The sequence below is a fragment of the Lagopus muta genome, chromosome 5 (assembly GCF_023343835.1).
Source record: "Lagopus muta isolate bLagMut1 chromosome 5, bLagMut1 primary, whole genome shotgun sequence".
NCBI classification, from domain to species: domain Eukaryota; kingdom Metazoa; phylum Chordata; class Aves; order Galliformes; family Phasianidae; genus Lagopus; species Lagopus muta.
In genome coordinates this window covers 37,745,354-37,865,934 of record NC_064437.1, presented here as the reverse complement: position 1 = coordinate 37,865,934, position 120,581 = coordinate 37,745,354, and the positions used below count along the sequence as shown (strand labels likewise).

The following is a 120,581-nucleotide window of genomic DNA, read 5'->3' as shown; positions in this document are numbered from 1 at the left end:
AAAAATTCCTCTCTTTAGACCGGAAGGAGAACTTGCATCAGTCTTGAGAGTTCAAGTATGTGAGTGCACAGCTCCTGCTACATTTGAGTTGACTGTTTCCTGTTTGCAGATCATGACCCTCTTGTCCTTTGTACATTGCTAAATGGAGCAGGGTGGGGTGAGCATCTAGCTGGGACCCAGTGCACTGACAATGGCTCACTTTTGTGAGGAGTAACAAGGAAAAGTTGAGTCACTGACCTCATTTTTTATAACAGAGCAGACTAAATAGGAGGAAAGACTGTTTCCTTAAGACTGATACTTACATGTATGTGCACTCTGAAATGAATGATAATCAGTTAATCTACCTATAGTTTGTTTCAGGATGTTTTTTAATGTTATCTGAGATAGTGTTATTTGAGTTGGGCTGGTTGAAAGATTTGTACTGCACAGCTTGCCAGCATGTTGTTGGGAGTCCATTTAAGTTTTTGTCGTTTATTCTCTTACTGATTCACTTTTACACCATACTGCCATCATCCAAAAGCCAGAGGATGCCAAACAGAGACTTCCTTGGTTCCCTGACCTGCACTGAGGTCCTGAATTTCTTTGCTGTGTTCTTCCAGACAGATCCTTAGGTATTAGGTCTTTTTTTTCAGACCTCAGGTGAGCAAGCTGATCACAAGTATGATGCTCATTTTGGGCACCTTGGTTGCACATTGACATTGCACTGTGAAGTCTTAAATTCATGCTGTATGCTCTCAATGGAGATTTTCAACTCTGGGTGACTTTGGGATCTACTAATATGACTGACAGTCATGATTGTCTTATGTGAAATGGTGTAAGTCTAACTCTCCAGGTGAAAGGTCTCATTCTCTATTTCTCATTATAATCAGGTTTTGGTTCTTTTGGTGGGGAGAGTATACAAATGCCTCACCAGCACAGTGAGAGGCTGTGTACAACCTGCTGCCACACTAAGAATTGAAAAGGGCACCAGGCAGTTTGTGGAGACTGAATGGAAATCTTTCCTGCTTTGAGAAATCTGAAAGGATCATCTTGTATACACACTTTAAATAGTTTTAAAAGCACTTGATAAATACTGAAACTATGCAGTCTTACTGCATTAAGAAAAAACTAAGTAACTGTACCATTTACACACTGCGTGAAATGGAACTGCTTTACAAAGCAGCTTCTTCCTGGCAGCATGGGAGAAGAATTGCTGTTGTCTTGCAGTATCTATTGACATTATATTTGTCGTGTCTTTATTTCTGGTGGCTGCTCCATGGATGAACTCAAGAGATCTCTCTGCAGTGCTGCCAATCAGTAATTTTCATCAACATTCATCTAATTTTCAGGGTAGAGAACAACAACCCTGCACCAAGAGGTAAGAACAAGTCAATGTCTGAAACAGCTTGGCATATTTTGATATTCTCTCTCATTGCTGTTCTGAGATTCTTCTTGTGCTGGCTTGGAGCTGGCTCCAGGGTTTGTACAACCATCTGCAGCAGCAGGAAGAGGCATTTGAGGCTGGCAGAGCTTTCCTGCCTCCAGGAAAGCTAGTAGAGCTGAGCCTGGTCTACAACTGCAACATTCTTTGCTCTGGCAATAAGCCAGGTGCTGTTTGGAAGTATTGCACACAGCTTTGGAGAGCTGTTGATGTGGAGAGAGGTCAAATGAGGCTCTATAGTATATTCCACAGCAGCTAGCAGCTGATTCCATGCATTTCAGCTGCTGTGGTCAACTTGTGGTCTGACTCCTCTGAATGGCAAAGAGGAAGTGGGTGGTGCTTCTGTGTGCTCAGTTTCTCATTGCTGGCAGCCTGTTAGCCAGCAAACTGTTGGATTCCAGCTTGACAGCTGAGGGAAAAATAGGAGTGTAACAATTACTTAGGCAAGCAAGAAAACAAAACGCAAATATGCAGTTTGACTTTCATGGCTACGGCTGTATGGGGCTCTCCTCCAGTTCAGACATGATCAGATCAGAAGCAATCTGGCAATTAAATTTAATAGTCAGCTTGCTGGATTACATCAGCTGACAGCAGTGTTACAGGGACAGTGCACAAACCAGGCGAGCAGGGGTCCTGCAAGTGGGTTTGAGTTACTTGATAAGTGCTCAGCAAGATTCTCTGTTTGGTTTTCTGAATCTTCTTCCTGAATTGCCTTACTGTGTTGGCTGTATGCTGCTTATTTTGGGTGTGTATTTGGTAACTGAAAATGAAAGGCCAGAACCTTGACATTTAAGTGAAGGCAGATGCCCCTTTCACTTGGTGCCTTTGAAAATTTTCTTAAAGTGGGATAATGTTTCTGCATGGAGTTATTCAGTGTTATTTGGAGGAAGGGAGGAAAACACTCTCATATAACACAAACAGCACTGACTACAATAACACCTTTGATTTAGGAACCAGATTCTTCAGTTCTTTCTCCTCACTCTTTCCTTTCAGGCTTGTTCAGACAGCCTCAGGATTGCCCCTATAACTTTGCAGTTGTGTTGATGTTTTTGTTTTGTTTAGAAGATACTTACATCAGTGAACGCCAGAGTCACAGAAATATTTGCAATTCAAATATAATGGGGTGGATGTTCATATCAAGTGCTTACACATTCATTTCTCATGAGAACTAACATCATGCAGCCTATCTGAACCATCCCAAACAATCAAATTGCCTTAATCAGTAATAACTGCATAATTTTCTGCTGTGGTTCTTAATTAAAGGATAAATGTTGGAAGGAAGATCTCACAAAGGCTGTGGGGAGAAGTGCTGCAGAGGAAGGATAGCGCAGAGCTGATGGAGCATCTGCTCTGGGTGTAGAGTGTGGCTTCCTTGGTGCTGCTGTGCAAATGCAGGATTGTGCTTCCAAATGTTTTATTCACTGTGTCATGATAATTTCTGTTGTTTCTTCTTTTAATTGCATTAAGCACTAAGTCACACATGCTGTAAATTATGAATTAACTTCAGTTATCATGTGGATGGAGTTTATCCTGGATGTCTAAGGCAGGATGTGTATGTAGAGCTCTGCTCTCTGATTTTGGAGGGAGTCTTTATTTTGAAACAAAGTGCTGGTAAGGTACATGAGAGGTGCCAAAAGAAACATGCAACTCAGATAAAAAGAAAAATAATGATGCCAAAAGCAGCCAGGCTGCAGCCTTCCAACTCCGGTGGCCTGAGAGGAGCTGGGAGGAACAGGCTGTTATTGGGCTTGGGCTGCAGCCCTTCCCACCAGCCCTCCTGGCTCTGCAGGAGGAGAACATGCTGTGTTGCTTCCAGTATGTCTGTCTCATCCTTCTGCCAGCTGTACTGCAGCCCTGAGCCCTGCTCCTGTGAACCTCGTCTGTGACTCCAGGAGAGTGATGGAGACTGACTGCAGACACAGGTAACTGCAGAGGTTACAGTCAGTGACTACAGGAAAACAGCAAAGAGCTTTTTTGTGCATTTCATGGATCATGTCCTGTTTCTCTGCCAACTGAAGTTTCCCAAGTCCTGATGCCCCTGGTGTTTTATTCCACTTCAGTATTTGTGTTGCAGAAAGGATGAAGAGGGAACAGTTTGGTTCTTTGTGAATCCCTTAACATTTTCAGTAAGAGATTCACTGAAGAAACTTGTGCCCTGAGCTACTGGGATTGTCTGTTACCTGCTGCCCTGCCATCTCTTTGTTGGCAGTACAAGCACACACACCCCTGCAGGTGCCTCTCTCATTCCTGGAGTTCAGTGAAGCCCAAGGACTGTTCTATCCATCTTCTCTGACCAGGCCCACCTGGAGCTGCTCTCCAGAGTGGTTTCAGCTTTACCACTACATGCATGAATAAAAGAGTCCAAGTACAGGTGGGAGATGGGCTTCCTTTTCCACCATACGCTGTAAACTGGTCACTGAATATCTTGTTTGGACCAGTAAGGACCTGGGAGAGACTATGGTCTGTCCCCCAGCCCCATGTGCCAGCTGGCAGTCTCACTCCACCTGCAGATGGCCCTGCCAGCCATGTGCTCCTTGCTCCCTGTTAACAAATGAATCGGAGAAAAATAGTCTGCTTTTGGCCAACCTGATGTGTGTGCTGTGTCTGTCAGATGATCCCTTTATTTGCCTGGTGCTAATGAGTATGTAGCAGTGAATGGATAAATATGCTCTCTCTAGGAAAAATTTGGTTTCTTAGTAGAGATGCAAGGGAAGTTATCCATCCTTCTTAATGTTTAAAGTAAAAATTGCCAGACTGTTAGCTGTGATTTATTGTTTTTGCTTGGGTCCTACAAATGGAGTAGATTCAGAAGGTCAAGCCCAGATGAGCTCATGCTGTTCAGCTGGATGATATTAGGAGTTAATCCCTTTGCATGGTTCCATGTTCTGTAATACCTCTCAAGCCTGATGATTGCAGCTGCATTTTAAAAGCTTTTTTTAAAGATAATCTGCTGGAAATGTGAAGCTGGTAGAAATAAAGAGTAGTCTCTTCTTTCCATAGAGAAGATGCAGAATTTTATTTCACACTTAAATTTTTCTTTAAACTGGCTTGCTAAGCAAATTCAGGATTGATTGCGGCTTTCCAGTGATGACTTGCAAAGTCAAGTCTGTTTTAGAGATGGAACTGGTAATGTTTCCACAACTGCTGTATGTAATTAAAAAATCTCCTTCACAGTTTTAGTAACTTGCTTGTTTCATGGTTACTTAGTAACTTTTTTTTTTGTTCCATGTACTTTTTCTTTGCTTTGTGTTGCTGGCTTAAGATTGCTGGTTTCTGAGAGTCTTTGGACTGCGTCATGTTTTGACTGTGGCTTATCATCAGCCGGGTAATTTTATAGCCTTCTGGTTATGAGATTATCAAATATGTATAGCAAATCTACTCTGTGGCCTGAAACTCCAAGTGTGTGCCTGACTGAGCTAGAGGTACCAGCAGGGGTTATTTATTTGATTCCCATGCTAACAGAGTGTTTTAGGGATTTGCTGCTTACGTGTAAAATCCTTATAGTGGGTTTCTGAGCCTCTACCAAACAGCTGATCCACTCATCCAGGTTAACCTTCATGCTTCAGTCTGTGTCACAAGACTCAGAGGATGGAAAGTGGATTGCAAATAGCAGATGAGCTCTCTTTGAGGAATTGTGGGAACACTGCACTGCCCTGAGTGTTAGCTACATGCTTCTGAGCTATATATGAATTAAAGTAAGCTTACTTTTGAAAGAAAGCCAGTGTATTGATAACTCTGGCCTGCTTGAATTCTGTGGAGTTTTTTCCTGCAGCTTCTGTGTAAAAAGGAAAAGTCCATATGGTTGTATGGAAACATGTGAGTGAGTCCTAGTAACTTGAAAATCAGAAAGCAGAGCGAAGGGTTAAATAATAGGTAAAGGTGCCTGTCCTTTTAAGGTCTGAGATTAATGCAGAACTGCAAAACCCAGTCTAGTCTGTTAGAGCCGAGGAGAGCAAGGAAGAAGCTCTTTTTCATACAAGTGTTTAGTGTATCACTCCAAGCTCCTTGTGGGCACATGCTCTGTGCAAATAGATGAGCTCTGCAGGCATACTGCAGGGTGTTGTTTCTAAGATCTGTGTGATCTGTAACTCAGTCAAGTAACTCTGAGGGCCTGGATTTTGATTTAGGAATGCTTAGACTTGTCAGTGCCAGGAATGAAGCAGAAAGTAATAGGGTATTTGGAAGTGAATGAAGTGATGAAGGAGAAACAGATGGAAGAGGAAAAAAGCATGATATTGTGCCATTCTTACTTTTCAATCGGTATTTTTCTTCATATGTTTCTTGATTCCTTTTCAACTCCTTTCCCTGCTCTCCATTTCTGCTTCGTGCCTGCTTGGGTTCAAACATGTAATGATAGAAAAAATTGGTCCTGTTTTATTTTTTATCTGCAGAAATGTGTAGAAGAGATAAAAGTTGAAGGGACCTCAGTGCTCAGCTGGATTTTGAGTAAAATAGCTGTGACTAAAATAGATGACCAGTATACAGATTTGGGTGAAAGTATCAAACTGTCTTTGTGGTGTCAGAAAAGTTTTTTTTTTAAAAAAAAAAAGTTAATCTTAAAGCTCATGAATTTAACTCAGTGAGACCAAAAAGGTCATCTGCACTAGGCATGCAATTTTGCTGTCTTACTAATCGATTGCAGTAGTTTTCAAGGTTTAATCTTTCAGCTTTTCCTTTCTGGCATAGACTAAAAAGCCTCCTGGTTGAGACTGAACTAAGACCTGAAAAATATTTAGTTCTCCAATGTCCCTCTGACCTTTGGCAAATTTGATCTTGGTGCATCTGCTCACCAGAAGGGCTCCTATGTATCTTCCAAGAATGGGAGAGGCAAGTCAGTTGTGCTTATGGCATCTGAGCATTTGGTGAGGTGAGAAGCATACAGATACCTGCAGAGACTGGGAAACTTCTGGGGCAGTAATTTGGAGATACTTCTCTTATTTAGTATGTGCTGGCTAATGGTTTGTGAGAGGTTTTTAAATGAGCGTGCCTAAAGTCTGTTTAATTTTCAAATAAAGCAATGATAAGAGCTATTGGCCTGAAGGAGGCTGTGTCAAATATTTGCCAGTGCTGTTATCTGTGCTAGTATCAGCCAGGCGTTTTTTCTTTTTTGCAGGCTCTTTTGTGTCACCACCCTAACAAGTCACTCGCTGGCTTGTTCTTCATATATCATAACATAGCTTGCATTACTGTAAAAATCAGCACATAGTGATGAAAAGCTCATCTGCAGAATTTAAGCTGCTGTACGTGGTGGCAGGAGGATGGGTAACTGGAATCTGGCTTAACAGCACTGTATACCTGACTGGGTGGCTGTGTGAAAGCCTCTTGAAGGTAGGGAGATGTGTAGCTAAAGAGTCCCTGAAGTTGTTTGCAGTTAAACTTGGAGTTCCTGAGTGCTCAGCACATGAGCTCTTTGTTTCAGACTTCCATCATAGTGAGAGTTGGGGAGTTCTCCAGAGATCTGTACTTTGAGAAGTACTTTCTCATCCCTGGGCGCTAGATAATGCACATAGCAGTGAAACACAAGAGGTGCAAGAACAGAGAGGCACATATGGAAAAGGAAGCAAAGCTTTCGGTCTGCCCCATTTAAAGGAAAGATGTGTTGTTATTTAAGTGGAGGAGATTTTCACTCAAAGATTTGTGGGGAAACATTCTTGAGCATGCTGTGCCAGGGGAAGACACAGGTAATGAAGTTCTCTCAGCTCCCGCTGGCTGCATACATGGTTTCCATTGTGATCTGAGATGTGGATTCTCCACTGCAACATCCCCAGAAAAGAAGAAAGGAATAAACCCAAAGCATTTTTACATTACTTGAAGTTTGGATATATTCTGTCTATTTTTAAAAATGAGAAAAGTAACGGAGAGGCTGACTTGCACAAGGCTTCCTTCAACCATCGTGCATTTTGGATGCAGTAGTATTCATTCTGTAAGAGTCCTTCTACAAACCTGGGTGAAAGATGGCTTTTTCAAAAAGAAACCATGTTCCTCTAATTTGCTGAACTTCAAGTACATCAGCCAAGCATGGATATGTGCATACTTGGCTTGTGATCATGAAAACAAATCTGCTGGCAACACCACCCTTAAAAGCATGTTAGAGCAGTAAGAGATTAAAGCAATGTTCTGGTTTACATACAGGTTAAAAAACAAAGTGATGAAAAGTTTTAGTTGAGTTTCAGCACAAAGCTGAGTTAATTATGACGTACTTCAAGTTTGTGTGCTACGGTCCAACTACACAATAAACAAAGAACAGCATTTTTGATGTTAAATGAGGTGGAGATGGTCAGGGATTCCCAGGACTTTTCCAATTTCAGTGCTTTCCAGTGGCAAATTAATATAGAATTGATAAATACTGTATTATCCTAAGAAGAGGAATCAATCTAAGAGTGCTTAAGAGTTAACTACTGACTCTACTAATGCTGCCTCAGGAAAAGGTGCAGATATCACTGTGTTGCCTAGCAAAATTTGTGTGACAGGCCAAAAAATGTAAGGCAACCAGAACACACAACTTTGGGCACATGGCAGTGTGGGCACCCTTACCTAATGCTGTCACCAGGCCTTGTCAACCTGGGCAATGCATGAAAAGCTAGGACTGAGTGAGTTGAAAATGCACTTGCATTGAGTGTGCTATTGAAACATGTTTGTTTTTTTTTCTTAGCAGGAGAACAATGGTTAAGAATATTTCTTTTATCCCTTTCCTGTTTTTACTGCATTATAATCTGAGTTCTTGACTGAATACCCTGTAGTATAGCACAGATGTGACCTGGAGCTGGCAATTGTCCTAGGAAGTGGCCATGTTGCTGTTAAGAAGAGATCAAGTGGTCCAGAGCAGGATGTGTGTGGCTGCTCTTTGTGAGCCCCTGCTGCATCTTGTCCAAGGTCTGGCACAGACATGACAGAAGGAAGGCCAAAATCCTGATGAAGGAACACATGAGATCTGGGAAGCTAACACAGCTAGCTGCCTGCGGTGAGCAGGAAGTTTTCCATAGTCTGGGGATGAAGAGTAAAAGAATAAATCTGTTTGACAAGCCTGCACCTGGCCGCTTGTCAGGGCCCTCCCTTGTGCCAGCCAGCTCTGGGCATGCTGCTGGCTGGCAGAATGGCTCACAGGGACCGACTGATCCTGGCAAGCTGGCTCCTTTCCCAAGCATTGCCTCAGAGCCCAGGTAGGTCACTGGCTGCTCTAGGCCTCAGTGACTGCCACAGTCCTGACTTTATTGTAAAATGCCTGTCCTATGACCTGGTTACATAATGGTTTGGAATATCGTACGTAGAGCCAAAGCCACATCATTTTAGGTGATTTAGGCTAATTGTGAGGGTACAATTTAGCCCTACCATGTAGGTTTTAATTGCAGTGTACCATCTGGCAGCAACGTGCTTCCCAGGTGTGCTTATGAGGAAGTATTCAAGTTGATCACTTCAGTGCTGAACCTTCCTGCAGTGCTTGCTCTTCCCCTTGCTCCTGCTTCTGGGTCTGTGCTGATGGGCAGCTTTCTTAGTGAAGCGTTTTGGCTTTCTTTCTACAGAAGATGTGCAGAAAAATGAATTACGTGTGATAACATCTGCATGGGCAGAGCTGTTTGATATGATTACACAATGTCTGCTTTTTGCAGGGTGTTCAAGCTGTGTGCCTCATGTAGCCTAGGGACAACCTGTGAGCACACCTGTGTCCATTTTTTTCATACCAGGGTCCCATGGCTTTGCTGCCTTCAGAGCTTTCCCTCGCAGTAGGAAAGAAAATACACATGGACAGTGCTCTTTTACCTTACCCTTTGTGCTGGTTCTGGTAATTACAGGAGAGCAGGACAGAGCCTGGTGCCAGGGCAGGAGCTGGGCAGTGGTGAGGCTGAGCTCAGCCAGCCCTCCTGGCAGCTTGCAGGGAGAGGGCAGGCTGAGGTTAGATTGAGTAAGGTGAGCTGCAAGAAGGCTTTATTCTGAGCTTAAGGAGGAGCAGAGAAAGAAGTATTGAGCAGAGCACAGGCTGGCGATTGCTCAGGTTACCTTAATCATGGTTTTGTGATGCATCAAATCCTGCTAGACTGTGGATACCTATTGGGTCTGCTCAGCTACATGGGGGGGGGGGGGGGGGGGGAGTGACTGTTACTGTCACCCCCTGGCTGTGCCAGGAGCAGATGTAGCTGTCAGCCGACGCCAGGCAGGTGTCCTGGCAGTGCCCATCAGCAGGTGAAAACATGCCTCTGCCTGCAGGGCACAGAGCAGGTCAGGGTGGGAGAGTTGTGCACAGCCTCTTCCATCCTTCAGCAGCAGAAGGAAAGAGCAGGCAAGTACCCCAAGGCCCTTGCTATTCTTTCCAGGTGAATAAGCACTTTCATTTTTAACAAAAACTGATGCTATGAAAGCAAGTAGAGCTGATGATACAGGATACAGCTGAGAGAGCTTATGTCACTTCCTGCATTGAGAAAACCTGCTTAGGCTTAAGAGATGCACCCCGTTGCACTGTATTGATTTTTCTGCTTTGCGATGCGCTGGTTAGCTTTCTCCCCTGTGACAAATTGGGTCATCCCCGCTGAAGGTCGCTGATAGTTTTCAGCATTTTTTCATCTCCGTCAGTTGTAGCCTTCCGTGTCCGTGCTGGCTTCGGCCACCGGAGGGTGCTCCATGCAAGGTTATCAGCGAGCAGCTTCGCTGCCAGCGTCTTTGCCAGGCGGAGCTCCGTGCTGGGGATGAAGAGCTGCTCTTCTGGTACCTGAGAGGCCTGTAACAAAGGGCGATTAGAAAGGCTTATATCCTCAAATTGCCTGTCTGTGTAAATGTTCTTTGTTTTATACTGTTGAGACTTGCCAATCTCGTAAATGATTACAAGTTTTTAATTGGTGTTCAGTTGTCAATATATGTTGCTTCACATCCTTGATGGCGTCTTTGGTAGAAATGAACAAATGCTAATAATTAGAATTGTTTAGAAGCAAAGCTGTAAAAGCCCTTATGAAGTGAAATCACCACTTAAAAAAAAAAAAAGAAATATTTCTTAATGAAGGAAGTGGATGTAAAGCTAGTGCTTAAAAGCATCGATATGAAGGGTTTGTCCTCCAAGATTAGCCTCAAAATATCACCCATCCCTTCTGTCCCTGGCCACTTTGCTTTCCCTGGTGTCCCTGCCTGTGTAGCCCACCCCTCCCTGGCAGAGGCCTTCCTTGCATTAGGAGGGCTGCTGGGCCACCCCACTCCATGTCTTTCCAGGCAGGCTGTTTGCCTCAGTTCCCATAGAGATCATGCTCCTGTTTCCTAACTTATCACTGTCATTATTGCTGCAAGCCCTGGATGAGGCACAGGTTAGTTGCTGCTTCAACAGAGCTGCACAGGTCCCTGTCTGGGAGGAGACACAAATGAAATCCTGGGGTTTTATAGATATATTTCACATGTAAATCCATATCCCTTCTGTGCTCTTCCTCCTACAACCTAGACTTTGCTTTCGTGGTGCTGTTTCTCATTTGTCCTCCTATGATGTCTACTAGGAGGTTCTTCTATAATGGTCAGAGATCCTGCTGGGAAGACATGGGAATTTTGTTCCTTCTCTGCATCTTGGCTGCAGGAAATCTTGCCTGTGGAGCCCCAGGTAACTACTATGTGTATGTGCAAACTTTAGCAGCCTTTTCAGTCCCTTTTTTATTATTCTTAAAAGGAAAGTCTTGGCCAGCTCCACTGGCACCATGAAGGTGCCATATTAGTACAGCTTGTAGGTTTCCTTTCTGAGTGCTGGAGGTGTCACCATACCATCAGTGAGGGTGATGGCCAAGATGGAGATCATCTATGTATGTGTGTATGTGCTCTGTATGTGTGCTCATGTCCAAAAGGGATCTATACTTTACAAAGTGACCTTGAGTGACAGTGGTATGGGCCCCAGCCTTTCCTAATATCCATCCATACTGAACCTCTTGCTCTGACTGTGACTCTTTCATGCCTGTATGTGCAGTATACTCCCCTGTTCTTAGCAAACAACCTTCCTGCATCTTTGTGGCATGCTGAGGCAAGGATTGTCTTGTTTTTCCTGCTCTGAGTTTCCCACCTTTCATTTCTCCCTTTTATAGCACGTGATGTAATTGATCTTTCTCCTGCTTTTGCAGCCTGATGCCTCTGACCCTTCTACAGTGACATGGCAAACCTTGATGTTGACTGTTCCACTGCACCAGTCTTGACTCGTTTGCAACAAAGTGATGTTTTATTCCACTACAACAGATTTCTTAAATATCCATGAGGCTTTTATAACAAATTTAGCAAAGATTCTACTATGGCTGTCTGTGTGAATTTTCATCTAAATTTCTTCCAAACTCTGTGCTGTCAGAACAATATATAGCAAGGTTTAATGGTTAGGCTTTGCTGCTGGTGTGGTAAGACCACTGCCTATCACAGTAATACTGTATTATTGGGTTTGTACTCCTGTGCTCTTATCTTCTGTAACTTAGGTCTTGTTTTGTACTAGATTTTAGCCACTGGTAGAGGGATAAACTATGAGTTGGGTTATGCTGTGGCAAAGTGAAAATCAAAAAAATCGTGGGTAACAGACAAAAAGAACCCTACTACCATTTATAAAATGCATAAATAGAAAAGTTAAATATCATCAGAGGAGCTAAATATAAACTCTATAGTTATAAGTCTGTTCTTGTTTGCAGTTTATACTTTTCCTGGAGATACTACATCAAGGTATGAATGGAGGAGATTACTTACACCACCCTGTATTGCTGCCTGGGACAGAGCAGCCCCATGTTTAAACAGTGGCTTAATGGTGTGAAAAGTAGAGATGGAATGCTTGCTTTGGGAAACAGTGCTGTTTTGCTGTATTCTGACTCAGAAACCAGATGCTTAGCTTACGAATAAGCCCACTTACAGAACTGAGGCTTTGAGTATCCAGCTGTTTAGATATTCCTTAGTAGTATTGCTGCATTAGACTGTTCTGTATCTTCTCAAGGATTTGTTCTATTTTCTTGAAAAATTCTTGAATTTCCTTCTTTTATGTGTGCCTATTTCAGAAGCTGCTCTGGAGCTCTCTGTGCTACTTAAATCCTTAAGTAAAGAGCTAATTAAGGGCTTCAGTCATTTTTTCCCTTACAGTCCTCAGTTACTTGTGCAAAGTGTTCACTACTGTTCTCGAGGGCTCTGCGTGCTGAGCAGGTCAAGTAGATTCTTCTAATTCCCTAGCTTTCAAAGCTTTACACAGCATTAAAGCCACACAATTCTCTCTAAAATCAGTAAAATGTATCTGACTCCAGTTCTGTGCAGTGCTCTGAAAGTGTAATTGTACCTTTTCTTTAATAGCACAACAGTTTTTGCCTTTGATTCTTTGGAGTAGATGCAGACTGAACTATAATCTGAGCTCGTAGTAGGTGCTGATGGCTGCTTGTTTAGGATTAATGAGGTTGGTGAAAATGACCCCTTTCCATACTGCAACAAACATGCTTGCGTGTTTGCACGTTCATGGAACAGCAATGTGAAGCTGTGTGTACAGATTTGTCATGAATTTCAACAGCTGTGCCACTTCATCTGATGTGCAGCACGATATGGCTACATACAAAATAAAGATTCATTGTAAAGCACGCAGGGCTGTGCTGTATGCCTGGTATTTTGGAGTGTGTGAGCTGGGACTCGCAGAACCAAAAGTGTTCCTGTGTCAGGAGCGCAGCATGAGCAGAGAGTAATGGTATCCATCTGGGGCCATCACCCCACACAGCTGCGTAGTGCACACTGGCCACTCTGATCTTGTTTTGCAGTTAGAGCTGGACCCTGCCTTCTGTCTGAGGAGCGGAGCTGAAAAATGAGGCAGTCTTGTGCTGCTCCCAGGAGGATTGGTGAGGATGGTGGCAGTAGTTAGTGTGTTTGGCCTCGCTTATGATTTTGAATCCTGAGCTACTGTGAAAAATAAAATCACATGGAGCTGCTTTGCCTGGAAAGGTACATAATACATCTCCTCTATGCACTGCACAACACTTCCCAGTATCTCAAGGTGATTGCAGCCTAGAAAGCCAGCCACATTGTGGGCTGCATCAAAAAAAGCATGGCCAGCAAGTCAAGAGAGGTGATCCTGCCCCTCTGCTCTGTGCTGGTGAGACCTCACTTAGAGCACTACATCCAGACATGGAGTCCTCAGCACTGGACAGACACAGAGCTGTTGGAGCACGTCCAGAGGGGGGCCACAAACACGATCCAAGGGATGGAATGCCTCCTCTACAAGGGCAGGTTGAGACCTGAGTGCAGCTTTTCAGTGTCTAAAGGGGAGGTTTATGAAAGAAGAGAACAAACTGTTTAGCAGGATCTGTTATGGCAGGACAAGGGAAATGTTTCAAACTGAAGGAAGGGAGATTTAGATGGATATAAGGAAGAAGTTTTTTACAAAAAAGGTGTGGTGAGGTGCTAGCACAAGTTGCCCAGAGTGGTGGTGGAAGCCTTGTCCATGGAGACATTCAAGGTCAGGCTCTGAGCAACATGATGGAGATGTAGATGTTGCCATTCAGTGAAGGGGAGTTGGACTAGATGAGCTTTAAAGGTTCCTTCCAACTCAACAAGTTCTATGAGTGGAGGTTGTAACTGTATTCTACAAAGGATGCCTGCAAAGGTCTTGGGCTCTGCTCTGAGCCCCAGCAGTCACTGAACAACTGCAGTTTGCACAAACTTAGTGTCTGTGAGTCTTCCTTCTGACAAAGGCAAACTGGACCCCAGTTTCCTGATCTTCCTTAGTGTAATTCCTTCTTGATTCGAAGTCTAGCTACTGGTGTAAATGTTGACCACCTGTATTCAAATTAAAATGACATCAGTCCTTTGTAATTTCCTAGTAATGAGCAGAAAGGGCTTGCATGAGATATACCTGCCCCCTTTACAAACTAAATTGTGCATTAGGGAGAAAAAGGAAGCCTTTTGGCCAAGATAAGTGAAGTGTGGTATTTAATGCAAAATGTGTGGTAAAAGCAATAATCATCAGGGGGTAGTTACATCTCCTTCTGTTTGTAGGGCTGGAAACAGGCAATTAAATGCTCATTCATGAGTTTGTTTTGGTTGCATGTCTTCCATGTATCTCTGAGTGGTGTCACCGTTCATGATTCTGCCTGTGATACTGCTTCAGTGCTTTGTTCCTATTATCTTTTCAGTTAATGTTACCAGTCTCATCCTCAGTCCACAGTTCAGCTGCTCACAGCCTCAGGTGCTATCAGGGCTCTCCTCAAAGCTCGTTATGTTTCCACTGCAGACCTGATTCTAGCTGTGAGAAACTGGGGTCTGGTTCTGCAGCTCTGCTTGTAAACTGTGTGCTGTAAACAGATCCTTGGCCTTAAAAACAGTGTCCCGAAAACAGTGAACTCTAATTAGGACCGTAGCTCATTTCTGCTCCTACTGAGCTCTGGGGTGCTTGAAGCAGGTGCTGCCTCCTGCATGGTGCCTGGATTATGAGGAAGAGCCTGCCTCCATGGAACCCAATCTGTGAGCACGATCCCATTTTGCTGGCAGCTGGCCAGCTGCTGAGGCCTCTCAATTACTCTCATTTCCCATCTGGACTGGATTTGAACCAGTCACATAGGGGTAGAAAGCTTGCTATCCCATTACAAATCCCCTGAAATTTCTGCTTCACCAGCTGCCCTTATTGGTAAGGTTTTCTGCTTAATCACCGCCTCTCACGTCCTATCTGGATGTCTTATGGCTCTGGCCTTACAGTTTGTGCAGTTTTACCAGTTACATTTCCAGACAATCGGTAATGTTTCTAAAAATGCCTGACTGCCTTGAGCGTCCAGGCAGGGATTAGGCTCAAGGCATCCTTTGGTTTAATTGGATAATTGCCCAATCCTGTGAAGGCAGCTAAGAATGGACCCACCCCATTTTTCATATTGCTTGCCTGCATTTGGGTAACACAATTAGTGTGATGCACTAAGTAGCATTGATGCTAATTGCAAGGCTGCCTCTGGAAATTTTTGTAACTTCCATTTTTGCTATGATTTTTCAATTTGAAAAACACAGTTGCATTTTAGAGCAACAGATGAATCATCATTTTTCAGCACTGAAAAGAGGATGTCTGAGCTGTCTCTGGGACTTCCCTATTAAAAATAACTCTCCTGCCTCAAATCCTATTGCATAGCATGATGCATATTCTGAAATATCATTAATTCAGCAGATAGTGGAAGAAAGTCCCCTCCTTATTATAATTCTTTATCTCGGAAGGGATCTTTTCTATTATTAGGGAAACTGTGCTCCTGCACAGAGAGCACCACTCTTTCTCTCAGCAATTCTTCAACCTGTGGTCCACAGTTCCCTGCCTAGGGATCGCACTGCTTGAAAACATCTATCAAGTACTGTGTTTAGCAAGAGTAACTGGGTTGCTGACTTACAGAGTGATGTTTTTATGTAGTCATTTCAATGTGCTCTGTCTTTGCAGGCCGCTAGCAACATAAATTGATTTTTGTGCGTGGCTTCGTAGAACAGTGTTCTTCTGTTTCAGTACAAGTGAGCATGCAGGGAGATCTAAATACAGTGGAGCCTGCTATGTGGAGCTTACAGTGAGCTGCACTGCTGTGGAGCTGTTATGTTGGTGCTGAGGGACACTGGCACTGCTGTCCTGCTAAAGTTAGAGGTTTTAGAGGTGCAGAACCAGGACAGACCCCTGCGGTCTGCTTCATAGCGTGTGTGTGGGACTTGGATGTACTCTTAAAAAAAAAAAAACCAAGAAATTGTAAATATGGGGAAGTCTTGGCTGCAATATTATCATATTAAAAATTTTTGTGGCTTAGTCTTCAGTTAATTGTTTAATTTCAGTATTTTGGACAGTGTCTGCACAGGTATAACTGTGCAGCTCAGACTCCCTTAGTCCAAGCTGGGACAGACCACAGGGATGTGCACAGGACAAAACCTGTAGCAGGTCTCCTGGAGATCTAACGTGCACTTACATTAGGAAACAATTGCTTTCTCCTGAAGAAATGGTATAGGACTTTTACAGGAGTTGAAGCCCATAGGCCTGTGCTTAGCTGAAAGAGAAGTGAGAAGCTTCTATTTATGCCATGCAGCTGTTGAAATGAGCACATTGCTGACTGGAGGCATCAGCACAGCTGCCTTGAGTAGCTTATTGAATCTGAAGCTTTGCTGTTTACTGCTGCCCTTTATTTCTTCTCAAAATATGAACAAAAAATTCTTGTTTGTTATTACAGAATAGATACCACATTCCATTCTTTCTCTAGGAAAAAGACTGCTTGCTTCTGAAAAGCGATGTGGGAAGACAAATAAAGTAGACTGGTCCCAGTTTTCCCAAGCCAGGACAAAACAGTCACCACATGTGCAGGGAGAAGTCAGCCCTGTTCTCAGCCTTCAGGGCAGGGAGTCAGTACTTGGGCACAGTATCATTTTGTGCAGTAGGACACCCCATGTCACTCTGTATAAGTATTTCTTCCTCCAGAGCAGTGGAAGAAGCAATCTGGATGTGAGGATACCCTGATGGGTTCCCATTTGTGCACAACCTGGATTGGCACCAGGTTTCTAGAAAGCACGAAGGTCTCATGTGGCAGACTCTGTTCCCTGCTGCCTTCTCATGGTGGAGCCTGGAGAGCTGGGATCTGGCGTGCTGTTTCCCTGCAGCCTTTGCACATCTATAAGATGCTGTTTTCCTGCTTAGTGCCTCATAAGCATGTAAGAAAAATGGAACAAAAGAGATTTCAATTCTATATGAAACATAATAGAATAACTAAATCTCACGCTGCCAAGGCAATGTATACATAACCATAGGCTGTCACACACATTTCACTGTTGCTTAAGAATGATTAAGTAGAGCAAATCAGCTAAGATTTGTTAACGGATTTTGTTATGGATTTCAGTACAATATGAATGTAAATCAACATAAATGGCTGCCAAGGAGCTAGAAACAGTGCAACTTCTGTGTCAGCTTGTGAGGAAAGTTATCCTTCATTTGAGTTTTAGATACGGGGCTGGAAACATCATAAGATTTAAGCTGAATAATATATAATGAGTAATTTCAATTGCAGTAACTTTATCTAAAATTGAAGAAGTTTAAATGTCTTTCCAGAGTACTCCCATTCTTTTAAGAAAACAAGAGCAATTCTCTAATGAAAGCCGTTACAGAGAATTGAAATTAATTACTCAGTTGCATAAAAGGGCTGACAATGAAATCAGTACAGTAGAAAATTCTTCTTTTTTTTTCTTTTCAAAACTAAATTGAAGATGGAAGAAACTTCAAAGGAAATATTCCAATGAGAATCTTCTGCTGACTTCAGTGGGCGTGGGTAAGGGCTTATCATTATCAAAGAACTGTAAGAAATGCCTTAAAAAAAAAAAAAATAAAGGATGATTAGTAAAGGAATAAAAGCACAGGGGTTGGTGGGTGTGGTGGGGATAGGTTGACAGTTGGAATAGATGATCTTAGAGATCTTTTCCTACCATGGTGATTCCATGATTCTATGAAAGCAGTATGTAAATCTCAATAGGTAGTAATGAGAGAATAAGCTCTAGATGCTTCTCTTTGTGTGTGGGGGCTGCACTGTTACCTTGACAAGCTTTCCAGCAGTGTAGGGCTGTTGTGTTTGGAGAGTTACATTGAGCCCCATAGGAGCTTGCCAACTTCTGGCACAAGAAAGTGCTGAAACTGTGATCACTGAGGATGAAAAGGGGATTTACTGGAGGTCTGTGGGCCAGCCATGGGATTAGCAAGCAGGCAGAACTCCTGCAAGTTAGATCTTAATAATGTCAGTGTTATGTCAGATTAACCAGGGGCCCGGGCAGTGTTAAGCTCCTGGAGACCACCTTGGCCTGACCCTGGGCTTCCCTGGTTCTTGTGGGGCAGAACTGAGCAGTGAGCCTCCTGAGCCCATGATGTACGGAGTCTGTGAGTTGGAGCCCACAGTGTGCCCCGCTGTCACTGGTATGTTCTGCCTCCCAGGATATGCAGTTTTTAAGATCATTCCGATGCTGTAATGTCATCCATGTGCCCTCTGCAGGTGAAGCCCATGACAGTATCATGTTATTGATGCAATTTATGTGTAGTCACTTGAGGCAAAAATTGTTAGTGCTGAGGTGCTTGCAACTGGCATAGGATGGAAATGACTCACTCAGAAATCTCTAAAACCTGGCACATCTCATCAGTACTGCAGAAAATACAGTAGAAAACTTCAGCAGCTCTGCAGTATTCTTCATCGTGAGGAAGTCCGTAAAAACCCCATACACAGGCTACTGCCATTTGAGATCCAGATGGCCATTTAACACTGTGGGGAAAAAAAAACTGCCTGGAAGCAATGAATGGGAAGGATTCTGGATGTAGTGGGAAGCCTTAATATCATCTCCAGGCCCTGCTGTGAATTGGCTTTTGTATGAACTAGGTACAGAGCAGAACAGGGTTGGGTAGATGCACATACCAACAAGAGTCTATGGTACGGAGACTTTAAAATAAAACTTCTTTTACTCGCATAACTACAAATGGCTCTGCTGTTTGTTGTGAATGAAGGGGTGATGTGTGTGTGCAGCTCAGCTGGCTGGGCTCCAAAGGGTGGCTGTGCCCTCACCTCTGAGTGCTGACGGTTGGGACCAGGGAGATTTTTAGATCCTGCAGGATGCAGACTTTAAAGAAACAGCTGTTACAATCACCTCCTAATTTTTCTTCTTGCTGCCGTAACTAGAGTGAGCTGAACAATAACTTATTAGTGAAAGTTGAATTAGCTTCTGGAATCATCAAGCTATTTATACGCAACAGGCAGAAGTCAGAGTGAAGAGGAGAGGCAGGTTTATCAACCTGCTCAGGCAGGAGTAGAGATGTGTGCATTCCTGCCTGCAGCCAGCTCAGCTATCAGAGGTATCAGAGCTATCAGAAGGAGAAAACAGGTTTATTAAATTTTCCAGTCCTGTAATGTCCCTAGTTAAACATAAGGAAAATTCTGCAGAGCTTACCAGTTAAACTTTTGTATCACTTGTGCTGAAAGCATCTTGTTTACTGCCGCAGAATTTGCAGGATGCCCTCACAAGTGAGGGAATTTTCCGCTTTGAGATGCATTTCGGTCTCAGGGGAATATTAAAATGCAGTTTGTACAACTACCCATGGTGCTTGGAGCCCAGGAAGACTCCTCGTAGATCCCTTGGGCTCTGTGTCCCTCATTCTGCCCTGTCATCCTGCAGTGCATGCTGCTGTAGTTCTGCTGACAAATCAATTCCCTGGCCATCAGCTGACTCCTATGGGCCTGATACCCAGCTCCTCTGTGTATGGAATTTTCCCTTCTCAGGAAAATACAAGTTGTTTTCTGTTAGGGAAAAGGCATAATGGTGGCAGGCAATGCACAAGCAGTACTGCACAGCTGGCTGGGACTTTGCACGTTGGATTTATCTTTCCACTATCGCAGAGGTCTATGCGGTTGTTTTATCAGGGTAAATAAAACTGCATTGCCCATGCTGACACCTTGTAACTCCACTGCCTATTGACTAATGTGCTGCGGGTATGCTAAGTAGCAGTGCAGATGTTTCCAACTCCACTCTGAGAGAGAAACACTGTTTATTCTGCTGTAGGTGTATATTGTGCGTCTGGACTGGTGGGGGTGCATCAGTTGGGTTTAAAGGAGCCTGGGTACACTCTGGAATTTTCATTGTGCCTTATAAATTCAATCACAGGAACTGACATTAAGAGCACTCAAAAAGCACTCTTCATTGTAATTTCCTGGACAACTCTCTCTATTTCTTTTTTCTACCCTCATGTGACACAAGCTTTAGTTCTGCTTTTGCCTTCTGATGTCATGTGGATGAAAGTGTTACAGCCTGGATCATGGATTCCTACTTTCCTTGCACTTCTCCCAATAACTCCCAAGGAACACGCCAAACAGAGAGGGTGCAATCTTCAGCCCTTCACTTGGAAATGGAGGTTGCAAATCCACTAGCTTTACTCCAAATCCATATTAGGGTAAGAGCAGATCCTGGCCTTGGTAATCTCTTGGTGATCTATTCGTGCAAATTTTCCATTGTTTCTCATCTTTTCACCTACAATTCTCTGCCTCTCAGTGAGACAGCACTTCAGAACTCACCTTTTCTGCAATGAAAGGGTTTGCTCATCAGGAGTCTGCTAACATGGGAGCTTTTGGATAGGACCATAGTATTGTTTGAGTTTGAGTAAATCTCCTCTCCTTTAGTTTGAAATAATTTCCTCTTGTCCTATCACAACACACCCTGCTAAAGAGTCTGTTCCCTTCTTTCTTAACTCCCCCCCTTTTAGATACGGAAAGGCCGCACTCAGGCCTCCACAGAGCCTTCTGTTCTTCAGACTGCACAGCCCCAGCTCTCAGCCTGTCCTTGTAGGAGCATCATGTGGACATACCTTGAAAGCTTTGACAGCTTAAAATAGTATACAAGAAAATCCCTACGTCAAGACAGAATTGTAATCAGCCTCTTCAATCACTGGAGCCACAGTATCTATGTTGCATCGGATTTACTCCATGGCATTGCAGTCAAGCATCCTGTTGACTGAGAAGTGCTTAGAGATTTTAAGCTCAAAGTTAGTAAGGGAATGCAAAGAATTAAATTAAATTGGTACATATAACTCCAGGTCTGTGAAGACAAAGTAGAAATATAACATAAGAATAAGTGCATTACTGTTGATAGGCAAGACAAAGTAATAAGTGTAATAAATGTCATAGCAAACTACAAAAAATTAAGTTGAAATACCTCAAACTAAAATCTAGAAGAGAAACTTCACATCGCTGTAAGCACTTCTTCTAATTTTAAAAATTAAATGCTTTCTGTATTTTGCATTTTTTAAGTGAAACTGACCTATTTTTCTCTTCTAATTATTGTACTACCGCAGTGAACTCAATCATTGCAGATTTATCAAGAAAGCTATTTCCTCCACTCGGGTCTTTCATTAGGTAGATCAAGTCCTGTAAATGCACACCTATTAAACACAGTTTCCTGGCAGGAATAGTTACAGTTGATTATTGCTAACTGGCCTCCTGCAGCAGAGAATGGCCATGCAATGCAAAACCAGTGGGCTTTGCCTTTGATAAGGCAGAAAGTGGAGGTTGCAAGCTGAAGGTCACAAGGCAGCGGCCAAAGGGAGCAGTGCTATTCAGGAGCTCCATGTTCAGCTGCTGTGGGCCTGATTCCACTTCCACAGACCCAGGTGTTTCCAGAAGTGCTTCAAATAGCAATTTTTAAGGGTTAGTGAGATATACTAAGTGACCTCTAGAATTCCTTGTGAAGCTATCATCTGTGCTTTGGGTGCTTACTGAAGGCTGTTTATGCTGTCTCTGCATAAAATCTCCATTCTTATGTTTCCTGCATGAAATAATGAAATAGATGCATTAACAGACTTTCCCATGTAATCCTTTCTTTGATCAATAAAAATCTTAGTAGCAGAGCATGGTATTCCAGATTACTTACTAGTGAGTGCCGTGGGACCACAAGGCTGTGGTTGGGCCATTTTGTCTACTTCTTTGGTAGTGCAGGCAACGATGGCATATTGTCCCTCTTCTAAACCAACACAACTCTGCAGATACAAAGTACACATCCTTGATTTGCTGACCAAGGTGGCTGTTGTCTCTTGCTTTCTACTAGCTCCAAACTAAGCAACTTCTACACAGAATCTAAGTGGTTATTCTTCTAAAGAAAGGTTTATTCAGATCTCTTAGAAAACAACGTGTTATTTTGGTAGTTTGGTTAATACTGAGTGAACTGGCTGTCTAGTTACGTGACTAACCTGATGCTGAGACTCGAGAACCATCAGCTCCTGATAAGCAGTTTTCCCAGATAAACCTACCAAAGATGGCTCTGAGATGCCGTGTTGTAACCATCCAGCACTAAGGGCCACCTGACTCCAAAGTGAATTGGCTGCTGCAGTAATTTGTATTCTTAGAAGCTGCAACTTCAAGCTGTTTCATTTTTGGGATTTGGGCTTCACCATCTATTCCCAGCGCAGGAAAACTGCATCCAGCTCCTCAGAGCTGCACAGGTAGCAGTGGTTGGCTCAGCCTGGAGTCCTTCCATAAGCTTACTGTAAAAGCAGTTTTTCTCCCTGCATTAATGAGAAGAACAGCAATTAGTAGCAGTAGCAAGCTAATTGATGGAACTGTTAAAAACCATTTTGACAATCCTGTAACAAATATCAGAAGCTGCCTGTGACAATGACAACTTTGGAATATGCACTCATCTGGAAAAGCGGCTCTAGCATTGACTAAATTGCCATATCTATTTTAACATGATGTTGCATTTCTCATCCATCTTCAGCAATTATTATATTACAGAGGCCTGTACTGTATGGTTTTTGACTCTGCAGTTTTAAAAATCTGCTTGAGGTACCCATTAAGGCAATTACAACTTTACTTTTTGCTCTGATATATTGCTCTGGGGCCTCACGGGAAACTTTACTGGAGTTCTGTTCTCCCTGCTGCACAGCTAGAGCCAGCAGGGCTCCTCTGAGCCTCAGAAACACCCCAGGGCAGCCAGAGGTGAGGGATGGGGGATTTATGTGAGCGTGATGAGAGAGGGGCTGTGCCTGGGCAGAACGGGCTGCACACTGAGATGCTTTGGTATAGCTGCAGCCATTTGGTTTAAGGGACCCAGCAGCCATCTCCCTTCCTGCAGAACACAGATCTAAGTTCCTACCTATGGCAGCTCACCCCTGCAGCAGGCCTTAGGTGAGAACTTGGTATGGATTCTGTCATTACAGGTCCCAATTGTTCTGCATCACTCTCATGCTGACAAAGACCCAGAGGTTCATGGCTGCGGCTGAACTTTATTGGCAGATTTCTGGCAGAGGAGGCAGCCAGAAACAGCCTTTTGTTCTTCGTGCTTCAGAAGCAAATATCTGAATTTGGAAATGAAATTGGAGTTTCTTGCCAGAATGTAGCAATAAAAATTTGATGGAAAGATGTCTTATATATTAAGCCAAATTTTACTAAGCCTTTCCTTTGGGAAAGGATAGAGGTATCTAGGGTGAATCATGCTGGATATGAAAAGCTAGGAACATCTCCTTTCACTTCTAAGCTACATGAGAAGAAAGCTCAAATGTGTTTTAGCCAAAAGGCTGTAACAAGTTAATCCTCCCTGTCAGCCACTGGGATAATTGCAGGCTGACTTGCAGGTATTAGAGATCAGATCTTTCTGCCAGCATAACCATGCTGTATTGGGATGATCAAGAGTCTTCCCACAGAGGTCCCACAGGGCTGATCAGAGCAGATTTTTTCTGCCACCGGTGAAATGCACAGCTAAGCAACTTCTGTAAAGCTCTGCTGCTTCCTTGTACCTCATCCAAACACCTGGAATCTGTCATCAGTTAATGGGTAGGAGCTAATAATTACCAGCCTGAATTTTCCCAATTTGTGAATCCTTTCCCTTGCTTAGGCAAGTAAATGCAGGGGGCAGTGGCTTGAATGGGATAAACACAGTGGTGGTGTCCATGTTCCCTAAAATCTCTGTGTCCCTTCATGTTCCCTAAAACCCCATCATTTCTGGCTGCTGATAATCCTCTAGCTTGGAATAGCAAGGACAAGCAGACCTTCTCTGCAAAAAGATTCTGACCTCCCAGGTGAATTCAGCCTTTTGCAGTTCAGTTTGAGTATTAAATAAAATTGCTTCTCGAAATGTATCAATTCAGTTAGTTGCTGTAGCTTTTTCCACACAACTTACTGAGGTAACAGTCAGCTGGGCATGTAACCAGGAGGAAAAGCATGAAAAGAAAAATGTGAGGCAATAAAGAATATAGAATGAGCATAATTACAGGGGCAGAAAGGATAAAAAATTCTATTCTCTTCTGAACTGTAGATGTGTGAAACCTGATATGCTGTTAGTAATCTCATTGCTGTTGTCCTTTCTCCCACAAAACATTCCTGTGCATGGCAGAATGTACGGGAATCAGTCATTAAATCCCCTTCAAATAAGCAGTGGTTTCTACATTGTTTCTGAGGGCAGCGTGTGGCACATGGGCTGTCTCCAGCCCTCCTGTCCAGAAGGCACCCTTGAGGGAATGAAGCAAGTTATGCACTGGCACTCCAGGACATCGGAGCAGAGAGGGTTCACCATGCAGCTTTGTAGTAGCTGCCAGGATCTCATCTGGTACCTGTTGGGGTGATGATCAAATGCCTTCGATCTGAGCCAGGAGTCAAATTGAGCACAGTTCAATCCATAATGCATGAACTCCTATGTGAGGTTAAAAGGTGGTGTTTAGACAGAATGCATCTGCATGGTGACCTTTATCTCTGTCCTTCACAAGAGACCATCAGTTCTCAGCTGATGCACTGTGCCCCTGTTTTTGTGTTCAGTGTTTGTCTCCGCAGGGTATCAGGCACTCTCACGGGAATGACCTTACAAACTCTTCACTGATACAATGATGCAGAAAATCACAACTCACAGAAGCTGCTCAGTTTATATTGCAGTGCATGGAGAAGGGCTGCAGTAATGTGCTCCTGGTTCCACCTTGTGTGCCAGTGACTTGTTTTGATTGTGAGTGGTGAAACGGCAGAGTTTATGCACAGCAGTGCAGATGGAATTGATTCATTAGAGTTCAGTAGGTTATCATTACTGTAGAAATAGATAATGATGTATCTTCTAATTAGGAAAAATACTCGGTGGTTAGGGTGAATTAAAGGCTAGAGCTGATTTAACCCCAATCAGTACAAATGAGGATATAGTGCTTCATCATGCAGACAGCGCTGATAGCATCAGGGTCCAAAAGCCATCTGCTCTTTCCAGCCTTTAAAATAAATGTGCTTAAGGGTATTTCTAGGACTGTTCTGATTCAGACTATCATTTTTTATGCAAATGGGCTGATTTGGGTTTCTTGAGTGCAATCACTTTAACTCTGATTTAAGTCATTGTGTTGCATGGGTTCCATGTCTACTTAGACTTCACAAGTTAGTAAAAGAATATCATACTTAAATTTGTTAAATATGAAACGCTTCTAATTTTGCTTTTTTGTTATTTAGGAACCTATCGGAAATACAAATAAGTAAAAATACAACCCATGCTCTATTCAACAGGCTACAATGTCCAAAATGTGAATTGAACAATATTTGCTTATTCTGTGCAGAAGAAACCTCTCACTGATACAACATTTTTGTGGCTTTGTGTCCAAAAATAGGAAAAGAACCTTGGAATAAGCTCTCCATACTAAGGCAGCTTTCTTTAGCTGCAAGAAAGTCTTATGAAAATAAATGTTTTAAAAATCAATAATGCATAAGAATGCATAATGTATCCATCTGCAAAGTATTTTGTAAACACATTTTGGAAAGACAGATAATTATCTTTTCTTGTTTTTCTTACGTAGTTCTACACTGTGCAACAATTTACTCCTAAAAGGATTAGCTGAAATTGAGGTTGGACTTCCACTACTTAGTATAGCTCTTTAAAATTTTGGACTGTTGGTGTTGACCTCTTTTTGGTGGAGAGCAGTTTCTCTTGCAGTTTCTCTTCCACTTTTATTTAATTTCCTTGCACCCTACCTGCTTAGGCAGCTGTACAGAACCTAAGAACTTAAGAACCTAAAAACATTTGCTAAATTTGGATCTGGAATCCTTGAAGTGAGAAAAAAAATTACAGAGACACAGAATCATAGAATTGTATGTTCACATGTAGAATTGAACCACTTCTGTTTACTACAGCTGTACCCAAGGTCAAAATGTCAGGACAAGGGATGTTTTGATTACAGTTTGAAAAAGAAGAAAATAAATAATACAATCTGTTTGGTAACTGTTTAAATTCCATTGGCTTTACAATTACATGGAGGGTTAAAAATTTGATGGGCAAGTTGTAGGTTTCCCCTTGCTTTTTTTACGTCATTGCATCTCCTCTGGCTGCTACTAAAATATTTTAATGAAATAAAAGTCACTGTGTGCCATAGGCTGCATCTGCAAGCTAATTGGTTTGTATATCCAAAAGATGTTTCAGTGCCACGTGCTTCCATTGCAGGCAACCAGCATGGTAGACCTTGGCCTAAGGCTCTTTCTCAAAAGGGATGTTCCTGCCACTTACAGGACTGCTAGGGGTGGGCTGAGTGCTTCTGCAAAACAAATGTGGTACCTGAAGTCAATCATCCGGGAATGTGGAATGATTTTGAAACTCTGGTTTTATGGCTACTCAAATGCATGCAGCAATTTCATGGCGGAACAAGGTTGCAAAATTGTGGACCCCAACTTTGCAGCCTTAACTTCAACTTGCCATGGAAGAGTGGGCCATTAATTTTCATTTAAAAAGAATTTTTGTCCAGAGATGGCAGAAAAAAGTGCAACTTAACAGCAGGATTCTGCATGCTTCCTGCCTGCATCTTGTTAATAGTTGATATGTCTCTTATCTGGGATTGTAATTACCCTATCACATGCCTAGCAATGTCAGCTGAGCAAAACAGTGCTTTTAATTCTCGTTTTTCTGCCTTTCAGCTGAACAAAGAGACTTTCAGCCCTGCCTGACCAGTTCAGATCAGGACCTTGGCAGGAGCCTGCTGGCCTCTTCTGCTCCTCTCTTAGGAGCATTGGGTTTGTGCATGAAATGGAGGGCAATCTGAAGCTCTGTTCCACTGGCCCTCCTTCCAGGCTGTTGTGGGAGCACAGAAGAGTTCACCCAGGGCTTTTCATCATGGTTTCTTTTCAACCATAAATTCCTACTTGGTGTTCCACTTTTGGATTTGAACACATTGGGAACAGCATTTTTGACAGTTCAACACACTGTGAACATGCACAGTCCTGAACTTCCGTGTACCCAGACTGGGAGGGCAGGAACAAGGCAGAGAGAAAATTTCTTTGTAATTAGAAAATAAGAGTGATTTAACAGCTTGTTGGATGGCTAGAGCAGCAGAAGAGATCAGTCTAGGATGTTTTCTAGTCAGATTAAGGGTTTCCATTGTGGTAGAGAATATTGCAAATAGGACTGAATTCCAGAAACTCTGTGGAAGAAGTGCTCACTTACAGGAAATAGCTGTTACATTACAACGAATTAAACAGGTCTTCAACAGCAGATGTCACTGAAGCCTTAACATATAACAGGATTTCAGAAAGCTGAGGAACTAGAATCGGCAAGCCGTGGTGTTACTTCAGCTGTAAACATAGTGAGTATGCATATTACTTTCTTTACTCTGAGAATCTCATTTCTAGGAGATAACTAGTGATATAAAAAGAGGGAATGGCCTAAAGTTGTGCCAGGTTGGAGATTAGGACGAATTTCTTCTCAGAAAGAGTGGTCAGGCATTGTAACAGGTTGCCCAGGAGGTGGTGAGTCGTTGTCCCCCTGGAAGTGTTTAAGGATAGGGTAGATGTGGCATTTAGGGAAGTGGTTTAGTGGACAACATTGCTGGTAGGTGAACAGTTGGACTACATGACCTTTTCCAATCTTAATGATTCTAAGATGCAACAAATGTTAGATGTTTTTACTGTCAGATTTGGCTTGAGCTTCACTAAATTCTACTTATGGTGTGATTTTTCTTTAAAATTGACTTCTTATTATTAGCTTAACTTTATCAGCAGCAATAGGAGCTGTTAGGATAAAGATGACTCATATTAGCGTTCCATCTCCAGCCCCTGATTAGGGGGACTAGTCAGTCCCATGCAATGCTCAGAAAAGAATCTGCTGCTGTAGCATTTTGATGCATTCAGTTAGCTACTAGTAGCAGTGTTGCTCTGATGAGTTCCTCGTGGTGGGTGGTGATGCCTCCTGATCTCAGAGACTAAGCATGAATGAGAAATGTGGTTCATTTAGGGGCCTTGGGTCTTGTTTGGGGCCCTTGTTTGTCTGACCGAGCTGCGAGTATGTCTGGGTCACCTCTGGGTCCCGACAGGGTCAGCCAGTGGCTGTGATTCTATCAGCTATAGCAGGCTCACATTCCTGTGCTTTGCTGCCTTGTGTTTGTGTCCCTGGGCCTGGCTGCCCCACTGACCTCATTCGCTTGCGACTCAGATCTCTCTGCCCTGAGACAGGACAGAGGGAAAAGGTGTTGGCAGGGAACCCAGAAAAGGAGTGTCCAGGATAAAGATATTAGAGATTAGTCTCCATGCTGTGTTAGAGGGATATTAAGCCTCTAAGTTGTCCCACTTTCCAAATCTTTTTTAATAATGCCTCTTAAAATGGAAGCAAGCTTAATACTTGTATTTGAATCAGCCCTTCTTGGTACAGCTTGAGACAACCAAACAGTGCAAAAGCAGACTCAGATTGATTTATCTGTGCCAGATTCTAAACTTTCGTTCTTCTCAGCTTTTTTCAAATTAACATAATGCAAATGCAATTCCATTTTCTAATGAGAAATTGACCCCGTCTTTCTACTGTAAAATGAAGTGAGTGGACAGTCACAATCGATTAGGCTCAGTATGGCTGAGCCAGAAACATCCATATGGATGTAATTGTAAAACATCCATGCCTGGTTACGTATTTCAGAGGCTTGCATCATTTGATGGGGCGTCAGACACAGGGTAGGCTTATCCACACAGAAACTTACATGGTGGAAGATTAGAAGAATGATTTTATGAGCTTTCATTTCACACCTTGTTGAGATTATTTTCTTAAGAGAAATCAGATGATGGTACAAATGTCATATGCTTTATTGCTGAAGTGTGTAATGTGAAAAAAGCTCATTTTTTTTCCATCATTTTCATATTTGTATTAAGCTGCTGAAAAGAAACCAGTAAAGTTTCCCAAGCTCTTCTATATAGCTTGCTAATCCAAAATGTCTGAAAGCAGTATTATTCATAACAGTAGTTCATGGAGGATGTGTAAAAATATCCAGGAGCAATGTCAGACAGGTACCTTGCACTGAAGTCCTAGCACTAAAGTGTAAGAGTCACAGACTGTCCCATGCAATTCAAGTCTGACTCAAGAGGTACGTCCTGCATGTAGGTGGTGTGATGAGAAACCTGGGAGCCTTCACTCCCCTCCCACCCCATGAGTGTGTTGGATGTGACTCAAAGCTCCTACATGCAGTGGGGTGTTCACCATCACGCCTTTCCAGGCAATGTGCACAGGGCTGAGCTATGCTTGGCTAACATGAGCCGACAATGAATGCTGTGCTGATGATGCTCAGACTCAATCCCTGAAACCTTTTAAAATCATTGAAAGAGTTGCTAATGATCCTGTTTTATAACAAACATTTACAAAATGGCACTCTTCATGATTCATTTTAGAAATTGTAGAGTTGCTCTCCTTTGAGAGAGAAAATCTCACTGTGTTGACCTACCAAGATTTTCTGGCACACACATGGTCTGTATTTCATACCTTTGGCTTTGGTTAAGCATTTCCAAATAATGACAACTGTAGCTATGATTGCCTACTGCTTGTAAACAGCCACAGACTCCTAATTCTGAGCCGTGCTCTCCAGGGCCCATTGAGAATGCTCCTAGACAGAGTGCAAACAAACAAACAAAAGATGTTTAGGATTATACTGTAATATTAAGTCACAGGTCCTATAGGATGTTGAAGATTTTGACCATCTCAATTTGCTCGATTGCTTCAACTCTAAACTGCCCCAACAGAATGAAGTACTCTCAGGCAAAAAAATAAATGGAATTGGTATATGATGCTGAAGAACTATTTACATGCATCTTCGGAGTAAAATACAATTCATATAAAGGAGTCAATAAAGAGACAATGTGACAATAAAATTACTAAGCCAAATGAAGACACACTACAAGCTATGCTGTAGTCACTGTATAGAATAGCAATAAAAATCTGTGACACTATTTGAGTACAGTACATTATGATGTAACTAGAGAATGGAGAGCATGTGTTTGGATTTTCCCACATAACAAGTACACAGCCATTTCACCACAGAATTTCTCAAAACTGGTTTCATATGCAGTGTGCATTAACCACTGATAACTGTGGCAGCTATAGAGGAAGGAGCATGTGAATATTCTCTTACCTTGCTGATGTTATTCTGCATCTCTCTCAGGAAAAAGGCAATTTCAAGAAATTGCTGATGCTTTTAAAATAGAACAAAGTATCAAATGAAACACATTAAGATATGTATTGATTACTTTCAGAACTGATCTGGAAGTTGTTTTGTCCAGCTGTGACTGTGCTATAAAGAAGGATTGTACCAAATTGCTATCTGGCCAAGAGCAGAAATTGCAGCAGCCAGGACAGCCAACAGTGTCCTCTGTGTTTGTATGAGACTCGCCACAGTTCCCAGCTCTGCAGAATCCTGCTCCAAAGCAAGACTGCTTTGCCTGTCCTAAATTTAATCCAGTGGAAGAAATCTTTTATATTATTTCACTGTCCTTTACTGACCCTCAGCTCTTACCGGTAGGTCTTGGTGCCAATATCTTAATTTTTCATTTTATGCTGGTTGCTTTAACAATGTGCTCTTTGGCAGTCAGCCATGTCTACAGCACTCTTACTATTAAAATGCCCTCTCTCTACTGCAGCTGTCCATTTGCTTTATGGTCTGATCAGCCAGTAGAGTGTAATTTAAGAGAACAGGAATAAGTCATAGTTGAGGGCACAAAGTGTAAGCTGATTGCTGTGTGCAGGTCTGTCCTTTGGAGATTTTGAACATAATTTGTCATACTACCTGTTTATTTTTTAATTAGTGCACTATGTGAAGAGGAGGAATGACTTGCTATGCTGCACAAAGTGGATAAATAAAATCAATGCTGCCCTTATGGAAATACTCTTGGTACCAAGAGCACTCAGGAGCGATGCAGCTTTCAAAGTGAATGCAGCACTTACTGCTTTTCTTACTTAAATGTTAGTACAGGTCTAAAGGGCAGGATAATTTGAATTAGTAATGGCAGTAACTTTACAATTTGAATAGAGCAAGAGGATGATTGGTTCTTAGGAGACTCTCACATTGTAGGCTTTATCTTCAGATGTTAACGAGCCAAACCAAACTGTAAACTTTACTTTTAAGTGAGACACATTTTATAAACTGTCCTACATGCCTGTAGCAGTGGATGTTGAGAGACAATGCAGAGAGTGGCCTATTGCAGCAATGAAAACAAAACCATCTACTGATATAAGCCAAGGACTGGGTTGATATCCTGTCTAGTAAACAAGGGAAGAATGGAACCAGAAATTAATGGATCCTAATTGACATGTCAGGAATTAGAACCAACTAGCAGACAGGATGGTGGGAGATGACTGCTCCAGATCTTTTCTGAAGCCATTAAAAAGTGTGGGAAGTGGCAATGGAGAAAAGCGAGGAGGATGGAAGGAATTTTTCTGTCATGTTTGTCATCCTTAGTATCCCTGGGATTTAGAGAAGTCCACCTGCTTCCTCCCCACACCCTTCTCAAAAGTGCATAATTACTGGGCCTGATCAGCAGTACACATTGAGTAGAAAAGCCAGAGACAAGGAATTGAGATTACCATCTCATCCAGGCCAGCAAACAAAAGCTGGAAAGAACCCTTTTTCCTCCTCTGCTTTTTTTCTCTCCTCTCATTTTTTACTTAAAAAAATATTGGCATTAGCAAGACATGACTTGCTCAGCCTCAATATCCCCATAAGCTGTTGGCCTGTAAAGCAGTTAAAAGCAGTGACTCAGATGGCTTAGTGATGGTGTAAATTTGCCAAGTCTCAGAGCAGCCAACGTGAATGAGTGCCTGAATTCATCCCTCCTAGAGCAAATTGGCAACGTATAGGAATTAATACACATGATATATGTTTATATATAGAAATAGATGTAAAAAAAAGCAAGAAAGGAGAATGAATGATAAAAATAAACAAAACTACCCCCAGAAGGGATCCAGGTTATCTTCTTAAAGTTTAGTACAAACAAGAATGCATCAGACCTGAGATAATTTTTTCTTTTCTGCAATAAGAATTATCTTTGTAGAAAGAAGACCTTCAGTATATTCACACTCTCACTCTTCCCCGAGTTTATTTGTAAGCTGTCAAATACACAATTTACTATAGTAATACAAATATAGCCTCCTGCTGCTGACTGCATTTTGATATGGAAATGTATTCTGACTGTAAGTATTATTTTACAGAACTCAGTCCTTGCAGAGCAAATAAAGAAACCACTCTTACTAATCTGTTTCTGTTCTTTCTGTTTACTGTGCACATTGATGAACTTTTGGTGTTCACTCACTGTTGGCAGTGACAAAAGACCATCTAATATAACGCTTGAAATGTATTACTGGCTTTTGACTGAGTAATTTTTAAAAGAAATTACACGCTCCAAAAAATGATAATGGATAATAGGATCTTTATCTCGAAGGAGTTGTAGAGGGAATATAGTAAGATTCAATTCGCAGCCACCGACCGGGTCACATCTCAGTGAAGAAGATGTACTATTTCTGACAGCCATTATGGGCTGATGGCTGTGAAAAGAGCAACAGAGTAAATTTCATGGTCCTAGTCTAGACCTCAGTGGTCAAACTTACAGTGAAAGCTGGTGTTCTCCATGGGTGTTAATATTTCTATCTTGCAACCATGTGGTCTTCATTCTATAAAGCCAGATGTCAGTAGTTTTGGTAAAATGACCATGGACTAACTACACATGGATCTTGAACTGTCTTTTCCTTTGAAGATTTCGTAGAGAAGATGTGTTGGCAGGGCAATATGTTCCTTGCAGTTGTTTTTTTGTTTGTTTGTTTGTTTTCCAAAACTGTGCATAAAGAAAGGATTTTTCTTTCAAACTTCTTAATGTGATACCTTTATCACCACAGATTTCTAAATTTATAAGAGACCCAAATCATCTGCCACTGAGTTATTAGTCATGGAAAAATCTGAAAGAGTCTATCCACGCATTTGTGTTGTGCTGTTTTTTTTCTTTTATTGTTAGAATTCATGTTTGCCATCAGCTCTGCACAATAGTAAGTAAAGTAAGTAAAAAATAGTAAGTTCTGGTGCATGTAAACTGTTCTTAACATAACTTTGTGAAACTGGGGAAGAAAGCAAGCAGCAGAGTGTTTTTTTATGATCTTTAGAGTAGTGAAAGATTAACTACTTTTTTTTCCAATAAGGACCAATTCTATGCCACAAATCAGAGCAAATTATTAATTCTCTATATTTAAAAGGTAACACACTATCCCTGAAGCTAAGCACTTTGTGAATGAAATGGAGAAATGTAGCAAACGATCTTTCTGCAGGACATTGTGCAAGGATGCAAGCCTTCACAGAATCACATAATCATAGAGTGGGTTAGGTTGGAATGGACAATTGTATTATAAACACATAGGGCTAAGTAAGTGTGCATCTGTGTTGGAATATTTCTCCCTTCTGTACTAAAGCACAAAAAAAAAAAATAATCATATAAGACATGTAAGAAAATATCTGTACTGTTAAGACCAAGAAGCCCAGATTCTGCAAGACCAGCTCTATGACTAAAGCTAACTTTCAAGCTACGGCAGGGGAGATTCAGGCTGGACATGAGGAAGTATTACTTTTCAGCAAGGGTGGTCAGGCACTGGAATGGACTGCCAAGGGAGGTGGTGGAATCACCGAGCCTGGGGGTGTTCAAGGAAAGGCTGGATGTTGTGTTGAGGGACATGGTTTAGTAGGAGCTATTGGGAATAGGTGAATGGTTGGACTGGATGATCTTTTAGGTCTTTTCCAACCTTGGTGATTCTGTGATTCTATGATTCTAAAGCTGCACAAAAAGGTGTATATCCATGGAACACTGAAATAACATCACTACAGGTATGTAGACATCAGATCAGCCCAGCTGAAGCTCTGATGGTGTCAGTGGCATTTGCTCTGTGGCTTTTCTTTGCACAACCATGGCACTGCTCAGCAGCTCTTAAGAATTCATTACAAAACCAACATGACATCAAAAGAATGCATACTGGTTCTGTTACCAGTGAGATTTGATAAAGGATATGAATTCCCACAAAATATTTTTCAGGGTGAAGTGAGTTAACTTCTAAATGGTGTTGAGTATATTGCACTGTCTTGCAGGAGCAACCATAGGAAAAAATTCAGGTGATTCAAAAAAACACACCAGTTGTGTGCCAGTCTCTCTTCTTGCTTATCCAGCTGAGAAAACAATACTACTGACTTTGTTAGCTGAACTAAGAATAAGTAACAGAAACAACAGACATTAAATGCTTGTAAAGGTATTTCACTTTTCCAAAGCAATAAGGCTCTGATATGAGAAAAATAATCTAACTTGTAATTCATTTTCTATACCTGCATTACTATTAAATGTGTAGTATGTCTTGGCAATGCACATTGTTAGGGCTGCAGGCAAAATGATAATGTCTTCCTACATGCCTTTAATCAAAATACTAATTTTAGAATATATTTCTGGACTGCATTCATTTAAGCAATAATCCTGCAGATTCCCTGTGCTTAAGCCAAAAGCTTCTGAGGATGGCAAGTATCTGTGCATCCATCTTGAACTTGCAGAAGATACACAGAAGAAGATAAATGAACACAGAACGTGTTCATTTACACAGAATGTGTTCATTTAAATTGAATTCCAAATAAAAAATTCCCCAAGCTGATACTGAATCTACAAGGTACACCTGGGTACTGAGAGTATCACAGGACTGCAAATCCTTGCCTCAGCTTTTTTTAGAAAACCAGTAACCTTGGACACTAATGTATTAAAATTGCCCAGTAAATTCTGCTTTTAAAATGACAATAGATTTCCATGACTCATGAAATGGCACAGTAAGCTGTACCAGCACCTACCTGTTCAGTGACTAACAAACTAGGAGGTTCTCATGCAACCAGAAGCACTGATGTAGAAAACAGATTTAAGGGCTATTATGCTTCTATCTGATACATACATTTTAATTTGTTCACTGAATATGCTAACTGTATGTTTAGCTAAGTGCTTATAATTGGCCCCAGGTGTAAGATTCTAAAGATCATTATCGTTGTCTCCATACTGATACTCTTGTGTATCCACCTAGAAAGAGGGTACCCCATATTATCATAAGGAATTAAAGGCAATATGAAGAGTGCATGCTAGGGGCATCCACCACTTCAGGGAAAAATGGTGGGCCTGGTTTTTTTACTCCTCACTTCAATATTTCATAAGATCATATTCACTTACCAGCAAGATTCCCTTTTTCCTTCTCATTTGGAAAACCTTCATCTGTCTCTTATTTTAAATGTGTATATTTGTTTCTCTTCTTTCTAGTATCTGATTCCCCTGTTTTATCCCACCTTTGCACCACTCCAGGTCATCTGCAACCAGATAAATAGTGCTTAATGTTCTTATCTGCAGCTCTTTCTGTGATCTTTGCATTTTCCACAAAATCAAAAGACTCCCAGGATACCTGGACTATAACAGAAGTACAGCCCCAGGGAGAAAATGACGTTCATTTCTCCTAGCTAGTGTCTGCACTACTACTCATGATTTAAATGCATCAGCAGCACATGCTGATGTTTTCTTAGCATCAAATACAGCCTTCTAAACACAAACTACCACACTGCTTCTACCAGGATGAAAAGCGCAGTTATTTACTTAGGTGATTAGAACAGTAAGGAGTTCTATTCTAAATAAAATTAGCATTAAACAATCTTTTTCCATCTACTGTCTTGCTAACTACTCTGGAATCAGCAAGACAATTTCAGCTGTTGAATTTTCACCTTAATAAGGGTTGTTATCTTTGAAGATTTTCTTAAGAGTTAACAATGAGGTATCTCTTTTCAAATGAAATGAATTAAAATGAAAATGCCTCCAAATCCCTTTTCCCTCTGGATACCAAAGTATGCCTTGAACTAATTATTGTCAGAAATTTAATCTCTGAAATGATAACTTCTTTATCTTCAGTGCTTTCTGATGAACATGAAGAAAATGGTGTTCCATGCAATGGTTTGTACCTCTGTGCGTAACTGATGCAGCGGCTGAATCTGGAGTCTTAGGAGGAATTAAATGCTATAAACATAGAGCAGAGTGCCTGTCACTGCCTGCAACGGAAGAACCAAGGTCCAGGTGATACTATTCTTACTTCAGTAAGAGAACAATACATTGAGTACGATAGTCCTCTTTCACCAATCTCCTCTTTTACACATAAGTACTATATCCATACTCAGCACCTCTCCTTATGTTACTGATTGAATTGTGTGCAATATTTGGCCTCACTTTTTTCAATACATGCAGCTACACGGCCAGAGTATCATTTTGTTCTTGAAAATGCATTGCATTGTATTATAAAAATGTAACATAAAAACAAAATCAGACACCTAAAAAATGGCTGTAAATACACAGTTTGAAGTGATATTGAAAGATGGATGAAAGCCAGGCACTCCTTAAAAGCTTATCCACCTCCCTGTGCATTCAATGTAGGTTTACTGTTTTATCAGTGCTTATCTGCTATTACTTTCACTATGTGCATCTCTGTGGCTTGAATTAGTTCTGCAGTTGACCTGCATTGTCAGTAGAGGCTTCCTTTAGCTTGTCTGTGTTGTCCTCTTTTCTGCATCTCCGAGAATTACATGCACCTCAGTCATACCTGTTCTTAACCACCAGCATTTAGGTGAATATCTCCCAATATTTCTTATTTTACTCCAGTTACTATTACAGCTTTCTTACATTCAGAGTATTGGATTTTATGTTCTTCCTCTATGCCATTTTGGTAGGGTTTCATCCTGGGTGTTGATTCAGTCATAAACACACAGATTTGAGGTGAGGATCTGCTGATTCCAGATCTTTGCCACTGGCTTTTCAGTTTGACCCTTGCACCTCGTATACCCCAGTTTATGTGAAATGAATTAGAACTAGCCTTACCTCTGCTAACATGTATTCCAGGGATGCACTCATGCTTGCAGAGCTCTAGGAGTTCCCTGATTTTAAATGATTTAGAGGAGAAAGTATTTTTCATAGCTATTTTTATAGTAAGGCAGGAAGGGCAGCAGTTTTATTCACTATTTTGCACAAAACTTTTGGTCTGTAAGAGTTTTCTAATCGATTTTTCACAATGTGGACCAAAGACATATTTTTAGCCATTAAAATGCCAGTCATGCTGTTTAGAATTTGTCCTTGAGCCTTGTGACAGCCATCTGAAGCACAGCCACTATTATTTATTGCATGCATTTCTAAAATAGTTCAGTCTTTTTCCAGCTTGCTGCTATCTACAGTTAATAATTATTAACTCAGAGAAAAACACCTTCAGCATCTCCAGGTTTAAAAGTACAGCAGAAGCTTGCTAAATGTCTTACTAGATAAATCAGCTATTGAATCTCTGGCGCCAGTGTTTCTGGCAAAATCTCTTGGGATGATGGCTTCAGAAGTCCATGAATCAAGGGAAGGCACCTGCTTACAAGAATAACATTTCTTCTGTTTTGCATTTGTGAGAATCCAGCTTTCTCACTTGACAGGAAAGCAAGTGGCTGACACGCACTGCAGCCAAAATGTTTGACTTTCACAGCGGTTTCCAGAAAGATTCAGTGGTAAGGAAGGACCCTGGAGACAGTGACAGCATGTCCTTCAGCCGATACTGAGGTGAACCAACCAATTCCTTCTGAAGGAACAGTCAAGAGCAACGTGTATAAGTTGCATCTCCAACAGGCCGAGGTTGCTAGTTAAGAATCATCTACATGGCCACTTACATTCTCCAGATGATTCCCAACGCCTAAAGAAAAAGGAAAGGAAAGAAGCACAGGAGAGAAAAAAAAAAGCCTTCTAAGACAAAACATTTCTGATGTGACATTTCATGATTTTTCCAAATGATTCTGAGTATACAGTGTTGCTGTACTTAATGTTCCTGCGGAGCGCTGAGACATTCAGTTAATTATTGAGCTGTACTGGGTAGGTTGGTCACACAAATTTAGATAAGGTCAGCTCTTTTCTCGGAGCACATGTTACTGCCACGTGCACAAAAAAAAAAGGAAAAGCAATTGCATTTTTTAATCTGCATCTTTGAGCTCTTTATTTTCGTTGCCAGTTAATACTAAAAATGTAATCTAGTCACTGAAAAAATGGAATTTCAGCTTTCATTTTTTATCTTTGGATGCTTTCACATGTTCTGACAGGAAAGATTAGGGTCAAATACATACAGGGAATAAAATTGTTTCTGAAATCCTGAAATGCATTTTGAAACTGCTGTTTGCTATTGGAACAGTCTGCTTCTTTTTTGTTTCTGTTTGTTTGCTTTTTTAATGCCTCACAGTTAATTGAAACTAATGACTTTCATATGAAAATTTAATATAATTGAGGAAATATTCATGGAAACAGTAACACTGTATTTAATTCCTTTCTGCAGTCTGCTTCAGCTATGAATCTGGACTCACAAACTGGGCGGCTCTTAGAAGGATCCTCTCTTGGATGAAATAAATGAGAATTAATACTTTCCATTATTATGTACCTTTTCATAGGGTTGCCCAGTCACTGGGAATTTTCCTTAAGAAAGGAAGGGAGATTATTCTGCAGATCTGTCACTGCACCATCAGCTACCTTTTGTCATTTCTAAGCATTTTCTGAAAGTGGCTCAGAAGGCTCATTTTTGTTTTCATCTGCTGAGTGATGCTGATGATCTCTCCCTGTGGATGAATGTTAAGATGAATGCTGTCAAATGAAAACAGATAGATACATTTGATGCTCTTATATTTGTATTCTTTTGCTGTTTGCTTTCTTGTTTTTTACATTTGATTTCTTAATATGTGTAACTCCATTGCTATCTTATTCACTCCAGAATTTACCAAGATTATAATTTATCAATATTGATCATCTTAGGAAAAGCAGACATACAAAACAGAGGGAGCCAACCAACAGGAGAGGAATCAACTCTTTGAAAAGGTTGATAACTGCAGGACAAGGGGAAATGGTTTTAAGTCGAGGGAGGGGAGATTTAGGTTGGATGTCATGGAGAAGTTCTTTACAGAGAAAGTGGTGAGGTGCTGGAACAGCTGCCCAGAGAGGCTGTGGATGCCCCATCCCTGGAGGTGTTCAAGGCCAGGTTGGACGGGGCCCTGGGCAGCCTGGTCTGGTATGGTCTGGTAAATGGGGAGGTTGGTGGTCCTGAATGTGGCAGGGGGGTTGGAGATTCATGATCCTTGAGGTCCCCTCCAATCCTGGCCATTCTGTGATTCTGTGAGATTTCACTGAATTCCAGCCCGTTATTCTGCTACATTTGGATGGAGTTATTAGAAACAGTCTGAGTTATTTTTTCTATTTTGTCACTAACTCATGTTTTCATAGATTGGGTTAAAAGAAATCCCAAACACACTAGATAAATTTCCATAATAATGTCAGTACTGGAAAGATATTTTTGGATTCTGAGATTATTAGTCAACATTTCAGTAACAAACTATGGTGAAAATGTTTCTCCAGCCTGATTTAGAATAATTTTTATTTATACAAAGTGATATAACTTCCATACCTATAAATCAAGCTGAAAGAATATTTTTTTACTCATGTGTCAGGAGCCTCAAAATTCCTACTGACTCAGAGGAAATGTTAGACATTTGTATTCCTTGGGGCATTCAGGCTATGTGCATACCAACTAAGCTGGAATTAAAAATAAGCTATATCAGACTTAAATGAAATATATGCTAATTTGTTTTAACAGTTAGATACTGAGGGAAACATATTTTAAAAGAAATGAAATACTGCATAGTTGGATTTTAGGCATGTACAATATAATTTTATTTGCTACCTAGAAATGCTTTTGCATACTGTGGAAACACGGCTACTGAGGACGTGCAGAGAAAAAGGCAGTATTTTACAAAGTAGTTTTAATTAGACTGATGAAGTAGTTTAACTAGTCTGTTACATCTAAGCAGGTCTAAATCACTTAGACTAATGTGGTGTTTTGAAGCATTATGGCTGGACAGCTCTTAGAAGAAAGGGCAACAGCAGTGGCATGGTGTAAGGATTGCCCCAGAAAGGTTTTAACTCAGTTCTCACTGAACTGGTCCAGGCAAATTCTACAACAGCACTGCCCCAGCAAAGAAATGATAACATCAAGCACATGATAAAAACATAAATATAGGAACAGTGTCTTAGGAAGTCCAAGGCAAACCTCTGAGCCAAGTACCTAAATAACAATGTGGCTGCGTGACTGATAACGGACAGTTCTTTGTTTAAATGCTATCCTGTGCATGGATTTAGAAAGCAGTAGGTAGCACTAATGTCTGAAAGTGTGTCTAATGCTCAGCACTTCATTTCAATACAGCTGGATTCTCTTTCAACCAAGTATGAAAAATACAGGACGGAAGTGCAGCTAGGCTATCACATATCTCAGCAGTGAGTTTCTGCTCATTTCTGTTTTCCCACATGTACGCAAAAGAAGATGCAGTGATGGTGAACTGGTAAAGACCTCAGCTTGCAACCAGCAGAATTTCCCACTGAAATTATTAAATTATACATATATATACATATATAGTAATTACTAAGTTTATTTAATATGAAATTAAATATATAATTATTGAATTTATCATACAATTATTTATTATAAAAAACTGTGTTTTTTGTGGACCTAATGCACAGAAATAGTAAACACACATATATGAGCACAGTCATGCAGATACTTCTGTAAGTGACATTTGCCCATTGTTTTCTGTCTTCATTATTTCAGAAAACAAGTTAATCAACTTTTCAAACTTGTTCTAATACATATTTCTAAGGTACTATGAAAATTAAGTTATTTACATGGTTTACAAAAGTACAAGTTGAAAAGGCAAGAGATCCCCTCCAACCTAAGCCTCTATCACTTTATGATTTTGTTTCTTTGACTCAGAGAACCCTGCCAGCCTCAGCTGTGCTGTGACTGTATGAAAACCATGTAAATGGCTTTATATTAGCTAGGACAAATTGAGGGATGGTATTATTACTTAGTAATGAGGTAGTGTACAGCAAGTCAGCTGAAGATGAAGGAACCAGCAAGATTATGGCTGGATACTCTCAAAATACTTGCTTATTACAGGGAAAACTAGGCCTTCCTACTGCTCCCTGCATTTGCCGAAACCTGAACAAACCAATGGGAACATCCATCTTTGGATAACAAGTCCCTGATCTGCAAACTGATGGAGGGTGGCACAGTAACTGTGCAAATGGCACACTCTACTCATCCAGCTCTCACACTCTTCTCCGTGTGTTCTTCACATCTATTGCCACGTCTCTGGTTTTTGGAAGTAGCAGCACAGTTCTGCACCACGTGAAGCGCATGAATGAGCTTCTAGTCCATCTCCCAGGACAATAACATCACTTTAAATCAATTTAGTATAAAATCAATTGAACAGAAAGTCCTCAAGATGTAGACACATCAAATATTAAACTGATATGGAAAGATAGCGCACTTGATCATGGCTAGATCTTGATCTGTAGTCTGACAGTAGGACTCTCAAGACTATCCTTTTACTTCAGTAGTCAGAAGCTCAAGTACAAGTAATGTGTCCCCTTCTGAAGTTATTCGAAACAGCTATGAGTTTTTCATCTTAATTATGAGGCTCTAAAAGCACTGTGGCAATTTGTTAAATGTCTGAACACATAGTAGAGGTTCTCAAGTCTACCCTGAATTATCTCTAGGCTATTTTCTTTTTCTTTTATATATATATGTATATATATATATATATATATATATATTAATTTAGAGTTTGACTTCATAATAATTTTCGAATAGTATGAGTTAACAAGATGATTCTACCACCATTTCCAGGTCAGCAGACAGTGTATGTGCTCTCCTGTGCTGGTACAAGTGTTCCTGGTCCTCTGATCTGGCAGAAAAGCGTGATGATAGGGAACAATTTGTTCCTTAATCAGTTTCACCTAGAGCTGCACCACTGAAGCTCCACAGTTGTTTTCTGAGCAGGTATTTACAGTGCTGAGGATGAGGACGTTACTTGCCAGGGCCTGAGAAAGGCAGTGGGAATTTAAGAATACTCTGTCAGTCTGTGATATAATTTATCTCAATTTTGGGAAGGAAATTGAGAAGTTGAAGGAAATTTCAGTGGGAACAGTAAAGTCAAATCTGTGCTAATGCTGTTGATGTTTACATCATAGCTCAGAAGCTGAGAATGACTGAAAGAGGATGACTGTGCGGTTAAAGCAAGGCTGCCTGACTCAGGAAACCTGAGCTCATTTCCTGGCTTTGCTATCTCTTCAGCTTTGCGCAAGAGATTTAATCTCTCCACTTATGATTTTTTTTTCTTCCTGTACCATCGGGGAACAATTATGCTCCAAATTGTTCTAAGAATAAATCCATTAATGTGATGGGTACATTGAAGTTCAGGCAAAAAGACATACAAAAGCTTTGGCTGGTGTTCCTTATTTTTAAGAAGGCCTTTACGCTGCCTATGGGGCAGATGTACTGGAGTTCTCAGCCCATGTGTGCAAAGGTGCTGGTGGGGCTGACACTGCCAGGAAGGCTCAGCCAGGGCAGCGTGCCTGACTGCTAAGGAGGAGGCTGTACCAAGTGATGCTTATCAGCAACAGGGCTTTTTTTCTTCCACAGGAGCACAGCTTGAAGTTACCGCGTGGCCCTCCTCTTCTGGGAGGGCTGCAAAGCACGTGTACAAGGGTTAAGAAATTATGCTAAATTTCAGCCAAAACAGAGAAATGAAACTTTGAAAATCTGAAGCTCAAGCACAGAAATGCAGATGCTGAAACAAAAATCCCCAAACAGGAGAGAAGCAGAAACATGTGCCCCAAATAAAGGCATGGGTATCAACAGAGCCACTACAGTCACCGAAGCAAGTGTAAAGAGCCCCAGGGAAAGAACCGTGTAGAAGCTTTGATATTGGCTGTTGGTGGGACATCGGGCCAGGAAACGCCACCAGCAGTGCAACAAGAAGAAAGGCCTGGCCCCAGCTGGCTGGCAGCACTGCTTCGGGCTCCTCATGCAGCGGGCACATCTGAGCGCTCTGTGTGCCTCCCTCAGAGCTGGGATACCTGCAGGCCTATCTGCCTACGCTGTAACACACAGCCCGTTATTCCGCCCTGCTAACGGCCACCTCTGGGCAGACGTGCAGCCCCCCCAGGAGAGAGAGCGAAGGTCAGACCGCTCACACCACCTCCTGACGGCCGCGGGAAGGGCAAGGCGCGCTCCGCCCGCCGTGACGCCGGGGTGGGGCGGGGGACGCGGAAGGGAGGCGGCAGGCATGCGCGGCGGGGCTGAGCGCTCCGCCACTGCCTCCCGGGCCAGCCGGGCGGGGCGGCGCGGGGCGGGGCGCGCGGCGGCCGCTACCTGAGCGCGCGGCGCGGCGCGGCTTGAGGAGGGGGCGGCGGCTCCGGCCTGTGCCCGGCACGGCGGTGAGTGCCGCTGCGCTGCTGAGCGTCCCTCAGCCGGCGGCAGCGGGGGGTGGCGGGAGGGGGCCGCGGTATCGCCGGCCCCGCAGGCCGTGCGGCCGGAGAGAGGGGAGGGGCGCTGAGGGCTCTGCCTGCCGGCTCGGCCCCCGCGGGCACGGCCGCACCCCGGGGCACGCTGCGTGCCGGCGGGGCTCTGCTAGCCGCCAGCCCTGCCCCAGGTGTGCGCAGGGCCGTGTGGGCGGCGGGCGGGCGGGCCGGCCCCGTTCGGCTCGTAGTGTCGGCTTCGGTCGGGCGTACTTGCGGGCTGTGAGGAAAGCGCTGGGATGTTATTTTCCGTGATGTATTTCAGCTATGCTGCGGCTCAGATTTTCCTTGCACCGTCCGGAGCGCGTTAGGCGCGTCGCAGCGATTTCTGCGCTGTGACACGGCTTTGCTTTGCATCGCGCGCGGCACGGCGCCGCTGCCCGCGCTTTGACGCGCCGTGAGCCGCCGGCAGCAGCAGCACTCGGCTCGCGGCGCTCCGGCCTGCTCGGCTGCGGCTGCACCGCGCACGGTGCGCGGCAGCTCCATGCTGTAGCGGCGCGGGGGGAGCCGGGCAGCGATCTGAGGTAAGAACGGGAGCTGTGGTACGACCGCTTGGGGAGCAATCGGCGATTACTAGGGGTGGCGATTCCCGTTCTTAGAGGGTTTGTTTCTGTTGTACGTGGGCCTCTAGGCTTGGTTTAGTGCAGAACAGGAAGTTCTGTCGTTATCACGGTGTTAGAAACAGAACGAGGTGATGTCCGACGTCCCCTTTGTCGTGCATTTGTGAAGGGGAACGCTTGAGGCATTTCTTGCAAGTTGGAATATGTTTTCTGAAGGGGTGAAGAAGTGCTTCATCATGTTAGTGTGACGCAGTGAGTATTTAATCTTGTGCAGTCGTACTGAATGGAACTGACGGCTTCTCAAGTATCTATTGGCTCACATAGCCATAAACCGTATGGGCCCATTTAGGATTCAACACTTCCAAGCTGAAGAGGTGTCACCAAGCAGATGTTAACCTAGGATCCGTGTCAACATACAGTTTGCAGCAGCTAAAATGTAAGTTTGATCTTTGCTCACAGCCAGCACCTTTCAGAATAATAGTCTCTATGTTTGGGCTCCAGAAATGGCTGAGTAGTGTCTTTAATCGTAAGACTGCTTTAAAGAATAGAAATACTTGGGATTTTGGAGGTTTCTACAGTTACTTTTTGTGCATTATGACACCTCGTATTTCTGACTTTAATTATTAGTATGTATGAGTATATGAAACGTGAATAATAATGACCACAACTAACATGGTGATCACAATTAACAGTGTTATACTAATAAGTAATCCTGTTTAATGGAACTGCTCATGTAAAAGCTTGCTGGAGTAAAACCTATTAGTTTTGGACCTGATCATCCTTTAAGATGGATTGGTTGTTTGGAATAAACCGTTTGCAAAGAAGAGTTGGCACAGGCTTTTCTCAATATAAAGCCATGGCACCTTCAGTCTTCAAATGAACTTTGCTTGTGTGCAGTTTTTGAAAGAATGCAGGTCTGTGGACATGAAGGAGACAAAAGGGAGTGACAGGTTACAGTTACAGCTGTGGTTGTGTTGTTTTCTTTTTGCCACTGTTGCAAATTGTAAACAGCAGTGCCATCCCTTAATTAGAAGCTTTCAAGAAGGATTAAATTATTTGCCAACAAGGATGCTAACAAGATGAAAATACTAATGGTGGTTGTGATAATTAGGTTTAAAATCCTGTATTGTGATTCAGCTGAAGCGATAAAAAAGGCTTATGTAAATCTCTGTATAACTAAATGCCTGTATGTTAAAGTAAGATCGAAAGAGCGTTAAACTAATCATTCCGAAGGTGAAGCTGAGCTGGTCAGCGTGGGTCTCTGTATTTCTTTCTACTTCTGGGACGCATATTGAAGCTTGCTTCTGAATTTCTATCAAGTTAGATACAGTTTTGAGGATGTTCTGAGCAAACCGTACCATTCTTAGTCTAAAGCAGCTTGATTCCCAGAGCCTTAGAGATCTGGATTTTACTTTCTAGCTACTTTCCCTCTGTTCTAAAGGGGAGGACTTAGCTGGAACACTTCTGTTCTGTATTGTATAGTGAGACAGGACTACTGGGACTGGGGAGTGTTTTTCTTTGATTATATGGAGAACTTGTGACACAAGGTCTCAGTGAAATGCCTTTTTCACAGTACAGTTTGTTGGGATTTTCGTGAGCTCTTAGTCTCTGTGATGATTTGAGGTAGTGATCTGCAGAGTACATTTTAATGGCTTTGATTGAAGAGGAAGTATGGTTACTGTTGGCAGTGCTTGCTCTGCTTGGAGTGCCTAGTTTTTTAGCCAGAGGAAGACAACTCTTTTATGCGGTGGTTGAACAAGTTTGGGGTCTGGAAGAACCCTTAAATTGCAAACAATTTCTGAATTGCAAAAGAACTCCTATGTTTTAAGCTTCATTGGCTCAGATTGCTTGTGACAGACTCAGCATAAGTTAAGTTTAACATCATGGGAGAATGTCCTGAATATCCTGGGTTCTCTTGGCTCAGAAATAACGTGTGTGGTTTGGGCTCTGTATAGATACAAAGATTCTCAGTAGTCTATGAATTTGTGTGATACTTAGTTTCAATTTGTGAATCATATTAATCATAGGAACACAATAAGAAAAACTTTGTATAGTAATACTATTACATAGTTAATCAATATTTTTGATGAGTTGAGCTCTTGCTCCCAGCTAATATGCATCTCACCAAGGCAAATTTGCATAGGTTTAAGCTTGGGAGGCCAAAGGTGCTGTTGTTAATAGCAGGAGACATGAGGAAAGGAGCAAAATCTTTCATCCTGCATAGCTTTGTCCGTCAGGAAACAGATGATAATTAAAAAAAAAAGCACAAAACAATGCCTCAATCTCCATGTAAATCTTGCAGTTGTGAATGTGCTCTGAGATAGTTTGTATAAAAATAGTGCTGTACCACAGATGAATTGAGACGTTGAGTAAACAAAACTAATCACGTGTCCCCATGCCCTATAAATTCAAGTAAAATGTGAGTACAGGTGACCATCTCTGTGCAAATTAGTAAGCTGATATGGGAGAAATGGCTGCTTTGGTCAAGCTGTCAGTATTCATGTTGAGTTACTTATGTTCTGCATGTCTGCTTCATTCAGTTTGTTAGAGAAACAGTTTTACTTTTCAGTTCTGATTGGATGAAAGTATAACAAGTATCTGCAGCTTCTTCGTGTTTAAAAGCTGACCTTGATGGGTACATTCAAATCTGTGTATTGCAAAATCAGTAAGAAAATGTCCAAATACTTGCAGAAGGCTGTTAGCCTGTGGATAAAAATATGTTATTTTTTAATTCTTTAGCAGACTTGCTAAGTTGTTTGTTCTGGAATATTTTTTCGGAGTTTGTTTTTGAGGTGGGAAGCTGATTTGGAGCTTCTGTCTATGATGTGATTACTACAACTGCTCAGCACTAATGAAATTCCAACGGCGCTTTGAAAATCACTTTGGTCTAGAAATTAGCAGGTTTCAGCTGAAAGCTATGATATGCTGATGTGGCTGCAGTATTTTTGATTAAGCATGGATTTTGAAGAGAAGTCAAATAAATACGATATCAGAGAATGCAAGCAGTCTACTGTCATCTTGGAAGAACATACGAAACAAATGGATCCTCTTAACTAGTTTGTTTGGTAATAATGAGGGCAGAAGTCAGTGGCCAGGTTTTGCAATGTAGGGTTTTTTATTTATTTTTTTATTTATTTATTTTTACAGTAGTGTTGAACTGGAGTATGTATGAAGACTCCTGTAGTTCCAAGTGACCTGGGTAGCAGCGTAATCGTAGTCCCCTCTGCACGAGCTGTATGTTGACATATTTAAGTCTTCAGAGAAAGTGTTTTGGTAGGAGAAGTGTAAAAGGATGGTTAGAGGAGGTTTGATGACCTTTCAGGACTTGCAGCCTTGGAAGAGGGACCACTTCTTGTAAAGACACAAAAATCAAGTCTCTTAAAGGAAGGACAAATATGACCCTGCCTGTTTGCAGTATTCTCCTATATGAGAAGTAAGCTCTGTCAAATTAACCTTTCTAAGAGTTAGCAGCAGTGCTCAGGAACTCTAAAGGCAGTCATAGATGGAATAAGGTTGGAGGCTTGAGGACAGGTTGGGCAGGATTGCGGAGGAGAGATCTGCGGAGAGTTCTAAATCTAAATATATCAAATTCAACAAATCCTATGAACTGGAAATAGTTGAAGTCATATTATACGCTTGCTCTGTTCTTCTTTTTCCTGGTGCATTGTTTTGAGACTAACATGGGAGACAGTATTTTCTTATTCATGGTCTTTAAAATAAGTGTAACTGCTGGAACTGGATGGATGAGCTAGAGAATTGAAACTAGAGCTCTGAATTGCTGGGATCCAAACCCAGAGAAATACAGGCGTGCGTTTACTATTTCAAGCTCTCGCAGTTTGCTTTCTTTCATGAGAGGAGTTTTAAATATTTCCTCTGTTGTTCCCATATTTAGTGTTGTTTTTGTTTTTTTTTAATGCAGTAGTGTCTGATTTAGGAATATGTATCTATTTCTAAAAATCTGTAGCCACGGTTTGATACTTTGTTTTTTCGAGGCCATGATCTTCAGATAAAAACTAGATTAGTTTAAAATAGCATTGGCAGCTAGAAGAAATGGAATTAATAGAATTTTCATCTATCTGGCTGCTGTTTTACCTTATGTAGTCTTGTTCACTTTTCATCCCTGAACCTCAGGCTTATCTCCGTCTATATATAGTCTCATTATAATGACTATAAACTGCATGTAGTCTCAAGTATCTATACATGTTATTCAGCTTAACCTCTAACAAGCGGGCTTATTTAAATACCAATAGGAGGAAGAACATGCATCAGTTGGGAGGAGGGAAAGGCTTATGTATTGATGGTAAGTAGAGCTTAGTTAGGAGGTTGAAACTGATGGGAACTGTTGACTTAAGATAGGTACATGGGCAAAGTGCTCAGGTACGGTTGATGCTGGTAGCAGTGCCTCCATCATTATTGTATAATGAATTAAAAATATATTAAGCAGTATCAGTTTGTACAATCAAATAGGGCTTTAGCTTAAGACGATTCAGTGTCCTTATTTGGTGTAGTTTCATCACATAAATGAGTGAATTAGAGGAGGAGAATAGGCAAGGTGGCTGTTTCTATTTGTAATCAGTTACAGTCAAAGTTTTTACCAGCTTGCCTGTTATCAGCAGGGAGAAAGCCTTCCTCGGGTAGCATTACTAAACAAGTAGCAGAGAAGTTCAATGCGAAGCAGATTCTTCAGTTTGATACTGAGGCAGTGGTGGAAAAAAATCTCTCGTAGCGGAGTTGGAGGAAAGAGTGGCTGTGTTTGATTCATTGGGTGATGGGATAGTTCTGATGCAGAAGTGATGCTCCTCTTCATGAGTGTAACTTTTTGCTTAAATCAATATGCTTATTCATTAATATATGTGTTTAGGACATCAATTATTTGATGTTGGAAAAAATCACCAAGTCTTTGAGAGTAAACATTTTGCTTCTAGAGCCCTTTTATTCTGGACTGTGGGCTCTGTTTGGCATTGCTCAGTCAATCTTAACTGCAGAATAAAACTTGATTAGCCTTTATGACATAATCAGCGATAATAGCTTAAATCTTTTTTGAAATGCAGTTCTGTCTTTCATTCACACCCCCTCACCTTATAATTACCTTCCAGGATAGAGGTCTTTCCAAATACAAAGAAGTGTTAAGACAGCATAAAAGAGTGACTTAGATGGAGGTGTGTTTTGTGGTTGCGGTGCTTGTGGGAGTGGTGCTTACATAATGGGATGGCCTAACTTTTTGTAGCAGTAGGACTTTTGTCTTTAGGTTCCAGGGCATTCTGTCTGTATGGCAGACAGATGGTGCATATCTCTTCATAGCTTGCTTTTCTCCCTTGTGTTTATCGTCCTTGCAAATTTGGTATCAATTTGAACTGAGTAATGTCATTAATGAATTGAGACAAATAAAGACCCTTTATATCTGTACATCAAAACACGTATTGTTTTCAAAATCCTTGTTGAAATGTAAGCTGCCCTGCTTAAGAAGCGTGGTCTACATGACTCACTCACCAGGGCTGAGTCTGTTGTGGAGGTTCTGTTCACGAAGTCTATTTCTTGGTATGTGACAAAGTAATCAGTGTATTTTAATTCCTTCTAGCATGAGTGTTTTTCCATTGGAGTTAGGTATATCAGTCATGAGTGACGAATGTTTGAAAGAATAGCTAAACTCATTGAAAACCTTACATCAATCTAAGCCATCTGTAGTTCTTACCGAAGGAGTTGCTAAGAATTTTGACAAAACAAATTAGCTTACAATGATGTTTCACCTCTGCTGTGAGTGGAAGAGTAGAGCTTACAAAGCAGGGGAACTGATTACTCCGTGTTGATGCATCATGTAGCTGGCAGCTTCAGAGCAGTGTTGTGCCTCTGCAACACTTGGTTCTGGTTGCTCACTGGCCCTTGCCCCTGAGAGCAGGCTGCCAGCCATCAGTGTAGAAGGCGGCTAATCTCACTGAATTTCACTTCTCAGTTATGAATGAACTGTAGTAACTTGTATTCTTCCATTCAAAAAGAACATTAAAATGGAATTGGAGTGAAATGCGTTAATTTTGGATCTATTTCTTCTGTTCTTGTTCAGACCCTGAAATGTTTTTGGGAGTAAAGCATTCTCCTTTCTCAGTTTCACCTTTAGTATTTTTGTCCTGAAGCTGCTCCTGAGCTTCTAGACCTTCCCTGCCCTTCACCTCAGTAGTCATTTGTGTAAGACTGCTGAAAATCAGCACAGAATTACCTCTTTGAGAAACCCCACCAAGTTCTTCCTTTTAATTGAAACTTGATTTTTTTTTTTTTCTATTTCAATTTCTGAAGGTCATATAATAATGCAAATCCTAGTTTGGCCTTTCTTTATTAGTGTTTTTTTTTATTTTTGAGAATGTTTAGTTTCTATTTTCCTATTATGCAAAGCACAGGTGGGCAGAATAATACAAAGCAAACATTGCTGGCCAGATACCAATTAGCATCCCCTCTTCCCCTTCCCTTGAGGTGCCTGATGTTCAATGTCAGTAGCATTAATAACAGAGTGAGTTGTGTGTGTGGCTCTGAGGGATGTGAATGAAGTTCTTTGATTCTGTAAGTATTCTAGTAGCTTTATCCTACAAATGCAGAGCAGCATTTTTCTGTTTCCTTTACTCTGGTAAGATTTTATGTCCTCTAGCCATACTAAATGTTAAGAAACAGTATTCTAAGTAACAGTAACGCTTATTTCTAATGACTGCAAGGGATGCAGTCTTTAGAAATATCTTTTTGCTATATTGATTGGTGATATTGTTCAACTTTAGAAAGAAAAATAACGGTCTATGATGTCTTGTTCTCTCTTTCATCTCTGCGTTATCATCCTCTGTTTATATTCCTTGACTTAGTGTGTTCTGACCAACTGGAGTTGAAATTCAGCTCAACAGCAGCTTGGGTTCCCAGAATGAACTTTCCATGTCGTTGGAACATCAGTGTACCTCAGGATGGTGGAGGAAGAATAGAAAAGGACTGTGTTCTGAGCTCCTTAAAGTCTGGAAAAGGAAATCATAGAACTTTAAACACATAAAAAAGGCAGAAGAGCATTAAATGTCTTGGAATTTCTTACCATGCTTTAATCACAGTACTCTTAAAGAACCATCTGTCAGGAATGCTGATATGAATCGCCATGCAGCTTGGCGCTGTAAAGGGAGATGCTGAAAATTCATGGGTGCCCTTGTGAAGCATTGGTATTTGATTCAAGAGTAGTGGTGCTTCAGGCTGAAGACAAGGGGAGGAAAGAAGGCTTGGAGGATATGCCTACAGTGTAGATAAACCTTGAAGTTTACAGAAAATGCCTTTTTCAGCAAAACTGATGGTAATCTTCAGGGTAAATAACGCTATGGAACATGCAATACCTTTAAATACTCAGAAGTTCAGTCTCTCTACCATCAAGACTTTTATTTGTATTCTCCTAGTTTAATCCATATGGCTTGAATGATTTTCTTAGGATTCATAGTTTTTTTAATTCCTCAGACAGTCCAGGCTTTATCCTGCTCAGTGCAGGTGTTTGCTGGCCAGACCTTCTGCTGGTTTCTTTCAGTCTGTTCAGCTCTCATGAGTTCCCTCAAACCTGGAAGCTGACTATTGGCTGTGCTGCCCATCCTGCAGTGTTCCAAAGTAGTTCCTAAGGACGCTTCTTTCTTTCTATTGTGAGGGCCTCCCTGTGTTTTTTTTTTTCTGTCATGTCATTCAGCACCTCCCTACTTTGTACATATTTTTAATGTTACTTTTAAGTAAAACAGTCCTTAAGCTGACATACTTTTCACTCAGAAACTAAGGCATTGCTAAACATGTGGTCAGAAGATCTGTATTCTTTGTGTGTCCTGAATATGTATGCGTTGATATAAAGGTTGATGTATTAAAACAAGTACACAGAGGTTGTTTCCATAAGCCATGCACAGTGTATGCAGTTGAAATATTCACAAAGAAAAATTCACAAAGAAAACCATGTGATATATCTAGATCCAGGAAATAATGGAAGTGCAATACAATCTTTTTCAGATGGACAATTATTTTTTGGTTCAGAGGGCATCGCAGTTGTAATGAAAAGCCCTGAGATGTTAGGAGCAGCTATCTTGAAAGCATATCTTGAATGCATTTCACAGCATTTTGAATATCTGGTCTTGTGTGCCTGTTTTCAACTGGACTCTGCTTTTATAAGCATGGTGCAGAAAACAGATGTAACTGTTATTTAAGGTGGTAGATTTGGCCTGCCTCAAGACATCCATTTGTTGCTTTCTATTTGCCTTTCAGTTATTAAGGGTATATTTCACTCATTTTCCATGCTGCCTGGGTGTTGGTGAACAGTTCCTCTGTTTTTTGTTTTTCTTCAGCTCTGGTGTAGTGGTGTGGCTGAGGAAGCTTTTCACTACAAGAGATAATTAGGGTTTCCGTGGATGAAATACCTTTATTTCATTTATACCTTTCTATCTGTATTGTTTTCATGGGTAGAAATCTGCTTTTATTTTCTAGGAAAAAGAATGAAGGTCCCTGGAAGTTGCCTTGCCGCATTCTTGGTGCTTGAAATACATAGATGGATTTGGATAAACTGTTGTTTCAGGTCAGCTGTTACTGAGCCAAGCTAGTGAATTAAGCAGTCTCTTAATTTTTAGGCTTTCTGGAGAAGTAATAGGAGTGTAAGGTCAGGCTTGGCACATGCAATTACTAAACTTCTGACTTCTGTAACATCCAAATTATAGTGGTAGAAATACAATTAATGCTGCTGAGCTTCGTTGTAGTTGTTCTGTCAGACTGCCCAAACCAAGTATCAAACAAAACTGACTGATCTGCACTTGGTGTTTGCCATATGTGAACACTATTGAACATAATGTTTCTGGATGAGTAAGGAAGCTTGTGTACTGCAGCAGCTGTCAGCTTCTTGTAGGCTGCAGGAAAGTGCTGCTTCTGTTATCTGAAAGTAATGAGATGTTGAGGAGGGTTTCTAACACCATCCTTCCCTTTGAGCTTGTTTGTCTCTAGCATCGTGAAAAACTTGTTCATGCTGGAAAGGAAGTTGCTCAAATAAAAGCATTTTAAGTTAGACACTTGATAATCTCTTTATTTTTTCTACTTAAAATTTGCAGGATTGGCAAAAGCTACATTGAAAACTGTTGGCATAGTGGTAGTTCTGTGGGATTGCTTGTCTGTCACCAATCTGCTGGCTGCATTTCATCCTGCAGCTCCTTATTTCACGCTGTTATGACAGTAAGAGGAGGTTTGGTCCCACCAGTGACTGTTTGGAACTTCAGACTGCTATTAGCTCTCTGGCATGGGCTATAGGGACAGCAGTATTCTTAAGCTGTCAAAGATGAAAATGTATGTAGATTGCTCTGAAAGTAATGCCTTCCAATTATTTACGTGGAAACTACAACAGATGCAAAGAGCGCGATAGCACTATTTGATAGAGCAAATTCTCAGCTACAGAAGTCTATTTTTCTACATGTTTACTGCCATTCACTGTGAATTTTTGCCTGTGATGAACGAGAGCCTTATAAGGATCTGCACCAACGGAGGTGACCCACTGCTGCCACTGGTGAAATGCACCATCTGCTGCCTCACTGTGCTCACATTCACTGCTTGGTCTCCATAAGTGTTCAGCCACTGTCAATGAATGTCACTGAGTGCTGTTTGTACTGCATTTTTTACTGTTCAGTGACACACCTGTGCTTCATTCTCACTTCCATGTCAGACCCTGCCATCTGTGACACAACAACATGGAGTGGAATGTTGGTGGGAAGGTTCAACTTCTACTGCCGCCACCAACATCCATCTCTGATGTCGTGAGCCAACATAATGAAGTAGTAGATATTACTTTCAGAGTAGCCCTTACATAAACTTTGTTTGCCTCTTATGTGTAAGATTCAATCTACAACGTGTAGGGTGGAGTCTCAGATGCAAAACCAAACTTTGCAGAGACAATTATATATAGGAAACTCTTTTTGAGGCTCTTGAAGCAGAGACTATAGGTGTTGTGTTAGTTGAAGCTTGTGTCAGAAGATCTTGCCTTGAGAAACATAATCCTACTTGGAAAATGCCAAGGAAAGTAAAAATGAATATCCTTTCTTATCACCAGAATCTTAAATATCCTTGAAAATAGGGATATAGCACCTTTTTCAGTTGGTTTGGAAGGTTTGTAGATCTTAATTCCTTTTCCCTGGATTATTATGTATGCCTACGCTCTTCATAATTAGTTTAACTCCCGATTAGACTTGTGGGATAAAGCATTTCCCAGGGCAAAATGTGTAAGGCTTGTTTGTTCAAATGTTAATTTAAGAAAAAATCCATAGATTGCTCAAATCTAAAAGTATGTTGAGTTTTTTAAGATACATAGGAACACAATGGAGATTGTAATGAACCTGAGTTTTGTGGAATGCTGAAAACAAACTGTAACTCGCAGGTACTGTGCTGCTTGTGAATGGAATCTTTAGTGGTAAATGTAAGTTGAAATTGAGGAAATTTGAGAGAGAACTTGGGAAAAAAAACTTCTAGATTTTGTTGCTTTCTATTTGCCTTAAAATAACATCTGCCTGAGTGTGCTGTGAAGTTTTATTCTGATGGCATTTGTACTTCAACCAAACAAATGAGACCAATAATAGAAAATGTGACAGTAGTTATAGCTATGTAGATAATAAAACATAAGCATGTATTTGTTGTAGGCAGTATTTAATTTAATTATCTGAGGTGTTTTAAGCAGTCAGTGCAGTTTTCTTGAAGATAATATTTTCTCTTTTCCCAATTAAGGATAAATGAACAACACCCTTCTGAGAGAACTGAACAGTGTTTGAATTTAATTTGTGGCAGTTGTTGGAGGATTAAAGTAATCTCATTAACTGGCCTCATTTAAATTTTATGGTCACCTGAGAGATGGTAGACAGATGTCAAAAGGGATTTAGCCATACAGCATGAAAACAGCTTTCTAGTTTAACTTTCTTGATTTTGAAGATTTCTTTACAAGAATGGAGCTTTTTTTTTTTTTTTTGTCACACTTGGGTGCCTTTTGATGGCTCTGTGTTATGTTGCTTGCTGTGAGTCAGCGCTTCATAACGTTAAGGATAATGTGCATGATGTTACTTTAAATAATTATAATGTACTTTATTGACATGTATGTGGCATTAATCTTGGAGGTTGATGTTTGATTTTGATATTTCATTTTAATAAGGTGTGCAGGGTACACTGTAGGCAGACTGCTTTTTTTGTGGGTATGGACACATGAGTGAAATGCTTTAAGTGCCTTCTCTTACCATAAAATGGTGATCATTGTGTCACCTCAGGAGTGGTGATGTACTTTGTGAATGACTCTGTATATTTTCTTTAAATGTATAGAAAACAGATTGGCTAGGTCATACTAAGGTACAGTCTGCAGAGTGACTCTCAGACCAACTACCACAGTTGCACAGTTCAGCAGGATTTTATCATGTGCTACGTGCTGTGTTGAGCACGTCTAGAAATGTATGGTGTTTTACTAGTTCATAGATTGGTTATGTGATGCTTAAATTCAGTATAAAATTAAACTGTTGCTGTGAATGAGGCTTGTATGTTTGTACAACTCAGTGTGGGTTATGTCTTCAGTGTGTGAGAATTCACTTAATGTTTGAAAACTGGGGATCTGTGTTTCTATCGGAGAATATCACAGAATGGCCTGGGTTGAAAAGGACCACAATCATCATCTGATTTCAATCCCCTGTTATACGCAGGGTCGCCAACCAGCAGCCCAGGCTGCCCAGAGCCACATCTACCTGGCCTTGAATGCCTGCAGGGATGGGGCATCCACAACCTCCTTGGGCAACCTGTTCCAGTGTGTCACCACCCTCTGTGTGAAAAACTTCCTCCTAATATCTAACCTAAACCTCCCCTGGCTCAGTTTAAAACCATTCCCCCCATCCTGTCACTATCCACTCAAATGCATATATGGGTGTGTTCTAAATAGGTGTATGCTACCTGTTGCAGGATGTGGATCCTGACGTTTTCATTGCATTAGGAGCCCTTAAGAAGCTGTGGTTTCTGAGTACATTTCTTTTAATATCTTTTTAGTTAGACCTACTTTCAGAAGCAGAGCTCTGGGGCATCCTATTCATTTACAGAATCCTGGGGGTGCCTGATTTAAATGCCACTTTGATTTTATCTGGTGTGTTTCTTATTGAGGTCTTGCAGCTTGGGGAGTGAGTCCCTGTGAGCTAATGCTTACTGTGGTTACATAGGGTATTTCCTGTCCCTCAAGTATAGTAGTACTTGCTGTGTGTTGTTTATCAGTGTGTTTGCTGTGGTTTGAGAACTTTGGTGTTTTTCAGTCCTGCCAGCGGTTTGTGAAAAGTCAAACACAGATAATAGTTTCTGGGAATAGAGTAAGAACTAACAGAATTCTGTGGTGGTAACCTTGTCAGACCAGTGGGTGGAACTGACTGATAATTAAAATCAGGGTAGCAAAAGCAACATATTCTTTCACAGCTGTCTTCTACAACAGAAACCTCATTTTGCTAATACAGTGTTTAATGTAAGAGTAAACTTTGTGTTAATATGAAGCATTGAAACTTGGAGACTTTGTCTGTCCTTACTGTCTAAATAGGCTTCAATAATAATAATAATAACAGTTAGGCAAATTCTTTGTATTGTATTGCTGTGCAAAAGGTTGATACAGATATAGTTATCTGCACAAATAGTAGAATGAATATGTGTTTCAGTGTGGAAGTATTAAATCAAGATGGAAGCTCTCAAGCCAAGAATTGCTGAGGAGAGATACTGGGCTTTTATTTTATGAAGCTGTATTAAGTAGACAAAATGACATTGTCCTAACACATTTTTAGTGAAGATGGTAGTGGAATATTTCCAACGGGCGAGGGAGCAAAAGTCACGCATATAAGGAAAGGAATAAATGCTGTAAATATCTTTATCTCAGGACATGGGGGTTGGTTTTAAGTGTTCATGCATCTCTGCACAGAAGTCAAGTTCATTCATGCCAAAAAATCACAGAATCACAGAATTGTAGGGGTTGGAAGGGACCTCCAGAGATCATCGAGTCCAACCCCCCTGCCAAAGCAGGTTCCCTACAGCAGGTCGCACAGGTAGGCATCCAGGCAGGTCTTGAACATCTCCAGAGAAGGAGACTCCACCACCTCCCTGGGCAGCCTGTTCCAGTGCTCCGTCACCTCACTGTAAAGAAGTTCTTGCGCACATTTGTGCAGAACTTCCTATGCTGCAGTTTCCAGCCGTTTCCCCTTGTCCTGTCTCCACTCACCACTGAAAAGAGTCCGGCCTCGCCATTCTGCCCCCCCACACCTCAGATATTTATAGACCTGGATCAGGTCCCCTCTCAGTCTTCTTTTCTCAAGGCTGAACAGACCCAGTTCACTCAGCCTTTCTTCATAGGGGAGATGCTCCAGGCCCTTCACCATCTTTGTGGCCCTCTGCTGGACTCTTTCCAAGAGATCCCTGTCTTTTTTGTACTGGGGAGCCCAGAACTGGACGCAGTACTCCAGATGAGGTCTTACCAGGGCAGAGTAGAGGGGGAGGATCACCTCCCTCGACCTGCTGGCCACGCTCTTTTTAATGCACCCCAGGATGCCATTGGCCCTCTTGGCCACAAGGGCACACTGCTGGCTCATGGCCAACCTGTCATCCACCAGGACACCCAGGTCCCTCTTTGCAGAGCTCCCCTCCAGCAGCTCATCCCCCAACCTGTACTGGTGCATGCAATTATTCCTCCCCAGATGCAAGACTCTACCCTTGCTTTTGTTAAACCTCATCCGGTTTTTTTCTGCCCAGCTCTCCAGCCTGTCCAGGTCTCACTGAATGGCAGCACGGCCTTCAGGTGTGTCAGCCAATCCTCCCAAGAAATGTGTTAACTTGAATACTGCATGCAGTTGCTATCCTGTAATTTTTTATGGGAACAAAAAGGCAACCAAAATTGGTGACAGTTTCCATATGAAGATGAAAAATGCCCAGGGATCTTCATCCTGAATGGGAATATGGAAAAAGAAAATGCTGGGGTGAAGATGGATGATCAGTGATTTTTTTTTTTTTTTTTTTTTTTTTTTTTCTTTTTTGTCTTGTAACATAGAAGTTGGGGAAACAAAATGATCAGCCACTTGATTATCATCAAATGAAAGCGAAGATTTGTATCACACAGTGAATTTCTGGAACTCAGAACTCTGAGACTCTATAGTACCAGGGATACAGTTGTGTCCAAAGTATTTTGACAAAACTGGTGGAGATAGAAGTCGCTGTTAAATGGAAGGCTATGAATGCAGCTTCATGCTTAGGGAATTCTGGCATAAACAGAATTCAGGAGAATATACTGGGGACAGGTCCATGTGGGAAGGAGGAGAAATGTACAGAGAACATTTGCTAGAAGGCAGCTTTTGCCTCCATGTCATGCCCAGGTGACAAAGACGATTTTTTTTCTGTTTTTTGCTGATGGTTCAGGGTGTAAATAGCTTTCTTCAGTAGAAACATTTTTCTTCAGAAGATGATCTTCAGGGCTCTGTTCTCGGGGTCAGTGCATTTGTTATTTTTACACCAGCTGCAGTTCCTATAGGCTGTGCTGGTTCTGCTGGCAGAAATCTGAATCACTTTGTTATTCTTGCTAAAAAGTTAAAACAAAAGCACCCTTAACTCTTAACTGTTTCTTTGAATCTTCTATGTGAAATGAAGAGCTAGGGCAATCCCTAAAATAGCAAACAATATTTTTTCAGGTGGCTTTTAATTATGTTTCTACTGTTTTTGTTCATACTTGAGAATGTGTGGTGTCTGTCAGAATCTCTTTTCCTCTCGATGCTATGAGGGGTACAGTGTGAAGATTCTTGGCTAGGAAAGATAACTTTGAAAAGAATAGCTTTCGTCCGGTTTTTGGGATGTAGCTTTAGAAGTTTTAGATTGTTGACTACAGGTTTGTGCTATGTTCAATTTGTTCATTTTAAATATGAAGTCTTAAGTATTGAATAACTGCAGTACCGTTGGAAAAATCGGTTAGCTATTCAAATCGGTAGATTAAAAATGCACAGCCTTTATAAAGCTTACCTTTAATGATATAGAGGAAGAGAAAGAATAGGCAATTTAGGCAACAAAAGCCGAGGTGGTGGGGAGTGACGACTGAATAATAATACTGCCAGATAGCTGCTGCTTGACTATTATTTCTCTGGATATCATAAAGTGTGAGTTATTTTGTACAGTTACGGTGTAGCTGAGCACATGGATGTAGTAAACATAGATGCAAACGCACGTGAAATTATATTGTTTTGTGTTATTGCTGATGGTCTAATACATCCTTTCTTTTTCCTAGATTCACACACCCTCTGAGGACCAATGTACCCAATAGCTCATGGAAGAAAAAAATCAAATCAGGACATCCTTGGTTTCCAGGCTACCAAAATATGGAACGAAAACGTTAGGAAGCGTATTACAACCGACGTCAAATGGGACAGCTGTTAACTTAGCAGGGAATAATGGTGGCAAAAATTTCAGCAAGCACAATGGCACTGTTAACATGTCTTCCTTCTCTTTCAACTGGAGAAAATCAAATAAATATCAGCTTAATGATCAAAATGAGAGAGAGACTAACTCTAAACAAAATTGTAATGACAAATTAATTGATTCTGAGAAGTATTCTCAGTCTCAAGGAGCATTGAGTAATGATATGCTCAGGGTGGGTTTGAACAATACGGCTTCAGTTGGGTCAAAAACAGCAAAGCAAAACAATATGTTTGTATCTTCTACGGAGGAATCAAACCCAAAGTCTTTGCCTGGACTGTCTAGTTCAGCAAAATTCGCCAAAGGTGCCCTGTCAGGAAGGACCTCATATTCTGGACTCAGTGCTCCAAAATCACACTTAAATGGATTTTATGGTAATCGGCCAATGGTAGGTTTGCAGAGACCTAGGGCAAATTCCAATGCCTCAAGGACAAGTTCAGGAGAAAGCCTTGTACACTCTACAGACAATAGCAAGTCTTCTTCCTGTGAAAAAATGGTAAGATCACAAAGTTTTTCACATTCCATTCAGAATGCTTTCCTCCCCACTGCATCGTTAACCAGGTCACATTCCTTTAATAAAGCTGTGGATCTTACAAGGCCTTATCATAGTCAAAATCTAGCTGCTAGGACATCTCAGAGGTCAGCTCTGTGGTCAAGAAATGCAAGACAGTTGGATGTACCCAATGGAAATGAATCTGTGAAGTATGGATTTACAAGGCCATACTCTAGTATATCATCTCCTTGCACAAAGAAGTCCTCGCTGTCAAACGGATCTGGGTCAGCACCTTCTTTTGGATACAGATTAAGTCGGCCTTCTCTGTTGAAGCCTACGGGCCAGCGGTTTGCTGGAAATATTATTGTGGATGGTGGCAAAAGTACAACTTCTGACACGTATATAGTGGAGAACTCTGACATATCAACAAATATAAATAGAACAATTGAGAAAAATAGCATTCTAGAGAGTAATGCTCAAAGAACAGAATCTGTTGAAGGCCTTCGTGAAAGCATGGGAAAACATGGATCAAATGTCATGTGTATGAGCGATGATGGAGACGAAATATCTATATCTTCTTTGTCGTCCTCTGAAAAAAATGACTTGAGTGAAGACTTCAGTGACGATTTCATAGATTTAGAAGATCCAAATAAAACAATACAAGTACAGCAGAAGGAGAGCTGCATTCAAGAGTTAGAGCACGGGAGCATAACATCAATAGAGCCGTTCGCTTCTCTCAAGGAAAGTGAAGGATCTTGCTGTAATGCTGATGACTGGCTTGATATAAATGTGTCTGGTAAATACTTTGTTGCATTTGATTTGAAATTTTTGGTACTAAAATGAAGATTCTGTAATTGCTATTAAGTTACTTTATATGTTTAACCATTCTGTTTTTTCATAACAGATCTGTACTCAGTGCATTTTCTGCATGATAGTTATTTTCTTCAAGCATGACTTTTTTTTTTTTAGGAGCTCTTTGGAATAAGAATTAATGGTAGCTCCTTTAGCTACTCTCACAGTAAGGTGGTGGAATTCCTCTTAGCCTTGTTTTGAGATACATTTATTTTGGATTAGTGGTTTCTGCATCTTTCTCCTCTCTATAGGGAGAGAACAGCTGTAACTGCTTTAAGTAATGAGAATAAGTGCAGGGTGTCTTATTTAATTAGTTAATTTTTAAAATTGGAGTGTTACTGATTTTCTTCTAGTGGCATGCCGTATTAACTCCTAAGGGCAATGAAAGAGAGAAAAGGTACTTCAAAGTCTTTTTCACATCCCTGATGGACTTTCATGATATAAATCTATGTTGAAAGACTTTACAGTTGAAAGTTTGCACTTAACTTTTGAACCCACTTTATTAAAATCTTTGTTAAAAAGATACAGAATTCTGAAAGATGAGTTTTCTTGAGGGATATATTACTGCATTGTAAAATGTTAGCAAAGATGTAGGTTGAAAGGATTCTTAGTTATAACTTCCAGTCCAGCCTGAACTTTTTACTTCCTGGGGTGAGTGGTGTTAATAATATATAATGCTTGTGTTTAGAATTTGTTAGAATATGAGTTGGAAATATTAAAACATGAATAATGCATGCTTTTCTTTCTTTATTTTGGAATATTTGATTGTTTTTGATTGTTTTTTTGTTGGCTGTTTTTGTTTTCTTTAAGCAATGGATGACAACAGTGAAAGCACAAAGCACACTGCCGAGAGCGTGATTTCTCCAGAGATGAATTACAGAGCTGGGTCCTCTTTTGAGCTTTCTCCTTCTGATAGCTCTGATGGCACGTATATGTGGGATGAAGAAGGACTGGAACCTATTGGAAGTGTCCATCCATGTGGAAGTTACGAGTCATCAGAAATGAACAGTATAGTATGTATTCATGTATAGCCTGAATATTTGTAATTTTTTATTAAGTCTATTGCTGAACTATATTTTAGAAATAGAATTAATTTATTTTTACTTGGTAACTGTTTCTTCTCTCCTCTGTAGTTGACAGATTTCTGAAACTTCTTGTTAAGGAATTTCTGTTTCTAGACAGATGGCCTTGAAACAGACTGTTTACATACATGTCTTCCTCATTCTCAAGTTGTAACAAAATAGATCAATCCTCATGCAATTTCATGGTAGCACTCACCATTTCATGCAGGCTTTGATTTCTTATTTTACTGGGGTTGGCTATGCTAGCCCTCAAGTCAGAACAGGAATTTCTTTATCCTTACAATGCTAAATATCTTTTACTACTCTTTAAACCTAAGAGTGAAAAAGCAAGATAATAGCAAATATCTGTCTTCTGTTGCCTTGTTTCTAGTCTGTATCTGCTCATGATCCTTTTGAACACAAATTTATTTTCATTTGTCAGTTTGTTCTAACGTAGTATCTTTGAAGTAGGTACCTGGCTGTAGTTTGTCAGGTGAGCTGGACTATTTGTATGTCTGGAATACATAAGAGGAACTACTGTTCTTTTGTTCTTTTGTTCTTTTTTTTTTTTTTTTTTGCTAAACATTACTGATCTGAATCAGACATCATTCCATCTAGAGTGGATGAAGAGTAGTAGCAGTCCTCCAGCTGACATAAATTAGCCAACCTCTGGATTCTGGCAGCCTTGATGAAAACACTGTTTGTTTTTCATCCCTTTTTCACAGAAACACTGTTCATATTTACTTATCTGAGTTGTTTAAGACTGTTCAGATTTTATTAACATTACACTAATAATTTGAAACTTCTAGCAACATCTGTGTATAATTGATTGGCTTCTCATGCTTAAGTTTTAGGAGTGTTAGGTATTATGTCACCTGTGCCAATAGCAGTACTGTAGAAGCTGTGTACTGTAGAAGCTGTAGTACTGTGGTACTAATTCAGGCTTTTATTTCTTATTTTACTGGGGTTGGCTATGCTAGCCCTCAAGCCAGAACAGCATAGAACTGGCCTGTAACTAGGGCATGGCTATCTAATTGTACTGTTAGGTATAACTACATACAAATTTCTGGTGTATTTTCAGCCCCCTATGGTAGAGTTTATTTTCTGTCTTAAATTATGGTCCTGGGGTGTGGTGCCTAAAAGAAAGTTTAGAAATAGTTACTAACTTCTCCTGGTAATTATGGCTGGCTTCAAAAAGCACTGAGATTTTCCCAGCATGAAGTTTTTACAGGAAAAAGTTTAGTGTAAAAACAAATGCCCATCTCCCTGACACACACATGAAGGCACCAGGAAAAGTTCTTGAACTTTCTTCTTGGTGAATTTTAAATACAGATATTTGTATAAATTCCACTATGTGTATTGTAACAATTAAGTTACAACGTCCACTTGCTTTTGGACTATGGAATTTGTTTGATACATGTGATCTGCATATATTAATTCATGCAAGTGTATGAACTGATGGTCAGTCATAGATGATCTGTTGGATTAATAGAAGCTGTTGTAAGTCTCGTACAGCTGAGGTACATTAGGTTCTTCTGATATTTTTTCAATATTTTATTGAAGAATAATCTGATTTCAAATGGATTATGAAATAGTAATTGAAATCTGGCTTGAAAGAGACAGATGGATTTTTAGCTGCTTTGCTTAAAATTTATTTGCTCTTGGTGTGAAATCCACTGAAATCTCAGAGTGAATCTGTTTTGTCACTTACTGATGTGACTAGAGTTTCAGCCACAGAGTCTAAGATGGTTGTTTTTCTCTTTTTTAATATTTCATGTTTGGAGATTTTTGTTTTGCTTTCCCTTTGTGATTGAATTTTTGTGATAGAATGTTCCTTCCCTGGGTTTCAGAACTAGTTTGAGAGCGTGCAGAATGTTTTATGGCCCTAAGGACGTGGCTAGTCTGGGAAATATGCTTTTTAAATTTGCATACATGTTGCAGATAATAAGCTTGCAGAAATAACATTGTGTAATATTCAACCTGTGGTATTCACTGTTTTCTTACAGTTATCTTAGTTGCAAGTAATCGAGCATTGCTTTATTTTTTTTAATAATTCATTCTTTTTCTGTTGTACTTTCTGTCCAGTGGGTTAATGCCAAATCCGTAGTTCCTGTTCTGTGGGAAGGTGGACTTGTAACAGAGTAATCCAGAATTTCCAGCTTTAATAAAAATACAGCTGCAAGTAAGATTAAGATAATGTACAGCTATGGAATAAAAAGGTTTTTTGGATAAATGTAAGGATTCTTTATAAAGTAGTATTTTGTCTTCAAACTTTACCATGTGAGATAAACATCACTTACCCAGTGTTTGTTTTTTTTTTTTAATTGAGCTCTATGGTACTATTACAAAGTGCTAAATTTATTTTGTAAACAGTACAAATTTTCAGTGCTCATTCCAAATATGTAAAAATTGCATCTTCATACTGTGCTGGCAGCACTGTGTAACATCCATTGGAAATGTTCAGAAAGACTTCATCTTGAGAACTAAAAGAAGTGTTTGTAGATTTGAACACAATTTAAGTAGTACAATGAAAATGAGGCATGGTTACATCAGGGAACCTTTCGTCAAAACAATTGCTGATTTAATGAGGTGTTCAGTACAGAGTATTCAGAAGGTCCCATGCTTCATTTTTCTTCAAGAGGTTTTAGTGAAATGAAGTGCATGCATTTCCTCCATGTAGGCACTTTTTTTTTTTTATCAACAACTTCTTGAAAAACAAGAGCTGTGAAATGAGAGCCCTTCAGGTGCAAGCTAGTTATGAGAATCACACTTAAAAAGCAGGTTCTGTCTAATGAGCTAATTTAAACTGGATTTTTTTCTGCATTTCATGCTGCAAGTGAAGTGTCTAAGATTTTAAGAAGCTGAAGGTAAAATTAAAGAAATGTATATTTTAATGTAAGGTCTACATTTCCATATGAAAGAATACATGTAATTTTAGTATTGAAACAAAGACTCTTAAATGTATTTAGATTTTGAAGGTAACTTTATGTAAGCCATTACTGAAGTCCCTGGATTTCCAAAATCTGAGGCTTCTCCCCCTCCCCCCATTCCTCTGTTTGCTTCTCTCTTTGCAATTTAGTGTTAAAATGCCCCATTACTAGGGGTGTGCCAGTCAAGAGCTAACTTGCATGCTGCTTGGCTTTGGCCACTCTTCCACCCCTATGAGGGGATAGAATCAGCTGAATGTTTCTGATTGCTGATGGGTTGTGTCTACTTGCAATCAGTATATAAAATATCTCTGTCTCTACAGTGGAGAAATTCCAGCTGATCTACAGAACTTTGTGACCTTGAGCAAGTCTCACAGAGCTCTGGGTCTCACTTGTCTATCTTTAGAATGATGGGTAAATTAAGAATGAATAATAGCACTTCATATTGTAATCAGTATATTTAATATTACTGATGTATTTGTACCTCATGCTCAAAGTTAGGTTAATCAAGAGGAGGGATTTCTTTTGATTTATTCCCAGTGCATCACAGCTGAAGGTGAAGTGCTTATGTCCAAGTTCCACACTGACATCTCATGCTGTATTCCAGGCTCTTACAGAAATGGAACTGATGACTCTTTTGAATAGTACTGTCCTAACTCGATATTCTAACTTCATATTTTTGATATAATTGCTTTCAGTTTTCCCATATTACAAATACAGAGATCTCTGGCATGTGTTTTTCATACCCTCAACATCAACAATTCTGACTCCCCTCTCCCTCCCCCCAAAAATTATCCCTTTCAGTTATGCTTAAAAAATTATATTTGGAGAAGAATATTATTTATATTATATACTGTAATATTTCAGTAATATTAATTTTCTTACAGAACTAAGTGTATGTATTTGTTTCAGAAGGTTCTGCTAGCAGTGCTGTTAGACCATTTATTCTTTCAGGAGATTTTGGTGGCTGTCAGTTTTCTGATCATGGCATAGATGAATGTCCTGGAAGCAGAAGCTGTGACTTTAGAAGTACTGCATCAGAGTGAAAAATAGCCATTGTCTGCCCTCCCACCACCGTGTGGCCTCCAGATTTAGAGCTTAATGATTACAGCAATGGGAGGCAGTAAGAAACTGCATTACTTAGTGAGATGGCATTTCTGTCTGTGTCTTGTGTGATGTAGGTGTCCCTGCTGCCAAATATTATTAAGAGGCTATATGAATATGTTACAGCACACAAACATCTTGTGTTGCTTTGAAAGGCATAACATTTTATGAACAAGCTTTTATGGTAAATTAGTTTTTCCTTTGGGATAGGAGAGCACATGCTTTTGAGAGCTGTGTGATTCAGAACTGACACGGTAAATATTCTCACACTGTTTTGGTTGGTAAAAATGAAGGAAGGCAACCTCACTTGAGCTTCCATATTTCATTTGCAGTGGCTGCTCATTTCTGTGATGGAGAGAGTGAGCAGCAGATGTATTGAGTGCAATATGATAAATGCTGGTAGAAATTAATACTTTATTTCATGAGCTTAAAGTGAGGTTTCCAATATGACTTTATAACTGTGTGTACAATGTTGTATTTTAATGTGAGTTTAGAATGATTCCTTTCAGTGGTTTTCTTTATTCTACCAAGTAGCTCACTTTTTTTTTTTTTTTTTTTTTTTTTTTCAGTAACAGAAGAACTTCAGATTTACTCTAGTGTGCTTCAAACTAATTGTGTTGCTGTGTTTTTTCTTAAGGAATTACAATGTTTTATTTATTCTGTAAAGGGTGTTTCTGAGTACACAGCATTTTGGTGCTGTGGTGGTTTTTGTTCACTCTGAAATACGCCAGGATAATGTAGTGAGAATGTAATTTTGCAGCAGTGCAAGTCAGAGGATGGGTTAAAATAGAATAAAAACCTCAAACAATTCCTAGCTTTTTTTGTCCTTCAATTAGAAACAGTACTATTAATGTACCTGAATAAGAATAGAGCACATTGATACTATGTAATGTTGTAGTTAAGTAAAAACAGTAAAAAAAAACTAGGGAGGTTGCAATTGTAAACTTGGTTTCCAGGTAGCAGTCATAGAATCACAGGGTGACCTGGGTTGAAAAGGACCACAGCGATCATCCAGTTCCAACCCCCTGCTATGTGCAGGGTCACCAACCAGCAGACCAGGCTGCCCAGAGCCACATCCAGCCTGGCCTTGAATGCCTCCAGGGATAGGGCATCCTCTTTGGGCAACCTGTTCCAGTGCCTCACCACCCTCTGTGTGAAAAACTTCCTCCTAATATCTAACCTAAACCTCCCCGTTTCAGTTTAAAACCATTCCCCCTTGTCCTATCACTGTCCTATCACTATGCATCCTTGAAACATTTTCCTTAAAAGTATCTGCCTATTTCAAAAAAAAAAACAACACAGAAATAAGCACTGGAAATGCAAAATATTTTTAAGTCCTGGTGAAATTCACAGAAAGATAGTCAAAATTCCTTTTTTTTTTTTTTTTTTTTTTTTTTTTGTAGTTTGGTTACTGATGGCTAGATGGCAGTAAAGGAACGTGACTGCCACTTCACTTGAGCTACATGTTTGGAAAGTACTATTGTTTATGAATTGATGAAGTCTCTGCAAAATGATTAATATTTCAGGTGTTTTTCCCCTTGATGCTATTGATTTTTGAGATCTTTTTTTTTTACATGTTCTCTCATATTATGAGATACAGAAGTAAAGCACTATGCTTAGCTGCCTCTTGATAGATGATAACATCTAAGAATTAGTTCTTATCTATGTTCTGTAAACCTAAATTAAGCATGCTGTGTCTCTGTAAAAATGTTTTCATGGAGGAATAAATCTTTCAGTCTAATATCCAGTAGTTAAAATATCGTGGCTTTTCAGATCAAAGGCCTGTTACACTTGTTGTCATGGCAATCTTGCTTTGTGGAGTATGAACAAAATGATGAATGACTTGTTTGGATGTTGTGATTAATTATCTTTAATATAACTTGTAATATACAGCATTTAATCTAGCTCCTTTCCTATGCTGTTTTTAGTATTCTACAGAATTCTATTCTTGCTCTCCTCCCTGTGAGCCTTCCTCTGTTATTATGACTATTTAGTTTTTCTCTTCAGTTGCTTCTTTGTCCAATTGCCCACTGAAAGTGAAATATGTTATTAACTTTGTTTTCTTCCTTCAGGTAACCATTTTGTATAGTTTTTCTTTAATGTCACCTTGTGAGACTTGTGTTGCATTTCTATTTCTTTAATCATCTTTTCTCTGTCTGTTTGTGGTGTTGTTCCCAGACCCTGGAAGACTGCCTTCTCTGTACTGTTGGCCTGGAGTTGTATTGGACTGACTTCTGTAGTTCAGATGTCTGATTTACCCCCATGTGTTTATCCTTTGTTTTCAGGTCTATTTCTGTTTCTTCAGGTGATTCCAATGACATTTTATTAATTCTTGTATTCCCTTCATATTTTTCATTGAGGGTGTTTGTTTTTTTTTTGTGGGGGGAGAATTTTCCTTTACTTGTGCTAACCTTCTGCACGTTGAAAATTGTTCTGTGGTCTCTCTGTAATTTTTTCCCTCTTTTTTTTTTTTTTTTTTTTAAATGGAAATAGCATTCATCAATTTTCATTCATCAATTCATCCGTTATCTTAATATTTCTTTACAGAAGTTTCTTCCCTACTGACAGGATGATTCCTGTATTTTTTAAGTAAAAAATATTTGGATGAAGTATTGCGTGTAGTGAGAAGGTCATCGTGCAACAGAAGAGCACTGATGTTATAGCTACAAGGAGCAATGTGCTGTCTGTTTTTATGTCTGAGGAAAGTACGCTTTTTGTATGAAGTGCTGTTTGTTGGACAGTCTCTGCATGAACGGATTGTTTTGATGCTGCTTGATGCTCCACTCACTGCTAAGTGGATTAAACGAGTAACTGACCTAAGCTGTCATATCATAGAGCCTTACCCTTTAGACTGGAATTTGAGCTTCTTATCTCAGTCTCAGCTCCCTGCATCATCTCTTGTTTCAAGAGTTTTTTGGTTTTTTTTTAATGAGAACTTACTTTGCTTACTGTTTTCTGCTGTGTGATTTGAATCAAAATCAGTATTTGCTGAATGCGTAGTAATGTGTCTGTTGCTGTAGCATTAGCTTCACGTACAAAACTGCACTGTGACTTGTGCTGATAGATGTACAAGCTTTTGTAAATGAGGGGTCTTTAGTAGTAGGAAAAGAAAGCTGACATCTGACTAGGATGTTTAACTTTTTTTGTGTGGAATGCCTCAAGAGCAGCTGTCTGCTGCTCTGTAGGGACATTAACAGCTGCTTTCCAAGTGTGGTGTAATTGTTTCCAAGCCTGTACACTTGCCTGTCTCTTTAGTCTTTTTCCCATCTCCCTACTAAGTAGGAGCATTCACTGCTATTAGGGCTCTCAGCTCATTCAGTTATAGCAATTAGTCATGGATCATCTGTTTCTCCTCTAGAGCTTTTGTTGTTACACAGACAATGGTGCTTTCTTCACTTACTGAAGTATTCAGTTGAAAACCTGTCTAGAGGGACAGCTAGGCAACACCATTGTAGTTGGATGAGATTTAACACTTCCAAACGTGTATCTCTTTCTAAGTTGTACCATCTTGGAAAATCTAACGCTATACAAACTTGCAAAGTTACTATAAAGTAGGATAGCTCATTTCTGAGGGACTTAAAAATATCAACTTCAGTGCTAACAGTAAGTTAAATGAATGAAAGCATTTTCCTAAGGTCTCTTGATCACTGACAGACTTGAAGCATCTAGCATCTTGCTAGGAAGCCTGTTTCAGTATTTGACACCCTCACAATAAATATTTCCCGATGCCCAGTCTGCATCTCCCCTGGTGTAGCTCTGTGCCTTTTGTGTCCTGCCATCAGTTCCCAGGAGCAGAGCCTCTGTTTCCCCTGCTCTGGGAGCTGCTGAGAGCGATGAGGTCACCTCTCAGCCTTCTCATCTCCACTTTGGACAGCCCAGGTGTCCTCAGCCTCTCCCTGCAGGATGTCTTGCAGCTCTGCTATCAGTTCCATTGCCCTCCTCTGGGTGCTTTCAAGGACCTTACTATTCTTTTTATGCTTTGGAGGCCACAGCTGCACACAGTGCTCAAGGTGAAGCTGCACCAAAGCTAACTGTGGCAGGGGAGCTGCTTCTTGCCTGGTTGACTATCAGCTTTTAATAGGTAGTTTCTTTCAACTGCACAAATAAAATGGGATTCATCTCTTACAGTAACTCCTCATAAGTGCTAAAACATGTAATATTTGATAGGGTTCACAGTGATGCATTTTGAAATGTTTCTTTACTTTCTGTTTTGAGATTGTTGCCCAGAGTAGCATGATGATAATAGCTGCTAAGTTCTCATATTAACAGTGTTCCCGTGGTGCAGTTAAGTTCATTATGCACCAGTAAGAATAACAACTGGAGTCTGTAAATGCAGGTTTTGATAAGTACTAATGAGCACATGAAGCCTGAAGGTTTTCTCAGCTATTTCAAGATGGCAGTGCTAACACTTCATTTACAAAGTGTGTCTGCATTTATCTGCATCTAAGTAGATAGCAGTAGAAAATACTTAGAGAATTCACATGCGGTGCAGCTATTGCAAAAATTTTGTATTCAGAGCTTTGTTTTCTAGCGTGGAGTTTCCTCAGTGTAGTTCAGTAATGTATAATTAGAGAAACATGATGAAATGTGCTGTTGACAGAGAAGTATTTTTGGCATCTCAAGTGCTGACCTTGTTTGACATCGTTGGACTTCTGAAGCTCTGATTCAGAGAGCAAAGTGGCCTATCCAGGTTTATTAGTTAAAACTGGCATGCTTCATTTTTGTGTTGTACTTTTAAAATGCTTTTGCACAGTAATATCTACGGTTCTTTAAGTGTTTTCGGGCACTGAACTAATGTGTCGTCTTCACTGAAGTTCCCACAGTAGAGGAAAACAATGCTTTTCCTGCTAATTTTGATGATCCAAATGTGGTATAGAAACAATTTATCAACTAACAAACTGAACTTGCCCCTCAAACACCTATGTTTCACTGCCTTTAAAAAAAAAAAAAACAAAAACATGTTGGTTAAAAATCCTTGAGTTTCTGGAAAAGTGTAAATTAATGGATAGAAAAAAAACTATGCATCTGTAGTCTGAATGTTAAAATCACATTTTCTTTAAATTACTTCCATTTCTCTGGAAGTTTTCTGTGTACATTTATTATTCACGATGCTCTGATACTGTGTTCCTTGCCTGTGAATGCTTAAAGAGCCACACGTAAGCAATGTTATCTACACAGGACTTTGAAATACAGTGAACAGAAGTGGTTCTCTCTCAAGTATTCCGGCTTCCTTTTATGTAGCTCACGTTTTACCAAATGGATGTTAACTGCTTTCATGGTGTGTCACAAAGCCTTTCTCCTAAGTCAAGAAGTACATCCTGTTGCAGAAACAGACAATGTTTGCTGTTCTATGTCATGGAAAAAAAGTCTTAAAATATGCCTTGCTCTTTGCACATTTGTAATCAAATGGGAGTACTGTATGAATGCTATAGAACCAATGCAGAACAGATGGATCAACAGTGCAGAGATGCCTATCAGTGTTCTTCCTTTCTATCAGTACATCTGAAAAATAGCCAGCAGAGGGATAGCTTTCCATGTGAACAGTGTTTTGCACTGCGTTGATGATCTGTATGCAACTATACAGTGAAATATTTACAGAACAGCTTATTATCCAGAAAGTAATCAGCAATACAGTATTTAAACTTAATGGTTTTCATTATTGCTCCTATGAATTGACTTTAGATGTAGTGATAAGGCTAAGAAAAATCTGCAGTTCTGTTCTTAGAAAAGAAATGGATGTGAAATACGTGAGTATAATCCTAGACCTTAAGGCCAGGGCTTTTTTTTGGGGATACTAGAAAACAGAGATCAAGAGCTTTAGAGCTGTGTGACTGTTAACAATTTCCTTAGACCTGCTTTGTGTCGTTGCTTAGTAGCAATAAGTTTCTTTGAGCAGTCGTGTTAAACAGAGGCTGTGTTCTCTGATCAAGTACTGCACTTTGGTGTTCATGTCGCTTTCCAGCCACACAGTGCTAGCAGCATCCAGCACCTGCCTGCTCAGTTAAAAGTATTCTACAGCCTCTTGATATATTTTTTTTTCCTACTGCTGGTATTTTTAGAGAAGGAGGGGTTAGCCTTTTTTGTTTGTTTGACAGACTTGGCTTAGCTGACATTACAGTTTTTCTTTGAAATACCTGACTGGCCGCATTTCTGAATGGAGCATGATTCCATTTGGTTCTAACATTTGATGGCCTTTTTTTTGTACTACTAACATAATCTCTGCAACACAACAGTTCATGGTGACTTCAGAAACAGCTTTATATGAAGCATAGCATTAAAGACAAAGGGCAACAGTGCTTAGTGCTGTAAACTGTTTTAAGTTTTGCTGGCTGAAAAAGGTGCTGGAACATGATGATCTCATCAATACCTTAGAAGTGTGTTTGGTCATGTTCAGGTATTTAGGAGGTATTGCTGCTGTTCCACACCAAAGCTTCCTTAAAAGCCAGAAACGTGTTCAGGTACTGTTGCTTTTCTTGTGGATCCAAAGATGCTTTTGGTAGCATTTAAAGGATTATAGAGGCCTCTCCATTCTTTCTTTTAGGGAAATAATATCTGATTTAACTTTAGTTTAGGTTATTATTTATGCTGAAATACGGCAGCTAAATAAATCTTAATCTGAAAATACTCTGTCTAGACATTTAGATTGAGTCAAAAGGTGTCAGAGGTATGACACCTGAAAGATGCAGTAGAAGCTAATAGGTTAATGGAGTTAATCAATTATACTTTGCAATTGCAATTTGTCTCTTGCTGTAAGATAAGTGTGCCACTGCCTGAGAAAATCTGTGATTGCTGGAAATTGTGGAATGTTGTTATTAGATTTAATGGAGGTATTTTCTTCTAACAGCATACAAGAAAAGACAGTGTGTATTTCTGTCAAGAATAGGTGTTCAAAACACAAGTGTCTGGTATTGGCATTATGTTCAGCTTTGAAAATAGGAAGATTCAGTTCTGCTCCGTATTTGTTTACAAAGCATTCTTCCCCATTCTTTTTTTCTTTTCTGAATAAGTTGGTCTTTAATCCTTCAGTCAAGCCTACATTTAGAGGAGCAGAGTTCTTAACTTCCTGATGTTTAAATCAAGATACTACAGGTCCTCTACACCTTTCCTTTGTGATTAACTTTTGATCAGTGTGACATGAGTGCTGGAACAAGATAGTTTAATCGTTTAACATCATCTTCCCACAAAGTTGCCTCTGAATTCCAACTGAGCAAAATCAGTTTTAAAATGCAGGCAGAATAATAATGAATAGAAAATTACTTGGAGATTTGCATAGGTCCAAGGTAGGAAATTGCTTTAATCTTTCTATCTAGTGTTGTTATCAGTATCACTGACCTAAGATGAGTATAAAGATGATTAGTTGCTGTAGTCTCAGGTAAGTCTGGTCTTGGCCTTAAGGAGAAGTGGCTGCTCACTGCATCTGATGTTGTATCTAATACAAATGTAGCAAAGCTTTGAAGTAAGCCTCTGTGGCAATGGAACAAAGTATATGAAAACACCTCAATTTGTGGTTTTCTTGTAGGATATCTTGAACAATCTTGATTCCTGTGATCTTGAAGATGATGATCTCATGCTTGATGTAGACCTGCCTGAAGACCCACCTCATGATAAAGGTTAGTTGAGTACCTAAGTGTTTTTACAGTCAAATTGCATTTGTTGAATTTTACTCTTCTGACTTCTTCAGTAAGATGATGCTTGCTTCAAATTGTTTTTTATTTAGTTACCTTTTTTCTTTGCTGAAATGCAGGATTTAATACAGCAAACTTCAAATCTGAATCTACGAAACTTACTGCCTTTTATAAAACAAGAAATAAACAAAAGTAAGCCAACCAAACTTTGTTGCAGATTGCCTTTAAGCTGTTGGAGGTTTGAAGTTTATTTTGTGGTAACTTAGGCCTTCAGTCCCATGCATCAGCTATGTTTGAAAATGTTACTACAAATTTTACTTTTTAGCTTTGGTGAATGACAGTGTAATTTTTTTTTTAGGTAGTTTTTTTTTTAATACAAAATAACAACTATATCCTAGTATATTCTATATGACTCTGTTACAGTAGCCTTAGGTTTTAAATTGCAATATATTGAAGAATCTTCTATTCTGCTTCTGTTGTTAAGTTCTGGTAACCTTTTAATGGAGACAATAGATGCCACTAAAATAGTACAAATTCAAACCAGAATGAACTGGTTCATGTAAATAATGCCATCGTTCTTTATCAAATCCTATCTGGAGAGTTGGAGGCATTTGGTTTTGGTCATTCCTGACCTGCTCTTAAGAATCGTTGCTGGCTGTTGACCAAAGGTCTGACCTACACTTCCCATTTCAGTGGAGGCCAACGTGTCTTAAACTGAACAGAAACATTGGATGTGGACCACAGTAGTGCCCTACCCTGTACAAATGACACTGAAAATTTTGGCAGCTTTCTAAACCTTTTTTAGCTACCTACTTAAATATCTTTGTGTGTTTTTCTAACTTTCTAAAGGCATGAAGATATTGGGTTTTTTATGTGTTTTTTTTTTTTTTCTGTGATTTTTCTTCCTTCCCCATAGCCGTCCCTTCTACAAATGATTTTTTTAGACCTGAAATATTACAAAGGCTGACCTAATTTCTGCTGCAGATCACTTTTAATGTGTGCTTGTTACTAAACTTGTTGATACTTAGTGATGATTGTTTGGTATAATTCAACTTTTCAGCCCAGATGCTTAAGATTTTTATTGTCATTGTCTGGAATGAATAAAAAACCAAGCATAGGGGATTGCTCACAGTGCCAGTGGTTATGCACTAACTATTTTTTCAATAATGGTAATTGTTATCTTGTTGCAAAAACTCAGAAGCAATTTTAAGGGGAAGATCAAGTTTTTGGTAAATTTCCTTGTTTATGAAACATGCAATGCATCTGCATCAGTAATTCCATTTAAAATTAATTTGAAAACTGTTCAAAATGCATGTATTTTGAAGATGAATGTTTGCCACAAACATAAAAAATTAATTTGCCATTCAATCTAGAGACAGGTGATATACTGTTTTTATTTTACTGCTTTCTTAATTGCATCACAATAATAAATCTGTACTCACACTGCTATTCAAGTGTCAGTGGTGTTCATTTAGCTGGAATATATCATGTAACTACAGCAATCTGGGCTGACTGAGTCAGTGGTTCAGGTGAAGAAAGTAATGTTTGGGATCAATGTTAGTTAATTACTACTTTTTTGCATTTTTTTTTGAAGTGAAATTAATGTGGAATAAATTAGATATCTGTGCCATAATTGCTTCTCTGCTGAAGATTTGGTGATTTCAGAATAGCATGAAACGGATTCATCTTATGCTTTGCCTTCAATAAATAGGACTACTGAAAAAGTGAATTTTATTCTGTTAATATTCTTGTGTTTTTATTTAACATCTCAATTTGTTCTCCAAAGCAGAAAAATCGTAAGAGTGTCATAACTTACTGGAGGGTTATTTTGCTTTGACCTATTTGGACTTCCCTGCAGTGCAAGCTGTAGAAGGATACCTCTGAAGGAAAACAAATATTCTGTTATTTTAAGTGTACAGGTTACTTTATTACCTAAATTTTGGTTGTTATTGATCTAGTTGATGTAAAAGACAAGCAAAAAAACCCGAACAAACCAAAAAAAAAAAGACTGAATTGTACGATATGAGCACTTGTTTTGTTTGGCAGCGCTCCTTGCTGACCCCTTTTCCATACTTGTGTGCAGCTACAGTGACGTCAGCCTATTAGACTCCCCAGGTCAACAGAAACTCCCCTTGTTTCATTTTGGAGTCCAGGATGCTGCTCGGACACTATTTATAGCAGCCGTTCTAGTTCAACAAGTATGCAGTGTGTGAGGATGGCAGCCTTAAATCACAGGGTAAAACTGGGCTCCCTTCCCACCAAGGCGCAGGCTGGGAGCGCAGCAGGAAGGAAGGCCTGTTTATGAGCGTCTCACGCGGCTATGGCTGAGTAGGCAGCCGAGCAAAACAATGTCCTGTTGTGTAGATTGATTCTTCTAGCAAAGGACTGACGATGTGAGGAGAAGCTCGTTGGGTAAGTGAGAGAGACAGTGTAATGGCAGGAGAGCGTTTCAGGACTCTGCTGTGCCTGACGGCACGGGCAGCGTTTGTTTTGGCTTTGTTTCTAGTGGCTTAAGAGCTGTTGCCAAATACAGCATTTGCTCACTTCAGAAGTTTGTGGAATTTCCTTTGCTTTGCAGAAGTTAGTGTTTTAAAGAGATGATTTGGTTTGCTTGTTTTAAATTGTGCTTATTGTCCTGGTAACTAAAGTTTAAAATTCTCTCAAGTAGAAACAGAGGAGTTTCTAGAATGCGATACGTAGGCATATTAAGTAATTGTTTTGTTCTGTAACAAAGTACTGACCTTTCTCTGAAATTACCATATTTCTGTTTGTCAGTTGTTACAACTTCTTAAAAACCTGAAGATACTGTCTATAAGAGAGAAATAAGTTCCCTCGGATTATTTGAATATTTTCTCCCATTCCTGTAGCCCTGTTTCCTTCAAATGATTTTCTTAGACCTGAAATACTTTAAAGGCTGACCTCTAATTCTGTCACAGGTTACTCTTTTTCTTCTTAAAAGTTTTGTATGCTAGTAAAATCCCAACCTCATTACAGAGATCTGCTTGACTGTTCTTGGGAGGGGGGAAAAAAAAAAGCACTGCATCTGCTGTCAGCAGGTAGTAAACACTTTATTTACATGGTTCTGGAGAACAAATTCTATATATTTTTCTAATTTCCCTGCAGATGAATGTGAAAATATGAGCCGTTATGATAGACAAGACAGAAATGCTAGGCAACATCAGGAAGGATTCTGGAAAAGAGCACCACAGCAGCGGTGGAATGCACAAGATCACTATCATCTTGGTCATACTGAGCACTATATTCATGGTAAAAATGATTTGAACAGGTAAAGGATTTTTCTTTTCTCTTCCTGTTTTGAGAAATCTCTTTTGTCACTAAAGAATGTCAAGTGATTTTGGGTAGTGTCTGTGGATAGTATGCCGAAGTGGGAGCACCACTGAGATTTGTAATGATTTCTTTGTGAAACTCAGCTAATTGAAATGAGAATGTTTTAACTTGAGCTGGAACCTACTTGGAAGTGTGGTTTGTTATTTGTCTTCACAGGGTACTGTAAATGCTTGCTTGAATTACTGTATCTGTGTGAAAATTAGTGTCTTGTTAATTTCATGTTTCAAGTGTGAACAGTTTTTTACTTCATTTTTAAAATAAATTTAGTCCTATAGATCTTACAGGCTAGCTTGCATGAATGAACTTATAGGAATAGTGATGAGCCAAGTGGTTTTAGGGTCCTGTAGTTGTTAGCCTGTGAGAGATTTATGCGAGTGGGAAGGAAAATGAAAAAGCACTGGCATTTTCTGATTCTTTTTTTCATTTGTATACTACAGCACATAAATATAGCCCATGTTACATAAGTTTGTGTTACTAAATGCTTCCTAGCTCTAGTTTGTTAGCCTTCTGTGTGTGTGTGTGTGCATCTATATATAAATATATGTATAAATAGATATATGTTTATTTTTATCAGGGAATCAAACTACCTAGAGTCTTCTGTTGGTCACTTTGAAAGCTATGGCACACCAAATTTTTACCAGGCTCCTAGACAGCTGGTGAGCTTACCGGAGAATACTGTGATGCTGGATGAGATGACACTTCGGCACATGGTCCAAGACTGCACAGCTGTGAAAACTCAGTTACTGAAACTGAAGAGATTACTGCACCAGGTGAGCTGCTTAAATGGAATGAAAGCCAATATGTACAGCCCAGATGGGCTGGTCAGCTGGTCCTATTAGACTGCCATTTTCTGCACACATTGATTTTTACAGTGTTTAAGAAAGCATACACTTTTCATTGCTATTTTAAAGTAGCACTTTTCTGACATTTCAGCACTTTGCTGAATACAAAAATATTGCTTTTCTGCTTCTCTGTGGAAATAATGAGAAATTAATCAGTAGATATGAAGACAGTCTTTTATTTAATAAGATCCTGAAAAGCTAGGAATAAAAAAAATAAAAATCAATCATATTGACTTGGCAAATGCAAATTTGTTCAGTGGTAGCAGCTTTTTCTTTTAATAATAATCATGAAAAAAGCTTTGTGTTCTTCACTCTTTTAATCATTGCTATTTCAGCAGGAAGCTCTGCAAGTCCTGCTAGGTCAGTTCTTTTGGAAGTACTGAAACTTAACCTTACCTATGTGTTGTCATAAATTTTTAGAGCTTTTTCATTTTACCTCTGCTTGACTGAGAATCTTTTGGACCCATTTACCCGTTAGCACTGAAGAATGTGTGATATTTTCTTTGTTTATTGCAGTTTTTCTCTTAACAGCACAATATAGCAAAAAGAAATTTGTGCCTTAAAAGTAAAACACTGGAAAACAAAAAGCAACTCAGTCGTGAGGCTAATGGGAGGTTATGACTCTGCCTTTGAGAAATGTGAGCATTTCCTTCCCATGGTAACCAGGAATGCTAGAGATGTTTTTCCAGTGATGAAATCAGGGGTACAATTGTACAAAAAATAACAGCGTTAGGGAGGATGTGTTCTTAGGGCCTCGTGTTGCAGCAGGCAGCATAGGCTGTGCTTTCCAACAGCCTCAAGCGTGTGATGAGTGTATGAGATAGCAGAGGACTTCTTAGCCAGAGCTCTTAATGCCTTTAACACAAGGATAATGAAACAACTAGGCAAATGATGTGTGCTTGAAGTTCAATGTGTAGATGTGTGCAAGTTAGAGCCAAATAGCGTGGGGCCTTGCAGAGTACTGTATTTGAAGTCTTGGTCTAATTTATAATAGGCTTCTCAGTAAAGTGACAAGTCATCTTGTTTAAAAAAACAAAAACAAACTTAGAAATTAGTTATTCCTAACTTGTACATTCTTAATCTGCTGCTTCTTTTGCCAAAAGTTTGATTTCTACCACTGTTGCTGTAAGTTAGTTTTGTAATAAGAGCACTAAAAGCTTTGTGTATTTTTCCCCCTTGATTATGAATAAAGTTTGTGTAATTGTTCTCAAACTGAGCACTGATCAAGGGCTAGAACTCAGTTTGGGTCATGTGGCAATCTTATGGTGTGTAGAAAAGCAAGATGAAGTCAGAGCTCCTCTCAAGTGCAAGCTTTAGTAAAGGAAGCAAAAGTTCTTAGAGGTGGCATCTATGCTATGAAATGTGCAAACGTTACGTTTCTAGATTTGATTTTAGGAATGTTTCTAATTGGGGTGGGAGTAGAGCTATATTCAGATCTAAGGTGTGAGAAGTTTTTTTTCTTAAAGTTGTATTTGAAGTTGTTACACAAGTGATAAACTGTGGTATGCCATACTACAGAGCATAGTGCATAACAAACGTATACCTAGGAGGCTCCTGGAGAGACTCGTGCTGTTCTGCATTCATTGCTGTGACTGTCGTTCATATTGCCATATTTAGAGTATCTTTAAATAACAGAGCTGCATCAACATGGTTTCATGTTGTGTTCAGCATTCTGCCTGCAAGAATAAGGAGTTAGAGCAGTTGAGCCTTGTCTGAACTCTTTGTTACCAGGATAGCAATGCCAGCAGTTCACATGCTGTCTGCTTGCTTCTCACATGCTGCTATCATTCTATCTTAAAACACTGAAGTGCCAATTAGGGGGTTTATCGTATGCAGATTTTTTGGAAATATTTACTGTGCTAATTGTGAACTTCTTTAATTTTGCAGTTATGTTGTATCGACTTACACAGAGGGAACAATGTACCTTCTTGCACTAAATGCAGTTTAATTATTTGCAGGAAGATGTTGAGCTGCTGGCACATGTTCCTACGTAAAACTTAACTGAATCACTAACTTTCTGTTGTAAGCAGTCAGTGACCAGTAGTAAGTGGCATCTAGAATTTGAAGCCTCTTAAATAATGGCTAAGGTACTTCATTTGTGTACCTAATAGTAAATATGCTTTACTTTGATCTTAAAGGTTGCTTGCTTCTTCCTCAATTTCTTAAACTTGCTGCTCTAGATTGAGGCTACAGAAGTAATATGCCACTGCTTCCTTAATTGTCTCACTCCAGGTGCACTGGAGCCTTTGATAGGTAAGGGCTGACCATCCTCTGTAGTAATTCCTCTCAGAAACAGCAGCAGTGATGCTCCCTACCTTGTCTTATCTCAAATAAGCACTTGTATTTTAAGGAGGACTAAAACATGAAATGTGTAGGCTTATGAAAATGTTTCTTTTTAATGTAGCTTTCGTTAATGGAAAAGAAATTCTGTTTTTCAAATAGTTGTAATATGCTGTAATTGCAACAAATACTTGTTGTAATATGTCAGATATGAATGTTTCAACTGTATGAGCAAGTGTGAATGGGGAAAGGAAGTCTGGTGTAAAATTTCCAAGTGTGCCAGTATATTTTTGCTGAGGGATTAAACCCCTAAGTCACTTGAGTTCCTTTAAAGTATATAATTGTGTTCTCTTTGATTCTGGTGAGATCTGTCAGAGATATTTTCCTTTGTCACAGCAGTCCTGAAAACAAGCCAGCTACAGACTTAATTGATAAAATAAATACAAAGGCTTCTCTTTGTTGTGTATAACTTGTAACTGTGGTGGTGGTTTTATTTTTTTCTTAACCATGAGATAGTTTGCCTCACTGATTAACCTCGGCTGGATTTGACAGTTGTGTATTTAAGTCAGCAACTAAGTGCACTCTTTCTGGGTGCATCTTTAATTTTTTAATTGGAAGTTGCACTTATTAGGAGTATAATGACGTCTGAACTGCATGTGTGCAGTTGCTCAGTGGTTGTTGTCTTACGTTGTGTAATTTAAAAAGTCCATGAAATAAATCCTTCCTCTGTCAAAATGCTATGTAGTAACTCACCTTATATTACACACTGGCAGTTTAAAACCATCTTCAGATGGAGTTAAGAACTGTAATGGATTTTGCTTCATCTAGAGGAGGAAACCAGTAGTTAACTAATATTTTGCTATGCTGTTTTCTGAAGTTGGCTGTTTTCTGGAGTAAATTCCTAGCTGAAAGATGCTACTGTCATAGGAACGTAGTTATTATTTCTCTGTTACTACCCAGTAGGGGAACTGCAGAATGTTCTGAAGACTGTCGTTGTTTGTCTTCTGGTTTTGTGTATTTTGAAACTGTAAGCTAAGTGATAGCAGGGGAAAAAAAAAAAACCAAAAAAACAACAAACCAACAATGTGGGACACTGGAAATATCTGCTGTGTATTGCTGTAGGGTTGTGCTGTATATTAGGAATGGGTGGTGATTAGCTGTTACGTAGTCCTGCAACTTGTTGTTACTAATATGAAGGGAGCTTAATCATGCTTAGTCATTAGTAATAACAGTAGAACAGAAATGTACAACTACTTGAGAATGTCTTGTTATATATGCAGAAACCTTTCACACAAATTACTTTCAGAGTGCACCATCTGTATTACATAGCAGATTTTTCCAGCTGGCAAGTGAATCTTATAGGATCTGTCCAAATGCTCATCTGCTGACTCTCCTCTAAATCATTATTTTTTGCTTCAGTGGAAAATGGAGGTCTAATGGCATTAACAGAATAAGGTCTTGGTTTATACTGGGAAAAATTAGTTTGAATTTAGTGCTCTGTAGAAAAACGAGTACCAATAGGAATCTGCTATACTTGAATACAGCACAAAATGCAGCACTACTAATTTAGTTTTCCTTGTTGTTTCTGAGACATGATGGAAGCACAGACAGAAGAAATAGTCAGGACCTTCCACTTACTCAAGCAGGAACTCAATTAAAACAAAGAAAATGAATATGGGGAGCGGAAGTTTGAGAAAGTAAGGGAAGGCGAGCTTCAGAGTCTGAATTACCTTGAAGTGTTCAATTACTCTGCAGTGTGATTAAGTGCAGTAAAAAGGTGATCGATAAGCTGACTAATACTGGATGGTTAGACTGTCAGTACTTCTAATGAAACACAGTGACTTGAGCTCAGTGATTTGAAGGAATTGAATGACATTTAAAGAGGAGCTACCAAAAGAGAATGACGAGTCAGAAATGAAGTAAGTTAGAATAAATTAGAAGCCTGGGAAAATCAGTAGCCAACGAGAGAGTGAATAAGATAGGGCAGAATGTGTGTAATTGTAAAATAAATAAAAATAATTGTTTTACTGTGCAGCCAGTATGAGAAGAAAATTTTGACAGTGGAAGCAAAGTGGAAATTGTTGCACTGAGGAAGATAAAATGTGTGTCCCTATGTTGACAAGGTCTGAGCAAACTACAGAATAATGTGGCTAAGGCTTATAAATCAGCTTAAGTTCAGGGCTGTGCCTCACTCAGTGATTAGGAGTCTGTCTTGAAGTTAGTCTGGTGCAGTTTTGGGTGTTACAGGAGATTTTGCATTAGCTGGGTAGGGAGTTTGTTGATGTGGTTTAGATGCAGCATACTCTGTAACTCTGCACAACTACTGATGGGAATTCACAAGGCCAGTTCTGTAAGTAGTCCTTTGTAATCTTTTTGAATTTGGCCAGTAGAACACTAGATGAAGGCAAATGAATTATTTGCTTAGACTGCTAGAAAACTTGAGCAGCAATGTATTTCCCTAACCACAGTTTCTAGTTGCAGATGCTCCTGCCACCATGTCCTGCCTGTATGGAATTCTCTGTGGATAAAACACAGCTTAGTGCAGGTGCTTGCTAGTCCCAGAAAGGGGATGGTGGGTGGATTTGTCTACAACCTGCCAGTTGGCTGTTCCTGTGTGCTGTCTGAGCTAAAAGCTACCTTCCTCACTGACCCACTTTGTTAAATAACTGGTGCTAAATTATGGAATTTGAAATAAGGGTTCAGGCTACTGATGATTTGTGAAGTAGGAACGCACTCAAGAGAAAGGGGAAACGTGGTGCTATGGAGATGTGTTTGGTTAGGTGGATTTTGTTTGTTCTTCTTTAGTCCTGATTTTTTACTAAAACCCTTAAAAACAGGGAGAGCTAAAGAAATAGGCAACACAGCAAAAAAAAAAAAGGCATGTCGTAGCTTCAGACTGTTGGTTACTATCTATTGGGCTGTTGTTTTAACAGTGTTTGGTGATAGACAATTGAAACTGTGATGTTCATGGTAATATTTCAATGAAACCAAAGTCAAATGCACATTAAAATGTCAAGTGGTAAGCAGGCAAATAGCACCCTCTACTTGATGAACAGTTTTCTGTTGGCTTATTTACAATAATGCTGAACTAGCAAATGAAGCTACTCAAGTGATCATTTTGTAGTGCAAAGGAAACTTGGAATCCTTCTGTAATCTGCTTGACTACAGCCTAAAAAGCCTTGAAAACTTTGTTATTTTTCAGCTTTTTCATGAGCTGTAGTTGTTACAGTGCTCAAAAAATTCTCCACTTGAAATTATGTTCCTGGCAGTATATTCTTTTAAAATCCTGCATGTTGAAAACACAGCTTACATTGTAAGGAACCACAAGATAATTACTGAAAATTAATTTGCTTCTAATTAATAGAGTTTACTACTTCATAGAAGAATCCAAAATATGTCAGTGTAATGAAAGCTGTGGCCTTCAAGGTTTGAGCTTATTTTTCTGTGAGTCAATGTAGGAGTTGTCTTCTAGAACACAAGAGAGAAGGATATTCTTTCAGGAGTTCTACCTGTGATCTTACATGTATGTTTAGCTGGAAAAAAAACCTGCATGGAAGATAGTGCAGAGAAATACTAAAATGTTACAGATGTTGTAGGAATGCTGTAACATCTGTTGACATCAGTTTTCAAAAAACCAGGGGTAATTTTTTTTTTTTTCAGGACCAACTTTGTTTTGGATGCTCAGTGATTATAGGGAGTTTGTGTGGGTGTTTTTTCCCACTCCCTCAACCTGTTTCCTTTAAGTAATTGTTAATAAGTTTGGGATGATTTTCTAAATCTTGCTGTTGTATTTTGTAAGTTTCCAGCTTCAGACTTCCAGCTCTAATTCTGTAAACCACTTTCAGACACTTCTCAAAGCTTGTGGTTACCCCCAGTTTGTTGCACAGGGACCACCCAAAACTGGGCACATGCTGCAGTGGATGCTGCTGTTGACTGAAATAGTGAGAAATTTCCAGTAAATGTGACTGAACTGAAAACCACTGTAGATTCAAATAGATTGCTGATGAAATATCAAGCAAAAGGTGTAATCTGACACTGCATTGATTGTCAATTGCTTGATTGCTACTTGAGAACCAGCTTGATTAAATATATAGATACGTATTTCAGGTTATGAAAATGAATGTCTAGCTAAAGGCTCTCCTTACATGGCTAAATGTGTCAGCGTGTACAGCGTTAGTCTCTTAGCCTCATGCCTACAGTGGAAGTACTGTTTGATTATAACTAACAAGAAAGTTAGAATGTATTGTTTGATGTTTTAATTGATATTGCAGCCTTAAATCTGGGAAATAGTAACAAACATTGCTATTTCTTTTCTCCCCAATGCTGCTGTTTCACAAAAGCAGTCTTCTGCTAAGGAAATTAAAATGTTTTATCCTTGCTTGTTTTAAGTTGTTGCTTATTTGTCAGTATGCTTGGTAAGCATTTGATTTTGATATGCTTAATAAGCCATCCTGAGTTGCTGTTTTGCTGTTTTTTGCATTCATTGTCCATGTTTGGCACAAATGAAATTAGTTCAACTGTTCTCACTGCAAATTCATGGTATACTGAAGTATGTATTCTACTATTGTAAAAACAAAACAAAACAAAAACCAAAACCTAAGCACAAAATAACGCCATACAAACAAAACAAAAAGCAAAACAAAGTGAAACAAAAGCATCCAGTTGGGTTAAAAGCATCAGCTTGGAAGCTTTTATAGGTAACTGCAAGGTGTAAGGTTTTTAACTTTATCACAAACCTAGGGTTTGAAGTGATATGTTCTGTCCGAGTTTCTTGGTGCATGATTTCTAGGCAACCAAAAATAACATGCATTAAACCAGTTACACTGTTTTGCAAATTCTTCTTTGTTCTAATTCCTGCCCTTTTTCACGGTACTTGGAAAGCCTTCTTATTCATACTGCTTTCTTTCTCCTTTCTTGTTGCAACACAATTGAGAAAAAAGCAAAACAAGGAGATCTGCACAGATTAGTCCAATATGTGTTCACAGTGGGGTACACAGTGATGGTGTTAGATTTGTGTTCTTTCCCACTTGCACTGAGATTATGGTATGTAATAAAATGATTAGAACAGGGGTAAGGGAATTGGTGCAGATGGACTTGACTCTTGCTTTGCTGGTGAGTATCAGGTGCAGTGTAGGGTGTGAGTGCTTGAACTGCCAGAGAATGTGTGACTTACACTGTTTGCATTGGGGTCATAATCTGCTGCTGTAGAACATACTATTTGTCCAGTTTTGTGCATTGTATTGGTATTCTACAAATACCAGCTGTAGAGCTTTAAATGCTGTGAGGCTTTGTACATTTATTTTGCTTTATATTTTCCCATTCCCATAATGAATCCTTCACAGTTCCAACTGTGACACCAGTTATATTTTTTTCTGTGTGTAGTAATTTAAATAGTTATTTAAAGTTGACAGATTTTATCAATGTTTTTTATTGTTGCTCCCTTACTTTAGCATTTTAGAGAAGTTTGGGATGAAGTAAGGTTCTTTAAGATATTACTATGCAAAATAATGAAAAATATTTCAAAATGCTGTAGAACTATATATTGCAAATTACTGCTTCATCAGTCTGTCTCCTGCTGGTGGTCTGCCCAGGGGCACACAACTGCTTGTGGATTGAATTAAACTGCATGTTGGAAGGCTGAAACATATGCCTTAAAGGGCATAAATAGGACTATGTTTTTTTTCCTCACAGTTGATCTTTAGTATTTGAGCTGCAGTTTTATTTTGGTGATTTTTGAGGGTGGACTTGCTGGCTCAGACTTGCAGTGGTTTCAGACAGGTTTTGAGATGTGATCATGTATGTGTTTTGTATTTCCTGTGGATGTGCTCTTAGTGTCAGTGCTTCACAATATATCCAAGTAAAATTATCCTTTGATATCATTGCTGGTTTTTGCATTTCTCCTTATTGTGATTAGTTTCAGAACGAGAAGAGGAAAGAGTGCTCTTTCACACTAATAGTTTTTTCTAATTGTTATTTAGTTCTTATGACCATGAAATAATTTTGTATTTGCTTGCACAGTAGTAAATGTTACTACTTTTAATGAAGAACATTTAGCTGAAGTATCTTGGCTGCATATTTTGGTGTTACTTAGACATATTTGAAAGGATCTAAAGGAAATGAAGCTTTTAAAATGGCACAGCATCACTATTTCATCCTGATTTAAAGCATTTAAATACGATGGCCAATTTTTGCACAAAATCGATGTTTTGACATAGCTGCAGCTGCTTCGTGAGGAGAGGTTGTTCATGGCTCTGGGCAATATACCTGCACTGCTGCAAAGCAGGCTTTTATATCAGAGAAAGGAAAACAGGAGAACTAACAGGGAGGGACTTCAGGTGCTGTAACAGGCTTTTCAGAGAGATGATGTATTTATGTCTTTGAAAAGGGGTTATTTAAGCAAATAGTTTGACAGTTTGTTCTTGTTCTCTGTCAGAATGATGAGAATGTGTCACTCCAGGACATCTCACATTCGATACCATCAAGTCCAGAACCACAAGAACCTGAGTCAACTTATTTTAAGGTAAATGGCACCGATTTACTCCTCAGAATAAGGGATACAAACTTGTTTGTATTTGTCTTGTGAAGTAGTGCCTCTTCTATCTATTAAAACCTACCAGATATGTGTGTATCATCGAATCATAGAATGGCCTGGGTTGAAAAGGACCACAATGATCATCTGGTTTCAACCCCCCGCCATGTGCAGGATCACCAACCACCAGACCTGGCTGCCCAGAGCCACATCCAGCCTGGCCTTGAATGCCTGCAGGGATGGGGCATCCACAACCTCCTTGGCTATATGTATAGATTATCTGAGTTTTCTTTAAGCAGAATGGTTTATTCGACCTTCTAAAATACTCACAAATGGCAGTACAGTTAGTTAAAAAAGTTAGTTAAAATAACTTTGCTTTTCTATGTTAGTAGCAGTCCTGGGAATTATCAGCTTTAGAGTAACGTCTGAAAGATTTTTCTCACTATTTGTTAACTGTTAAAGTTTGAAAAGGCCAAGTTTCCTTTGAAGCATAATAATACTATAATTATGTACTTTGATTTTCTGTTGGCTTGTATTCCATGTTCCTTAGATGGTCTAATATTACTAATGCAAGTACCACTAGAGGTAGTGTTTGATGGTTAGGGCTTTTTTCTCTGTGATCCTACCTTTTCATACAACAGATGAGTCAGCATCAAAACATCTAAACTGCAGATGATTTACTTACACAGGCTGCAAATTTAGTGAGTTGGCTAAATTTTATTTTTTTAAAAAAAAAAAAGACTTCAAGTTTCTTTGTTCATAAGGTGTACTCCTTACCTAACTAACCCTAACAGTACCACAGTACCCTGTGGTACTCCTTACCACATCTCACCATGCAAATAAGATAAAGAAAGATTGTGCTAATGTTACTGCTAGGGCTCCATAAATCTCTGCTGTATGTCCTATAGAGCTGTTGATTTAGATTGTGGCCCTTAGGGAAAAACTCATATTGCCTAATGCTTTTTGTAGACAGAAGACTTACTGAATGAGATCAGGCAGCTTAAAGATGAACTGAAGAAGAAGGATGAAACAATCAACCAATTAGAGCATCAACTGGTAAGTATAATTTTAAATGCTTAACAAAATCCTAAGGAAGCACTGCAGAGTGCAAAGTGAATAGATATTTTTATGAAGGCTTTAAAAGGGATAACCTTGTAGGTTTTTACCCTTTTCTGAGGGGGTCTTTCATTCAGGAGGCCAGTCGTGATTTGTATTTTTTTAATATTGAGCAAATAAATACAAGGTGTTGCTCTGAAACCAGGGGAAACTTACAGATCAGGTTCAGACGAGCAAACATTCTTAAGCAAAAGTATCATATAGCTGTTCACTTTTTACTCCTGTTCTAGACTAGTTTTGGATTTTGCCCTGTGTATTTCTGCATTATCTTCTGTCAAACTAGTCCACTGCAAAGTAGTCACATTTTCAAGCCATTTACTAAAGTTACTTAAGATACTTTACTTTTTAAATTTACTTCAAACTGATTGTCTCAACTCAGTCTCAATCAAAAACATGGAGGAATAGCACAGAGGGAGGGAGTGTATGAACCCACTTCAATGTATTTTGGCCTTTCTAAGAACATGGCACATGGGAATAAGTTTTTCTTCGAATTTCCTGTGCAGTCCATGCATTTTCTATGACAAATGATACTGTATTCTTATCGTTGCTTTCAAATACCTACACATACTTTTTCAGTTATTGATAGTGAAACAGACTTGCACCACAGAATGTGCAAGACTGACATGGGGTATGAATTGTTCATTTTATGACAAATTTTGTAGTAGTTGCCATGTAACTTCCTTTGTTAAAGAGCAGAAACCTCTACAATGTTGTTCCAATTTCATCTCTTTGCATATGCTGAGTAAAGATTTTGTATGTGCTGTTATGTAGCCATTCATCTTGATATGTGCAGTTACTGTTTTTAGGTGCATATGCATATATATGACAAATCTTCCAAGTGCTTTCCTCAGAAAGAGAAACAATCCAGGGGAGCAAATTGTTTGATGAGCAAACTAACACAGGGACCAGTACTTCATTTTTATCAGTGCATAATAGACACAGTAACCAAATACTGCCAGCTGGTATTAGGTGCTGGGTCGGAATGGTGCTTTCCAACAATCTTAATTAGCTATTTTCTAATAGTTCTCCATTTTCTTTCTTGGGGGGTGTTTAAGGCCAGTAGATGTAATTGCCAGAAGGACAGCCAAAAACCCACAGTGGCAAAGTGCGCGTATGCTGATAAATTCACACAAACTTCCTGGAGGAGGAGTTCTGTGAGTAAAACTTGTGACTTTTTGAGTTTCATTCCTCTATTTTATAGTTAGTGCATATGCATGAGTTTGCCATACTTAAGAGATTATGTATGCTGTTTATTAGTTTTTTTTATCTGTATGTCCTTACTGCTGTGCTTAGCTTAAACATTCTTTTGCAGACCTAATCATGTTTGAAAAAATAATTACAAACAATTATTTTATTATATGTAATTAAACTTCAGAATTCTCTCCTTAATCATCTTTTGAACATTTGTGTCATATTCAACCCAAGCTGTATATCTAACCATACATTAAGACATTTTCTTATCTTGATTTTGAAGTTGGTTTTGTTTGAAGTTTAATCATTTCTGTGTGTGCATCTGAGGAAAAGTAACAGCATATTCTAACCTTAAGTCCCTAGATGTAAACAATGAAAGTTACTTAATTTCTTCACAGTCACATATTTGGAGAAATGGTCAAATTAAAAAAAATTGTTGCATGAATGTCAGCTTGACAGAGGACATCTTTGTTCTCATACGTTGTTGCATAGAAATACTGCTGCCACATACAAAGTTATTGCATTCTCAGTATAACTGTAAGGGAATACTTCAGATGGAATGTTGGTGGGGGGAGACAACATTTTTGTTATTTTATGGGAACAGTTTTTTTCTGAATGATGAACAAGGCTTTTATCAATCGCCAGCAAGTAGTCTTCAGATTGGTCTTCAGGTACTACTTTAGCTAGAGAATCCTGAAAAATCATCTTTACAAGATTAAAAATGGGTTAGACTCTTTAGCTTCCTTTTACCCTGCCATAAGTTTTTTGATAGCAAATTGTAATTAAGATGAATCAACCTTGCCGCCCGTCTAAAACTATCCTAAATATCTAGTGCTAGGGTAGAAATGCCACCTTATAGCATGCTCACCACTTTCTAGTGAATCTTCTTTTCCATTGAGACCATGCTTTCCAACCTTCTGTTGTGTGATTAGAACCCAGGGTAAACAAAACATAACCTTAAGTGGCTCTCTTTTTTTTTCTTTCTGTGGCACCTCTGTTTTTCCACTAAGCACATGGAATGTCCTTGATGCTCATCCCATTCATTTCTGTTCTCCTGTACCTTTGGAGCTCTTGAGCTCATGTTTTTTTCCCAAGATTTAGTTTCATGTATGGTGGCATGCATGTGATGTTTTTCCATACTGATACTGTTGCTGAGTTAGTGGCTATTGTTGTTTCCTTGGTCTTTTTTTCCTTATCTCATTTTCTGTATAAATTCAGAATTAGATTAGTAACTATTAGAAGTTAATTGCTAGGTGCAAAAGCTTTAATTTGAGCAATCTGTAGCGTTAATTGTTGAGACCAAGATATCGGGAGATGGAGGATGGAAGAGGCAGGTTAGTATTTCAGCTAAGAGCATTCAGTAGGCCCAATTATCTCTTTGGTCAGATAGAAGTATGTGTCTTCTTCAAAGTTCAGTACTTTTGTTCAGAAAGACACTTCATTGCCATACAGAAATTGTCAGATTGTAAGGGAGAATGTCTATAGATTAAAAGAAAAATAACATAACCCATACTATGTTCATAGCTGGGGGTGTATGTGTATGTATGCACAAACTTATGCAATATAAGCTGCTTTTCAGGAACTGTTACTTGTAAATCATACAGCTCAAAGTTTGGGGCACAGTGTTTGCTTTATCTTCTGGCTAAATATACAGTATAAATATAGCAAGCCTTGGCACGAAGTCATTGTTGATCTGGAACTCAATGACAGTGTCACTTGCAGTAGAAAGAAGAAACAAAAGACTGCATTTTCTTGAGGGATGAATACAGTAAAAGCAAATAGCAGGAGACAGGTGACAAAAATGTATTCTCACTAGAAGAAAGAGTCTTAAATTTTTTTTTGCTCTATTAACGTTTTGTTCATTTTAAAATAATAGGCTTGAACTGACGGTGCGGGCTGGTAAAAAAAAAAACCAACAACAACACAACAAAACAGGTTCATTGCATCTAAACATGATTTAAATCACAAATGGATACTGTTTATGGAAACTATGAAAGTTTTGTATAGGCTATGGTTTTAAAAATGAAATTAAAATTGAATTTTTTGTAGTAGATGTAGAAATCAGAGGCATAAGCTTTTTGTATCTTTTAGTGTATTAATAATTAGCGAAGTTGATATTGAAAACAAAACTGTTTTGTTTCTAAGCTCTGACCTGCCAGTTACTTTAAATGATGTCAAATATCAGAAGTTACTTCAGTTACATTGGTGTAACTTTATTCAGAAATTCTAGCAAAACTGATACTATAATTCAATTCATGAAGCACAAGTCCTTGTACATAGTATAATTTGCTGTGTCAGAAAGTACTTCGTATTTGTACTTAATGTAGTATTTCATAAAGAATGGACACCAGAATGAACTAGACAATACTGAGAGTGGAAATTGGCTATTAAGAGATCTCAGGAATATAAAAACTATATGCAAGTTATTCCAAGTTTAGTCTCTGTTTAAAATAGCTAATAATCTTGCTAGCATTATGGTTTCCCTAATTAATAGACTTGTAAGTATCATTAATTGTATTCTTTCACAGATGTTTTTGTTTCTTTCTACATTTCTTGAAAATGGCCCATCCTGATGTAGTAATGAATTTATCTGTGATCACAGTTTTGTGAAAGTAGCTTTTGGGTTTTTTCTACCTATTCAAAGATAAACATGTATGTAAATGTAAGCTATATAAATTTAGGTTCACTCTTCAAACTCATTTTGAAAGCTGAGCAATTGAGATTTGATAGTTAGCTATGTGTTGCCCAGCCACCCTCTGTTACATAGATGTTTTCCATGTAGTGTCCTGCTCAAAACTACATTCTGTAGTTTTATTGTCTGTACAGTCAGTGATAAATTAGGGGGAACCATTATTTTTGGTTAGCTATCCTCAAGAGTAAAGTCTTCTGCAATTATTGACTGACAGAGCTGGATCATGACATTTCTGGAAGGACTTTATATGGATCTCATTTAATTAATTCACTTCCAGTCAATATGTGCCTCTTCTTTAGTTGTGATGAAAAATAGAAGTAAATAAAGCGTTGGAGAACATACTGAATATAAATTTGCCTGAAGAATTCGGTGTTGGTGGAGAAAGCTTACAGTGTGGCATCTGTTGCTGCAACTGTCTGGCAGGTTTGCAGCACTGTTTCAGTAATAATAAATACTTCTCCGATATCAGGTTTATGTGTCAAGCTTTTGCTTTATATTGACAAATTATTTGGCTTCTAGGACTGGAAAGGTTGTTTGCAGATGCTGAAAATCTGAGCAAATAATGATAAAACCTTGAATTTAGACGAAGATGCCTGTAAAGGATTCTCACCCCTGAGATCAGTTCCTTAGCATCTTCTTAATTTGAATGTTCCCCCATGCCCTGGGAACAGTAAATATAGTGCGGTAAGAGTTGATTTCTTCCTTTGTCTCAGAGAAGTAATGATAAGATCAAGTTTTGCTTCCTATATAAGCTCATTCACGTCTCTTTTAAAACACTGTGTGTGGGAGCATGTGTATTCTTGCTATATTTCTTCTTCTGCACTTTGCCTTTCGTTAGAATATTGTTCCAGCGTACTTTTGCCAAGCCTCTCACACAGTTTTAGTAAACCTTCATAATCATTTGGCTGCCTCTGTGTTCTGTTGTCATCTTTGAGTTTCTTCTTTCACCTTGGCCTTAGATTTTCATATGCTTTGACTCTGCAACTGTTAATTCAAACCCCCAGATGCTGAAGCCTAATCAGTGTGTGTTTATCTTCACATTTAAGACAGGTTTCTGCCATTGTCAAGCACTTCTCTATTGTTCACTTGTTCTTCTGTTATACAAAGGTTGCTCTGAAATAATGCTTCCTATTTATTTTCATGGAAACTACAACAGCTACAAAGGGCACAATAACACTTTTTGATAGAGCAAGTTCTCGGCTACAAAACACCTTTTTTTTTTCTTTTCAACATAGTTACTGCTACTAGCTGTACATTTTTGCCAACAACAAACAAAAGCCTGCATGCCATGCTCATAAAAATCTGCACCAATGTAAGTGGTGCACTGTCTCACAGCTGCTGTGATAGCTTTGTTGCTAAGAAAATATTGCCCACGCAGTCTGTCATTCATTAGTCTGACCAGATAAAAGTCAGGAGGCCCCAAATACAGACTGATATGTTGGATGTGGTGGGACAGCCCAGCCAAGAATTGCAATGTTCTCCATGGTCTTCAAGCTGGTATGGGACCTGACTTTATCATGTTGCAAGAGAAAAGTTGCCACCTTCTCTGCCCTGACTCTGGAAATTTGAGCATTCAGCTTAGTGTCACAATGTAGTAGTCAGAATTTATGGTTTGTCTCTGTTTCAGGAAAATCCAAAAGGATTGCCCCTTTCCTATTGCAAAACATAGTGCACATCCCTTTACTTGCTGAGGGCTGAGCCTGGAACATTTTCTTTGATGGAGTTTACATGTCGTCACTCCATCAACTGCTGTTTTGACTCCAGCTTGTAGTGGCACCACATCTTGTCACCAGTAATTGCGATCCGGGAAACTCACCTTTAGCCTCATATTTGTTGAGTAGGTTCTGACAAACTTGCATATGCTGTTCTTCCTGTTCCTGCTGAAATGTTACCACCTAGCCCCTCATTGTGCTCACATCCACTTCTCATCTCCATCAATATTAAATAAGCATCAGTGAATGTGTGCCACTTGTTCCACATGAAGGAACTGAGTTCCATACCTGTGCTTCATGAGCACTTGCATGTCAGACACCATTCTGCATGCCAGGGTTAATTATTTGCATCTTCCTGCTGCTGGGCTAGCAAAAGGCAACTGCTGCAAAAACATTTGGTTTACACTGATGCTTAGAGTATGTTGTATGTTTCTTTATGATGTGTTCTTGTAACAACTGGGGCAACTGGTAATGCTAGGTGAGACAGCAAAGATCATCTTATTAATGCTCAAAACCTCCAGACATATGGATCTTTCCTGCAATTTTTCTGTGCAGTAGGAAAAATTTCTCTTAATAGTAATAGCTCTGAATATTGGTGTACCCATGGAAAAAGAGTTGCACTATTTGGCTGATAGCCTAAGACTACTAAAACAGGAGTAGCTTAGAAATTTTTCTCTTCTCCTGCTGTGGCAGAAGCATGTTATAGAATCATGAAGCTTGGAAAAGACCATTAAGGTCATCTTGTCCAACCATTAACCCATGTCCACTAGCTGTGTCTCTCAGTGCCATATCTACCTTTTTCTTGAAGACCTCCAGGGGTGGTGACTCCATCACCTTCCTGGGCAGCCTGTGCCAATGCATCACCATTTTTTTTCTGAGAATAGAATGTTCTTAATATCCAATTTGAACCTCCCCCTGTTGCAACATAAGGCCATTACCTCTCATCCTATTGTTAGTTACCTGGAAAAGGATGCTAACCCCCTTTTGTACTTGTCTAGAATGATGATATCTTCCCTGAGCCTCCTTGTCTCCAGACTAAAACAGTTCCAGTTTCCTCAGTCGCTCCCCATAATGCCTGTGCGCCAGACCCTTCTCTGGACACACTCCAGGGCCCAATGTCTTTCTTGTAGTGAGGGGCCCAAAACTGAACATCAATACTCAAGGTATGGCCTCGCCAAAGCTGAGTACAGGGTGACGATCCCTGCTTGTGCTGGCTGCACTGTTTCTGATACAAGCCGTGGTGCTGTCGGCCTTTGTGGCCACCTGGGCACACGGCTGGCTTATGTTCAGTTGGCTGTCAGCTAACACCTCCAGATCCTTGTCCTCTCTGCGACTTGTCAGTCATTCTGAACTCATGCCTGGTAGCAATGTATGAGGTTGTTGTGAGCAAAGTGCAGGACCCAGCAATTGATCCTGTTAATGCTCACACAGTTGCTTCTGCCCAGCTATCCAGCTTGTCCAGATGATTCTGTAGGGCCTTCCTACCCCCAGGCAGATCAATATTTCCTCCTAACTTGGTGTTATCTGCAAACTTCCTGAGGGTGTGCTCAGTGCCCTCATCCAGGTCATCAATAAAGATACTGGCCAGACCCCAGTGCTGACCCCTGGGGCACACCACTCATAACCAGTCACTGGCTGCATTTAACTCCATCCATCACCACTCTTTGGGCCCAGCCCTCCAACCAGCTCTTTGCTTAGCAAGGAGTGTATCTGTCTAAGCTGTGGTCTGTTAGGTTCCTCAGGAGAATACTGTGGGAGAGACAGTGCCAGAGGCTTTGCTGAAGTCTAGTTATACTATGTGAACAGCCTTTCTCTCATCCACAAGGCAGGCTACCTGGTCATAGGAGATGAGGCTGGTCAAGCAGGATCTGCTTTCATGAACTTGTGCTGCCTAGACCTGATTTCCTGGTTATGCTGCATTTCCTTTTATTCATGTGATGGGTTATTCCAAGGTTCAAGTCTCTTTATAGCACTGGAAAAGTCTGGTGGTGATATTTTTATATTTTTATGAGGGTTTTTTTTATTTTAGTATTTTTTACTAAAATTTAAGAACAACAACAGCAAACAGGTTTCCCAGTGTAGTTTGGTTTAAAACTTCACAAAGCTTTTAGCAACGATGGTACAATTTGTCAGGATCTATGGAAGCCATTCATCTTGTTCTGGTTTGTGCGGACTTTGTTTTGGTGGATAGTTAACACTCTGAGTCACTTTTCTACTTTTCTCATAGGATTCTTTTACTGTTTTTTTTTTTGTTTGTTTGTTTGTGGGTTTTTGTTTTTCTGCTGTTTCACTGTTTCAATATCTGGGGAATGAGAGGAATGGGATTCAAGTTCAGTGCCTTGATGCACGTAATAGCTGAGGGGGGAGGATCTGTTGAGGCTTCTGCCTGGCATTGAGGTGCAGGTGGGAAGACTTGTATCACAGCTGCAGAACCTTGAAAAATCCAAACATCTTTAAGTTTATTTTTTAAAATAAAAACGTAGGTAAGTAATATTCTCATCTTTTAATTCTGCTATTGCTTGCTTATTGGTTTTAGAGACTTTCTGATAACTAAGCTATTTATTAAGAAACTGCAGTTTTCTGCGTACGTTAAATATGTTCTATAATCTGAAGAGACATACTTATTAGTGTGTATATGCTTATTTTTCTTGGGCATCTGAGAAAAATCCATTGTGTATTTGGCTAATAGAGGGAGATGAGTATGAGGCTTTTTTAAAAAAAGAAAAAGCTTTGTAAATTTCTTTGCTGGAGTCTTGTACACTGTTAAAAGAAAAGCCATCTTTTCCTAAGTCAGACTTAATGTCAGATAGCTATCTCTTAATGTAATTTATGTAGAGGATCAGTGTAATATTTATCACTTGTAAAATCAATGCAAGTTATAATACATTAATAAATCTCCAGCACTGTATTTCCTGTTCCCTATTTGATTCCATTGATGTTGATTTTTAATTACTTTCTTTTGATGTACAATTAGGCAATGCTTTTGATTTTTACGAAGGAGAAATTCAGCTTTTGTTTGAGACTTGTCTGTATGGAGCAATGTGAACTTTGAAGTCTGCTGCCAGAGTGATAACTAGGTCTGCTTCTCAACTTATAAGATGTTCCTTGGCATTTCTGAGAGGGGAACTGAGCCATGCCTGGAGAGCAGTTCAGTCTAGCAGGCAAGATACTGAAACAAGTTAATTGCCCATTCTCCATTTACTTCAGTCAACCAATAATGATTAAATACCACGAATAATTACTGAGCAGACTGGATTTAGGGCTGTTCTTTGAAGTGTTAATATGGATGCCTAAAAGGTACTGAAATGTATCAAGACATCTAAATATTTCTTCACTTTTACAATAGTATCATAGCTATTAAGTAGCTCAGCTTGCTTGCTCTTAATCTCTCGTTTTAGAGAGAGGAAGGAAGAGGGTATAAAACTTTAGCCACTCTTCCTAATTTAATACATTAAAATATCAAAGAAGTCTGGGGAGGAAAAAAAAATACAACAAAACAAAAACTAAGCAATCAAAAAACAAACAAACCAACAGCAACAAAAAAACACGTTACCAACCTGAACAGTTCTCTACAAGATGAAACCGGTGAAACTGGCCTTTTTACTGTCTGGAGCCTGGACTATATTTAGAGAATGAAAGTCATTTTCTATTGTTCCTCCATGCTGACATAATGTAGGATGCAATGTGAGCAAACTGTATACAGATGGCCTGAAAAATGTGGTGTTTTGTACAGTGCTGTGGATATCCAAAGCTTTTCTTCATGTCTCATCAGTCAGGGATCAATTTGTCTTGTGCCTAGGAATATTTGTTTTTTAATACTAGTCTTGGTGCATTATCTTATGTTGTTTTGTCATACTGCTAAAGCTAGGAGCGTTCTTTCATGCAGTAGTCTAAAAATTGTGTGAACCCTAATGGCTACTGAGAGCAGACTGTGAGGACATGTGAAGTAATCAGTATCTCCATCTAGAGTTTATCAGATGACAGTGAACTTTTTCCTGGTGATTTCTCTTAAGTAATTGTTACAACTCTTCTTCTGAAGAAGAATGAAGGAGTCTTCTCTACTTTTTTCTTTGTTTTCTGTTCTAGTTTAAGAGTATTCTACCTGGCAAGTTCCATGACTTGTTTTAGAAGGATATGTTAAGTTACATCTTAACAGTAACGAAACTTGGAATAATGATGTATGAAGTCTAACTAGATGTAGAAAAGTGGTGGGTCAGGGAAATGTTTAAACTTGCACTAGGATAAAAACAAAAAAAAAAGCAGACTGTTTATTTGTAGAAATCATATGGTACTTAATAAACTTTGAAAAGAATTATGGAAATAAAATACTATTTCTCAACCATGGCAGTGAGATGTGCAACAGGCTAGCAGAGAAACTAGAGGGGAGGGGCAAACCATTTTTCTGGTTCTTTTGATAGAGATGTTTGTTTAGGTATGAAATTCCCGCTATCTGAAGAAATAGCTGCAAATGGTTGCTGTTGCTGTCTGCTGGTTACTGGTAGCTGGAAGCAAGGAAAGGCCTTACTCTTGGAAGCAGTGTTCCAGAACCCTTGGTAACAGATTTTCCACTGGTAAACAGTGAAGGGGCTGTAAAGACTTAAAGCTGACTTGCTGGAATGGAACATCAAGAGTATCCAATTTGAGAGGGCAACTTGGATAGGCATCTTTTAAAGGCATGGGTAGAAAGAAAAATATACACATAAAGTTACTTTTTCCTCTTGTCAATTCTGTGATGATCTGAAACATCTGATAGGCAAACCTACAAGTAATCAACATATACAGTCACAGTTTTCTGATCCTGTAGTAGGGGGCTCAAGCTCCTAAAGCAGAGTGCAAGGCAGGCAGGTCAGTGTCATGCCTCCTCTTTCACAATCAGTAATGCTATCAAAAGATGGGCTCAAAAGCATTGGCATTTATTGGGCATTTTTTTCTGATAAAGTCTTTTTAATTATAAACTGTTTGGTTTTCTAGAGGATCAGTGTTGTTAGCCAGTGTACTAATTGGTAGGGCATTTAAGAAACATACTGAAACCTGTAAAAATAAAAATTTTAGCATGCATTTTCAACTTGAAAAGTTCAGCTACTGTGTTTCTTCCTGGAAAAAAAAAACAACCAACTTTAACAGATTTGTGTACATACTTAATGAATAAAAATGGAGGTGTATTATAAGAGTTCTGGCTAGGTTAGGGTGTCACAATGCCATCACGTCCTGTGGACTTCAGTAGAATCTCACATTTACCTCAACAAAGTAGAAAAATTTGTAAATATATTGATGCCTTTCTGGGGGAAAACAGAAAAGAATGGTGTGGCTTTTTGGTGTCTTGTTTTTCCCTGTTCTCTTTTTTTATTATACTTCTCCCCCTCTCTCTTTCTGCACAGGGTGGGTATTCTGCTCCCTCCTTCTCTCCCTGGCAGGGCTCATTCCAGGGCATCCCTCGGACTGTTCCACCGCACCGCAGACAGAGTGAGTCTGTACTTCTCACTCATCTCCCTCACCGTGTTCCAGTAGAAGCTTCCCTTTGCACGCACTGTTCATCTTGTAGTATCCTCCTTTCTCAGGCAGATTTACAGGCATACACAACAGTCTGTGGCTAACCAAAATGCTTCCTTCAGCCAGCGTATCAGCAACTACAACTTAGAGCTTTGTAACGGTTACTGAATGCTGATCCACTTCAGCAGATCTTCAGGCAAACCGGAGTAGTCCCATGTTTCCAGTCTTGTCTTAACATAAATCTTGCTTGCTGCATTTTCCCTTTGTTTTTCATGGCCGTAATATACTATCCCATTTGCATTTGTTCTGTTTGCTCATAAGTCTGCATGTATGCGTATGTGGATGTATTTACACGAATATGTTGTGGATGTACATAAAAAGATATTGGTGACAGTGTAGTTGTCATTGCCTCTCACAATAATTTTTCTTAACTTTTCAGAATGGCTTTCCCGAAACTAGTATTTTTTTTCTCCTGATGTTTCTTGTAAAAATACTTCTAATACATTGAAGTGGCTGTTGCAAGACTTGCATGATTTGCTAACGTTGCTTTTGTGCTAGCTAAAGTGTGGGCTGATATAAGATGCTTTTGTTCTCTTGGCTTGGATCTGCAAAACAAAGACAATTGCTGATTTTAAAAATATGCACTTACGTAGATGTAGAGAAATGGTAAGTCTTATTTTGTGCTTTGGATTGCATTGTATACAGATAATTGTTCAAAGAAATATAACTAGTTAATAAAGCAAAGTTATATTTTTTAAATTCACTGTAATTTGAAAATTACAGTGTTTGTTTAGCAATGTCCAAGAGTGTATTTGGATGGGAAATGCAGTATAATTTTGGAAAAAGTAAGATTTCCAGGGCTGGTGGAGATCTGAAGAGTAAGCTTGCATTTATTTCAGTTTGAAATAATCCTGACAATTATTTCAACTGTAAGAAAAGAAAATCTTGTAAGATATCTCAAATTGTATTTCAAATACTCTCTTGACGTTTGTGACAATATTCATTTAATCAACTCACCAGGAATGCACTTCCTGTTCCATAGGCTATTCTCTTTGCAATAGAAGGTTATGCTTTGTTTGTGTGTTTGCCTGTGTGTAAATGTAGTGAATGTAGAGCTCCCAATGCTGATCATCACGTGTTCTGTTTCTGGCTAGAGGTTAACAGTAGCACATCATGGCTTGTGTGCTGCCATATCAGCAGGGAATTGAAGTTTGAAAAGATTGGTCTTAAATCTGAGGAGCATGTACATACCACAGTTCTGGAACTTAATAATCATAGAGCCAGAATTGACAGCAGTGACTGAGCTCCCAGATACGCACCTCTGTGTCATGTCATTTTTCTACTTTCTTAGCGGTTCTGAGCTCCTGCTTTTTTTCCACCCACTGCAGCAGCCTCTTATTCAAGGATTCCACAGTGAACTTCCATTACTAAAGCTGGTTGGATTTTAAGTATACATCCTACACATTAGATTCTATAAATGAATAGTTACTGGAGTTATCACTAGCATCTTTGCTAGTGATGGATCCTCCATACTAGGTTTCCTTTTGGTTCAGACAGATTTTAGGTCTTCTGTCTTTTAGTAAGGAATGCCAAAGGGAGGGAATTGAGGCAAGAGATGAGCTGGGTATCGCCACTGAGAAGAAAAAAAAAGAGCAGTTCTTTTGCAATAATATTGAGATGGTGATGGGAACACGAAGGAGTGTTTTGGCAGTGTTTTTCATCCAGAGATAATTGGAATTTAGCCTTTTGCATAGATTATGCACAAACTTGAACACTGGAATGTGGGAGGTTCTGTCCAAACATCAGGAAGCACTTCCTTATTGTACTGGTAGTGGAGCACTGGCACAGGCTCCTCCTTGGTGGTCTTCAGAAGCCTCCTGGAGGTATCCCTGGGCACCCTGCTCTGGAGGTCCCTGGAGCCAGAGTTGGGCCAGCATCCAGAGGGCCCTGCCAATCTCAACCACTGTGAGATTCAGGATCCCAAACCTAAGACAGCGTCTGCACTTGTGAATGATGCAAGTATTTGCAGTGTTATGGATAGATGATAGCTACTTAGAAACACTGTAGATCAAGAATGTAAGTCTGTAAACCAGTCATATCTAGTTGTTTGATATAATTTTACTTAATTTTGTGGCTGCTGGACTGCTAATTATAGAATCATAGAATGGCCTGGGTTGAAAAGGACCACAACGATCATCTAGTTTATGCAGGGTCGTCAGCCACCAGACCAGGCTTCCCAGAGCCACATCCAGCCTAGCCTTGAATGGGGCATCCACAACCTCCTTGGGCAAGCTGTTCCAATGCGTCCCCACCCTCTATGTGGAAAAACTTCCTCCTAATATCTAACCTAAACCTCCCCTGTCTCAGTTTAAAACTATTCCCCCTGGTGCTATCACTATCCATCCTCATAAACAGCCATTTCCCCTTCTGTTTATATGCTCCCTTCAAGTACTGGAAGGCCATAATGAGGTCTTCCCAGAGCCTTCTCTTCTCCAAACTAAACAGGCCTTTTCTCATAGGAGAGCTGCTCCAGCCCTCTGTTCATCTCAGTGCCCTCCTCTGGCCCCGCTCCAAGGGCTCCACGTCCTTCCTGTACTGGGGGCCCCAGGCCTGGACACAGCACTGCAGATGGGACCTCACAAGAGCCAAGTAGAGGGGGACGATCACCTCCCTCTCCCTGCTGGCCACCCCTTTTTAATGCAGCCCAGAACACAGTTGGCCTTCTGGGCTGCAGGTGCACACTGCTGGCTTGTATCCAGCTTCTCATCCACCAGGACCCCAAGTCCTTCTCTGCAGTGCTGCTCTCAAGGAGATCTTCCCCCCATTTGTATAAATACCTGGGATTGCCCTGACTCAAGCACCCTGCTCTTGGCTTTCTTGAACCTCATTAGGTTTTCATAAGCCGACTTCTCCAGCCTGTCCAGGTTCCTCTGGCTTCCCTTCCTTCCTTCTAATGTATCGGCTGCACCACTCAGCTCGGTGTCATCTGCAAACTTGCTGAGGGTGCACTCGGTGCCATTGTCTGTGTCATTGATGAAGATGTTGAAGAACACCAGTCCCAAGGCTGACCCCTGTGGGACACCGCTTGTGAGCAGTCTCTGCTGATCACATGTGCCCCTGCTGTCAAATATTATAATACTTCTGTGCATATGCTTCTTCTGTAAGCACTGATTTCAAGGTTGGTGTGCTTGCAGCCCAATTTGCCCTAAGATCCATCCATTCGAGGGTTTGTTATTTATTTATTTTTTTTCCATGCTTTGGAATTATGTGCATGTTTTGTACTTCAAAGGAGAAGAGTTTTTGTATATTTTGTTGCTTCAGCAGCCTTGGAGACGATTCAGCATTCCATATTTCATAAACACTTTCCCAGTAGTGTGTGGATTTCTTTTTAAGAATGAAACTGGTTTTGTTATTCCAGTAACTCAGGTGTGCTGAACTTGATTAGTGTATTATGTATATAGGATATAATTTGATGACATAGCAAACTTTCTCCAATGCCATTCAAAACTTTCGTATTTGTATCCTGGAGTTTTAACAATGCATCTCTAGAAATTCTACATTTTCAATAAGCCAACTATAAATTGTTACAATATAAGAATATAATACCAGTGTATCTCAGCACCTACCTACATTTTCCTTTCAGAATAGAGATGAAAGCTGTTCTTTTGCTCACCTGAAGCTCTGCAGTTGTCTACATTTGTTTTCTAAGCACTTCATGGGAAAAGTATTTAGAGCTTTTGTATATAAGAATTACAAATAAAGGTAACGAAAGTAGTTCTAGCAGAATTTCCACGATAAATACATGAATTTCCTGACCAATTTAGGTTCTTGCGATGCCTTCATATTAACAGAACAAATTTGCTTCAGAAAATTAACTTGGAAGTTCTGAGAGTGATGAATTATTACAAATGTCCTGAAAAGACATTATTGTCCTTTATGCTCTCACAACACAACTAAATACATGCAGTGTGCAGTTACATGGCCTTACTTTTCTGTTAGTTGCCCATATATCTGAATTTGTGGACAAAAAGCCTGCCTTGATGTACTATATTATTTTCAGCAATTCTTTTTTTAGAAAGTTCTGTTTATACATGCACTATGCAGAAGAGTCCATGCTATACCATATTATTATTTTGTTCCCTCACACAGTGGTGAATGATGGTCTGAAGAAAGGGGAGAGATTCGGTCTGTTATATCTCATAGTCTGATGTCATACTCCATCCTACCAAATGCTATTTTATGATGCTGGAACACAGGTTTAATACAGCTAACTAGAAGAAAAAGAAAGGGGAAAAAAAATCAAAATATTAACAAATACTACGGATTTAAGGTGTGAAATCTTGATTATAGAAAGTGACAGCTTTTCCATGTAGCCTTCCAGCAAGGCTGCATTTTCAAATAGAGGTGTGTGAAATGACAGCTTGTCCTGTGCAATGGCAAAGAGATGTGATATCGGAAAATGAAGCATATACGTGGTGGAGTTTGTGTTCCTCCCTGCTCCTTTTCCAAAAAGAAGACATGTTAGTTTGGAGTCTCTTCAGACTCATGAGTGAGTTGCAAGGAAGATGGATGCAGTCAACAAGGTTGCAATATGTAACGCAGTTTAACTTATGATGTTGTTTATTGTTAGGTATCTAGCATATATGTGTTTGGATGCAGGTATTTTTGATGTATGTGCTTATAATCATACACAAATGCTGGTTAATATTCTGAAGGGTATTTGAGGTGTAAGAGATTAAATGTGCTGAAGACTTGAAGTTAAAAGAGCAGAGGTATTCCATGTGGATTTTGCTGTAAACATGGTTTGTGCTGCATTACTTAAACACTATTGCTGTCTTTATTTCTGGAAGATGGGTGAAAAACAAATGTGGGATGTGCTAATTGCAATTTAAATGATGAAAAGTTGCAGTTCTGTCATGGCAATTGCTCAATGTTTTGTCTTGGTCCTCTGACATCATTGTCCTTGTCTTTTTCTTGTCTCTGCTTTCCCATTATGCCATTGGCAAGGAGTTGAGAAGTTAGTCCATTACTTCTGTGATAAAGCGTGGTACAGTACAACTTCAGATTTCTTCCCATCTCCTCCTCACGCATTTTATTGTTGTTCTTTTGCCCTATGCATGATGCATGTCTATTGGAGATGTGCATGTGGTTTTTATTTCTCATTCCTTCATTTCCTTTGTTTCTCAAATTACTGCAGGGAGAAAATGTCTATATTTAGTTCTGCAGAGATACTGTATGGGTAGTTGAGATGGGTATTCAGATTGGAGAAACAGTAACCAAAGCAAAAATGAAGGGAATTTTAAAGTAGAGATAGTGCAGTGCCTGTAACTGTTATGACTGCATTGACATAACTGCTTATCAGTATAACATGCTTATTTACATCTTCATTAGTTTTGCATGGGAAAACTATCTCAGTGGTTCAATACCTTTATACTAATGATAAACCTCTTCATGGATGTGGTTGGCATTTTTCAATAGATGATCAGAGAAACAAGGAAAAATCCCCGAGGCTGATGTGGTAGGAACTCCAATTGAATGATCTTGATTGGTGCATCAATATATCCAAGCAGTTGAAGCTTTTGCCACTACAGAAAATTCCGTTTCTTCGTCTTGCAGTGTGTTCACAAGGCATTTTGTCTGCTGTACTTTCTGAGGAGAACTAGCTGTCCTCAGTTACGTGGTACTAGAAATAAGTTTGAGCATCAAACTTTACATTCCAGGAACAGAAAGGAATGTAGGTGGTTTTGTCTCCCTGGATATTTTTTTTTTTGGACAAAAGAAGAAATCTTAGCATGACAGTCTCCACCAAGTTGTGGTCCATCTCCTTGAAATACTGTCTCGTGCATTTAAAGCAAGATAGGTGACAAATTTTTAGGAGTTCTATGAACTGAAGTATTATTCATAGGAGGGGAAATGCTTTGTTATCTTTTAATTCTTCCTCCTTGTGGCAGATTTCACCAAGCAGCGTTCTACTGGCTTTTAGACTAATAGCTTAGTCATAATGTGTTAAAACCTCATGAACAGGAACTTGCATGTTTTGGAAGTGGTTTTCTACTTTCACTGTCATCTTAGATGTGCAGCAACTTGAGATAATCTGCATTTCTGGTAACTGACCAGACTTTGAGTAAGTGGAAATATGAAGTTAGGAAATAGTGCAGTATTTAAAAAAAACTTTGCAAAAATGATATAATATCTTTAGTGCCATCTTTATAATTTTGGGCACGTACCTGTCTTCTGATTGAATTATGAACCTCACAGATCTTATGTTGCTTGTACCCTTTCAGATTATGAAAGGTAACAAGGGAAGGATGTATTTGGCTATTTTTCTACATAAAGCATTAATGCAAAATAGTCCAAATTGAAAACTCTAAATAATACCTATTCTACTGTCAAAAACCTTGAAATAACAGCATTATCAAAAGCTTGTTTCTCTGTTGTTTCTATTAACTTTCTTTTTCAGCAAGTTAATTTTTTTCTGATTAGTATAACTAGCATAATTAGTTTCTAAGTTAGGATTTGTAGTGTCAGGAAAAATTTGCGTTTTTTGAGACTGGCATTTAGAAGCCCTTTCCAGGAGAAAGGAAAGGTTTTGGTGTTGTTTACGTATTTGAACTCGACATAATATTACTTGCTATAAACATAATTTTTTTTTCTTCATTAGATGAGAAAATCAGTTATTTAAGTATTTGTACAGTAATAATATGTGCTTTGCTTTGATTTCTGTGCACGTTTTTAGCAGTTTTGTTTTTGTAGGTGTGCTCTCAAAACAATAAGCCAGTTTGGCTAACATCTCATAAGCTGGAAGGATAATAATTTCTGTAACCCATTACAGAAACTCTGAAAAACAGCATTAATATCTGTAGGATTTCTTAAACAAAGCTGTAACTTTTAGAACTTAGAATTACTTCTTGTTTTAGTACTTCCTGTAAGATTGCTTGCTTAAGAAGGATGGTTTTGCATTTGACAGCACTCAGAAAAAATAGGTTGTTATGGAAAAGTACATTCATTCTAGACTGTTCAACATGTTTCTCACTTCACGTATTGATGTCACTGGTCCAACTTAGATGTTGCCTTTTCTTACAAGGACTGGTGTATTTTAAGTGGAAAAAGGTGGCTAGCAAATTGGAATTAGATCAAAGCACCTCAGTATTTCTCTCATTACCATTAATTTTTCTCATTATGATGACTGAGGATTCTGTTTGCAGTAGAAATATTACAAGATGAAAGATGAAAATCTAAAGAATCCTGGAATGTGCTCTTGTTTTAGAAACATTATAGAATTTTAGCGTGCATTGATATCATTATAGTCTCTGCTAAACCTGAAAAGAACAAAAAGACTGAATGAATAATGTTTCACATTTTGAAGCTGAGAATAATAATTCAAGAGAGTGCCTGAATAGTTGTACTCAAATCCCTTAGGACAAATGTTGCTTCTTTTATGCTGACTGTATTTTACTTGTAAGCAAATGCATTAAACATGTTGACTATGTGCATACACACTATAATTTAGTCAGGATTCAAGTAGTTTCAGCAAATTTCATGGATAGGACTAGCTTGTTGCAGTTGAGTTCCTTTATAAAGAAGATGAGAAAATCATCCAAACTTGAAGCTTGTTAAAAAGTATAGTTTAAGTTCTAATTGGTTTTGGGGTTTGCCATGCATTGCAGGCTTCAGTAATTCTTCCAAGACCTGTGTGCAGGTTTAAGGTTTAGTTTGTGTTTGTACACATGTTAAGGTCTTTTTACAGGAAGGAACAAAGAAAACTTACAAATGATAGAATTGTAGAATCACGGAGCAGCTCAGGTTGGAAGGGACATCAGAGATCATGTAGTTTCAACACACTGCCATGGACAGAGTTGCCAGGTTTGAATGTGCTGCAGAATTTCTCAGTGGTTCAGACAGTGAGGTCACCTCAGTCATGGAATAGCTGTAATTTTTCTTTTTTTCCCCTTTTTTTCTGATTTCTGTGTTTCTGTCTCCTAACCGCTACCAGTGCAGCAATTGCAGTAGCCACAATGCAGTTCATAGCCAAAGGTGGAAGAAGTATGAGAGAGAAGTGTGTCGGATTCACACTGGACAGGGAGGCACAGCAGGGTTCATGCAGTGTGTGGAGGCTGCAGCACACTGTAGCTAAAGCCAATTGATATACAAGGGAAAAGGCCCTGCCAGCCACCTGGGCGAGTTTCTCTTGTTCACAGGCACTGCTGGTGAATATTAGCGTGGTTATTTATTATGGATGAAAAGTATCAGGAGGGATACTGACTGAATTGTAGATCCCCAGAGCTTACCCTGTGCATAACATTTTCTCTACATAGTCAGATGGGAATCTGAGGTAGACAGAGGAAAGAAGGATATGCAGCAAAACTGTGAAGTAATAGGAGAGCTGTGGTGCTATTTGGTGGAGACAAAACCTGCTTATTCATACGTTTCAGAGCCTGATGAAGAAACTCCGAATTCTCACAGTAATTTGCCCTCCACGGGTATTTTCTTGACAGTTGGTAGTTGGAAGCAAGCTTAAACTTTACACCTTACACCTTAATTTAAATTGAAGCACTGCTGTTATCCATAAAAATGACCTGTCCTTTTTGGACTTCACTTTCTGATCCAGAAGAAGTACTGGCAATTTTCTTGTCCAGTACTAAAATGTCTCTTCTGGCAAAATACAATGTCTTTGTTGTGTTATTTTTCTCTCTTTGGTTATTAGCGTAGCACTATGTGATCTCTAGCTTAACATGTACTTTGTTATACTATTTTGTTGAAGATCATTTCTATACCAGCCCATCTGAATTCACTTCAAGATCAAGCAGTTTGCTGCATCTATTCTGTAACCTAATTACAGCATACCTGTATCCAATTTTCTGGCATCAGTTATGCAAAGAAAATGTGCTGTAAATTCGTTTACTTCCCCTCCTTTGTGCTTGCTTAGTCCCCAGCAGTGGTATTTTGTGAACTTCTGCTGCCCTTGGGCCGTCCTCTCCCTGTCCCGGATTTCACCCAGCAAAGGGGCTTATCTCTATTCATGAGGAAAGAAAGATGCAGTGTCAGAAAACTGGGTGAGAACTGTAAAGGGACACCTTCCTCATGTTTATAGCTATGTAGTATAACTCTCTGGACTTCACTGGGTTTGTTGTTTCTGCTTACTGTTCTGCATGTGAAGGAAATCAGAAGTAAACTACTGTCCAGTACAGGGAAACCTTAATGCAAATGAATATATTTTATATAAGCTCTGTTCCTGTGTGTACAGTATGTAGCAATGATGGAAGCTTTGGGGTAGCTAATTTGAGTACACAGTGTATAGAAGCTAGAAGATGGATAGTCTGATAGCTGTTGCATTTGTTTAAGGATTTCAAATCAGAATTTAAACAGTATTTTTGTGTTGTTGATAGGATGTCCTGCAGACTTAAGGTAAAACCATCAACCAAATCTTTTTATGTCTCTTACTTTACACTATTTTTTTTTTTTGTCTTTATTGTTGTGTATTCCAGTACTGGTTTAACTTTTTCCACCTAAGTTACAAATCACATTTGTTCATGTCCCATAAACCATCCTATTTTACCAAAGTAAAATGTTTTACTTTTATAAAAGATATACAGCTGTTACCAAGCATCCAGTTAGCATACTTGGGGTTCAGAGCGTTATCTGGTGCTTTCTTTGCCTAACATATTACTGCATTCTTTTCTCTTTACAGCCTCAAGTACTACAGCCTTCCAGCAGCCTTCCCAGTTCCACAGACCTCGTCCAGGGAAAACTAATAAAAATGCCACATATCGAGGCCCCCAGTGAATATTCTAAACATGGTGTGCATGAAAATGGCAATCATCAGAATCAAAATGCTGCAAATATATCTCTGAGAAATAGCCTGAATAGTGTAAACACTTCAGTGAACACACAATTAAGCATAAAAGATGAGAATACATTGCATTTGGAAAATGTGAAAAATAAATATACTGAAGATCCTGGGGAGGTGGCTAGTGATAAAAAAGGTATGTTACTATCATGTTCTCGTCTTCAGACCTCTACACGAATTGATGCTAGAGAGGTGCGGACTGAGGTAGCTGTGAAAGGTCAATCCTCGTTCATGTACCAGGCTTCTCGGCCAAAGACTTCAAGAATTGCAAAGCCCCCAACTGCTTTAGTGCCTCCTACAATGGCCGTACTCGCAAGGTCTGCAAATCATTCCTCTGCTTCCAAGGAACCTGAGCTTCTACCATCAAGTAGTTCGACTCAACTACAGCCAACGTCTGGTCCAGAGGACCTGAAGGGTAAACAGAGTCAGAAAGCGTCCAAACTTCGCCCACCAACTATATCCTTTGTTAAATCTAAGCAAGTGAGCAGTCAGAAATCCACGTCGGTGTCTCAAGAGCCTCAAAGCACCAGTCTGAAAACTAACATCCCAAAGCCACAAGTGCAGAGAAAGGAAAATGTGCAAACACAGAACACCGCTTTGCATTCTGGGGACAGTTTGCCCTCTAGTCGGCATTCCCGCCTCCCTAAGCCAAAGACACACTGAGGACATATCTACGTCTCATTGGGTGATGTCATAAGTTAAATTGCTTCCTCTGTATTGATGGCCATTGAGGCTGTTTCATCTACAGCCTGAGTGAATAGCAAAAAGAGCGTTTTCCTTTAGTGTTTGCATATTCTGTTTTTTTGTTCTGAAGCTCACGTTACGAGCTGTGCAGCAGTTCTTGAGAGTGTTAAATTATATTGTAATTCTGTATTAATTGTATTGCACAGTGATCTCAGTACTGAAGCCTGGTGGCCGTGAATACCAGAATGCTGCACTATGTATTCCAGGAGGGCAGAAATGATATCTTACCTCTGTTAACTTGAGTAATTAGACAATGAAATTACTATTCAGTTAAACTTCTTGGTTCTTATTCAGTTTAACTACTTGGTTCTGAGGACTTGTTAGGTTAGAGTGGTAGAAAGTTAGAATTATTAGCAGATGTTTTATTGGCCATAATTCTGACTCTGTATTTCAGAGGCCTATGCAAAAATCCTCGTATTTATCATTATCTGAAGACTGACATATTTAATGTTATTTAATCGGATGGGTTGAGTGGTTTGTGTTGTTTTTGCTGTAATCTGAAGTTGCTCTGTTCTTTATTTATCTAGTTTTCACTCTTCACAGACAACAGGTTTCACATGGTGAAATGGATCTTCTCTCTTAAACAGCATCATTTGTTAAGATATTGTGGTATGTTTTTATTGTGTAATAGGCACATTACTGGGTAGATTCTCAAAATGTAGTGCTAAGGATATTTGTGCAAAACCTTGCAATGCAGGCTCTTATGAATTGATAAGTAAGGAGCCCAGGGGAATTAGGGGTCCATAACACCTATGTTGAGGTTGCACAACATGCATTTTAATGGATATATTTTAACTTTTATTGTACTGTTTGTATTTATTGATTTCTGTTTAATATTGAAAGACTCTGAAGTACCTGACTTGAAACGTTTGCACAAATTTTGCCATATGTGTAAGGATTTGAAACTATTTTACGTAATAAAACTTGTATTAAAAAAGCAACTATTTTTAAATAATAATAAATTAACCCAATTTATTTGTCCTTATCGAGAGCTGGTACTCTAAGAGTTTTTCAGAGATGTGCATTTTGTTTTGGGAGTTTTTCTGTAAAATTTTTTTTTCTGTAATTATTCAAGAAGTGCATGATAACTGGCAAGGAGCATTTGGGGGGAAATAAAACAGAAAAATCAACATTCTTCGGCTTTATAGGGTAAGTTTGTTTTTTTTTTTTTGTTATTTTTTTTAAAGTGATGTGGAAATGTGCCCATCATGGTGCAACTATGGGACCATAACACATGAGCTGTGAGTTGAATATATGCATATCCAGTCACGTGTTCTGGAAACTTAATGTGATGTCCCATCTGCTATTCTCCTCTTTCCCTTCACTGAATAGTAGATGTTAATGTTTTGGGGTTGGTTTTTTTTTTTTTCTATTCTTGAGTTGTTTTTAAGATAAGCAGCAGAAGGCTGTTACAGTTCACTTAAAATCTGTTTGTGTACAGCATATGATGACAGAAAAATGAAATACAGTAAAAGTTTGTTCTAGGCTTTGGCCTTAGGACATTGGCATATTGCAGTATTTTCTTTGAGAAAATGAAGTGAATGGGCATAGACATTTCATAAATATTTTCCACAATTACGTTGTGTTGTATCAGCCCTTCAACTCAGGATATCCTTATGGATACCTTGGTTGGATGGGTAAATGGAGAAAATGCATGCAATTTGAATTTCTCGGTACATAATGAGTGTCCCCCAAAGGTTTGGATTCATCGTGCTGTAAATTCTTCTAACTGTCAAAGTATAGAAAAATGAGAGGTTTGGAGGAGGAAGGAGTTAGGGGTGGCTTACATTCCAGAACTGCTTCTAAGAATCTGAAGTAAGAGGCCTACAGGACTTCCTGGTAATTGAAGGGGCTATGTTGAGGATAATGTAATCTAGAAGTAAGGAGTAACAGTAACTGCTGTAGTTGATACAAGATGAAAATAGATGCAACTCAAGATTGCTGTTACAAATACTCTCCAGGAGAAGAAAAAAAAAAAGTGTTTTCTTGCGGAGCATTGAATTAGATGGCCTTCAGTGTAAACGTGTACTTCTGATAATGATTTTTTGAATATTTCCCAAATGAGCTCCTGGCAGCTAACTTTGTTACTCAAGAGTTGAAAAACTGCCAAGGGAATGGTCAGGTTCCCAGTTTGTTTTCTGGTCCGTATAGATTTCTGCGGAAGGTTTTTATGTTCACTTTCCTTGAAGAGAGGCTGATTTTATTTTTGGTTGTATGTGTTTTTATGTAAAATAATAATAATAATAATAATTCTTTTCACTTAATCCAACTGATGGATATTTCACCATGAATTTTGTTGCTTTTTATTCTGGAATTGTCACCAGTCTGGTTTAGTGATGTTAAAGTTTGTATGTTTACATTTAAAAGAACAGACATCCATCTGACTGCACCTTTACTGAAAACTTGGGAACGAAGCAGAGAGATTACTAGGATTTTTGGAATACAGAAGGTGGCTCTTCATTTTATTTTTAGAATAACAAAAATACATTATTCGGTGGCTTTTCTTCCCTGTTAAAGGGGCATAAATTGATCATAATTTTTGATGTTAATAAATAGCACTTCTCCATTTTGTTCTGTTGAAGATTAGAGAGACATTGAGCTGGAGATACTGGGATTTGCTCACGGATGAGACAGATGCTAGTCTGAATTGTTTGTATTCAGCTGCTAACCTCACATCCCTGTAAAGTATTTTAGCTCTTCTGACTTTCCCAGGAAAGGCTCTGTTGCATGTATAGTAAGTCCAGAGTATGAGCAAAGCCTGTCAGCAGATAGGCGAGGGGGAAGAGTAGCAGTGAAGTGAAGTTTGAAGGCTCACTTCGGTGAAGGATAGGAGTTGGGGGGGAGACAGGTAAGAGGGTGTTTGTACAGCTTGTAGAATGGGATTAAGTAAGTATTTTCGGGTAATTTATCTACCTTATGGAAGGTGCAGATATATAATCAGTACTTGTGCAGATTGTTCTAAATGCATAAATTATTTTATATCTTTAAATTTTTGGGTTTTTTTTAGATTATTGCATTTTTTTAATGTCTTATTCTTTTGTGCAGTATTCACAGAAGTATTAAAACTACTGTTCAGTATGTGTGTACAGAGGCAATTACATGTTTTAACAAGTGAATAGACACAAAAGAAAAAACAGAATTGCACTTTAAATGAGCTTTATTGCTTGGAGTTGTGCCTAAAATAATCTAGATGCCTCCTGCTGTGTATGGCTTTTGTTTGAAACTAATTTCCCTGCTAGCGTTACTGTTTCCAAGATATCTTCACATCACTTTCACAAAATTGATATGCACTCTAGCATGTTTGAAAATAGTCATGTAGTGTACTGAGTTTTTGTTGTGCAATGGCTTTAAATTTTCTGTGGAGTTTTAACACTGCTGAAGCAGCCAGTTACCTTCCGCTTCCCTGAAGCCAACACTTCATTTTGCCAATCTAGGCCAAAGGCAACATTTTCTTAGGACTAGCATAGCCCTTCAAAAAAATTATGATCCCAGCATATCTTTTTGCTGGGGAGAAAAAAAAAAGTGCAATACTGACTGTTAGAATTCCTGCAAATGATCACAAAAGCCCAGAAAATCCTAAATTGCACTGAATTTTTCATGTAGTTCTGAGAAAGGTGGATTCTTTAGACTCACTGCTGTGAGAGTCGAAGTTAGACGTAGCAACTAGACTGCACCATAGCTCAGTAAGATTTACTTCATCCTCGATCGAAATGCCCATGTGTTGTAATGATGCTGGAAAACTGGTTACCATTTGCGTGATTTACTTTGCATGTCACAACCATATGCACATCCTATTCTAAAATGTCATATTGGGTAGGTTGCATGTTGCGGGGGGGAGAAGTATTTGTTTTTGCACAGCACATAATCCTCTTATTGTGGACATTTTCTTGCCATTCATAATGGCGTTCTGTTCTTGAATTGGGCTTCCGTAACTATTCCTGATCTTGTTATAGTGGCTTTTTCTGAGCAGAGTGGATTTAATACATGATTCTGGTGGTAGGCCTCAGTATAGTAATCTTAACAACGCTATTGAGGAAATTCAGTCACTGTTGTGGGAAAGCTTCTAGCTGCCTACTCAACTATAAAAGCATCATAATAAAAAACAGTATAATTCCAGTGTCGATGAAATCTTAAATTCAGTACTAGCTAAAACAAGAGGTACCCTTACTATATCTGCTTGGTTGGTTTTCTTTTTTTTCTTTTTTTTTTTTTTTTTTTTTACCCAGGCCAGAGTAAATATTGTATATTGGGATTTGCTTGTAAAGTTGATTTAAAACCCTGTATGTAAAAATTCCTTCCTCAATGTTGCTCTAGTGAATAAAAATAAAAGTCATAATTCTAATCAGTCGCTATTTCTCCTGACTGTTCACTTCATATATATGTATATATATATATATGTATTTAAATTGTCATTGAGTGCGCAGAATTATGCGGTGCAAAGGGAGTGGTGGCAGTGGTGGAAGATTCTTTAAGCTTACAATTGTTTTCTCATGAACTTGTCTTTCTTCAACAGACTTGCAGCTTTTTTCCTCTGACTTAAAGCTTGAGAGCAATTAAAAGCAGACAAAAGGCAGAGAAAAGCTATGAACAAGGACTGATGTGGTTAGTTTTTGAAGGTATGTTATTTCAATTCTAATGCACAGTTGAGGAGAGCAAATGGTCAAGTCGTAGTTTTATTGTGTAAACTAAATTGATCTCTTATGATAATAACTTTGAGTATGTTGCATATGGCTTCCAAGTTCAAGCATAAAATATAAACCTTCCTCATCTGAGGCCCATAAAGCTAGTTATGTACTGGTGGATCCTCCTCCCTTGTTTCTGCTGGGTTAGCCTGCTTTTCATTGCTTGATGAACAACACTGTATTTTAGTGGCGTCTGATCCTATCTGTGTGATCACCAGAAGATAAATAGCTGATGCAGTGACTGTGTTGTTAGCATACTTAAAAGCTGGAGTTCACATGGCTCTCCCATTCTTTCTTCCCTGCCATCTCCTATCCAGAGGTGTAGGCCCTACACCAGTGATGTGCTTGGCCTTAAAACAGTGTTCTACTCACACTGCAACAGATCTGCTGTGCTGTCATTGGGCATAACGCTATGTGTGAGAAGAAAGTGTTAGGTGATGACACTTCCCTCCTTTTGAAACCCAGAATCAACATCTTTGTCACCTTTGCTGGTACAGAAATGGCATTTTCATGAGTACACTTGAATATTGCTGAACCACAAGACAAATTATTATTGACTGGTGAGGTGCCAGAAGACTGGAGGCTTGCCAATGTGACTCCCATTTACAAGAAAGGTCGTAAGGAGGATCCGGGGAACTACAGGCCTGTTAGCCTGACCTCGGTGCCAGGGAAGGTTATGGAGCAGATTGTCTTGAGGGAGATCATGCGGCATGTGCGGGATGACCGGGGGATCAGGCCTAGCCAGCATGGGTTCCTGAAGGGCAGGTCCTGCTTGACCAGCCTGATCTCCTTCTATGATCTAGTGACCCATCTGGTGGATGAAGGAAAGGCTGTTGATGTGGTCTACCTAGACTTCAGCAAAGCCTTTGACACTGTCTCCCACAGCATTCTCCTGCAGAAGCTGGCAGCCCGAGGCTTGGATGGGTACACTCTTGGCTGGGTAAGGAGCTGGCTGGAGGGCCGGGCACAGAGAGTGGTGGTGAATGGAGTCAAATCCAGCTGGCGACCGGTCGTGAGTGGTGTTCCGCAGGGGTCAGTGCTGGGGCCTGTCCTCTTCAATATCTTTATTGATGACCTCGATGAGGGCATCGAGTGCACCCTCAGTAAATTTGCAGATGACACCAAATTGGCTGGAAGTGTGGATCTGCCTGGGGGTAGCGAGGCCCTGCAGAGGGATCTGGAAAGGCTGGAGAGCTGGGCTGAAGCCAATGGGATGAGTTTCAACAAGGCCAAATGCCAGGTCCTGCACTTCGGCTACAACAACCCCAGGCGACGCTACAGGCTTGGGGCGGTGTGGCTGGAGGACTGCGTAGAGGAAATGGACCTGGGGGTATTGATTGATGCTCGGCTGAACATGAGCTGACAGTGTGCCCAGGTGGCCAAGAAAGCCAATGGCATCCTGGCTTGCGTCAGAAACAGCGTTGCAAGCAGGAGCAGAGAGGTGATCGTTCCCCTATATTCAGCACTGGTGAGGCTGCACCTCGAGTACTGTGTCCGGTTTTGGGCACCTCACTGCAAGAAAGACATTGAGGCCCTGGAACGTGTTCAAAGGAGGGCAACAAAGCTGGTGAGGGGTCTGGAACACAGGCCATATGAGGAGAGGCTGAAGGAGCTGGGAATGTTCAGCCTGGAGAAGAGGAGGCTCAGGGGAGACCTCATTGCTCTCTATAACTTCCTGAAGGGAGGTTGTAGTGAGCTGGGGGTCGGCCTCTTCTCTCGTGCCATTAGTGATAGGACCAGGGGGAATGGTTTCAAGCTACGGCAGGGGAGATTCAGGCTGGACATCAGGAAGTATTACTTTTCAGAAAGGGTGGTCAGGCACTGGAATGGACTGCCAAGGGAGGTGGTGGAATCACCGACCCTGGGGGTGTTCAAGGAAAGGCTGGATGTTGTGTTGAGGGACATGGTTTAGTAGGAGCTATTGGGAATAGGTGAACGGTTGGACTGGATGATCTTTCAGGTCTTTTCCAACCTTGGTGATTCTATGATTCTATGATTATTGAACCATGTAATATTAACCAGATTCACGTGGTTGCTGCTTTCCCTGGGTTACAAGTATCAGCTGTTCTTTCAAATGAGAACTGACTGCGCAGAGGATGTTGAATGTAAGTACTGCAGCTCTGAAAATATGAGTCCCTCAAGTATGTAATGAGAATTAGGCAGTCTGAAAAATTACAGGAAGATTTTTTTGTTACTAGTTCCAGTTGTCTTCTGTGAAACCATAGCCATGTGGAGTCTTTGGGTCCCGTACAATAGGTGGAGTACTTCTGTATGCTTAATTCTGATTATAGTTGGGGATTTTATATACAGCTGAAGACAGGAGTAATTGCTCATATACAGAGCAGAAACTAACTTAGAAGTATTCCAGTCTTTGGTTATTCCAAAGCAGAGCAAAAGCTGATAACTTAAAAGCTATCAAAGTAAAATTCTTCCCTTCATCCGTCACAGCCTCATTTCAAGTTGTTGGAGGCATTTCCTCATCACAAACCTCAGAAATCCCTGAACCATCAAGCATGTAAAAACAAGTGTGGAGATGGGATGCTCCGACAGTTGCTTACATTATTTTCCAAAATATTTTATAGAAATGAAGCAATTTCAGAGAAATGTTTAGATTTCAGTGGAACCTCTCACTCTGATGGAGAGGTATTAAGGAGAGTACGTTCCAATCAAAGGAGTTGTTCATATTTTACTCTGAAGAGGCCTAACACATCATTATGGGTGTTACAGTTAGAAAGATCCTTGAAAATCAACCTGGGCAAATTTCTGTAATTTCCTTATGATCATCAGTCTAAACATCTTTTGTGCATGAAGAGTGATTAAGTGTTCGTGTAGTAGTAAACAAGTTAGAGATATCCTAAGTGTATGCATATAAAATGTATAAGCATCTGAGGTCTTGGGTAACAGTCTGATAAATTTCAGTGTGTTGTAATGTTGAAATTCAGCAATTCTTGCAGTACTTTGCTCCGTTGCAATTGCTGTTCACTTTGGCCAACTAGACAAATCATTCCATGCTACCTTTAGTCTCGGTACCTTAGTTTTCTTACATAAAAAATGAATACCGGTATTGCAGTTCTTGACTTTATCAAGATTCTGTGCTGATGGCATGACAAAAATTCCCACTAAAAGGTGGGATCACTGCTGGCTTTTGAAGATGGAGGCCAAATTTCATAGACTTCACTGGAGCTATCACCACCAGACCCAGAAAGTGTCCATCTTAGTAGGGTTTCAGAGCAGTTATTTGCAAGAATTCTTAAATGTTGATGAGAGGCAGTAGTTGTGACAGTGTGAGTACCACACTGGGCAAATTATGCTGACAGTATCACAGGGCAACAGGAACCTGCCTCCCTAGCTTCCTAGAGGGTCCCAAAGATTTAAATTAAGCTTACACCCAGAAAAAGTTGCAACTTCATGGTGTTTTTTTCTTTTATATTATGGTTCTTACCTTCTGCAAAGCAGCTGCTGTGTTGTTCAGTCTGCTGTAGGTAACTCCATGTTTAGCCCTGCCCCTTGTAAATTCTATTCTGTTAACTGATTTGGGTTGTTGCATTGCAACCCAGCAGACTGTAGTCATAAGGGAGAGCCCTTTCTGAGAGATGTATCAAAATATGGAGCAGAAAAGCAGGTATTGTTACAGCAGAAGGTTGTCAGGCTGAGTTGATCCTGCCAGGATCTGAACTTATGTTTCTGGGAAGTCTGATGTTCAAACCATATGCTTATAAGCTGTTGCAGATTTGGTAATTCTGTGCAGGGAAGCTTAATGATACACAGACTCTTTGCTAATAACACTCTTGTGCATTTTGCGTTGGCATTCAGCTCCTGATTTCAAAAGAGTCAGTTAAGGGCTGTGCATGCATGTTGCATCAACTGCTGAATGCTGTGTGTGGCATTCATGGGATGTGCACAGTACTGAAAAAATACTGCATTTCTGTTTTTGTACATGAAAACGATGTGTTTCCTTTAAAGTGCACTTGTTTGTTAGCTCCTTTGTGAACGTTAATTTCTGAATGGCTTATCTTTGACAGTTATTGTCCTGCTGTCTAATATTATCTGATTTACGTATTTCTTCTAATGGAGAAATGGGGATAACAGGTTATTTTCACACTGTGGTATGATGTCTCTTGCACTGCTGACAGCCAGGCCACTGAGTCATGTAGGTGTTGTACGTTTTCCAGTCTTGTCCTGGGATGCAACTATTTGAGGTCAAACTAAACAAGAAACTAAGTGCAAGGAGAGGAGTCAGAAATGTACCTGAGGATAAACCTTACACAAGGGCTTTTCAAATGTTACTGCAAGCAACAGCAAGTGTCACTACATTGCTAACTGCATCAGGTGCAAGTTGCAAATGACTTAGCAAACATTTTTAGTTGTCTACAAGGCAACCAAGTCCAAATAATATGCCTTTTCCTGGTAAAGCACTTGCAGTTTTACTGATGAAAAGGACGACAATTGTGTCATTTTAATTGTAAATGTATAGGTATCAGGTGGATAACAAGCAAAACTATACACTTGCTGGGAGGTCTCATGGAAAATATACTCCTGTTTGCCTCCTTTGCCTATTCTGATCAACTCAAACGTGAACTCGTATTGTAACCTCTCTTGATAGCAAAAACTTGTTCTTGCCTTTCCTCCTTGAATGCAGATAGCAGGCTGCCTTTTGCTCCTGTCAACAGCAGAGGGCAGTGCAATGCAAGCAGCTGAAAGATGCACATGTACAAGCTCGCTACTATGTCAGAACGCCTTCCCGGGCATAGGTGGGGCTCTCTCTTTAACTAACATACTGAAGCTCATCACTGTCCCGTTTGCTTAGATGGAAAGGTCCCGAAGAAGGCAATACTGATTCGCTTTGTTGTTGTTGTTGGTTTTTTGTTTTTTTTTTCTTCTTCTTCAGTGAGCAGAAGCAACATTGCTTAGTCAAAAGAAGCAATCATCTGCTTGGAGATGGAGAGTACAGCAGACATTGATAACCTGAACTGAAGCATCTGCTTCATTTGAACTGGAATAACTGACTTGGTTTTCCCTGCTTGGGCTCTGTGACAGGCTTCAGCCACTTGTATTTATCACACAGTTCACTGACTGCTTAGGCTGGAAATCCACAAGGGATGTGGGAGATAAAGACTAAACGTGCAAATGTGTTCGCAGCTCCAAGCCTTTGCAGAATCTTTAACTGCTCACTTAGTGCACAAGGCCTCTCTTCTGGAGAGAAAGGCCTGCCAGGGAAGAGTCCTTCCATTCACTCCAACAGTTTGCTGTGCTGGTCATTACTTTTGGAAAATCATTTAGGGAGATTGTGTGTGTATTCTTTCTTGTCTAATTAGACATAAACGTTACCTACTGCATATAGTGCAGATTAAATAATCAGAAATTACTATTGCTTTTGGCTCCTCAGTTTTCAGCGCTCTTAGAATGACCCTGATTTTTGGAGCACACCTTTGTTAAATCTGTTTTTGTTAAAAATAGAAATAAGTACTCCAAAAGTTTATTGAATTTGTTACCTAGTGGGTATGGGTAACACTTCCTGATCAGACCTTGTCTCTGAAAAACAGCTTTTTTTTTTTTTTTTTTTTTTTGCTTTTTTTTTTTTGGCTGAGAGCAAGCAAATTGCTTCAAAGTATTAACACACATTAATTTTACAGTAAACAAGCAGAGCTTTATGCCTGGGGTGCAAGCTCTGTAGAAATACAGCATAGTATTCAGCAAATATAGTTTTTACCATTCTATCTGTGTGATCTCAGGGCCATAGTGCTCTGCACCACTACTGAGCAATAATTGATTTTTTTCAGGCTGAATCCAGTAGAGGGAGTTTTGGGGTCATTTTTAAAGTAGTGATGGACTTTTCTCTTACGTGTTTCCAATGTGCTTTAGTATGGTGCACACCTCCTACCAAATAAGCACAAAAAAAAAAAAACCCCAAAAACAAGAAACTGCCAAATTAGGCCATTATAAGAAGTATGAAAATAGTATGAAATTTCCTGCTGCAGGCAGGAAATAAGCTGCCTAACTGAAGCTACAGAAGAAAGCTTTAATGCCAAATTTTATGAAAAGGATTCTTGAAGGAAGGACTGGGCTTGCAATCAGCATATATTTTGCACAGCAGAATACAGTGCAGGCTAACCTGAGACTGTAGTAGCTCCAAGAGCAGAGGTAGAACTCTTAATAGCTGTACCTGCCCCATCTATAGAACACTGTGTGTTAGAGTGTAGGCACTTGTTGACAGCACTGTGTTTGTAGGCATATACCTGCCTCTTGTAAACAGACATTTATGTCTTCCCTTTCTACCCTTACAAAATCTGCCACAGACAACACAATAGAGCATGCAGGAATTTGTATGTTTATTCATTCTAAAGGAAGCATACATGCAGAATGTACCTAGCCAAGCTGGAGCACAGCTGTAGGTATGTGTATATATTTGCTAACAACAAAAATTAAAATGTTGGGGATGATTTTTTTTTCAGTCCTTCAAGCTGTATTGTATTCTGCCTACAGAAGTGTTTTGACTGTGCTTTCAGATCATCATC

General features: G+C 39.7%; 1 protein-coding gene across 4 annotated transcripts; it reads left to right on the top strand.

Moving 5' to 3' along the window:
- The first annotated feature begins 43,343 nt into the window (after positions 1-43,343).
- On the top strand, positions 43,344-112,937 carry CCSER2 (coiled-coil serine rich protein 2). 4 transcript variants are annotated; one of them, XM_048944228.1, is made up of 12 exons: positions 43,676-44,042; positions 59,344-60,820; positions 61,687-61,889; positions 73,488-73,578; positions 76,717-76,879; positions 77,516-77,711; positions 86,497-86,583; positions 87,562-87,648; positions 88,764-88,862; positions 98,682-98,766; positions 103,801-103,840; positions 108,482-108,657. In XM_048944228.1, exons 2-12 carry the CDS (start codon positions 59,383-59,385, stop codon positions 108,543-108,545), a joined length of 2,553 nt encoding a protein of 850 aa, XP_048800185.1. In that variant the 5' UTR covers positions 43,676-44,042; positions 59,344-59,382; the 3' UTR covers positions 108,546-108,657. The 4 variants fall into 4 exon arrangements, with proteins under 4 accessions (XP_048800184.1, XP_048800185.1, XP_048800186.1 ...); XM_048944229.1 differs by lacking the exon at positions 103,801-103,840 and having other exon boundaries at positions 43,677-44,042; positions 108,482-108,689; XM_048944227.1 differs by lacking the exons at positions 43,676-44,042; positions 98,682-98,766; positions 103,801-103,840 and adding an exon at positions 43,344-43,437 and having other exon boundaries at positions 108,482-112,937.
- The last annotated feature ends 7,644 nt before the right edge of the window (positions 112,938-120,581 follow it).

Excerpts from the sequence above, each read along its gene's own strand:
- CCSER2 (XM_048944227.1), top strand. The coding sequence starts at position 59,383 with ATGGAAGAAAAAAATCAAATCAGGACATCCTTGGTTTCCAGGCTACCA. Across the intron at positions 87,649-88,763 it reads ACCAATTAGAGCATCAACTG|GCCAGTAGATGTAATTGCCA; the intron begins GTAAGTATAATT and ends GGGGTGTTTAAG. Across the intron at positions 88,863-108,481 it reads CTTCCTGGAGGAGGAGTTCT|CCTCAAGTACTACAGCCTTC; the intron begins GTGAGTAAAACT and ends TTCTCTTTACAG.